Here is a 136,325-nt window from a genome sequence, read left to right on the forward strand (position 1 = left end):
CTTGACAAGTCCCGACCTGGGAGCCAAACCCTCCGGTTCCAACCTTGCCGCCGCCACCCAGGGGCTGAGGCACCCAAAGCGAGCCGGACGATCAGACTCCTCATCTGCAAAACGGAGATGACGCTGTCATATATCAAATTCAAGACATCATCAGTTGGAAGGGACACCTTTACTTTATTCTGTGTTGCTAGAAACAGGGTGGGTGGGTAACCCGCCAGTTAAACACTGGCGTCCTTCAAAAGGCCACCCTGATTGGAGAAATGCTCGGGGGGGGGGGGGGGGGGGGCGGGGTCGAGGCGGGGAACGCCCCCATGTGTTAGAATTGATGAACAGAGTAACATCCCCCGGTGGCTCAGTCGGTAAAGAATCCGCCTGCGATGAGGGGGACAAGAGTTCGATCTCTGGGTCGAGAAGATTCCCTGGAGGAGGGCATGGCAACCCACTCCAGGATTCTTGCCTGGACAATCAGATGGACAGCGGAGCCTGGTGGGCTACAGTCCACGGGGTCACAAAGTGTCAGACACGACTGAAGTGACTGAGTGAGCATGCACGCACCCCAGAGGGGAGTAGTGAGGGTTTCATGAGTTCATTTTTGTGAAATACTTAAAACAGGGTAAGCTTACACTCAGGAAGCACCATACAAGCATTAGCTAAGCAAATTAATTTTCAAAATAATAGTACTAATCAGTAAAAATAGAGATGGGGAGGGAGGAATTCAGACCCAAAGACAGAAAATAGAAACCAAGTGAGAAGGAAGGTGGAGAGAGACTGAGAAAGAGTGAGGAAGACACAAGGCCAGCAACTGGAGAAGAAGCCAGATCCAGAGGGAAGGGGAGACAGAGTAATTCTTACAGAGAGACAGGAATGTCAGCTGAACCCCTGGGTCTGAGGGGGAAGGGGCTGGGGGTCTGGACCCCTGGGTCTGAGGGAGGAGGGCCTGGGGGTCTGGACCCCTGGGTCTGAGGGAGGAGGGTCTTGGGGTCTGGACTCCTGGTCTCAGGGAGGAGGGACCAGGCCTAGATCCTGGGTCCTGGGAACCCACAGCGCCTCTCACTGACCTTCCCTCCGGCCTGCAGTCCCTGCCCGCATCGTGAATATCTCTTCGCCTGTGACAGTGAATGAGGGGAGCAACGTGAACCTGCTTTGCCTGGCTGTGGGACGGCCAGAGCCCACGGTCGCCTGGAGGCAGCTCCGAGGTGAGGACCCCACCCCTGGCTCAAAGTTCCTTCCCCCACTCCACAGGCTGGCCCAAAGCTCCCCATGTTCCTAGCTAGATACCCAGAACCTCCCACTCCCGCCTGCTTTGATCCCCGCCCCCCACCAAAGCCTTGTCATGACCGGATTTCCCCCTCCTACCTGGTCCTGTTATTTCACCAATGGACCCCAGAGCCTTAGAGCCTACCCATGTGCCCTCCCAGGCTGGGGCTGTTTCCTCCACCCACCTGCTAGATCCCAGCTTGCCCCACCTCCCCAACTCCAGCAGCCCCAGGCTCTTCCCACCAGCTCACAGGATTCTCCTGGACTCAGACCCCCACCCACTAGATGGCCGGAGCCAGGTTAGAGGCTCGGCCTCTGCCCACGTTCCGTCTCCTGTTCACATTACTGCATCTCTGCCGGATGCCTCAGGCCAGCGGTTCTCTTAGTTTGGTCCCCAGACTCACAGCAGTAGCATCACCTGGAGACTTGCCAGAAACGCATGAGTCAGAACCACCCCTCCCCCCATCACCACCACAATCTGTCCTATGTCCTAACAAGCCCTTCAAGTGATCCCGAGGTAGAGCTGAGAACCACGGAGGCCCCCAAACAGAGGGACCTGACTGGGAAATCCCATATCCTAGACATGGCGCAACGCCCCCTTTACCTGGATCTCCACCACCATTTCCCAGACCCCTAGATCCTCACTCAATGGCTCTTGGGAGACCAAATGTGCCAGTCCCTAGATCTCTTGGGACCCCAGAACGCCATAACTAGGTCTCGGATCCCTGGATCCACCCCTACGGCTTCATCTGAGCCCCACAGTCCTGGTCTTGAGTTCCTGGATGCCCGAATGCTGTGAGTCCCAAAGGGTCTTCTGAGCGGGCGTGCTGTTCTAAGACCCCCGATACCTGGATTGCTGATGCCAGTCACCAGATCCTGATTCCCTGGGCCCCAAGGGCTAGATCCCAGAATCCTGGATCCTCCCTCGCTGGGTCTGTGTTTTCTGGATCCTTCTGAGCCTCAGGCGCTCCTGGCACCCTCCCCACTGGGTTCTAGTTGCTAAGTCCTGGCTAGCTCCCCACTCCCGGGCCCAGCCCAGCACCCCCGCCCCACTGACCCCGGCGCCCCAGGCCCCGCGCCTGTCCGCCCCGCTGATGTCTGTCCGTGTTGTGCCCGTGTTGTCCCGTGTTAAGTGTTTGCGTCCGGCCCCGCCCCCTCCCCTCCCCTCCCCCCACAGACGGCTTCACCTCCGAAGGCGAGATCCTGGAGATTTCCGACATCCAGCGGGGCCAGGCCGGGGAATACGAGTGCGTGACGCACAACGGGGTTAACTCCGCGCCGGACAGCCGCCGAGTGCTGGTCACAGTCAACTGTGAGCCCCCCCGCCCCGCCCGGGCGCGCGCACGAAAGCGGGGCGGGCCCTGGAGGAAGGGGGTGGGTCTGCGGGAGGAAGGGCTCTAAGAGGAGGGCGCCAGAGGACCTGGACTCTAGGAGGAAGGAGGGGCTGGGGGTGACACCCCTTCGTCCGCACTGGGCAAGGAAAATTCGCTGACCCTGTCCCTCGCCAGATCCTCCGACCATCACCGACGTGACCAGCGCCCGCACGGCTGTGGGCCGGGCTGCCCTCCTGCGCTGCGAAGCCATGGCGGTGCCCCCCGCGGATTTCCAGTGGTACAAGGATGACAGACTGTGAGGATGGCACTGGGGCGGGCCGTGGTGGGGAGGGGGGGGTGGTCCTCGGTCCTTTGGGACTCGGGGAGGGGGCAGAGGGAGCAGAGTTCCGGGTCCTGGAAACTGGGGGGCGGGGGGGAGTCCGGGTTCTAGGTGTTGGGGTCCACTGGGCCCCAGGGGAGCTGTGGTGGCTTACTGGAAACTTGGGTCCTCAGATAATGAATGCTGGAGCCTGGCCTCCTCCGACTATTCAGGAAGAAGGTCTGGGGTGGGGGGCAATGCTGAGATTTGTCAGAGAAGCTTTAGGGTTAGGGGACCACTGGATCTGAGGTTTAGCAGGGCCTGGGAATCCCTAGAGGTTGGAGGTGAGGGTCTGGGTTGCCTGGAGAGGGGCGTCGGTGGGAGTGGCCCGGGATCCATGGGGAGTTAGAACCAGAGGCTACGGGTCGGTGGGATGGGGGACAGAAGGTAGGGTCTCCACAGGGAGTCTAACAGTCGGGGGGCTGGGTTTTTTTCCGGAGGGGGTCACGGGCCAGGGTCCTGCGCTCTGGTCCCTGACCCGGATCCCCGGCAGGCTGAGCAGTGGCACGGCCGAGGGCCTGAAGGTGCAGACGGAGCGCACCCGCTCGATGCTTCTCTTCGCCAACGTGAGCGCCCGGCATTACGGCAACTACACGTGCCGCGCAGCCAACCGGCTGGGAACGTCCAGCGCCTCCATGCGGCTCCTGCGTGCGTCCCCCGAGCAGCGGAAGGGGCGGGGCCGGGCCGGGGCGGGGCCGACCTGAATGGGCGTGGCCAGGGAGGTGGCGATGCAGAACCGTTCTGCAGATCGATAAGGACTATCAGGAAAATAAACAATAGACTTGGGGATGGTAGCAGTAGACAAGCGCATTAGAGAAGGCTTCCTAGAGGAAGCAACGTTTGAAATGGGACCTGAATGGTCAAAAGAATCCAGCCCTGCCAAGATCTACCAAAGAGCTTTGAAGCGGACCGGGGCGGGGACAGAGATGAGCCAGATGCTTAGGTTAAAACAGAGTAGGGGAGAGCGGGGTCCCTGAGGGAAAACCCGGAAAGGTCCTTAGCAGGCGGCCTCAGACAAGACCCTCAGAAACAAGACACCAGGGAGAGACACGCATGGGGTCTCCCCACTCCGGGCCTCCTCCCTTGACCCTCTCTCTTTCCCCAGGCCCAGGATCCCTGGAAAACTCAGCCCCGAGGCCCCCAGGGCCCCTGACCCTCCTCTCCGCCCTGGGCTGGCTGTGGTGGAGGATGTAGGAAGAACCCAGTGCCGCTGGAGTCCCCCTGCGAGGGGGGCCTGAGGCCGAGAGCGAGAGAAGCAGGGGGAGCAAGCGCCGTGGGTCTCGAGGGGCGGAGGAGCTCTCGGCCGCTGAGGAAGAAGAGGAAAAGGAAGAGGAGGAGGGAAGATCTATAGAGAACCCATCACTGTGAGGGATAACGCAAAATTATGCATCTTTCTACAGCCATTCTCGCCACCGTTCACCTTTCCGATTGTGACCCACCCCTGGCCACCCCCACACCCCTCTCTTAGCTCAGGCTGTCAACTGGATCGTGCGCGTGTGGTGGGTGTGAGCGTGAGCGCGTGCGTGTGTGTGCATGTGTGTGTGTGTGTGTGTGTGTGTATGGATGGGTGGGTGGGTGGGTGGGGAAGGGGGCTCAGCACTCTTCCCTCCTGGACACCCCCCCAACATCCACTGCCCCCATCCCCGCTGTCTCTCACCTCTGGCTGGAGGTAGGTATGGGGGTCTTCTTGCTGGAAGTTGTGAGGGGAGGTTTTCCAGGCTCCCGCTTTCCCAGTATATGCACGCACCCCGCCCCCTCCCCTCCCTGCTGAAAGGCTGTCTCCCGGGCAGGTTGGAAGTGGGAGGGGCATCAGACTTGCCTGGCAAGCTGTCACTCAACCTCTGCGAGCAGGTGCGGGATCTCCACCTTGGCTCTGGGCCTCCCTGCTGTCAACCAACCACCTGCCTGGAGCCAGAGGCCCCATCACCGGCTCAGCCGCCTGAGACCCTCCCGCTTTCCCTGTCCCTCCCCGCCCTGGACTTTCTGGCCCTCTCCCGGGCCGATCGGTGCTTCCATCCAACTGTCAGGCCAGTGCCTGCTGTCACCTGTCTGCCTCAGTGCTTTGCCCTAGCCCGCCCCCACTCCCTTCGGCCACCCGCAGCGCCCGCCAGCTGCCCTCAGCGCCCCTACGGCCGGCCCACAGGTGTGAGCTTGCTGGTCCACCACTCCCTGGCCTCTCCACCAACTGACCCTCCCACAGTCCAACTGACCACCCTCACACACACTCAGACACACACACACACACACACACACACACCAGCGACTGTGACCAGCAATAGCCCCCTGGCTTCAGCTGTCCTGTAGCCGGTGACCAGCTGTGGTTCCCCTGAGGATGAGCAACTATGTCAGAAAGGCGCTCCGAGGCTGTAACTTCAGCTCGGATTGTAGGCATACCCCACGCTGGCACACCACATCCCACAAAGTGGGGGGAGAGAGGGGCATCATGCAGACGTCCTCAGCCCAGACCAAGATGTTACCAACTCCTGCTCCCGGGAGACCTTCTATAAACACCCACCCCAAACTGTACCACCCAGAGCTTGCGAGGGGGAGAGAGGGCAGAGCAGGGGCAGGGGGGCAAGGGGCAGTGACTGTACCTCAGATGGGGGCCCCATCCCACATTGTCTTCCATTCCCAGGGTCCAGGGGACAGGGAGGGGAGGGGGAGGGGTGCCAGGGAGGGGGGCGGGGGGGCCCTGGGGGCCGTGTGTTCCGATTCATGGGGAGTGTTGAGACCGCCACACCAATAAACGCCTTTTTCCAAAGTCTCCGCCTGCCAGTGTCAACGTCAGTAAGCATATGGCTGAGTGGAGCGCAGACTCCTGGTCATTGGTGGTGCCTCCCCAGCGTCACTTCTGCCCTCCCCTTTCTCTTTGGTAGATTTGGAATTGACCTATTTACAGATGTGGCCCCTGATTGGCTGAAGCTACTCGGCATAGCCCGTTTCCCACTGTGACTGGTTCAGAGGTGGGCACAAGGCCCAGGGAGACTAATGAGAGAATGAACACCAGAGCAGTGTGGATTTCCCAGGAAGAGCTGCTCTTCTGGTAGGATAATGTGGCTCAATGGTATGCAGTCAAGATCTGCAGGATGTCTATTCTCCATCGCATGGAGAGATCTTGGGTCTATGGGGAGAGCACTGGTGGGGAAGACAATACATGGAGCCTGAGTGATAGAAACACCATGGAATGCAGAGTGGAAAGTCTAGAGAAACTAAGTCCATGATGACATCATTTGAGCAACTGGATCAAAACTTACCTGATGCCTACCTTCACTTACATAAGCAATAAAGTTCCATGTATGTTTAAACCAACTCATGTTAGGTTTTCAATTTCTAGTGATTACAAAAGAAATGAAAATTCTCACTGACAGATGAGATGTAGAGGTTCCAGAGACTCCAGCCATCACCTTTCTAAAAAGATCCAAGGTCTCTGTTTTCCAAAGGCCTCTTTCACACCCAAATTTAGCCAGAACGGCTCACATCCTTTCCTCCCGAGATAGACAGTTGCCTATGCTTTAATTATTTGTTTACACTTTCATTTCTGCCCACCTTCCATGACACAGACTGAGATATTTTGTTTCCCAGCCTCCATCACAGTGATATAGCCAGCTTTTGGTCAATGAGACTTAAGGGAAGTTTGCTATCAGGCTTCCAGGAAAATTTTCCCTCATTCATGTGAGGAAAGGAACCCTGCTCCCTTTTGTCATTAGGTACAGTTGTGTGAAGATGTGATGCCTGGAGCTGCAGCAGCCATCTTGTAACTTGAGACAATATGCCAACCAACTGAAGGTGGCAAAGCAGAAGGACACAAAGAATCCAGATACTTGATGGTATCACTAAGTTGTTGAAACTACTTACTACTGAAGTAGTACTGAAGTAGTACTGAAGAAACTACTTATCACTGAAACTACCTACCTCCATATTTTTGCCATCATTTATTACTTATAGCCAAAATAATCTTCACTGAAGCATTCCTTACATTTCCAGTGAGAAACTCAATTGGAAAAAGAAGTCATCCTGCTGGGGAGAGTAGCAGCAAGCCCTGAACTTCATTGGCCCCAGACATTTGATCAGATGACAAATACTTATGGATGTTTTTGTGCCAAACTCTGTGTTAAGTGCTGCTGATAACGACACAGTCTCTACCTTTGTGGAACTCTCAGTTTAGAAAGGAAGTCGGAGGTTAAACAAGTAATTACATATTTACATACAAGAAGCAGGAGGTTCAGAGCCTCTAGGACCCAATTCATAGCCAAGGCAAGTTAGGGTCATGGGTTAGAGAAGGGTCCTCTAAGATGGTAATAGTTCCCTTTACAATCGAAATATTAATGATGCAGAGCAAAGAATCCTGCTCTAGGTGCAGTAAACTCTAGAAGCAAAGCCTGGAGGCAAACTAAAGTATGATGAAGAAAAGCAGGGGTGAAATTTCTGTAAGGAGAGGATAGAGAGGCCAACAGAGGCCAAACCACAAGGCTTCAAAGGTCACAATGAGGAGCTTGAACAATATCTGAAGGGCAATGGGCAGCTCTAGAAGGGCTTAAAGAGAAGAGGTATGTGATCTGATTTAAGATGAAGATTCTGGGAGCTGGATGGGGCGTAGCCTGGAGGAGGCAAACATCGATATAGGAAGACCTTTCCAGAGAATGAGGCAGGGCACCCTCTCCAGCTCCCAGCCGCAGCACGCCCTGCCCACCGCCACAGACCCTTGCCCACTTGAAGGCTGTACAAACCACACTGTTCGGTTAGCAGGAGTCTCTCCCAGCCCTGGAGTCCCATCTCCTTAGTTGAATAAATACAGGGAGAGTCTTCTTGGGCGCTGAGAGAGGGAGACGGGAAGTTCCACTTTCCAGGTCCAACCGTCAATCACAGCGGGACAGGAAGTCCGAAGGCGAAATAGGAGGCGAAATAGGAAGTCCCGCCCCCGAAGTCCTGCACAGAGCAAGTCACATCTCTGCTCACACCTGTGTGGCCGCCCGAATGGTTTTGGGGCCCCCACCTGGAGGCATGCTGGTGGCCTAGAAGAGAGAAGAGGGACAGGGGATGAACACAAGAGTTACCCTGGATGTGACCATAACTCACCCTTTCCTAGCGCTAGCTGGCACCATTCCAAAATTAACTGAGTTCCCTCCATTTGCAAGGGGGAAAAAAGGTCTAGTCACCCTTGGGAGAGATAAGGCATACAACAATTCAAATTTTATGGGGAAGAGATGTTCTGTCCCACTTCAGAGAGAAAATGGAAGTTTTCCCAATTTTTATGGAAATGAATGACGGCGTTTTGGAGAAATTGGAATTTCATGCATATATATATATATATATATATATATATATATATAGATGGATGGAAAGTCCTGTCCAGCTTCTATGTATCAAAAAAAAAAAAAAAAGAGGGGGAAAATCTATCAACTTTCTGAACCAACAAAAAAAGCTGGAGGAAGAGAATTCTGACTATCTCCTCTGCCTGACTAAAACACAAAAATTTCCACCCCCATTCCAGGACCCTGGAGCACCCATACTCACTGGGTGAGCCCTGATTGGGCTAGGGTTCTCCAGCGGTACTTTGAGGGGCAGAGGCTGTGGGGTCTGCACTGGGGTCACGCTCTGCACCTTCTTTTCCGGTTGGGGGGCTACAGGGGTCCACGTGCAGGGTTGCTTCTTTTTCTTACAGGCCTCTCCTGGGAAAGGAATGAGGAAGAGAAATAGGAACACTTGATTGACTGTACCCACATGCCCATTCAGTCAATGGCAAAGGAAGCTGGGTGGAACGTGGACTGGATGAGGTAACTGCTGATTGGTTCAGAGGCTGAACCAGTGGGACTCTTTCCAGGGGTGGGTTCCCCACTTACTTCGAAAGCGGCACAGACAGCAGATGCACAAGAGGAGAAGAGCTGCCAGGACTGCCAGGCCTAGTAGGGACCCCAGAACGATGCCAGTGATGGCCCCGGGGCCCAGGGTGGAACCTGGAAGAAACCAAGAGAAAGGGAATAAGGAGAACAGGAACCAAAGCTGGACCTGTTTCCTGAGCCTTCTACCTCAACCCTCTGCTCATCAGAACCCAGGAATCTGAGACCCCCACACCCTCAGTTCATTAAATGTTTCCTGAATGACTGTGATGTGGCTGGCATTCTGTCAGGTGGTGAAGATCCATTGGTGAGCAAACCAAGATACCTGCTGTCCTATGGGTTAATATTAATATTAGGAAGGAAATCAGAAATGAATGTGCAAATAGATAACATAATTACAGATTGTGTTCAGAAGAAAAAATAAATGTGCTATGATGGAAATTTGCTTTTGATGTCTCTGCTTTCAGGAGCAAAAGCAGACACATCACTTTGCTGGCAAAGGTCCCTATAGTCAAAGCTATGGTTTTTCTAGTAGTCATGTACAGATGTGAGAGTTGGACCAGAAAGAAGGCTGAGTGCCAAAGGATTGATGCTTCTAAATTGTGCTAGAGAAGACTCTTGAGAGTCCCTTGCACTTCAAGGAGATCAAACCAGTCAATCCTAAAGGAAACCAACCCTGAATATTCATTGGAAGGACTGCTGCTGAAGCTGCAGTGCTAATACTGTGGCCACCTGATGCAAAGAGCCTACTCTTCAGGAAAGACCCTGATGCTGGAAAAGATTTAAGGCAAAAGAATGGGGTGGCAGAGGATGAGATGGATGGATGGCATCAACCAATACAGTGGACATGAACTTGAGCAAACTCCTGGGGATAGTGAAGGACGGGAGTCTGGCATGCTGCAGTCCATGCTGTTGCGTCAGACACGACTTAGCCACTGAACAACAACAAATGATAGAAATAATGGAAGGGAAGGTGACATTTAGAAAAGTTGGTGAGGGAAGGGCCTTGAGGAAGTAACATTTGAACAGAGACCTGGGGAATGGGGAGCCAGGCATGCTAAACAGGGGGACAAGGGTGTTCCCAGCAGAGGGAACAGAACATGCAAAGACTCAGAAGCAGGAAAGAGTTTTCTGTGTTCAATGAAGGCCAGGGTGGGTGGAGGATATGGAATGAAGGTGGAAGAGGTAAGGGTTGAGGTTAGAGGGATTAAGAAGGGCCAGAGCCTGGGCATGAAAGGCTTTTAAGCAAGGCAGCAGCAACGTGGTCTGCTTTGCATAACTTTGGCTTCTACGTGGAGGATGGACTGTAGAAGGGCAAGAGGGGGCATAAAGAGACCAGGAAAATGGCTACTGCAGTCAAAGCAAGAGAGGACTGTGGTGTCTGACCAGAGCGTAGAAGTGAAGATGGAAAGAAGTAGATGATTAAGAAAGCATTTTGGAACAGAACTTGTACCCTGCTCTTGTGTGAAAATTCTGTAAATTTTAATTATGTTGGATTGGCTCATAGTGCTCTTCAGATCTGCTATATTCTTCTACTTTTCTGTCTACACATTCTATTAATTTTTGAGTGTGATATTGAAACTCTAGCTAAATATCTTATCTACTTAAAAAATAACTGCAATATATAGTTGAACTATGTGTAACTTTGTTCTGTATTTTCCAAGTCTCCTGTAAATGTATTATCATACTTTCATAGTTTGAAAAATTAAAAATTTATTTATTTATTTAAAATAATATTTGTTTTTATTTATTTCTTTGACTGTGTTGGGTCTTAGTTGCAGCATGTGGGATCTACTTCCCTGACCAGGGATCGAACCCCAGGCCCCCTGCATTGGGAGCATGGAGCCTTAGCCACTGGACCACCAGGGAAGACCCTCAAAAACTTAAAACTAAAAAAAAAAAAAAAAAAGCATTTCGGAAGGAAATGATGGGACTCTTGAGATATTTGGGATGTTAGAGGTGATGTCAGCATGTGGGTGGTGCCATTTTCCAGGATAGGAAGACTGGAGAGTTGACAGGAGGGTAGTGGGCAGGGTATAGTTTGGGGAAACATCAAGAGGTCTGTTTTGGACATGTAAAGTCTGAAATGTCAGATGGACATTCAAAGTGAAGATGTCAAGTTGGGAGGTGGCTTTTCAAGTCTGGAGTTCAGCGGTCTGGGCTGGAGATCAGACATTTGAGAGTCATCCGAGTATTGATGATATTTAGTCAGTGAGAATGGAAAGGCCACACTGGTGAGAAATATAGGTGGAGAAGAGAGCTAAGGATGGACGCATCCAATACTTTAGAAGCTGGGAGTATTCGCAACTACTGAAACCTGCGCGCTTCACAGCTAGAGAGTCTGTGCACTGCTATGAAAGATCCTGCCTAACACGATGAAGATCCTGTGTGTCGAAACTAAGACCAATGCAGCTAACTAAATACATAAAAAATTTTAAAAGGAAGTTGGAGAGTGTTACTAATTGTCTCCTCCTGCAAAAGATACAGTATACGTGTGAATGTGACTTTACTTGGAAATACAGTCTTTGCAAATGTAATCAAGATGATACGCAAAGACTTCATTTCCAAATAAGGTCACATTCACACATATTGATGGTCAGGATGTCAGAATACAGTAGGTCCCCCTGCCACTTTATCTGCAGGGGATACATTCCAAGGCCCCCAGTGGATGCCTGAAGTCATGGATAGCATCAAAACCTACGGATCTACATTTTCCCAGCATCACTACTCTGGCCCTTTGGGGTCATTAATAAGTGAAATAAGCGTTTCTTGAACACAAGCCCTGACATACTATGACAGTTGATCTGACAACCGAGACAGTTTCAAAGTAACTAACAGACAGGATATGCTGAACAGAGAGATGACTCACTTCCCAGGCGAGATGGAGTGGACAGCATGAGATCTCACCATGCTACTCAGGCATGCAATTTAAAACTTATGAATCGTTTATTTCTGAGATTTTCCATTGAATATTTTCAGACCACAGCTGACCCCTGGTAACTGAAACCTCAGAAATCAAAACCGAGGAAAAAGGGGCTACTGTATCTTTTGCATGGGGAGGCACAATTCAACCAATCAAGTCCAGATGAGATCATGAGTGTGGGTGCGCATTGGATATGACTTGTGTCCTTACAGGAAGACAGAGACACATATAGGGAGGAGGGGGAGACTGTGGGAGGCTGGAAGCAAAGGCTGGAGTAATGCCAAGGACTGACGGTCACTATCAGAAGATAGAGGGCTGCCCTGGTGGCTCAGCTGGTAAAGAATCCGCCTGCAATACAGGAGACCTGGGTTTGATCCCTGGGTTGGGAAGATCCCCTGGAGAAGGGAACAGCTACCCACTGCAGTATTCTGGCCTGGAGAAATCCATGGACTATATAGTCCATGGGGTCGCAAAGAGTCAGACATGACTGAGCGACTTTCACTTTTGCTTTATCAGAAACTAGAAGGAGGCAAGCGAGGATTCTTCCCAGAATCTCAGAGGCAGGGACTTCCCTGGGGTCCTGAGGTTAAGAATTCACCTTCCAATGCAGGGGATGTGGGTTCGCTCCCTCACTGGGGAACTAAGATACAATGTGCTTTGGGACAACTAAGCCTGTGGGCTGCCATGAAGCCCCAGTGCAGTAAAAATTTAAAAATTAATTTAAAAAAAGAATCTGCCTTATTCAGACGGGACACACGGTTCAGTCCCTGGTCAGGGGACATGCCACAGGCAGCTAAGCCCCGTGGGTCACAACTAAAGAAAAGCACACATGCTCTAGAGCCCAGGTTCCACAAGAGAAGCCCATGCACCACAAGGAACACACAGTACAGGAAAAAAAAAAAAAAAAAAAACTCAACAATCTCAGAGGCAGCGTGACCCTGCACAGACTCCTGGCTTCCAGAGTTGGCAGAGAATACATTTCTGCTGTTTCCAGCCACACAGTTCAAGGCATCTAATTACGGCAACCCCAGGAAACTAACGCAGAGAAAGAAGGAAGATCCAACTAAAGAGACTTGAGAGGAGGAAGTCCAGGAGAAAGGCTCCAACTCACCAGCCTGGTAGACCTGGCTTTGGGAGGGCGTCCCTGGCTGGCCTCCCAGGGTGGGCAGGATACGAAAGACCCAGGTCCTAGGGTTCTGAAGAGGGAGGGGCACCACAGCTGACCGCTCCCGAGGCCCCAGGATGAGCAAGGAGACCCAGTCCTTGGAGGCAATGGCTCTGCCGGGCTCAGGGCCCTCCACCTGTGCCTGGATCCGGAAACGGCTGATCAGGGCCCCGCGTTCCACATCCCAAGTCAGCACCACTGCATCCCGGGTTCTCTGCAGCCTCCACGAGGAGATGGATGGTCCTGGGGGGTGGGGGAGGTGGAACGGGGGGTCAAGGTGGAAACTGGATTCACTGGTTCAAGAGGGAAAGGAACAGGGTCACGGACCTGGACTCCTAAGTCCTAGAAGCAGAGGGTCTGGAGACCCCAACTCCTGGATCTAAGAAAGGAAGAGACTGGGGGCCTGGACTCTTGGGTCTGAGGGAGCAAGGGTCTGAGCGTTCCCTGGAAGAACTGACTGGGGTCCAGGATTCCGTGAGAGATCAGGGATCTGGGGGGTGGGAGTCCTAGGGTCTGGGGTTGGAGGAGGCCCAGGACCAAGATCTCTGTGTCTAAGGGAGGAGGGGCTGGAGGTCTGGAGCCCTAGGTGTGAGGGAGGAACTGGCTGGAATCCCAGTCTCCTGGGTTTGGGAGAAGAGAGGTTCTGGGAGAAAATGGGACTCACCAGTGAGGGTGACCTTGTCGCCCCCAGCACCCAGCGCCCCACTGCACAGCACGGAGTAATTTCCCAGGTCCCTGTCCAGGCTGAAGTTGCCGATGAGAAGTCTCCGCCCATCCTCGGTGAGCCGCAGGCGTCCCCCGCCTCCTGGGGCTAGGGGCCGCCCTTCCCGGGCCCAGGATGCTCGGGAAGGTGGGGGACAGCCAGACACCAGCAGCGCTACCTCTGCCTCCCCAGACTGTGTCTCCTCCACGATCGGATGAAGCAGGACCTCTCGGGGGGCCTCTGCAGGCGGAAGAAACCCGAGCAAGAAAGTCAAAGAAGGCCTCCTGTGCCCTTTGGTGAATCTAATAGGGCACCTTAGCCACAAGAGGAAGATTCTGGGAACGTGTCAGTTCTCTTGGTAGGTCCAGGAAAGAAATTTTGGACCGGCCCCTGCCTGAGTTATAGAGAAAACCTCCAAACATCTGTAGGGTTAAAAACAGGAAATCCCCCTTCCTCGGGTCCTAAAGGAGCAAAGCAGTAGCCCCTCCTCCTCGGGGGAAACAGTAAGGAAATCCCACGGGCTCTCACCCGGGGTGACAGTGCACGTGCGCGTGGTCATCAGGTGGCGAGCAAGGCAGGTGACGGGCACGCCGCTGAGCCGGGGGTGGGCGGGGACCACTGCCTGGAGCACAGAGGACGCCAGTCCCTCCCGGACGCCTTCGGGGAGACCCTGGAACTTCAGGGAGGCGGCAGGGACCCCGCCTGGCCACGAGCAGCGGAAGCGGAGGCTGCGATCCCCAGGACCCCCTTCGACGGAGCACTGAGGGGACCCGGGGGGCAGATCTGTGGAGGAAAGAGAGAGATCAAGGGGTCAGTCGGCTCTGTTCCCGTTCCCCCCTCTCCCCAGCCCCTTCACTCCTCTTCTTCACCTGACCCCGCCCTGTAGGCACTGACCCCGCCCATTCTCGTGCAAACCCCTCTCGCTTTCTGGCAACTCCGGGGCTAAATGGACAGCCACTGGCCATCCTTGCTCCTCGCCTTCTCCTGGGCATCCCTGTTCCTCTACAGAGATCTCCGCCCCTCCCCGCTGGCCCCGCCCCCTCCAGGAGTCCCAGCCGCTCGCTGGTACCGCCCCTTCTCCCGGGCATCCCCGCCCCTCCTAGATGGCCCCGCCCCTGTATCCTGCCATGCAGCGCTCACCAGCCACCGTGAGGTTAAGCAGAGAGCGCCGGCGGCTGCTGGTGCGCGGGTTCGTGGCAATACAGGCGTAGGCGCCGGCGTGGCCGGGCCGGACCGCGGGCAGCAGGAGGTGCGGGCCAGCGGGCACGGCGGCCTCGGCGGGGTCGGCCAGACTCCAGGTGATGTCGGCCGGTGGCCGCGAGGCGGCGGTGCAGCTCAGGGTCACGTTGCTGCCCGCGGTGACATACAGGGCGGGACTGGCATCGCGGTTCGAGGAGACAGTGATGACCGGCAGATCCGGGCCATCTAGGCAGAGGAAGGGGGTTGAAACCGCGAAGGTCGGGGTCATCTGGGGCCGCCCCAGGATTTCCAAAGGCTGGACATCCTCCCTAGCGACTCCAGGAGCCTGAGCCCTCAGATCCGTGTCCCCAACCCGAGGCGTCCCCCCACTCACAGAAAACACTGACGTTGGCCGAGGCCTCCGAGTGGCCGAAGGGGCTGTGGACGCGGCAGGTGTACCGGGCGTGGTCGCTGCGCATTGGACGCGCGATGAGAAGCTGGTCGCCCTCTGCGCGGATCCGCGGTGGCTCGGCTCCCGCAGACTCCACTATATCCAGGGCGCGTCCGTCCCGCGTCCAGCTCAGCTCCCCGTGACCCGGCCCCCACCCCATGCAGCGCAGCCGGAGCTCCGCTGCTCCCTCCTGGGTCTCCAGAGCCTCGGGCTGCATGGACAGCTCGGGCACGGGCTCTGGGGGAGGGGGCACGGGCTCAGGACTAGGCTCTCAGTCCCTGCGGCCCTTAGGTCTGAGACCCAGTCCCTGCCACCTCACACCCAGGACCTGGCCCAGCTGAGTCTCGGTCTTAGCCCTCCTCTTAGCCCCAAGAATCCTTTCTCACAGACTGAGTCCCCAACTCTCTCCTCTCTGGGACTCAGGAGCCAGTGCCCCCAGGAATTTTGGTCCCCAGGTCCAACTTCCCTCAAGCATCAGCCTTGACCCCCAGCTCCTCTTCTGCCTCTTCCCGACCCAGGAGTCCTCTCCCTTGTCTGTGAGCTCTTGGGCAGGACACATCTGCAGAACAGCAGCAACCTGCCCCCAGCAGGCCCTGCGGTCAGTTCTCCGAACCTCAGAGCCCACTTACCATACACACCCACCGTGAACTCCCGGATCTGCCGGGGGACCCCGGCCCGGATGACCTCTGCTGTGTAGACCCCAGCATCTTTCAGCTGAGCAGAGGTGAGCTCCAGGCGCCCTTGAGTCTGGTCAAATTGTAGGCGGTCTTGGTAAGCGGGGTCCAGGCTAGTCAGAGGGGCCCCTGGCCCCAGGCCCCCCGCTGCTAACACCTTGGAACCTCGGCGCCAAACTACCAGAGTGGGTGGGGGGCCAGGGCTGGGGACTGGAACCAGCCGGAGTTGGATGGTGGTCCCCACCATGACTGCAAGAGGCTCTCCCGCCTGCAGGGGGAAGCTTGTCCCCGCATGGGCCTCTGAGGACACTTTGGAACCCAGGCTCTGGGCAGAGAACTCAAGATCCCCATCCTTAGGGGAGTATTTTGAAGCTGAGGCCTCCACAGAGACTTTAGTATCGGGGACGTGAGCAGAAATGCTGGAAGCTGGGGTCCTAACAGACAAGGAAGGCTCCCAGCTTGGGGCTGCAACTTGTGAACCCAAGGTGTCAGGAGACACACTGGAACTGGGCATTCCAGAGAAGGGTTCCAGATTCAGATTTTTGCTCTCAGCAGAAATATTGGACCCGAAGGAACTGTTCAAATTTAGCCCCTTGGGAGACCATTTGGAAAGCGGGGTGGAGACTTTTGAGCCTGCCGTCTGATCTGGGAATTTCCAGCTGGGGGGATGGGTGGAGGGAACTTTCGCACCCGGGCCCTGGGAAGAGCTTTCTGGGTCCGAAGAGAGACTGGTTCTCTGAATTTCAGAAGAGGCTTGGAAGGCGAGGACCTCTACTCCGGAGGCTGCAAAGGAGAGGAGGGGAGGGTGTTGCTGGGCTGCAGAAAAGGGAGCAGGTGGGGAACCGGCTGAGTCGGGGGCTTACCCAGGAGCAGGAGGAGTGGCAGAGCCCGTGAGGTGTCCATGATGCTGGCCGCACCTGCGAGGATACTGGAGCAAGACCTAGGGCCTGCACTGATCCCTCCAGGGCTGGACAAGTCTGACAGGACTGGTAGCTTCCTGGGCGGGGAAGAAAGAAAGATGTAGTGGGAGGTGCCAGCATCCCCCACCCGGATCTGGTGGCTGAGCCACCAACCCCACCCTATTTGTCCTCATCAGCTGGTCCGATCTTGGGGCGGGTGCCTAACCTGACCCCTGCACTCCCCACTTGCCTGGGGAGGGGGGGCAGGGAAGATGGTGAGAGTGGAGTCCCAGCTGGAAACTTAGTCCCAGCTGGAACCAAGCTTGTGGAGAGGGGCAGGGGAGGCGAAGCCAGGAAGACTGCCTGGAGGAGGGTGAGACACCCTTTCAGAGATGCCCCACCCCCACCCCCGCTTAATGGCTGTGGTCTTCTTCCTCTGCAGCCTCCTGGCCTCTGGTCCACTCTGTCCTGCCAGGCCTCAAATACTCGTCTGATCCTGCTCCTCCTCTGCTCTCCATCGTCCCTTTTTGCCCTCAGGGGCGTTTTGAGTGGCTGTCTTCCACCCAATCAAATCTCCTGAGACCCAGAACTGTGTCTCCTTGACCCCTAGACCTTCACACACCCTCTGTCCCACTAAACTTAGGATCTTTCCTCTAACCCCACCCTCCAGGATTCTCCATCTCCAATCAGCTCCACCTTCTAGAGGGATGCTGGAAGCCTTCCTCCGGCCTTCTTGCCCTCACTTCTGTCAATCTCCAGATCCCATACCACCCCCTTGGTCCCCTGAATCTCTCTGCTCCATCCCTTCTTCTCTTTCTATTGGCATGACCCCAGCACAGTCAGGAAGGCCCTGACTTCCTCTGCCCCCTTGCCTAGCCTCCCTCCAGCCTGTGGATCCCCAGATGGTCCTCAAGTCTTTCTAACCCCAGAGCTGCTCCCACCCCAGCCAACCCTCACAGCCCTCCCATGGCTCCCCAGCACCTGCCCTGGGAAGACAACCAAGTTCCTCATCTGAACATCCAGGTCCTGCATCACTCAGAGCCACCCACTCCTTTTCCCCTCCAGCACTTACTCTTTGAACACCTCACCATTCTTCAGCCCATCTCTCCCTCCCAGCCTTGGCCCGGACAGTTTCCTCTGCCTGGAATGTTCTGGCTCACTCCCCCACCCCCTCCCACCTAGCTAAACCACAACTTGTCCTTCAAGTCTCACCTTATTAGGAACCAAAATAATAATTACCCACTTATCATGGGTCGGGTACCATGCAAAATGCTTCTCAGGCATTATCGGCCAGAGCCCCTTCTAAACGCTCTATGAACTGAATGTTTACGAACCAGGATACTGTGGCTCGGAGATGTCAAGGGACCTGCTGGAGGATGCCCAGGCAGGGGGAAGAGCTTAGTCTGTGACGGTCAGGCTGCTCACTCCTCCTGAGAGCTTCCCCCACCACCCTATGCTAATGATAATAATGGTCATAATACAGAGTGAGCATTTTCTGCACGTCAGGTATGGTTCTGAAGGTGCTATTGTAATTAACCCTTCAAAATCCCATGGGGTAGGTTTTGTAGCTTTAAAATGGCAACAAATGCCACACTTCTTCTATTAGGAAATAGGGCCTATGCCCCGTTTCCTTGGATCTGGGTGGGCTCTGGGACTGTTGGACAAGAGGGTACAGCGCAAGCGGCCCTGCGTGTTTCTGTATCTAGGCCTTGAGAGACTGGCACTGCCCACTGTCTGTACTGTGGGGCACTCCCTCTTTGGAGCCAGCTGCCATGCTGAGAAGAAGCTCAATCACCCCCATGGAGAGGTATCATGGCCCCTGGCCAACAGCCAGCTCAAGTCAACAGCCCCAGCCAGCTTGCCAGGCATGTGACTGGGGCATCTTGGACTTCCCATTAGAGCCATCCAAAGAGATGCTGTGTGGAGAAGAGGCAAGCTGTCCCTGCCAAACCCTGCCCAAACTTCAGATTTACGAGCAAAGTAATTGTAGGTAAAACTAATTATGCCATCAAGTTTTAGAGAGGTTTGTTACGCTGTGATGGGTTTCCCTGGTGTCTCAGTGGCAAAGAATCTGCCTGCAATGCAGGAGACCTGGGTTCAATCCCTGGGTCGAGATCCCCTGGAGGAGGGCATGGTAACCCACTCTAGTATTCTTGCCTGGGAAATCCCATGGACAGAGGAGCCTGGCAGGCTACAGTCCATGGGGTTGCAAAGAGTCAGACAATACTGAAGTGACTTAGCATGCATCTTATGCCGTGACAAACAAGCAGAAAACAGGTATCATTACTGACTCCACTTGATGGAGCAAGAAGCTCAGGCTCAGAGAATAGGAGCCTGCCAAAGGTTCTCCCAGGGCCAGGGACTGGCCAGGCTGGGAGCTGAACCTGGGTTAACCAGGCCCTTAACCACCATACCAAGCTCTTCGTGTTTCGATCGTCCACATGAGGAAACTGAACATCAGAGACAGGAAGGAACTCACTCAAAATCTCACAACTGTTAAGTATGAGAGTGAGGCTCTAAAATCACTGTCTCTGACTCCAGGATGCAGCGCTTCATCCCCACCCTAGGTTTGGATTATCTGCTGCTTATCTGTCTGCCCACTCAGGACCAGAGCTTCCAGCCTCATTCCCTCTTGTGTCCCAAGTCTCAGCAAAGGCCAGGCACCCATGTCTGTCCCTCCTTCAACACGAAAGTTTCTCACAGGCAAGGACCTGATATGACTCACCTGGGTCCCCAGTGTCGCCCAGCACAGGACCTGGCACATGGGAGACTTGAGTAAATGTTCACTGAATGAATGAATGGATTCCTGGGGAATGAGTTAATAGAGACAGACGTAGGAAGAGTCATGGTTTTATTGCTGGGTTTCAGGGAAGGGGCTCAGATGTGCCCAATCTCCTTCAGTTTGGCCACCAGGTCCTCTGTGGTCTCCACCTTGACGCCGGCCGTGCGCTGGGGTGGGTCTTCCACGCTAATCACGGAGATCTTGGAGGTCAGGTCCACGCCCAGGTCCCCTGCCTTGATCACCTCGATCTTCTTCTTCTTGGCTTTCTGCACTCGGGAGGCCACGGTTTCACAGGGCTGCCCCAGCCCCTGCCCACCCTCTTGCGGCCCCTTTCCATGGGTGCCACACCTGCAGAACCACTCTCACTGGCCGAACCCTTCTGGATCTGCCCACTGGCCAGGGCACAGGGCCACACTTGGTGTGGACAATTCCTGCTGGCTGGGATGCCCTGGGGAGCACTCCTATTGTGGAAGTCCCCCTTTAGTCAACCACCGTAGGAAGGCTGGAAAGGGCTGGAAAAGTCATCCTCTGGCAATAATAACTCAATGGACCTTTGGCCAAGATGACCAATTGCACTCTCCTTGCTGGCTGAGATGACTCAGTGAACCCTCCCTGTTAGATGAAATGACCCACTAAAAACTCCCTATTGGCTGGGATGACACATTAAAATCCTATTGGCTGAGATGATTCACTGAACCCTCCCTATTGGCTGGGATGACACATTAATAATACCTTCCTATTGGCTGAGATAACTCACTGAATTCACCTATTGGCTATGATGACTCAATGAACCTTCCTTGTTGGATAGATGACAAACTGAATGCTCCCTATTACTTGAAATGACATGCTAAATTCTCCAGTTTGGCTGAGAAAACACAATGAACTCTCCCTATTGGCTGAGATGCTGCATTGACCGCACCCTATTGGCTGACATGGCCCACGATGTTCTTCCTATTGGCTGAGATAACACACTAAACCCTCCCTATTGGCTGAGATGATACACAGAACTCTTCCTATTGGCTGAGATGACAGAATGAACCCATTCTAGAATCTAGATGAACAGTGAACTCATCATGTTTGCCAAGAGATCCCATGAACTCTTCCTAGTTAGTCACGATGGCCTAAATGATTCTTTCCTGTTGGTAATGATTACCAGCGGAACCCTCCCTGATGAACCAAGATGATCTAATTGGCTAAGATTACACAATGAACTTTTCCCATATGTTGGAATGATGGGTAACCCTTCCTATTGTCCAGTGAATCCTTTGTGTTGGCTGAGGTGACCAGAAAACCTGCCCTGTTCACCAAAACAGCACCCTCTCCCGGAACTCTCACTATTGGCAGAAATGATTCAGTGAACCCTCTGTCAGCCAGACTCACCAGGTGGCCCCTTCCTTTGGAGATGTCCCTTGGGTCTTCTCTCCTCCCACCTGACCACCAGGAAGGCATGGGGCCTGAAGCACCCACCCCTTCCCAGCCCCCCAGTGGCCCCTCTGCCAAGTACTCACCATGATATTGGGCAACGTCGCATAGCGGGGCTCATTGAGCCGCAGGTCAGCGGTCACCACAGCAGGCAACTTCAGGCGCAGAGTCTCCAGGCCTCCATCAATCTCCCGCTCCACTTTGATCTTGTCCCCTTCCAGTGTCACCTGGGAGGCGAATGTGCCCTGGGGAGAGACAGCGCGGGGGAACACAGGGGAGGTTAACTAAGGAAGTCACAGAGAGGGATCTCAAAAATCCAGGGCAGGGTGTCTTTCTTGGGACCCAGGGTACAATTCCTAATATCCTAAACCTACCCACTGGATCTCCCTTTCTTAATGACAACGAACATGTGTTGAGTATGGGACACTGTTCCAAGTGATTGAAATGTATTAAGTCATCAGATCGTCTTAGGGACTCTACGAGGTAAGTGCTATTATCCCACTTTACAGATGAGGAAAACTGAGGCAGAGAGAGGCTCAAAAATATGTCCAGGCTGGTTCAAGGCTCGTGTCATGGTCTCATTTACCCATCTTTCTGTCCCCAAGAGCTCCTTTGAGACCTCTTGACAACAGTACCTCATGTGTACCTTGATCCTCAAAACATCCTCTGGGGCCCCACCTTCTTCACATAGCACCCACCCCCTGGCCCAAGGCTCTTGGGTCCTTTGGTCCTGAATCACCATTTCCAGATGTGACCCACACCCTCTGTCTAACCAATCTGTTCTCTCTATTGTGTCACTTATTCACTGGACAAATCTTTCAGGTCTCACCCGGAATGTCCCATGAGCCTGCTCTTGGAGATACACCATGAACACAACTGATAAGGTTCTGACTTTGGGGGCATTTACCCTGCAGTGAAGACCACCAGTAACCAAGTAAACACACAGTGGCCACTAGTCACATGTGGCTTCTGAGCACGTGAAATGTGGTTAGTTCCACTGAGGTGTGGATGGAATTTTTCATTTTATTTCATTAATTTAAATTTTAAAACCAATAAGCAAGATCCATTACCATAACTGTGGTGATGGTTTCACGGGTGTAGAATATACATATAACACATATCAAAGTTCACTTAACTGAACACTTTATATATGTGCAGTTTATTATACAGGTCAGTTTTATCTCAATAATGCCGCTTAAAATAAGGATATTTAATGGTTATTTAAGCCTGTTTGGAACAACTTGGGCATGTGAATCTACTTTTTCAATAATAAGTTTTAAGAATCTAAATATTTCTGATAGAAACTGAGCATCTGAATTGAAATAATCTGTAAATATAAAATACACACTGTATTTTCAAAAACCTCATACCAAAAACCAAGAGTACCCAATATTTTTTCTCTGTGACATGTTGAAATAATATTTTCGATATATTATGTGAAATAAAATAAGATTGAAATAAATTTGGCCTCTTTTACTTTTTGAATGTGGCTGTGAAAAATTTTAAATGACTTCTGTTATTTGCATTTCTATTAGGCGGGAATGGGACTCATGGGGTTGGAGAGGGAGCATATTTCATAGATGGTGGGCAAGGTAGGCCTCTCTGAAGAGGTGAAACCTGAGGAGAAACCTGGAGGTGAGTGAAAAGCCCTGAGGCGATCTGAGAGAACCCTGTTCCAGGCTGAGGGAACACCAAGTGCAAAGGCCCTGGGGCAGGGCTGAGTTGGATGTGGCTGAGGAGCAGCAGGATGGGGAAGGGGCACGTGAAGGCCCAGAGGAGGCCTGGAGTCTTGCCTGTCGACCCCACTTCTGCCCACTGGAGCAGGCGTCTAACTTCACACCTGCCTCCCTCCAGGAGGGCAGAGATGGGGTGGCTGTGTTCTGAACCCCCAGGCCTTCAGCAGATGGTCCCCACTCTGGCCTCACCTGTGGCCAGTCCAGAAATCCGGCTGTCATCTGCCCTGTCTGGTTACAGTCATCATCGATGGCCTGAGTGGAGAAGAGAGAAGATTGTACAACAATGGGGTTTCTCAGGAACCATTTGGGCTTTTGTTTTGGAAAGGAGGCTGGCAGACGTTTCTATAACAGGCCAGGTAGAAAATATAAACTCTCTCACGATCACTCAGCTTTGCTCCTATAGAGCACAAACAGCCATAGACAATAGGTGTCTACATAAACAAATGTGGTAGCATTTCAATAAAACTTTATAAAATCAGTGGTGGCCATGGACCAATTTGCTGACTCCTGGTCCAAAATGATCCTGTCCCCTCACTTAGGCCCCGAGAGAGGCAGTCACTTGTTGAGGAGCACACAAGGGGCCCTGGTATTCCTGATGCAAAGTCTTTGCCCCTTCTCTAAATATTCCAGCGGTGTCGCTCTAGGCACACCGGTTCTGATTGCACAGAGGAACCACATGAATGGCATCTGGGTCAGTGGGAACACCTTATCTCCGACGCCAGTGATTAGTTCAAGGATGGACACATGACTCCAGCTGGACCAATGAAGAGTCAGCTCTGAAAGTTCTGCTGGAGTCCTTGGGATAGAGGTTCCTGTCTTTCTGCTGGGGTTCTCAGGCTGCTGGGATGTGAGCCTGCAGCTACAGAGAGTAAAGCCAAGACAGAGTTACAGAGTGTACAGCATATGGGACCTGGATCAAGCTGTGCCTGAAGCTTCCTTACATGAACTAGTAAGTTTGCTTTTTCGCCTCAGTCAGTTTGAATCATGATTCTGCCACCTACCTGCTTTCCCAGCAGCACCAGGTCCACCTTCTCCTTCTCTGCCAGCTTGGCCAGGACCCGAGCCACCTGCAGGGGCCCCAGGTGATTCGCTTCTGCAGCTGGCACCTCCACGTGGATGCCCCGGTCTGCACCCATGGCCAGAGCAGTGCGGATTGTCTCCTGTCAGGCAAAGAAGAGGCTTGACTGGGCTTCTAGCCTGTGGGGGACCCAGGAGTGCAGACCCCCAGCCCCTTCCTCCCTCAGACCCAGGGGTCCAGCCCCCAGCCCCCTCCTCCCTCAGACCCAGGGGTCCAGACCCCCAGCCCCTCCTCCCTCAGACCCAGGACTTGGGGCTCCACCCGTCCCCAGGCCCCCAAGCACCTGGCACTGGACAGGCCCACAGCTGACGGCAATAATCTCCTTCACAAGCTTCTTCTCCTTGAGCCGCACGGCCTCCTCCACGGCGATCTCACAGAAGGGGTTCATGGAATGCTTCACGCCATCCGTGACCACACCCGTCTTGTCGGGCTTCACCCGGATCTGCTCAGCCAGGAGGGGAAGGGGCAGGGTCAGCGGGAAGCAGGTGAGGAGGCAGGGGCTGAGACATCAAGCCCCACCCAGGCTGGATGGGGACCACCTGCGTGCGTGCTAAGTCGCTTTGGTCCTGTCCAACTCTTTGCGACGCTATGGCCTGTAGCCCGCCAGGCTCCTTTGTCCGTGGGATTCTCCAGGCAAGAATACTGGAGTGGGTTGCTGTTTCCTTCTCCAGGGGATCCTCCCGATCTAGGGATTGAACCTGTGTCTCCTGTTTGGCAGGTGGATTCTCTACCCTGAGCCACCAGGGAAGCCCCCGAATGGAAGTAACTGTCCCACAGTCACGTGGTCAGTTGGCAGTGCCCTGGGCCCCAAGCATTCTAGTCTCCTTTGGTACCACCTGACGAATCCTGGAGGAGTCAGGGAGCTGTGAGACAGGATGAGGGGAGCCCCACCCAGTCTGATGTTGGAGGCTATCAGGGGAGGATTCCCTGAGGCAGTGGCAGTTGAGCTGAACCTGAAGGGGAACTGGCATTGAGGAGGTAAAGTGTGTGGGAAAGTGTCAGGGGTGGGGGGAGCATGTGCAAAGGCCCTGGGGTTTGAGGAGTCCCAGGGAGCTGGTACGGCAAGGGGAATGCAGTGTGCTGTTGCAGGGGCTGGCAAGGGCTGGACCGGTGTGATTCTCAAGATGTCCACATCCTAACCCTTGGAACCTGTGATTGTTGCCTGCATGTCACCTGCATGTGACTGCTGCCTACGTGGTAAAAGGGACTTATACAAAAGTGCTTACGTTCAGGATTCTGAGAGAGGGAGGTTACCTGGGATGATCCAGGTGGGCCCAAACGAGTCACAGGTTCCTTATAAGTGAAAGAGGGAGGGGAGAGAGTGTCAGGGTCCAGGAGAGAGACTGAAAATGCTATGCTGCTGACTGAAGACAGAGAAAGGGGCCGCAAGCCAAGGGATGCAGGGGGCCTCCAGGCACTCACAAAGGCAAGAGACAGATTCTCTCCTGGAGCCTCTGGAAGGCACACAGCCCTGCTGACACCTTGAACTTAATCCAGTAGACTCATGGCAGACACCTGACCTCCAGAAATGGAAGAGAAGGAATCTGGGTTGTTGGGAGTCACACAAGTTTACAGTAACTAGTTACAGCAGCAACAGGAAAGGAATATGACTGTCCAGGGCCTAGCAGGCCCCACCGGGGAGCTGGGCCTTGATCCAAAGAACAGCATAAAGACGTGAGTGCATCCAACTTAAGTTTGCACAAGGTCATTCTGGATCCTTGGTGGAGAAAACTGGAAAAATGGCAAGAGCGTTAAGTGGGGACTAGGTGGCTGTTGGTCACTGAAATCAGCCATGACTCTGGTTTGGACAGTCGTGACAGTGGTGATGGGGAAGTGGATGGGCTGGAGGTCTTTGGAGGTGAAACTGACGGGGTGCCAGGGTAGGGGAGGGGGAGCGGTGAGAGGGAAGGGTCCAGCAGGACTCTTGGGTTTCCAGTGGGTGCAGAGTGGGGGACACTGAGCTGGGCTGCAGCCTGAGACAGAGATGCCCAGAGGAGCTTGGCTTGGGAGCCTACATAAACCTGGCTCAGGACCTCCCTCTCTCTTTTCCTTGAACAGAGCAGATCCCGCGTGACAGCATGGCCCCAGGCGGGACACTGGGACTCTCTCTCTTACTATGTCCCTGCACCGGCTTCTCTGGGCCTGGGGGTGGGGGAGGTGTGGCTGTTCCTCCCATCCACAGGACGGAACTGAGATGGGAGTGTGGGATTTGGGGAGGGGGTCTCCCCATCTGCCTGTGCCTCAGGGACTGGTAACATTAAAAGGCAGAGGGGGAGAAAGAGAAAAAGAACAACCCTATCCCAGTTTTGGAAAAGTCATCTTGACACCAACAATAGGGCACAGCCTCTAGCACTTAATCAATTCACTTTACAGAAAAAGCCATGGAGCAAACACCATGCACCAAGTCCATGTTTTGTTTTGTTTTTTTCCTACTAGAACCTCCACTGGGTGGATCACACAGGATTTCCCCAGATAGGCCCTTGGCTCCATCCCTCACCTCCTTCTGCCTTCCCTGGCCATCTTCCTCAAACTGCAACCCTCTCAACTCTCCCTGTCTCATCTTTCTCTGTCTCTTTCCGTCACAATGCCCAACCCCCTGCCACAGGACATATGTCAGATGTGTCTTCTCCCCAGCAAAAATCAACTCCACGAAGACAGGAATTTATGTGCATTTTGGTCATGACTATATCCCCTGGGCCTAGCATAGTGCCTGGCACATGGTTGGTGCATTAAAAGTATTTGACGGATGACTAAATGAGAGCCTGCTCACAAGGGCACTTGTCCGCTCATCAGTCACTTACTAAACAGCATGGAAACTAAAACACCAAAGCCCTTTCTTTCATTAAAAAAAAAAAAAAAAAAACAACAAAATTCAAGATAGGCGCTTCCCCTTTAAAACAGGAAAGTGGCCCCCCTAATCAGTACAAGGCCTCACTGGGGGTAGTCAGCAGGGGCCAAGGGAGCACCCCAGCCTGTTCCAGCCCTGGCAGGATGCCCAGCCCTGCACTCCTGACTCCCAGGGAGAAAGAGATGTGAGCTCTCTGGTAGTGGGGACCCGTGCCAGCTCATCTCCAGGGAAGACCTTTGAAGCTTGAGTTGTTTCCAGGCTTCAGAAACACTGCTTACTTAAATTGCTTAAGTCAGGAAACAATGGTTGGCCTGCAAACTCAGTATGGTCTTTTCTTCTTTTTTTGAATAAAGATGTTTTTATAAACTGAGGGAGATGATTCAGTGAAGCTTCCAGGCTTTCTCTTTAAGGTGCAACAAATTAACCCTCAACAGAAACAGGCAGGCAAGCCTCCAAGGGCTTTATAAGCCTTAACTCGTTTAACCATCCAAAGAGCCCAGGAGGCTGGTTACTGCCACTGCCATCCCCACTTGCTAGAGGGGGCAACCGAGGCACAGAGGCCAAGCAGGTGACTACGGAAGGCCTCAGAGACTAGGTGATGCTGAGTTGAGTTTGGACGGAAGTGAGGAAGCGATGCTGGAAATACAGAGTTGGGTCAGGCCTTGCACATCCACCCCCCCCCCCCGCCCCCCCCAAAAAAGAGCTGTCATTCTGGGGGCGGAGGGGGGGGTGGACATCTGGGCAAACAGAGGATCTTAACTAATCCAGTGTGGGAAGGGCTGAGATCAAGCCCAAGGGGCTGCGGGAGGGCCCAAGGACACAGAATAGCCTAAAGGGATGAGGCGGTGAGGGAGGGGGGCTTCCGGGAGGTGGTGACGTCATAGAATCCTTTAGCCCTATTGCGATCGATGAGATGCGAACTAGGCAGGACAAGGGAGGGATAAGAAGCAGAGGTGGGAGGGTGGAGCTGGAAAGGCAGCCAGGCAGAAGGCACAGCAGGGGCAAAGGCCCAAGGCAAGCAGCAGTCTGGTCTGTCAGGAAAGTCTAAGCAGCTTGGAGCTGCATAGGAACCAAAGAGGGGTGATGGAAGGCCAGGGGGTGAGGGCTGGACCACACAGAGGCCTGAGCATCAGGCTGAGGGACTGGGACTTTGTCCTCCGGGAGCTGGGGAAAAATGGGATGATGGTGGGGGCACAGGGTCAGCCCTGGGGGTAGGAAGCCCCCTCCAACTCCGAGGCTGGGAAGGGATGAACTGGAGAGGAGAGACTGGGGAACTGGGGAGGAGACGACACTGAGCATTCTGGTAGAAGAGGAAGCCTGAACCGCTGGAGAAGAGGGAGCAGGGCAGAGAGATGGAGAGGGCAGAAGGCACCCGGCTGAGAAATGACAGGCTGTGGAGGTGAAGGAAGGAGGCTGGGGTGGTGCCCCAGGTTTGGCCGGGTGCTTAGGGAGTTGGCACTGTTTGAATCACTTTTTTTCTGAATAAGGGACATTAACAAACACATCCAGTGAGACACCCTGGGGCACTGTGGGAGGGGCGGGCAGCGCCAACACTTCGGAAAAAGGACAGGAATTCACATAAGAAGGAATCCACACTTCTGCATTCAGCACAAACACCAGAGACACCCATGTGTCAGGTCCTGTGCTGGGCAATGCTGGGACCTAAGAAAACATTAGTCACTCAGTCTTGTCCGATTCTTTGCAACGCCATGGACTGTAGCCTGCCAGGCTCCTCTGTCCATGGAATTCTCCAGGCAAGAATACTGGAGTGGGTAGCCATTCCCTTCTCCAGGGGATCCTCCCAACTCAGGGATCAAACCTAGGTCTCTAGCACTGCAGGCAGATTCTTCACCATCTGAGCCACCAGGAAAGCCCAAGCTGAGACCTAGAGCTGGGTCAAATGTGAGCCTATCTGATGGGTGAGACAGGCATCTCAGGCCAGGGACTAGGACTAGCGCTGAGGGAGGCTATGGGAGCCCAAAGGGACAGTCAGGGTGGGGAGGACTCCAGGAGAATTGGGTCGCAGGATCCTAAAACAAGCTTGCCCCCCAAATGGTGGAGGCAACTCCCTTGTCACATGGTGCCAAGCTCTCATTAGGCCAAATGGGTGTCAAGTGGAAATGAGAGGAAGCCCTGGCTGCCTTTTGATCCTGACTGCTGCTGCCCCGCCGGGTGATCCGACCACCAACAGAACCTCCATGGGCCTGTGTCCTCACCTGTCCAATGGGATTCGTAATATCTAGATGGTAATGAAAGGACTGAATCAGTCATCTCCGTCAAGAACTAAGAACGCTCCCTAGTGCATAGCAAGGACCCACTTAACGTGAGCTGTCAACAATCACTGAAGTTTTCATGCGGGGACAGGCTTCCAGGCCCCGTGTTGGGCAATGCTGGGGACACCGAGGTGTACTCCGGAGTACTGACCGGGGTAGGGAGGTGGGGACAAATGTGGATGGACAGTCACTGCCTTCAGTCTGGTTCAGGCCAACTATTGAGACAAAGTGGCTTTTGTCTGAAGGCGTCTGTCTGATTTACCTCTGTCCAGACCAGCTTCTCTGGGGACAAGCCCGGTCCTCAGAGACTCTGCCCTCCACCCCGTCTGGTGGAGGCTGTAAGCATTTCCATCAGCTTGTCAGATTGGTTTTCATTTTAGCAAACCTTTCCCCTTCCGAGCTAGAGCCTCCTCGCTCGCCCTGGGGCTGGATAGCTTCTGGGTTCCCAGAGGACTTCCATTATAGCACATTGCCTGTGCCCAACAGTCCTCTGAGTGTACAACGCAGCTGAGTGAGTGAAATCCTGGCTCGTGTTCAAAGGCACTAACTGGGGTAAGGAGTCAGCGGGACCTGGCTGGGAATCCCGGCTCAACCCCTTCTCAGCCGAGTGGGCTCTCTGTGACTGTTTCTTCGTGCGTTAGAGGCCACGGCTCTTGCAGCAGGTAAGAAACAGAGACGGTAACTCGGCCCGCACACAGTTCTCAAGACACTGAGTATAGAAGTGGCGGAAGGGGGACGGGGTCATGACCCCAGAAGGGCTGGGTTTAAATGAACCAGGACGGGTTCTGACAGGAACCTCAGAACCTCTCCGTTCGGTGATCTCCGCTCTCAGATGTGACTTTGACGTTTGGGAGAGCGGCAGACACGGGAGGTACCAGAAGACCCTCATACGGTGGGCGCTCGTGACCCCGGAAGTACACGACCGCAGGGTTCAGGGAGGTGGGAGGGGGGGGGCCCGGTCACCTTCACCGCGAAGTCGATGACCCTCTTGACAGCCACGAGCGCGCGCAGCTCCGCCATCTTCCCGCCGCGGCAACCCGCCGGGTCCGAACTCACCTTCCGCCTCCCTGACCGCTCGCCCCACCCCCCTGCCCTCCTCTGCGCCTGCGCCCCGTGCCGCCAGCCAGCCAACCGCGGCGGCGCCCGCCTCCCCGCCCCGACAGAGGACCAATCGGGAGGCCGAGAGGCAGAATCGCCAGCAGACGCGGACCAATGGGAAGCGGCCCCTGGGGAGGGAGGCGGAACCCCAAGGGGAAGGGAAAGGAGCTTCTGGAAGGGGGCGTGGCCGGGAACGGGGGGAAAGGTCTTGCCGGGGTTGGGAGGCGTCCCAAACATTTTTCCCCAAAGCCCTCGGGGGTCGGCCCCCTCCCCGAGGTCCCCACCTCTTACTCTCCCTCTCTAGAGTGGTGAGAGCGGACGTGCTCATGTCCCCGAGCCTCTAAGTCCGCAGGTGTCCGCGCCCCTCTGTTCTCTCTGTTCCTCATCCCCTCCACGATCGCACCTCTGCGTTCACTCCTGTCCGTCCTCCCCCGCCCCCGCTTCCATTTTCCCCGCAAGTCTGCGTCCCTACCTCTTCTCCACGCGCTCCCTTGTCCCCTCCTGATTCCACAACCCCCGTGTACCTGTTCCCATCAAAACCCATGTCCTTGGTCCTACCCACGTCGGAATCTCTCTGCGTCCCCCACGTCTCCACTTTCCCTGTAGGTTCTCGTCCTTACTTCCTCCCTGAGCCTCCAGGTACCCCCATGCGCGCATCCTCGGGTCCCCCAGAAAGTCACGTGGAGCCAGCTGGCAGTGGGATCCGTTCCTTTATTCTGCCCCCAGGCAGCTGCGGTCATAAGCACACGGGGAATCCACTGATGGCATCCGTGCTCTGCATGATCATGTCCGCCAGCAGAAAGCAGAAGCCTGGCGGGAAGGGGAACGGAGGGCGGGTGGAGCAAGGTGGGTCCTGGGGCAGATGACCAGGAGGGCTCCGGGGACTGGGGTTTGGGGCTCCAAGGGCCCAGAGTGGAGGGTGTTAGGAAGTCCCTGGGAGGGCAGCTGGGAAGTCTCTGCAAGGAGGGGGATGGGGCCCTCGGGGAAGTCTCCTCTCCACCCTCTTCTGCTGCCCAGATTACCCGCGAGAATAGAGAAGGGTAAAGCCAGCCACCCCAAAAAATAGGACCAGGAATAGAAGACGTCGTCTTTCCATGCATTCTTCACTGTGTACACTGTCAGGGCGATCAGCAGAAGCAGGCCTGGGCCCCACCCCGCCGCTAGGTGAGCGTGGCCAGGGGGCTGCAGCCAGGCCCCACCCTGACCGCGCCCACCGCCCCAAGCCACGCCCTTCTCGCTCACCCTCCGGCCCCCTTCTTTCCGACCCCGCCCCTGGCCCCTCCCCCTCGAATCCTGTCCTCCGGAGCCCCGCCCCGCTCCTGGGCTCTCTCTCCCAGGCCCACCCTGTGCCATCTCACCCGAGATAAAGAAGACGGAACACGTGGTCTGACCCCGAGAGTAGCCCTCATTGCACAGAATCCGTAGCCCCATCACGAAGCCCACGAAGCCGCAGCCCGCCGCCAGCACCATGCACCCCCCGGTCACCGTCAGCCTGCCTGGGGAGAGCGGACCGCGTCAACAAGCTCCGCTGACGTAGCTCCTGCCCATCACCCCCACCCGCCGGTTCGGGGCTGGGAGCAGAGTCAGGAGTTTGGATGGGGACTCGGAAGTTACATCATGAGGGGAGGTTAATGTTGCAACAGGGAAGCAGGTCCCAGAGTGGGGGTTCGTGGTGGCCTCGGTGACGGAGGGGCTGAAGTGGAAAGAGCAGGGGGGTGGGGGCGCTGCAGGATGTGGTGTCAGGTGAGGGGGCAGCTGTGGTCAGTGCTGGGGGCTGTTCACGGGGGGCACGGGTCTGACAGCTGGGCCGCCGGGCCTCACTATCGCAGGGGATGTTGGAGCAGATGCCCTGGTTACACTCCTGCCAAAGGCCGCTGTGGCCCCCGGAGTAGCGGATCCAGTAGTTGGAGGCACTGGACAGAACGATGAAGACGTTGGCCAAGAAGCCCAGCGTGGTGCCCCCGCTCTGAAGGCTCCGCTTCACCCCCATGCTGGGGAGACTGCTGCCAAGGACCACGCCTGCAAAGACTGACCCATGCCCCAGTCACCCTCAGGTCCCCGGGAACCCCTCCTGCATGTCCCTCCGTATCCCAGATAGCTACTCCTTCACCCCTGCCTGGGGCTTCTACTTCTGGGGACCCCTCTCAGCGCCTCCCCCCCCCCCAGACCTAAGACGGACCACCTTCCCCTCAGGCACCACAGCTTAGGAACCTCCCTTCTGTCTGGAGACCTCTGTCCGCTAATGGGTGTGCCTTCCTAACACCCCACCTCTGTGCACACCCACCTAAATGACTCACCCCCAGCTCCCTCAGGCTTCTTGGACAGGTCCCAGAGGTGTGAGAGAAGGGATACTGTGTCTCTATGAGGCAGAATTCCAGAACTTCCCCCTCGCCTAGCAGCCGTTTAAAGAGATAACCACTCACCCAGCCATACACACACACACAGGGGCAGCTCTTCTGGCAAAGTGACAGAGGCAGTGTCAGGTGGCAAGTCCGGGGGAGTTTGAGGGCCTTGACACGGTAGCCCATGTCCTTCTAGAAATTTCCCTTCCCTTGACCCCCATAAGCTCTCCTGGTCCCCAGATCTTTGTGCCCTCCCAAGCCCCCAGGCAGCCTCCTGCCCCTCCTCCTCCCTCTGCTTCTCACAGCCTGTTCTCCTGGAGAACTCCAATTGCATCTTCTTACCAGGTGAGCTCCAGGGATGTCTGATGCTCTGAGAGCATCCCAAACCCTATCTCCAGTCCGGGTCCTCATCTGCTTCCGACCATCTCTCAGACCCTGACCCTCAACCACATCCCCACTGAGCTAGGCGTGCGAGCATGCTGTGGCTCATTCATATCTGACTCTCTGTGACCGCGTGGACTGTAGCCCACCAGGCTCCTCTGTCCATGGGACTTTCCAGGCAAGAATACTGGAGTGGGTTGCATTTCCTCCTCCAGGGGATCTTCCTCACCCAGGGATAGAACCAGAGTTTCCTGCACATCCTGCACTGGCAGGCAGATTTTTTTTTTTTTTTTTTTTTTTAACCACTGAGCAACCTGGGAAGCCCCATTGAGCTCAGCATCTTCCACCAAATCAGGGAGGCCCCTGACATCCCACCCAGTTAGTTGGACCATACCCTTGGGCACTATCCTTGTCGCCTTCCTGTTCCTTGCCCTACAAAGCCCTTGGATCCCTGAGTCCAGTTCCTCCTGCCTCCCAAATTTTTTTTTTTAAATTATTTATTTATTTACTTCTCTGTTGCACTGGGTCTTTGGTGCTGTGCTCAGGCTTTCTCCAGTTGCCGCGAGCAGGAGCTACACTTTGATGTGGTGTCCTGGCTTCTCATTGCAGTGACTTCTCTTGTAGCAGAGCACAGATTCTAAGCACACGGGCTTCAGTAGTTACAGCGTGCAGGCTTGGTAGTTGTGGCTTGTGGGCCCAGTTGCTCCAAGGCATGTGGAATCTTCCTGGACCGGGGATCGAACCTATGTCCCCTGTATTGGCAGGCAGGTTCCTATCCACTTCTCCGCCAGGGAAGTCCTTCCCCCCCGCCCCGAATCTTTCTGGCTCCTCCTTTCCCTCTTGTGCCCTGGCCCCAGTGCAGCCTTGTCCTGTCTCATGTCCCTCCTGTTGGATTGCCAGTCTTTTTTCTGGCCCCTTCTGGCCCCCAGAGTAGGGGGAAGGGCGCAGAGTGGGGGGCTTTCTGGCACTCGGACCAGATGCTGTCCCTCCCCTCCTCCACCCTTAGCTCCCATCACCCTCAAGAGAGAGTCAACTGTGGGCTTAGAGGCTCTACTTCTCACCTATCTTCACTTCCTGTCACCCCCTCACATTCGACAGTGGACCACAAAGTGCTGCTCCCCATCTTCTGAGAACTCCCAGCCTCTCCCTGCCTCCACTCAGGGGTCCCTCTGCCTGCATTACCTTCCTGCGGCCCTGGAGAAGTTCCTAAACACAGTCTCCCCAGAAAGCTCACCCCCACACCCAACCTCTCCCCCAGACATAGCCAGTCCTCCTGCCACACAGGCCCTGGGCTCTGCCTGCCCCCACGGGACTTGGAGCCCCTGGCAGGCAGGGCCTGGTCTGAGTCACCTCGGCATCCACGGTGGAAGGCCCAGCAGAAAGGAAGCACTCAGGAAAAGCCAGCCAAAGGAGTGGATTTATTAATAAAATGAACAAGGACTGAGGATGAACGCCAGGGTGACTGAATCAGAGAGGGAGCCAAAAGATAAGAACTAAAAAGAGGAAGATACAGGGAAGACCTCCCTGTTGGCCTGGGGATTAAGACTCTGTGCTTCCACTCCAGGGGGAGCAGGTTCAATCCCTGGTCCAGGAAGTTTGCATGCCATGCAGCAAAAAAAAAAAAAAAAAGACACAGGGAAGAAAAGAGATGGAAGGACAAAGAAAAGAGACAAGGGCCCTGGGGCCATGCCTGAGCCTAGACTGGTCCCCACACTGGGTAGGAGCTCCTGGAAGACAGGGCAGGTGGCAGGACTGACTCCCCTCTGCGTGCCCAGCATCACCCACCATGGAGCTGGCATATCATCGGTTTATGTCGCAGCTTCATGACCCTTGGAAAAACCAGATCCCGGCAAATTTTTGTTGAATGAATGAAGCCACAAAGGAAGAAGCCTGTGGAGGCTGGGAGTCAGGGCTGGCTGACTAGAAGGAGAGCCAGCTGTTGTTTTCAGGGTTCCTGATGATGCTTTCAGAGAACGGAGCTCTAAGGCCATCCTGTGGTTCACATGGACTCGTAGCCGGGCCGGTGGGCCGTGCAGTGAGCGCCCAGACTCAGGCCACCTGGGGTAGCAGAGAAAAGTTAGATACTTGCTCCTCTCCTGCTCCATCAGAGCCCCCAGCCAGCCCCCCAACCCCAGCCCCAGCCAGCCCCTCTAGCCAGCCCCCCTAGCCAGGCCCCCCAGCCAGCACCTCCCAAGTCAACCCCAGAACTCCCCAGGCAGCAATCACAATCACCTGTACAGAGAAAGAGGAGGGTTGAAACCCAGCCCAGGTAGAAGGACCATGAGAAGAAGCTCTGGACCTGGGGGTTTCCAGGCTGGTTCCACCGCTCAATGGTGTAGACCGTCATGGCCACTATCAGGGACAGCGCTGGCGACGGAGACATGAGGGTCGGCTCAGCCCCCCTGCAGCAGCTCACCAGGTCCCAGCACACACCCCCTTCCCCACCCCCCAAGCCCAGCATGGAGTCCTCACCTCCAGCAAAGGCCATGAAGGTGGAGACAATGGGGCCACGTCCGGGGGCAGACAGCGAAGGGATGCAAGACATGACCAGAAAGGCCGTGGAGATCAGGCCCCACAGGACGGCCAGGATGCAGAAGCTCTGCGTCACGTGGATGTAGCCTGCTCAGAGACGGGACCTCTGACTGCCCGTCCCCATGGGCCTTTCCCCCCACCAAGGCCACCCCCCCTCCCCACCTTACCTGCTACTGAGACTTGATCGCTGCTGGGCCAGAGGCCCGAGTGAGATGAAGACTTGGGCCCCTGGGCCACAAACCAGAAATTCGTGCTCAGAGCCACTAAGAGGGACACCAGGCCCAGGGAGCTGGTGAGGAGGGCCAGGGACCGGCAGGGCTCCATGGGGGTGAAGGTTGGGTTCCTGGGTCCCGGGTGACACAGCAAGTGCTAGAGGTGGCTGGGGGGTGGTCTTTGCTTCTCAACGTCAGACCCGTTTGGTCTCAGCCTGTTCCAGGCAGCTGCTGTGTCACACACCCTGCCTTCCTGGGTTGCATCAACACCCGTCCCCCCAACCCCGCCCCTCTCTGAGGTTTCCCTCACCCTGGACGGTGGTGGCGGGGGTTGGCGTTGCATTGTCTCTGGTTTGAAACTTGTCTGTCTCCACGGAAGCCTCTCTACCTGCTGCCCTTGGGGGCCTCTGCACCAGAGGGGCTTCCTGGAAAAGGTGAGAGAGAGAGATGGGGGTTGAGGGGGTGGGGGGTGGGTAGAGGGGTGAGCAGAAGGGGCACGCGGTGAGTGAGGCTGGGGTGTGAGATAGATGGGAGGGGGAGGTGTGACTGGAGGGAGATAGCTGGGGGAATGCATCATGCTTTCCTGTGATTCTGCAATTTTCCGTTCTGGGAGGTGGGGGCCCCCAATTCTGGGGTCTCCGCAAAAAGAGGGGGCAGTTGGCGAGGGTGCTGGGAGCTGCAGGAGGAAGGTGCCAGAAGCCTAGACTCCAGGTGCTGAGCGTGCGGGCACTCAGACTCCCGGCTCCTTGCTTGGAGCTTGTGCTGGGGGCGGGGAAGATAAACAGTGACCACAGTTCTGAAAGTTTGCAGAGGGGAAGACGTGCCCACATCCTGATACAAATGAGTTCACAAACAGCTCGGCCGAGAGTAAGGCGTTCAGCCTGGTGGGCTTCATCACTGGGATGAGGGTTTCTGTGGTCAGGGGTGGGGGGGGAGGGGGGATGGGTAAAGGATGTCAGGGCAAGACCTTCCGGCCCTCCCCGCCTCAACCAGCGTCAGGCCCTGGGCCCCACCTTAGGCGTAAGGGGACCGTGTCACAGCCCAGGGGGGAAGCGCAGACCCTAACCCTAACGCTGTGAAGCAGGAGTGACCTGGAACAGGACTGCTGTCCCTAGAGGAACTGAGCCGACAGTCCCAGGACAGCCGGCAAAGGGGAGAACAAGACTGACTGCAGGAGGCTGGTCCTCTTCCTTAGCTGGAGACTCCAGTTTGCAGAGTTTGGCCCCCATCTAGATCCTTTCCACCTGGGCAACCGGTCACTCCTGAGAACAAGCTCGGGAGGACAGGCTCCCGGAAGGAGATCCGGGTCATGGGCAGCTGGGGCACCATCGAAAAAGCAGTGGTGGACCCGGCTCCTGTGAGGAGCAGCTGGACAGGCTTCAGGAAGTCTGGGCTGAGGGCATGTGATGATCACATGCTCAGAACCCATCTGGGATCTTCTGTTTTTCCTCTTTTTCTCCCCACCACCTCTCTCCCATTTTCTCTTTTGGCCTTACTAAATGGTTTGTGGGATCTTAGTTCCCCAATCAGGGACTGAACCTGGGCCCCTGGCAGTGAGAGCACAGAGTCCTAACCACTGGACCACCAGGGAAATGTTCTCTGTGATCTCGACCCTATCCCAAGCCCAACCTCATCCTGACTGCAGCTCCAATCCCATTTTTAGTCCCTTTCCTATCCTCCAACCCCATTCTCATTCCCAAACCTAACCCCAAACTCAAGTCCATCTTTTCTTTTTGGCTGCACCCGAGACTTGCAGGATCTTAGAACCCTGACCAGGGGTTGAACCCAGGTCCCAGCAGTGAAAGTGCCGAATCCTAACCACTGGACCACCAGGGAATTCCCTCAATCCACCCTTAACCCCAATTTCAATCCCAAACTTCAGCTCCAACCCCAAACTCAACCCATCTCAAACCCCAAACATAACCCCATTCTCATTCCCAAACCCAACTCTATACTCAGCCTGATGACCGAACACAACCCATATTAAACCCCTGAGTTTAACCCCTACCCTCTCCTCCCACCTAACCCCTTTCTTAATCCCAAACCCAACCCCATCCCCAAACCCAAATGCATCCTCACATTTAACCCTCTTCTCATTTCTATAGCTACACCAGTTCCACCCCTACTTCCTTCTTCATGCCTCTCCCCAACCCCAGTAATTCCTACCTCAATCCACACTCTCCTCCATTTTTACCTTCATCCTACCTCCAGGTCCAAGCCACTGGAAGACTTAGAGCAGAAGGGGGACATGATATGAATCATGTTTTAATAAAAATTCCTTTAAAAGTCTAAAAACAAAGCTGCAGAAGGTGCAGAGAAAAAGCCCTCTTACACTGTTGGTGGGAGTGTAAATTGGTACAACCACTATGGAGAACAGTATGGGGTTCCTCAAAATACTAAAAATAGGACTTCCCTGGTGGCACAGTGAATGAGAACCCACCTGCCAGTGTGGGGGATGCGAGTTTGATCCCTGGTCTGGGAAGATCCCACATGCCACGGAGCAACTAAGCCCATGTGTCGCAACTACTGAGCCTGCACTCGTTTGGGGAGATGTTGGTAGGAGTAGATGTGGGGTGTGAGAGAGATCAGGAGCTCAGCTTTAGACCAACATGTGAAAATTGAGTTGCTTCTTCAAGTGGGAATGTTGAGCAAGTGGTAGTTGGAGCTGTAAGTCTGAAGTTATAACATTATTGTTATTACTAGAGTCGTTGTTGTTCAGTTGCTAACTCATGTCCAGCTCTTTGTGACCATGAACTGCTGCACACCAGGCCTCCCTGTTTATCGCCAACTCCCGAAGTTTACTCAAACTCATGTCCATTAAGTCAGTGATGCCATCTAACCATCTCATCCACTGTTGCCCCCCTTCTCCTTTTGCCCTCAGTCTTTCCCAGCATCAGGATCTTTTCCAATAAGTCAGCTCTTCGAATTAGGTGGCCAGAGTATTGGAGCTTTAGCTTCATCATCAGTCCTTCGAATGAATATTCAGGGTTGATTTCCTTTAGGATTGACTGGTTTGATCTTGCAGTCCAAGGGACTCTCAAGAGCCTTCTCCAGCACCACAGTTGGAAAGCATCAATTCTTCAGTGCTTAGTCTTCTTTCTGGTCCAGCTCTCACATCTGTACATGACTACTGGAAAAACCATAGCTTTCAGCCCCTATAAATTCTTGGAGTAAGTCTCAGTAAATATTTCTACTTAAATAGGCTTCAATAAATTATAATTAAAGAAGACTTTGTGCTTGCTTTGGCAGCATATATACTAAAGAGGAAAAGAGGAAGACTTCAATTGCTATAATTACTAGAGGAAGCCTCTATAAATACAATATTATTGTTATTTGAGGAGGGCCTAATAAATATGTCTAGAGAGTAAGCCTCTATTAATATAACAGTTCCTAACATAGGCTGCAATAAATATTCTTATTCTTGGAACTAGCTTTCTAAACAGTCTTATTGTTTTATGATAAGCATTAGTAAATCTCATGGCAGTAGGCATGAGTTTGTTGAATGAACTAATGAATGAGTGAATGAAGAGAAGGTCAAGGTCAAGGTCATGAATGATGGATGAAGAGGCAGCTGCAGGAGGAGGTGCAGGTCAGAGTTCTAGTGTTTCTTCTTAGAGGGGCTCATCCAGGGAGGGACAGGAAGTTGGGAGAACCAACTAGAGATGGCATGAGTAGGCAAGGAAATTGTTTTTTTCACAGATTTTTTTTTTTCTTTTGGCTATGCTATGCAGCATATGGGATCTTAGTTCCCCCACCAGAGATCGAACTCAGGCCCCCTGCATTGGAAGCTCAGAGTCTTAACCACTGGACCACCAGGAAAGTCCCACAGATGTTTTCATTTATCCTATTATCCTCTTGTGATATTGTGATTTATAATAAATATATACTGGGTCTTTGTCCCCACTTCTGGCATTCAGAAAAAAGAGGTAAGTTCTGGTGGCTCAGATGGTAAAGAATCTGCCTGCAATGCAGGAGACCCGGGTTCAACCTCTGGGTTGGGAAGATCCCCTGGAGAAGGGAATGGCTCCCACTCCAGTATTCTTGCCTGGGAAATGGACAGAAGAGTCTGGTGAGCTACATTCCATGGGGTCACAAAGAGTCGAACACCACTGAGCGACTAACACTTTCACTTTCACCTTTCTGGCATCCAGATCCTTAAAGTCTAAAATTTCCTAAATTGTGAGGGCAGTCAAGGTGTCTCTTGTCATATTAATGTCCTGACTTTGGGACCAGCCCTCCTTAACCAGAGGGAGGGGGCTGGTTGCCAGGGAAACCAAGCACTCCGTTAGCGGGTCAGAACAGGCAGTCCCAACACCTGACCTCCTGGGAGGAAAGAGGAGTTGGAGACTGACTCCGTCACCAGTGGCCAGTGATGTTCTCCATCATAGTTGTGTAATGAAGCCTCTGTAACAACCCAAAAGGAGAGGGTTCAGAGGGCTTCTGATGTTGGTGAACTTGTGCTTTTGGTGGGAAGAGTGACCTACTTGGAGAGAGCATGGAAGTTTTGGGCCCCTTCCCGCTTACCTTGCCCTGGGCATCCCTTCCATCTGGATGTTCTGAGTTAGATTCTTTTATAACACACTGGTGACCTAGTAAGTAGAATGTTTCTCTGAGTTCTGTGAGCTGCAGCAAATGAATCGAACCCCCTCAGGGGGTCATGGGGACCTCTCCTCTATTGCTAGTCCTCCAGAAGCACAGGTGACAACCTGGACGTGTGGTTGGCACTGCAGTGGGGGGTGGTCTTACAGGGCTGTCTTTAACCTGTGTGATCTGTCAGTTTCTTCAGGTAGGTTGTATCTGAATTGAGTTAATTACTTGGTGATGTGGGGAAAACACACATCAGAACAGGCAGGTTCCTCCCTAGTGGTCCAGTGGCAAAAACTCCATGGTCCCAGTGCAGGGGGCCCAGGTTCCATCCCTGGTCAGGGAACTAGATCCAGCAGGCCGCAGCTAAGACCTGGTGCAGCCAAATAAATCTTAAAAAAAGAATTGGACTTACACACATCAGCTTCCTAGCAGCTGTGAGCCTAGGAAATTCCCTGGCAGGCATCCTGTGGTTGGAACTCTATGCTTCCACTGCAGGGGCTCTGGGTTCCATGCCTGGTTGGGGAACTAAGATCCCACAAACTGCACGCGTGCATGTGTGCTAAGTCACTTCAGTCGTGTCCCACCCTTTTCGACCCCATGGACTGTGGCCCACCAACCTCCTCTGTCCGTGGGATTTCCCAGGCAAGAATACTGGAGTGGGTTGCCATGCCCTCCTCCAGGGGATCTTCCCGACCCAGGGGTCAAACCTGCATCTACTAGGTCTCCTGCATTGGCAGGTGGGTTCTTTCCCACTAATGCCACCTACGAAGCTCCTACAAGCTGCATGGTGTGGCCAAAAAAATAAAGAAGTGGAACCCAGTAGCAGGGGCCTGTGTGGTTTATTCTGGTGCCCACCCCTACAGGAACTGGACAGCCTGGACTACTCTAATGCAACCACTTCTGCCCCATTCACCACAATCACCCCTCTCTCTCTGCCCCAAGCCCTCAGGGACCACACTTCAGTAGTTTCAACCAGTTTTATTAGACTCCAAAAAGCCGCTCTAATGGATATCCCATTTCTCTAACAACCCCCCGGGCGGGTGGGGTTGTAGGTCTTCTCAACTGCTTCCCCCAGGCCCCAGTCTTGCTCCCTTCCCCTTGGGACACAGGAGTCAGGGGTCCCCACCCAGCGTCCGGGACCAAGCCCCCTCACGCCCCCTAGGAACCAGGATTTCAGGCCTCTAGGCCCTTCCCCTCCTCTTCAGTGACCGGACTTCTACTTCCAGGTGCAGTCGGGGCACACATTTGGGTTCAGCGGGGCGTGGACAGGCGCCGACATTCATGCATCCGGTAGGCACACATGTAGAAAATTCCTGCACAATAAGAGACCCCAATGGACCCTGACCCCAAGCCCTCCTGCCCCTCCATCCCCCCCAGCCAGCCCAAGACCCCAACACAGTATTCCCTTTCTCCCTGATTGTCTGCAGGGCTTGGAGTCTGCCTTCTGGCTCAATGCTGGGTGCTCTGTCTGGGACTCCCCATCATTTAGGCCTCCTGGGTTCTGCCAGCTGGGACACAGACACTGACCTTCCCATCCCCAAACCCAGTACCTGCAAAGAAGGTCATGAGCAGGGCTACCCAGCCCAGGATGTAGGACCAGGAAAAGCGCCAGTCCCCGAAGCGGCGACCCAGAAAGCTGACGGTGACTCCAGTGTAGATGGCCAAGGCCAGCAGGACGAAAAAGGCTGGAGAGAGAGGGCGGGGGATGGGGGTGTGTGGGGGAACAGGGCTGGGCTTAGAGATGGGGCTTCCCTGGTGACTCAGATGGTAAAGAATGTGCCTGCCATGCAGGAGACCCAGGTTCGATTCCTGGGTCAGGAAGATCCCCCGGAAGGGGTATGGCAACCCACTCCAGTATTCTGGCCTGGAGAACCCCATGGACAGACGAGCCTGGCAGGCTACAGTTCCACGGGGTTGCAAAGAGTCAGACACAACTTTTTGCTTTTAGAGATGGGAGTTGGAATGAGGTTGAGAAGGGGGTATGGATGCAGAGAGGGATAAGGGTGAAGATGGGGGTTGAGTTGAAAGTAGGAGTAAAAATGAATGGGGAGTAGGGTTAAGGGCAGGGATGAGGTGGGGTCGTCTTGTGTCATAGTCTGACTGGTCTTTGGTTCCTGGGAGGGAGACTCTAAATCCTTGGAACTTTCTGAGTAATAGGAGTGTCTTTGTTTCTCTTGAGCCTCTCTAATCACACCTGAATTTATGTTGACGAGCAGAGATGACTCAGGGTGAGAGCTGGTCACCAAAAAGTCCAACTGTAGGATGCAGGGTTGGGACTTGGAGCCACCTGGAATCACTCCAACCTCTGGGGAGGAGAGGGAAGCTGGAGACTGAGCTCAATCAGGTGGCCCATGATGCAATCATTCACGTCCTTGTAATGAAACCAAAAGAAACCCAGGCCGCTGCTGCCCGCTGGGGCTTCCTGGGTGGTGAACGTATGGGGGTGCTGGGGTTGGAGGGTAGGGTGATGAGCCCCAGCTCTGCCGGGAGAGGGCGTGGGAGCTGTGTGTTCAGGACTCTCTCCAGCTTCACCCTATGCATTTCTTTAGTTGGCTGGTCTTGAGCTGTATTCTTGGTAATAAAACTGAAATTTTTAAGTATTATGCTTTCCTGGGTTCTGTGAGTTGTTCCAGCCAATTTTTGAACCCCAGTGGATCCGGGGAACCCCTGAATCTGTAACTGAGAGGTCAAAAGTGCAAGTGGGCTGGGGGCCCCAACTTGCAGCTGAAGTAGGGGCAGTCTCGCTGGGAACTGTGCCTTTAAGCCTGTGGGGTCTGATGCCAGCTCCAGGTGACAAGTGCCAGAATGGAATGGCCGTACACCTGGGTGGTATAGGAATCAATGAGGATTAGAAATAGTCGTGAAGTTGTTGTTGGGAGTGGAGGTGGGATTCCGGTGCAGGTGGAGTTGAGAGCGAGGAGCAGTGGGGAAAGAAAGCGGTGTTGGGGGTGGGCATGGGTGGGGGTTGGAGCTGGGCAGGGAGTTGGGGAGAGGGGTAGGTGTAGGGTGTGGTTCACTCACTGGAGGCGAAAAACATGATGCCTGCAGAGAAGGGCCGGGAGAGGCGGGTGAAGGTGGGCTGCTGAGCGAAGGCCACGATGCCCATGATGATGCCGGAGGTGGCACAGAGTGAGGACAGGATCATGAAGGCCCGGGTGGCATTCCAGTATGCTGTAAGGGTACCCCATGGTCACTGCTGTCCTGCCCCTGCCCTCAGAGTGAAGGCTGCCACCTCTGAGGGCAGGAATGCGTCCCCCCTCTCCATATCCCTCACCCCGCTCTTCCTTCACTGCTCTCCAAACACCCCCCGCTTCACCTGGCAAACTCCTATTCATCCTCCAAAGCCCACCTCCCAGATCCCCTCCTCTAGGAAGTACTCCCTCACCCCTCAGGTACCATCTACACTCCCTCCTCTGGTTTGAGACTCTCTTTGTCTCCCTCTCCAGCCTGATTGCTCCCTGAGAACAAGTACCTGGTTGATTGTATATCACAAACATGCCCAGCAGAGGCTTGTTTGAACAGCAGCCTGGAGAAACGTTTGTTGGATGAATGAATGAGTAAATGAATGAATACCAGTTTCCCATATCCCCCTGCTACTCACTGTCTAGCCTCTCTCTCATGCTCCCTTTCCTTTCCTTCATACCAGTTGCCCATATCTAAAAACATCCCACTTGTTTATTTCTACCTTGTTTATGATGTCTAACTCTTTGCACTGAATTTTCAGCTCTGTAAGGACAAGGGTCTGGCTTTCTCATTCACTGCTGTATCCCCAGCATCTAGTGCCTGGCATGCAGTAGGTGTTCAATAAACATGTTGAATGAATGAAGATCCCTGAGAACAGTCTTCATGATCTCAACTTCCACTTGGCAACTATCAAGTATGGGCCAGGCTCTCTTTTCCTGTATGAGCCTATTCCTTCCAAGAGTCCTATGTTTTAAGTGTTTTCCTGTCCATTTTTTTCAAGTGAAGGAAAGAATAGAGGCTCAGAGAGGTAAAGTGTTTTGCCCAAGGTCCCACCATTAGCAGAGGGACTAGAGTTGAAAGCCAAGCTCAAAACTCTCAGTCTTAACTACTTGGTTAAGACTACCTACCTGCTGCTCATACCCAGCTGACCATGAACCCAGAGAAGACTTGCAAAACTGGATTTTTCAACAAGAGCTGCAAGTCCAGATTTTAATGTAAAATCTCCAGATTTTTTTTAACACTTGCGTATTATAAAACAAAGACATTTCTTTGCCGACAAAGGTCTGTGTAGTCAAAGCTATGGTTTTTCCAGTAGTCATGTATGGGTGTGAGAACTGGACCATAAAGAAGGTTGAGCGCCAAAGAATTGATGCCTTTGAATTGTGGTGTTGACTCTTTGAATTGTGGTGTGGGACTCTTGAGATTAAATCAGTCGTCCTAAAGGAAATCAACCCTGAATATTCATTGGAAGGACTGAGGCCGAAGCTGAAGCTCCTATACTTTGGCCACCTGATTCGAAGAGCCTACTCACTAGAAAAGACCCTGAGGCTGGGAAAGACTGAAGGCAAAAGGAGAAGAGGGTGGCAGAGGATGAGATGGATGAGAGAGGATGAGTGTCACTGACTTAGTGGACATAAATCTGAGCAAACTCCATGAGACAGTGAAAGACAAAGAAGCCTGGTGTGCTGCAGTCCATGGGGTCACAAAGTGTCGGACACGACTTAACGACTGAACAACGACAACGACTTTGGAAACTTTAAAAATGTTATGCATACACGTCTAAGGTTGGGTTTGGCCCTGGGGAAGCATGCTCAGGACTCCTGCTCTAATTTTGGTGATTGGATTACATCAGTCATACAATGGATGAACGATAAACCAGTTGTTTGGACAAATAGTCAAAAATCTACTGGGGTGAGGTTGTCCCTGAGGCCCTCAGTCTTGGGGTCGTGAAGATGTGGAATGAACTTGAAGACCTCCATCCAGCCTCCCTCTCTCCCATCCCCAGCAGAGATAAAACACAGAAGAAACTCAGAGCGCCCCAGGGCTGGGGGTGGGGCAGGGTGGTTCCCAGTCTGAATCAGGAGGAAAGATAGAAGTGTGACAGTGGATTCGGCCAGAAATGAAAAAGATACATGAGCCTGATTGGCAGATGGGGCTCTGAAACAGGTAGCCCAGGACAAGCTTTTCCACTTCCCTGCCTCAGTTTACCGCTCTAGTGAATGGGCAGGTTTGGTGAGATGGGGTAGATGAAATCTCCTGCCACAAGCCTGTCACATCACAGGGCTCAGGGAAGGTGGGCTCCTCCTCCCAACCCCCTCCCCTTGCAAAAGAATTGGTTTTTCAAGGTCATGTATCAGGTCTTATTCATAGACACAAAGGAACTGCTTTCTCAGTGTTGTTGGGATGACTATGGGAGTTAATCCAGGCAAAGTACTTAGTACAACATGTAAGACACAGTAACAGTACATGCCAGTTATTATTATTACCGCTATCACTGGATACATATAATATAGAACATGTGACACATTATATATCACTGATATATTACATAACATATATTATATAATATATATAAGGTAGTATAATATATATCTCTATGTATCTCTCTCTCCAGGTATGAGATTCCCAGGTGGCGCAGTGGTAGAGAGCCAGCCTGCCAGTGCAGGAGATGCAAGAGATGCAGGTTCAATCCCTGGGTTGGGAAGATCCCCTGGAGAAGGAAATGGCAACCCACTCCAGTATTCTTGCCTGGAAGATTCCATGAACAGAGGCGCCTGGTGGGCTGCAGTCCATGGAGTCCTAAACAGTGGAACACAACTGAGCATGCATAACTTCCATGTATATGTGTGTGTATACATTTGACCTTTGAACAGCACAGGTTTGAATTGTGCTGGTCCACTTACATGCAGATTTTTTCCGATAAATACATGCAGTACTACACTATCTGGGGTTGAATTCGCGGGTGCAGAATTGTGGATACGGACCCCTGGCTGTGGAATAGCAGATACAGAGTTAATTATGAGACTTGAGCATCCAGGGGTTTTGGTATCCACTACGGGTCCTGGAACCATTCTCTGAGCATGCTAAGAGATTGAGGGATGACTGTACATATACACAAATATATACAGATAGGGAAAGCGGTACATAAAACATATGTAAATAATACATTACAATAATTTATATTATATAACATAGATTGCAAGTGGCTCAGATAGTAAAGAATCTGCCTGCAGTGCTCGAGACGGGGTTCAATCCCTAAGCCAGGAAGATCCCCTGGAGAAGGGAATCGCTACCCACCCCAGTATTCTTGCCTGGGAAATCCCATGGACAGAGGAGCCTGGCGGGCTATGGTCCATGGAGTCGAAAAGAGTTGGACCCGACTGAGTGATGAGCACATATGCACTTTTGTCCATATACTGTGAGAACAATTTTATCCCCACTTTTACAATATATAGTGTGATACACACACTATATGGGCTTCCCAGGTGCCTCTAGTAAAGAACCTGCTGCCAATGCAGGAGACATAAGAAATGCAGGTTCTATCTCTGGGTGGGGAAGATCCCCTCGAGGAGGGCGTGGCAACCCACGCCGTATTCTTGCCTGGGAAATCCCACGGACAGAGGAGGCTGGTGGGCTATAGACCAAAGGGTCACAAAGAGTCAGACACGACTGAAATGACTTAGCAGCCACATATCCACTATATAGCTATATACACACATATATACACACACGTATATGTATACATAATATGTATTACGTGACTTGGCTCACAACAAGTATTAAAAAATACCTTATCTAGTATAGCAGATTTAGGGTCTGTATTGCTTCTGTATCCTCCTAGTACCAAACAGAGTTCTTGACACGTAATAGATATTTAGAAAATGCTCTTTTGTCAGCCCCGGCCCCAGGTAACTACTGTTACCTGACCTCTATTTCATGCCAGAAAATGTCACCTCTCTCCTTAACTTCTAAATCAGTACATCCTGTAATTGTACCAGAAAAAAAAATACTGAAATCCCAACTCTGTTCCTTCCCTGCTTGGGACCTTGGGCTGGACCCTTTCCCTCTCTGAACCACAAGGTTCTCCACCTGCAAAACAGGGGGCCCTTCTGCTGGAAGGTTCTGCCCCTCGGGACGCTCTGGTCCCAGGCAGAGCCCGGAGCCTGCCCCGGAGCCTCACCGATGCTTTCTGTCTGCAGGTAGCACTTGGTGCCCAGGCAGTAACGCCACAGGCCCTGGTGGGCGAAGGCCCCCGACAGTCGGTACTGCATCCAGTGGTCTGTCGCCGTGGCCACCACCAGCAGGATGGTCCCCACCCAGGCACAGAAGAGGCCGCCTCCCATGAAGCTGTACATGGTGATCTGTGGGTGAGGGGAGAAATGGGGTCACGAGCTGGACTGCCGGGTCCTGGGAGAGGTGAGGGCTGGGGGATCTGAGCCTTGGTTTGAGGGAGGAAGACCTGGGGACCTAGACTTCCAAATCCTAGGGTGGGGAGAGGGGGTGGGGGCTGGGACATCAGGTCCCAATGGGAGCAAAGAACTGGGCACCTGGACCCCTGGGTCTGGGCGAGGAGAGTTTGAGGACCTAGACCTTTGGGTCCTGGGAGAGACTGAGGCTGGGGGCCTAGACATCCAGAACCTAAACTGGGACGGGGCTGGACACTCCCTGCGCCTTGGGGCACCAAGTCTCTGGGGGGGAAGGAGAGGACTGGGGGCTTGGACTCCCAGATCCAAGGTAGCAGGGGACTAGGGCTAGGACCCCACCAAGTCCCTGGGGGAGAAAGAAGCCCTGGCCTCCTACATTTGCGGGGAGGAGAGGGCCACGCCTGGTCCCTACCTGAGCCGCAGATTCTGCCCTGAGCCCTCCGTCTGCCTCGGCCCCTCTGAGCAGACTGAGCCCGGCCTGAGCCCGGCCAGGTCGCTGGCCTCTCGGCTCCCCGGGTCCCCCAAATCCCTTAAGCCTCCCCACACAATGGCCCCGCAGCCCAGCAGCTTCCAGCAGGCAGAGGCCCCCAGATGGAATTCGCTGAGGCAGGAATCCAGTCCCTGCCTCTCCGCAGCCCCTGGCCCCAGCGGCCTCTCTCCATGACCCTCCCAGCCACCCTGGAAGCCTTTCACCAGCCACGCTCCCGGCACCCACGGGGTTAGCCCGAGCTGCGTAAGCACACACAGACACAAGACATAGGGACACTCAGCCATTTATTGTGCAAGCCGGTCCCCCTGCCCCAAGGGCAGGAAATGGGGTGGGGGCCGCAGGTGCCTGGCTATGTTGGGAAAACAGGGTTTTCTGCAAGTGGGGTCATAGGGCATGTCACCTGGGGGGTTAGGACAGGAAGGGGGTTGAGGATGAGGCCAGGCTGGCTGGGCTCGAGGACACAGCTGCACTGGGGGCTGGAGCTTCACTGAAATGAAGGATGAGGGTCGGGCTGGCCTTTAGGAAGAAGGGGATGAGGGAGCTGGGAATGAGGCTACGAGGGTGGGTCAGGGCAGAGATGGGAGCAGGAAGGGGGATGAATGGCTGGGGCCCGTGGGGTGGGGCTGGCGGGAATGGCTTTGGGCTTAGGAAGGGGGCTAGAGATTCCCAGGAAGGGGCTTGGGTTTGGGCCTGAGATTCAGGTTTGCTTCCCTGACTTGGGATCCGAAGTCAGGTCCCAGTGTCACCAGCTGACTCGCAGGAGCCCCTTCTGAGGCTGTGGTTTTCAGGGAAGAGGGATGGGAGTGCGATGTTCCCTGGGTATCTCTGGCAGGGCTGGGGTCACCCTGGGCTCCAAGAAAACTCTCCTGGTGACCTCCAAGGCGCCCTCCGGAATCCGGGGTGCGGGATCCTCAGGGTCCTAGTACTCAGCCTCCCAGTCCTCAGCAGGCGGCGGCTCCACGGGTGGCTCTGGACCCTGGGTGTCTTTCTTCCCCTCCTGCGCAGGCGGTGCTGGTGATGGCGGCGTCACCGGCGGGGTCTGGGGGCCAGCCCCACGGCCCCTGGCCCAGCCCCTCTCTGCCTGTTCAGCCCTCCCAAGTCCCCATCTCCGGTAGCCCCGGCCTGGCCTGCGCGGGACGTCCCAGCCCCCGCGTCCCTTGGGTGGCCTCTTGGCAGTGCCTGGCTGGGTGCCGCATGCCCGGGGGACACAGGGGCAGGAGGGCAAGGACTGCTGCAGCGAGTAGGCCCCCATCAGGGCGCTGTGGAGGAGGTAGGAGAGGGCATCCAGGCGGACGGGGACGGTCACAGAGGCCAGGCTCTCGGGGAGCCCCAGATGGGCTGGATCTGGGGTGCCCAGGAAAGAAGAGGGCAGAGCTGGGAAAGCTGGAGGCGGCCACGACCCAGCCCCGGGGGAGGGCAGATTGTTCCTAGAACGACAAAAGGACAGGTCAGGCAGGGGATGTCCCCAGTCTGCACATGCCTTTCCTTTCCGCAGCCTGGCTGCTTTCTGCCTTCTCCCAGGCTTTCATTTCTCCTCATCCTCAGGACCGTCTGCCTCTGACTTCTGGTCCCTTCCTTTCTCTCTTTCTCTGTTCCTTCCTGTCTCTCTTTACAGACAGGCAGACAGCTCAGTTGGAGCTTCAGTGTCCCACCGAGCATGGTTCCCATTCCAGGCTGCCCTCCTCACCCGTGTGTCTGGGCCAATCATTTTCCCCTTCCGAACCTTAAGTTTTCATACCAAGAGAGAGCTTCTGGTGGTATCAAAGGTGCCTCTGAAAGGGCTGGGTCTGGGAAGTGTTCAAAACCTGGTATCAATTATTATTATTATTTCTCCAGACAATTATTATTAGTATCTTCAATTCTCCCGATTCCCGCTAGAAACTTCTCTTTCTTCCATTAATACCTGCTTCCAGCTCTTTCCCTATTTCTAAGTATCTCGCTCAGCTCTGTCATTAAGATCCTCAAAGATTCTGTTTCTGTGTGATAATACCAGAGGCTTTTTTTTTTTTTCCCCCCGGTACCCTCTCGGGTCTGCTCAACTCTCTCTCAGATTTTCTCTGTCCCTCCTCACTCTGGGTCACTGTCCTTCCCGAGGGAAGTCTCGTGTCTCTCACCCCTGAGGCCCAGTCTCTTCCTTTTGCTGTTCCATCTTTACCGGGGTGTTTCAAGTCTTTTCTAGCACCTTCGCCTCGATTTCTCCAGCGCGCAGAGAGAGGGGAAGGGTCTGGGAGGAGGTGGGCGGGACTTTGTTGGGAAGGGGCGTGGCTTGCGGGCGTGCGGGGGCGTGCGGGGCGTGCGGGCCGGAGCGTGGCTTGCTGGGCGTGGTTTGTGGGCGTGGCTTGCGGGGCCAGGTCGCGCGGGTAGTGCTGAGTCGCGTGAAAGCGTTCGGGGGTTGAGTTCTGGCCGTTATAGTTGCTTCAACCGCACTTGTTGCAGCATCCACCTCCTCGAGACCAAAGAGCCCGGCCCCGAGCCCCCTCCTCCCTCAGACCTAGGAGTGCAGGCCCCCAGCCCTTCCTTCCTCAGGTCTAGAAGACCCTGGCCTCCTCTTTCTTCATCTGTGTTCCTGGACCGCGTCCTGGACGGAGTTGGGGTGGGGCCGATGGTATACTCTAGGACTAAAGGAGCATTTAGGGGAATCTGGACATTGGATGCTCCCGGGGGCAGAGGGGTTAGTAATTGGGTTGGGAATCTTAGAGGCTGGATTTCATTCTAACCTCTGTCTTTGACTTCCCTTTGACAGGGCTAATATTACCTTATAGGATCTCGTGAGCTTTAAAGGATATGTTGCGTGTGTAAAGTAGTCAACACACGATCTGGACTAAAATTCGTCTCAACCAATGAGTGTTTTTTATCTTGGTAGTTTTTATTGAGAAGCAATGGGATTCTTCTATGTATTTATTTAAGAAATATGATTCAGTGCCTGCAGTCAGCGCCAGGTTGGGCGCCGGACAAAATAGATGCACGCTTATGAAACTTACATGCTGGGTGAGCATCACACAAGGCACAAATATACATTTCCTACACGAAGGAGGGCCGTGGAGGTGTAAAGACAGGACAAGGGATACAAAGGCTCAGGGGGTTATTTTAGTTAAGATGGTTAGAGAAGGCTACTTGTGGGATGGAGCCAGCCGACCTGGGAACTGAGTGTTCTGGTAGAGAGACCAGCAGGTGCAAAGGTCCTTCAGGGTGAAACAAACATAGTGTTTGAGGGACTGGGAAGCAATAAGCTAGGAGATGAACAGGTCTATTTTTAAAAATTTTTTTAAATTTTGGAATACCTTCACATTTACAGAAAAATTACAAAGATAACTTTGTAACTCACCCTGCTTCCAGCCTTCTTATTTCCTTACCTGGTCGTGGAACATTTGTTACAGCTAAGAAATTAGCTTAGCTCTTTTAAAAAGTATTTATTTTAGTTATTTATTTGATTGCGCTGGGTCTTAGGGATCTAGTTCCCTGATCAGGGATCGAACCAGGGTCCCCAACATTGGGAGTTCAGAGTCTTAGCCACTAGACCACAAGGGAAGTCCCCCTACATGACCCTTAACTAAAACTCAGATGTGATTTGGATTTTTCCAGTTTTTACACGAACATCCTCTTTTTTTCTGTTCCAGAATCCAGTGCAGGGTCTCACTGAATCATCACATCTCAGTCACCTCTGATCTGCAGCCATTTCAGTCTTTCCTTGTTTTTCACAACTTTGACAGCTTGGAGGACTACTAGTAAGTTTTTTTCCTTTTAATAAAACAGAGGTCTTTTTAAATTAATAATTCCAATTTATTAGTCCTCATTTCACAAAGGTTCAAACTGGGCCTCAGAGAGGCTAAGTAAGTTACTCAAGGTCACAGAGCAGGTAAATAGCACAACTGGGATTTGAACCCCACCTCCAGTCTGCTTTTAATGGAGACACAAGTAGAAGCTAGATTGTATAATACCTTATAGGCTGCAGTGAAGACTATGGAATTTTTAAAATTTAATTCTGGAACATTGATATGACTTTGAACGTTTGGAGGCAGAGGTGTGACATAATTTATGTTTTAAGAAGAGCACTGTGCCTGCCATTTGGGGAGTGGATTGTGGTGGGGCATAAGCCTGGAAGCAGGAAGCCTAGAGAGAATGCTGTCATCCTCTAGGCAAGTGGTGACAACCTCAAGGATGGTGTGGTTAATGGGGATGGGAAGATGTGAGTGCATTTACAATGTATTTTGGAAGGAGACCATCAGGATTTGCTGTAGGGCTGCTGGAGGTGAGTAATGGGGAATCAAGGATGATGCAAAGTTTTCAACCTGAGCGACGCCTTTGAATATGAATTTTCTTATAAAAGCTCACAACATCCCACTGTAAGGATGAGAAATCGGAGAGTAGCTTTCATTTTCCGAGTTCTCTTGAGCTAACTCTACATGATGCTGGGGACTCCAGGTAGATGCTGAACCAGTAGCTGCTCTTCAAGGGCTCTCAAGGTTTGAGGGGGTGAAATCCACGGTAGCATTCTGGGGTGATGGAAGCTGGGACACTGGGAGGGACAGGACAGTGAGAGCTGGAAGTGGGTTAAACATAGCCTGGAGGCCAGGAGGTGGAGGGTCAAGTCGGGGGCCAGGAAAACAGTTGCTCGCTTGCTACAGGCTGGAGAAGAAGATAGGGGAGGGTTTTTTTGTTTGCTTGTTTTTAAAGGAGGGGCCTTTAGACTAGGTCTAGAGTGAATGGACGTAGAAGAAATGGTGCGCGCAAAGGCCAGGTGGCTGGAATAGAAAAGATTTTATCAAGAAAGCTGACTTTCTTTTCTGGCAGCTATGATTAGCATTCAGGTCTCATTATTCCGGGTACAGTCTATCCCAAAGAAGAAGTTTTTGTTGAACAGGGCTCCAAAATGATGGTTCGAATCCTCGCTTTGCTTTTTACCAGCTCTTGCCATAGAACAAACTTAAGTCTGTTTTTTTGCAACATAAAACTCAGTCCCAGCATAACGGCACTTCTTCTGGTTTTGTTTCGTAACGGTTCCTCCTATTTCTGCGATCAGGGTCCGACCTCGTCACTTACAAGTCAGTCAGTCAGTTCATTTGTTGTGTCTGACTCTTCATGACCCCAAGGACCACAGCCTGCCGGGCCTCTCTGTCCATCACCAACTCCCAGAGTTTACTCAAATGCATGTCCATTGAGTCAGTGATGCCATCCAACCATCCCATCCTCCGTCGTCCCCTTCTCCCGCCTTCAATTTTTTCCAGCGTCAGGGTCTTTTCCAATGAGTCAGCTCTTTGAATCAGGTGGCCAAAGTATTAGAGTTTCAGCTTCACCATCAGTCCTTCCAATGAATATTCAGGACTGATTTCCTTTACGAAGGACTGGTTGGAAATCCTTGCAGTCCAAGGGATTCTCAAGAGTTTTCTCCAACACCATAGTTCAAAAGCATCAATTCTTCAGCACTCAGCTTTTTTTATAGTCCAAGTCTCACATCCATACATGACTGCTGCAAAAACCATAATCTTGACTAGACGGACCTTTGTTGGCAAAGTAACATCTCTGCTTTTTAATATGCTGTCTAGGTTGGTCATAACTTTTCTCCCAAGGAGTAAGCGTCTTTTAATTTCATGGCTGCAGTCACCATCTGCAGTGATTTTGGAAACCAAAAAAATTAAGTTTGCCAGTTTCCACTGTTTCTCCATCTATTTGCCATGAAGTGATGGGACCGGATGCCATGGTCTTAGTTTTCTGAGTGTTGCGCTTTAAGTCAACTTTTTCACTCTCTCACTTTCATCAAGAGGCTCTTTAATTCTTCTTCAGTTTCTGCCATAAGGATGGTGTCATCTGCATATCTGAGGTTATCGATATTTCTCCTGGCAACCTTACCAGGTACCTGGCCCTTTAAGGCCCTCCTCCCGGAGCTAGGAGAGCGGAGGCGGGCTTATGTGTCTCTAAGGAAATACGCTTCGCCTAGCTTCCAAAATTGACAGGCAAATTCTGAAAAGTGGCCAATCAACACCTGCATCTGGAGGGAAGCACGTTTCCGATTTGTTGGGAGAAGGGGCAGTCATCGGCTTGAGCTCCGCCCACTCCTTGTTTTGTAGGACAGCGCGAGGCGTCATCCTCAGCTCTGATTGGCGGGTGAACTCGCATTGCTTCCCAGCCCTCTTCCTCCGGCTGTCAGATCCAGGTGGGGTTCGGAAGCAGAGCGAGGCTAGCACCCCAGGAGGCTAGCACCCTCATTCTTTGATTGGCTACATTTCTGAGCACAAGTCTCTCTCTCTCGCCCTCTGATTGGCTGTTTCCTTTCAGCGCCAGGGCTGTAACGGAGGGTTTTGCCCGGGTCTTTAGCGGTGTCCCGTCTGCTTCCCGGCGCTGTGGCAGCGTAGACCAGGATGCTGAGCGAAGCTAGAAAGGGAGAGGGGTCTCCAGGCTGAGGGGAGGCCCATGCAGGGGTCTTCTTGGTCCTCTAGGGAAGCTCATTGGACTTTCCTGATGGCTCAGTGGGTTAAGAATCCACTTGCCAACACAGGAGCCATGGATTCAATCCCTGGCTCCAGAAGATCCCCTGGAGGAGGAAATGGCAACCCACTCCAGTATTCTTGCCTGAAAAATCCCGTGGACAGTGGAGCCTGGCGGGCGAGTGCTTGGGGTCGCAAAGAGTCGGACAGGACTGAGCAACTAAGCACGCAGCCAGTTTTAACGACGAAGCTCTTCCTTCCACTGCCCCCTACAGGCCTCCGACTGCCAAAGTCCCAAGATTCGATCTTCAGGGCCTTCCTAGCCCACGGGGCTCAAGGATTCCCTTAAGTTCCTTCCGTCCCTCTCCCTGCAGGAGACCTTTGGGCGCCTTCTTCTCTCCCTCCCTTGAGCCTTACCAACTCGTTCAACACCTCCAACTTAGCAGCCCTTCCGGTCTTGGGGTTTTCCTCTATCCTCAGAAATGGCCGGGATGCTTGGCAAGAGGTTACTGGAGTGAGACTGAGTTTAGGGGTCAGATTTGTGGTCTGAAGTCTGTGCTGAGTGAGTGCCCCTGGGTTTATGTGGCTCTCATGATTGCTTTTTTTTTTCCCCTAAGATTTTTAAATGTTATTTTTAAAAAATTATTTGGCTGTGCTGGGTCTTAGTTGTGGCATTTGGGATCTTTGGTACAGCATGTGGGTTCTAGTTCCCTGACCAGAGATGGAACCTAGGCCCCTTGCATTGGGAGATGGAGGCTTAGCCACTGGACCACCAGAGAAATCTCCATGATTGCTTTTTGTATTGCTTGGTAGTCAGGATTTGCTAGAAAAGTCTGCTGAAGTGGCAGTGGGAGTCTGGAGGTGAAGGGCCCCAGAAAGGGAGATCACTGAGATATTTGCATTAAATCATTTAAATTCTCACAATCTTTTAAAAAGTGCTCAAAACATTTTGCATTTGTATTATTTACCTTCTTTCAAGTACAGTAAAATGCACTCTTTTTGGTATGCAGTTCCGAGTTTTGACAGATGCATAGAGCTGTGTAACTGTCACTGGTAACAAGATCATGTTTTTTTTTTTTTCATTCCTCCAAATTCTCTTGTGCCACCTCTTTGTCATAATAACCTTTTTTAAAAAGTTTTCATCAGTTATTTATTGAAAATTCACTAAAAACTTAATCCCAGAATCATACTATATGTTGGAGGAATTTATTTTATATAGGTTATAATCATGCTTACTTGAAGGGCTAGATGAACTTGACCTTATACATTTCACATAAAAGTTTAGTTACTCCAAGTCCTCTTATTGTCTTTAGAAAGTTTTTTTTTTTTTATTTTAGTCAAGTATGGTTCATTTACAATGTTGTGTTTAATTTCTCCTGTACAATAAAGTGACTCATACGTATATGTATTCTTTTTCATATTCTTTCCCATATATATATAACTGAATCACTGTGATCTAACGCAACATTGTAAACCAACTATACTGTAATTAAAAAAAATTTTTGTTTAAAGGTGCCTACCATTCCAAAAGAAGAAGCAGAAGAAAAAGGAAAACAACTAAACAACAACAACAGACTTTTCCTAACTAAAGGCTAGCTTTCTTAGGCTTAGAAAGGTAACGACTCCATTCTGCCTGAAATCAGTCATAGGCAATACAGAAAAAAAATGGGCGTGACTGCGCTCCAATAAAGCTTTATTTAGGGACACTGAAATTTGAATCTCAAGTCATTTCCATGCATCATAAAACATCCTTCTTTTGATTTTTTTTTTCCCTTGAACCATTTAAAATGTAAAAAACACTCTCGGCTCACAGGTGCCATCAAAGCCCGCAGCGGCCCAGACTTGAGCCATGAGGTTGTCTGGGCAACCTCACAAACAGGAGTGCCTCATCCTCTCTAAAGGCCCTCCCAGCCCTTGAGAAACTGAGACTGTGAGTAATCAGCTGGGGCGGGGCCTGGGTTTCTCCCCGGAAAAGCTTTTGCTTGCTCAGAAGAGTGTATTTGGAGAAGTAAGGGCAGGAGGAGAAGGGGGCAACAGAGGATGAGATGATTGGATGGCATCACCGACTCAATGGACATGAGTCCGAGAAAACTCCAGAAGATGGTGAAGGACAAGAAAGCCTGGAGGGCTACAGTCCATGGCGTCGCAAAGAGTCGGACACAACTGAGCGATTGAACAACAACTCTGGAGACATTCATCAAGCTGCTCCAAAATGCTAGGGTCTGGGATAGGATGACCCATCCTCCAAGGATTAGAGAGAGAGAGAGAGACCACCCTCTGTTCTCTTCCCAATTGCCCTGCCTCTCTCCCTGGCCTGGATCCACGTCCTCTGGCCCAGTAGACCCTCAGTGGAACTGGATTTCAGCGTACTCTGGGTGCGTGCCCTTGGGTCTCTGGGTCTCCCATGGTCTGAGGCCTGGGAAGTTGAGGACAGCGTAATGGAGCTCCTCTTGGCTGTTCTCTGCTTCTGAGGCTTGTGGGGATGACTTGGGTCCTGGACAGTTGTGGGAGACGAGATGGAGCTCCTTCTGGTTCTTTCTGGCTTCCAGGGAGTGACCATCTGGAGGAGGCTGGGAAGGACTGCTTGGTTTGGCTTTCTGTTTCTAAGCATAAGGGGGCGGGGGGTGGAAATGATCATCCTGCCTTCCTTCCTTCATTCAACAAATACTTGAGTGCCTGCCCAGTGCCAGGTACTAATTAAGAAACTGGGATCACATCAGGCAGTGAAACAAAGACTCTGCCCTCCCTAAGCTCACCTCTTGTCTTGGGACAGGAACAAACTATAAACAGAAGTCTGTTGTTTAAGCCTCCAGCCTGTGGCTCTTTGCTATGGCCGCCCTAGTGAACTGACTAATGCAGGTAGATTGGTGTGAGGACCACCACAAAACAGAAGTGCTTCTTCAACACATACATCTCCCTCCCACATCCAAAACCTCCCTTCTCATCATCCTCCCATCCCGGATCCCTCACAACTACTAACCTGTCCTCTATCTCTACAATCGTAACATTGGAGAGTGTTTCACACGTGGTCACCGTGTAGGTGACCATTTGAAATTGGCTTTTTTCACTTTTTTGTTTCTCTTTGTCCCTAAGCTCTATCCAACCGAGGTGGGGAGAAGTGGTTTGGATAGATTTGAGAAGAGATGTGCTGATGGATCAATTGTGGGAGGATAAAAAAGAGAGGAGTAAGAAGTGACTTTAAGGCTGGAGGCTTGTACTTCCGAGTAACTCAGTTGGTAAAGAGTCTGCCTGCAATGCAGGAGACCAGGGTTCAATCCCTAGGTCAGGTAGTACCCTGGAGAAGGAAATGGCAATCTACTCCAGTACTCTTGCCTGGAGAATTCCAAGGACAGAGGAGCCTGGTGGGCTACAGTCCATGAGATCACAAAGAGTTGGACATGACTGTGGGACTGACTTTAAGGCTGGAGGCTTGAGCGGTTGGGCCAATGTGGGCTCTTTGCTGAGATGCAGAGGGTGGAGGAGAAGGGAATTAAGTGGTACTTAGTCACGAGTTTGATTTTGGACAGGAAAAGTTTGAAATGACTGTTAAACATCCGAATAGACGCTGCCTAGAGAGTTGGCTGTGAGTCTAGAGTTGAGGAATGAGTGGGAAATGTAACTTTTAGAGTCGTCAGCATCTACATGTTCTCTCCTGAAAATATCCAGCATTTACCCAACACTTATTAGGTACTTGGTACTCAATGTTTTATGGGTAGAAAATGAGCGTATCAAGCACCCAGAATAAGCCTACATGGTCTGTACTACTATTATCCCCTTTTTACAGTTAAATTGAGGCACGGAGAAGTTAAGTGACTCATCCCAGAATACGCAGCGTACGAAGCAGGAAGGAACCCCGGCAGGCTGACTTCAGAGCCCTGCCCTTAATCATCACTAGGACATACCACCCCTCAGTGATATGAATCATTGTGACATTCATTGTACTCAGTCATGTCGTAGTGGTGATAGGGAAATAGCTGCCACCTACTAAGCAATAGCATGTGTTGTAATCCTCAAACTGGCTCTCAAGGAGGAAGCAACAGAGGCTCAGCAGGAGGGAGGGATATGGTCAAGGTCTCCTAGAAGTTATGTGCCAGAATCAGGGTTTGAGTCCAACACCCGGGCCTGTTCCACTGTGAGGAAAGTCGGGGACAGGGCTGGGGAGCAGCGCATACAGAAGTCAGAGCAGGGGACCAGGAGGCAGCGACTTGGGAGCACTCACCAGGGGGCTGGCCTTAGGGATCACGTTGATGTAATCCAGGATCGTGCTCCTGCGTGAGAACCTGGACCGAGGAGCCTTTCCGGGGGCCGGAGCCGGGGCCGGGGCAGGGACCGGGACCTCTGCCTGGGTCCATTTCTTCCTCAGAGCCCTCACGCTGAGGAAACATCCCGCCTCCGCCTTGGTGTGCGCCCGGGTCCCGCCCCTTTCCCCGGGGTGCCCCAGATTCCACGCCCCATCGCTTCCCCCCCCTCCCCTCGCTCCTAACTCACAGGATCAGGATGAAGCAGAGGAAGAGGAGGGTGGTGACGCCAGTCCCTAGAGAGACTCCGCTGGAGAACGCTCTGGAGGCGAGTCCCTTCTCATCTGCACGGAAACGCTCAGCCGTTTCTGAGCCCGTCCCATCCACGTGGGTCCTCATGTCCCGCCCACCACTAGGCGCTCAGTCTTGTGGCTCCCATGCCAGAGGTTTCCCCTGCAGCCCCTTCCCATCGACTTCTTGGAAATTCCACTACACCCCATGCCCAGATGTCAGGCTTTCCGATTTAAATTTCCCCTCTGCATCCCAAGGGGCCTCCCTGGTGGCTCAGACGGTAAAGAATCCGCCTGCAATGCGGGAGACCTGGGTTCGATCCCTGGGTGGGGAAGATCCCCTGGGGAAGGAAATGGCAACCCACTCCAGTATTCGTGCCTGGAGAATCCCACGGACAGAGGAGCCTGGTGGGCTATATATTCCATGGGGTTGCCGAGTCGGACAGGACTGAGGGACTAAGCGGCCGGCATGTCCACGCCCTCCCCCAGCTCCTGATTCAACCACAAGAGCCAGCCCCGGTCCCTCTCAGCCCCCGCCTCCCCACCCCTGACCTGGCAGCAGCAGGACAGACCCGCTCTGGGCCCCGTGGGCGTTCAGGGCCTCGCAGCTGAGTCTGAGGCCGGAGCTGAGCCCCTCGCGGAGGCTCAGGGAACTGTTGGCCCAGGGCCCGGCGGAGCCGGAGCTGACCTCGAAGGAGGCGTTGCTGAGCTCCCCCTCCAGCAGCCCCTCCCCGAGCCACCAGCGCAGGGAGGGGGCCGGCCGGGCTCGGGAGGAGCAGCTGCAGCGCAGACCCTCGTCCTCCTGGGAGCAGGAGGGGCCCAGCAGCTGCGGGGGAGCTGTGGGGAGAGATGGGAGGGATCAGGGGCGCCTCTCCCCTCCCTGGAACCCCAGCATCCTGTCCCCAGGGCCCCCCATACTCACAGACCACGGAGAGGCTCAGGGAGGTATTTTGGGAGCCCAGCGGGTTATGAGCCCGGCAGGTGAACTCCCCTTCCTGCTCTGTTTGTATCTGAGGCAGCTCCAGGACCCCAGGATCTGAGGGCTGGGAGGGGCTCAGAGTCTGTCCCTGTCGGGTCCAGCTCAGCTGGACGGGGGGGTTGCCATGAGCAACACAGAGGAGACGCAGGCTTTGGCCCTCCAGGACCCGAAGAGATGCACCGCTCTCCAAATTTTCCAGGGCTAGGGAGAGAAGAGGCAGGATGGATGAAGAGAGGAGGGCACAGGAACCCTCCTGCCTGCTGCTATGCCAGACGTCGGTGCCCCAGTGTGGCACCCAGAAGCCCCGGCTCCTCTGATGCCCTTCCGTACCTGTGTGGTTTGCTCGCGAGACCACCACTTTCAGGTTCTCCGGGGCATCTGAAACAGAGATGGGGCGCTTGGCTCTAAGCGCAGGGGTTTCCTTCTGGGCCAAGTGACCGTCCCCCCCAGGATGAAGGGCTGGGAGGGGAGGAGGGTTGAATCACCCTCTGAGTGATTCTCCAAAGAGGAACCCAAGGGACCTGACTGGTAAGAAGGGCAGGTCCCTGAGATACAGTGCCATGTAACATAAGTAGGTCTTTGGTCTTCGTCCCTACTCCACGCACAGAGCTACTAAAACTCCTGGATTTCCTGAATGGTGAGCATGATAAAGGTGCCTTGTTATTTATAACAAACCCCTTTCCACCATTCCTGAGTATTCCGTTTTTGAAGTGACTTTTGGAAGTGCCCAAGGCTGAGGGCTTGTTGCTGGGGGAACCGACCACGTGATTTGAGGGTTGAAACTTCCAGTCCCACCCCCCTGACCTCTGAGGAGGGGAAAGAAAGGGGACTGGAGATTGAGTTTAATCACCAATGGCTGATGATTTAATCAAAGTGTCTATGTAATGGGGGCTTCCCAGGTGACTCAGTGGTGAAGAATCTGTCTGCTAATGCAGAAGACCCAGGTTCGATCCCTGGGTCGGGAATATCCCCTGGAGGAGGAAGTGGCAACTCACCCTAGTTGCCTAGTTGCCTGGGAAATCCCATATGTAAGGAAGCCTCCATAACCACCTCCCCAAATGGGGTGAACAGATGGAGATTTGGGGAACATGACGCCCAGGAAGAGGGTATGGAAGTTAGGTGCCCCTTCCCCATACCTTGCCCTAAGCATCACTTCCATCTGGCTGTTTCTGAGTTAGAGGCTGTTACAATAAACCGGTAATCTAGTGAGCAAACTATTTCTCTGAGCAGCTCAAGCAAATTCATGGAACCCAAGGAGGAGATCATGGGAACCCCCAATCAATTACAGGTCGGTCGGAAGCACAGGTGACACCCTGGACTTGTGACTGGCAGCTGGGGTGGGGGCGGGGCCAGCCTGGTGGGCCCCATCCCTTAACCCGCGGGGGTCTGACTGATGCTCTCTCCAGGTAGACAGGATCAGGACCGAGTTGAGCTGTAGGACAGCCCGCTGATGTGGGAGAGTTGCTCGGTGGTGTGGGGAAAATCCCGGCGCACCCCCCCTCCTCCACCTCGGCACCACACTCCCCGCTCCTCCCGTCAGAGCTGGAAGCAGCATCTTTAATTCCACAGGCCTGGGGTTCCAGGTCCCTGCGGAGCCCTGGGACTCTGCCCCCAGCCCCCTTGCCTCCTCGCCGGCGCCCCAGTCCATTCCCTGCCGGTCACACTCACACCGCACTGAGAGGTCCAGGCTGCGGCTCAAGAAGCCAAGCATGTTCTCAGCCCGGCAGGTGTAGCGACCCGCGTCCTCGGCCTTCACCCCGGGTAGTGCCAGCTCCAGAGTTGTGGATCCCAAGGGGTGGGACCAGGAGAGGACTCTGTCCTGTAGGGTCCAGCTCAACGTGGCCAGCGGCAAACTGTCCGCGGCACAGAGCAGCCGCAGGGACTGGCCTTTCTTGACTTCCAGGTGTGGGCTCTCTCCCCTGGGCTCCAGAGCTGCAGGGAGAGAAAAAGAAACAACAAGAGAAAGACTGTGGGGGGGAAACGCCACCCCTCCCCCCGCCCTCCTGACACCCCCAAGTGGCCCTCGGTACCTGGCTCATCAGTGTCGGAGATGCTGATAACCAGGTCTTTGGGGGCATCTGTTAAGAGGATTGGGAGTTGGCTTTGGGGAAAGTGAAAGTCGCTCAGTCGTGTCCGACTCTTTGCGATCCCATGGACTATACAGTCCATGGAATTCTCCAGGCCACAATACTGGATTGGGTGGCTTTTTCCTTCTCCGGAGAATCTTCCCAACCCAGGGATCAAACCCAGGTCTCCCGCATCGCAGGCGGATTTTTTTCCCAGCTGAGCCACAAGGGAAGCCCAAGAATATTGGCGTGGGTAGCCTATCTATCCCTTCTCCAGCGGATCTTACCGATCCAGGAATCCAACCGCGGTCTCCTGCATTGCAGGTGGATTCTTTACCAGCTGAGCTGTCAGGGAAACCCGGCTTTGGGGAGGAACGATACATTTCCCACCGCCAGAGAGCATCCCCTCAGGGAAAAGAAAGTGTGACAGTCCCCGGGGAAGACAAGCGACTCATGAGTGCCCAAGATGCGCTTGCGGACAGAGGACCGCATGGCAGCCCCCTTTCCCTCCTAAGGCCCAGCCCAGCATCGCGAGACTCCGCGCCTTCCTCCCCGCGGGCTGCCAAGAGCTGTCGGTCGTCGCCCGGCCGCCTCTCTCCACCTCCCCATCCCCCGAGCCTGGAGCGCACCCTGACGTCCTTCCCGCCCCCGAAACTCACAGGCCACGCTAAGCCGGACGGTGTTCTGCGTGCTCACACCCTCTCCGGAGAAGTCCACTCTGCAGGTGAGCTCAGTGTTGTGGTCCTGGGGTCTGGGTGTGAAGGTGAGCTCTGAGAAGTACGAAGTTCTCGGGCTGGCCCCGTTGGCGGAGACGGTGTTCCCGATCCAGGAGAGAGTAGGGACGGGACATTCGTCAAAGATCCAGTTAAATGCACAGAAGAGCGTCACCTGGTGCCCGGGCTGCAAGATCTCGGGGACATAGATCGCCGGCTTCTGTGTAAGGGCTGGGATGGACCAAGAGAGGGTGGGATGTCAGCCCCGGATTGGGGGGTACTCCGGGGGGGTCACCCATGGTCTGTTCTCTACAGCCCCTCCCCAGTGTGGGAAGGTGGGGGAGGGGTTCCCCCCACCCGCCCCATTCCAGCTCCAGCCAGTTCCATACCTGTCACCTGCAAATAGAACTTGTATTCCATGAAATTATATTTCACATAATCGCCTCTCTCGAACCGGAAGAAGTACAGTGAGCTGTCCTCCAGGCGCGCCTCTCTGATGAGCAAGGAGCAGCTCTCGCTGGGATCGCCAAGGAGCTGGAATCGGCCCCAGGTGTCTGTGTCCACGTCCTGACCTGGCTTGTTGGTGGCCACTGGCAGACTGGGCCTGGGGGTCTGGTCTCTGAACCAGAAGCCGTAAGCTGGGGTGGTGGGAATCCATCCTCTGGAGGGGTAGAAGATGGAGCAGGGCACGACCACACACAGGCCTTCTTGCACCATCACAGACTCCTGCACCTGCAGCTTGAATAAGTCCAGAGCCTGCGACCCTATGGGAGAGACAGAGGTTCAAGCTGCAAGCCCAGCCCCGACCCTCAACCCGGGCCCCTCCTGGCCACCCCCATCCACTCACCACCCCACAGCATGGCCAAGAACAGTGGCAGCAACATCTCAGGCACTTGGACGTTCCTAGGACACACTCATTCCCCAGACGCTTTGACGGGCAGTGGGCAAGGGCAGAAGGCGGAAGCTGAGCCCCGGGGAACTGATGCATGAAATGAGCTTCTGGTGCACAGACCCACACGACTCTTTTTCCTTTTCTGGACTCTCCCCACCACCACCTGGCACCCACTTGAACTCACTCTTTCCTGGGGGGCTCACCTGGCGTCTGGGCTCCCTGAGCTGGTCACCTTTTCCAGTCATCTCTGGGGGAGGGGGTGGAGGGCATGTGTCTAACCTTGGGGCCTGGCTTTGGGTGGGTGGAGGCTGGGGGCTCTCCTACTGGACCCTGAGTCATTAAGGAAGCAGAAGTGAAAGTCCCCAGTAAATCCTTCCAGGGGCCCCTGGTGTCTGCAGTGGATTTCTGGGGCGGAGGGTGGTGGTGGTGGAGCAGTGCTGGTCTTGCCAGATAAAAGGCAGAATGCCCAGTTAAAATTGGCTTTCAGATAAATAATAGTTTTTTTTTAGTATAAGCATGTCTCAGAAGTATAAGCATGAGATATTCATGCGGCGTGGTCCGTCGCTTCAGTCATGTCTGACTCTTGGCAACCTTATGGACTGTGGCCCACCAGGCTCCTCCATCCGTGGGATTTCCCAGGCAAGAACACTGGAGTGGGTTGCCGTGCCCTCCTCCAGAGGATCTTCCCGACCCAGGGATCAAACCCTGAGTCTCTTATGTCTTGTGCATTGCAGGCAGATTCTTTACTGCTGAGCCACTGGGGAAGCCCATGCGTGAGATATGCTTCTACTAAAATTATTCATTGTTTAGATCTGAAATTCAGCTTTAACTGAACACTTTGCATTTTTTTTTTTTTTTTTTTTGGCTACATCTGGCAGTCCCAGGCTGGTCTCTGTCCCTACCCCTTCACCCTCCCTGATGGGCTCACTGGAGCCTGGTCCCCCAAGATCTCTGTCTGCTTCCCAATCTCCCCTTCTATCCCACAGTTGGATGACATACATTTGTAACACCTGTTGTGATAAAAACTCAGGATCCCTGGTGGCTCAGTGGTAAAAAATCTGCCTGCAAGGCAAGAGACTTGGGTTCAATCCCTGGGTTGGAAAGATCCCCTGGAGAAGGAAATGGCAACCCACTCCAGTATTCTTGCCTGGAGAATCCCATGGACAGAGGAGCCTGGCGGGCTACAGCCCATAAGGCTACAAGGGTCAAACACGACTTAGAGACTACACCACCACCACCAGCCAGGGTGATGCCCACGGTGGCATCTTTGGCAGTGTAAGAGGCGTGGGAGCTGTGCAGAGTCAGCGTGACTCCCCCAGGTCTTGACTGTTGCTCCCCTCGCCTTGAAATGATTCTGTTTTGGTCGCATAGATGCCATATTTGCCCTCTTGACCTCCACGCCCTGGGACCTTGTGTGTGACAGGTGTCCTGCTGTGAATGGGGGAGGGGGAATACACGTAGGTAAATCAGACAGCGTCTGACTTCGGGGGATCCTAGCTTGGTAAACCAAGAGCCTTAGAAACAGAAACGCACTGAAGTGTTCATGAATGCCCCGCCCTACATGCTGAGACAGATGTCCCCACCTGGCCCTGGGGAAAGGGTGTTCACTTCCTCCTGGTGAAGTCAGGAGGGGCTTCCTGGAGGAAATGACATGTAGCTATCCCTGTCTTCGGATCCACTGTGTTAATCTGCCGTCATAAAACCACACAGGATGAGTGGCTTAAACAACAGAGATGCATTTCCTCACAGTTCTGGAGGCTGCAAGTTCAAGGTCAAGGTGTCAGTAGTGTTGATTTCTTCCAAGGTCTCTTTCCTTGACTTGGAGATGGCCGTCTTCTCTCCGAGTCTTTAGCTGGTCTGGCTGTGTGCGTGTGTCCTTCACAAGAACAGCAGTCATATTGGACTGGGACTCTGCCCTGTGACCTCATTTCAACTGAATTAGCTCTTTAAAGATTCTATCTCCAAATATATATTCTGAGACACTGGGGGTTAAGGCATAACATAGGAACTTGGAGGCCGAGGGAGCACAGTTCAGCTCATAACATCCACTGTCCTCTTTATCTGCTTGCAGGTCCCCACTGCCCCTCCTGGGCTTTCTCTCGGGGACACCCTTGTGTCCAGGGACAGAGGGGGAAGGGCCTCCCAGAGGGAGGAGTGAGAAGGAGAGAAGAAGCCTGGGTCCTGCTGGGGGCTTGCCCTGAAGGAGCCAAGAACTGCAGTTCCCCACTCTCAAAGCTTAGATCTAGTCTTGCCCCCACCTTGGAGCATCTTCGTGCCTCTCTGAGGCTAACGGGAGCAGGAACCAGGAGGCTGGCAACATCTCAGGCCTTCTGTGGCTTTCTCGGCACTATTCCGTGCTGTGCCATGAGCCCAAAAAGGGAGAGAGAGGGCCCAAAAGACGCCAATCTGTGGCTCTCCTGTTCCTCCGAACCAACCCAGAGGTCTCCTATTCCCCCATCAATGAACATGGGCCACCCACGGGCTTAGATACGCCTTCGAACCTCAGCGCTGATACCTGAGATGTGGAGGTGAGGAGGCCTCCCGTACCAGGCGAGGTCATCTGGGCAGCTTACGTCCGTAGTCAGGTGGCCAGGGGCAAGTGGAAACTGAGTGGGACCAGGGGACCCTTCAGTGACCCTGCTTACGGACCAACCCATCCTCTTCCGCAGGCGGCTGCCAAGAGGTTCCTGGAGGTGGTCCTGAGACCATCAGCTCCCCTCCTCCGCTTTCCTGGAAACCCTGAGGGTCCACTCTTCTCATCACAGGAAAAGTATTTCTGGTCACAGGACCTGTCCTTTCTTTTCTGCCCATCCTGCTTTTCCTGGTCCCATCTTGCCTCCATCCTCACATCACTCAAACTGTTCCTGTTAGGATCCCTGAAGACCTCAAATGCGTAAAAGCCCTAGGTAAGTTATGTTCTCATCTCACTTGGATGCTGCCCACCCAGCAGCGTGCGATGTGCTTGGTCGCCCCCTGCCCACCTGCTTCCTGGAGCACTGCTTCAGTCCGGCCTCTGTGTCCCCTGGAGCTGTCATTCCGAAGCGCCTGCTGGAGATGGGCTGCACGTGGCACGCAGAAGACACCACTGATGTATTAGTCGCTCAGTCATGATGACTCTTTGCAACCCCGTGGACCGTATGCCCCTCTGTCCATGGAATTCTCCTGGCCAGAGTACTGGAGTGGGGTGCCATTCCCTTCTCCAGGGGGATCTTCCCGACCCTGGGATCGAGCCCCGGTCCATGCTTCCCTGGTTTTCCTTCAACCTTTCTAGACACTCTTCCTCATCTTTAATAGTTCTGCCTCTTCCCCTGACTCCTAAATCTTAGAACGCATCAGGATTGCACTCCCAAGATGTCCTATTTCCTCCATGACCTTAAAAAGCTTTGCTACGTGTGATACTGTGACTTCCAGTAAATACATATTTTGGTCTTTGTTCATGGTTCCTGGCCCACAGCTCCCCAAACCCTTGAAATTTCCTGAGTGATGAGAGCAATACTAGCATCTTTTGTTAAAAAAAAAAAAAAATTTGGTCTCTTGTCCTCAATTCGTGAAAACACTTCAGAGCTAGAAATGGGTGTCTCGTTATTCTTAACAAACCCCTTTCTACCATACCAGAGTTTGTTAATGGGGCGACTTTTGGAAAGCACAAAAGGATGAGGGCTGTTTCTCAGGGAGAATGAAACCCTGTGATTAGAAGGTTAGAATTTTCCATTCAAATCCTGACCTCCCAGGAGTGGAGAGGAGCTGGAAATTGAATCAATCCCCTTGGCCAGTTATCTAATCAACTGTGCCTATGGAATGAAGCCTCCATTAAAAAACAAACAAACAAACAAACAAAACCCAGAAGTATGGAGTTCAGAATGCTTCTAGGTCAGGGAATATGTGAAGATTTGGGGAGAATGGTACACGTCCCCAAAGAGAAGGCATGGAAGCCCTGAGCCCTCTCCCCATACTTTGCCCTGTGCCCCATACTTCGCCCTGTTCCATCTGACTGTTCTGAGTTACATATATCCTTTTATAATAAGCCAGTAATCTCAGAAATAGCCTGCTTCTCTGAGCTCTTCTGCTTTTCAGGGATCCAAAGGTCATGGTTTCTGGTACCAATATCTGCCTATATCCTAGCATCATTCTGATGTCTTTGGCTCAGTCCCATGTACGGTCTATCTGCATGACCCATCAGTTCAACTTTTTTCAAAACACAATTTTATTTATTTTTGGTTGCGCTGGGTCTTCGTTGCTGCATGGGCTTTTCTCTAGCTGCAGTGAGTGGGGGCTGCTCTCTAGTTGCAGCGTGCGGGCTTCTCATTGCAGCGGCTTCTCTAGATGCAGAGCACAGGCTCTAGGGCACCCAGGCTTCAGTAGTTGCAGCTCTCGGCTCTAGAGCACAGGCTCAACAGTTTGGCACTCATTCTTCAAGGCATGTGGGATCTTTCTGGACCGGGGATCGAACCTGTGTCTCCTGTGTTGCCAAGCGAATTCTTTACCACTGAGCCACTGGGGAAGCCCTCAACTTTTTAAATATATAAAAAAAATCTACTCACTTATCTCCATCCCCACTTCCATTCATTACCCTAGTCTAAGATTTCACAATCTCAAGATAATTGACATTTCGAATCAGACAGTCCTGGTGAGTAGAAGTTGTCCTGCATGTTGTATAGAATATTGAGGAGCATTCCTGGCCTCTCTACTCACTACTCTCTACTCCCTGCCCCCGCACCCCAGGTGTGACAATAAAAACATCTCCAGGCATTGTCACCTGTTGACAAATTCACCCTTGATTGAGAATGACTTTCCAGGCCCTAGTCACCATTCAATTCGGTTCAGTCACTCAGTTGTGTCCAACTGTTTGCGACCCCATGGACCGCAGCATGCCAGGCCTCCCTGTCCATCACCAACTCCTGGAGTCCGCCCAAACCCATGTCCATCGAGTTGGTGATGCCATCCAACCATCTCATCTTCTGTCGTCCCCTTCTCCTCCTGCCCTCAATCCCTCCCAGCATCAGGGTCTTTTCCAATGAGTCAGCTCTCCGCATCAGGTGGCCAAAGTATTGGAGTTTCAGCTTCAGCATCAGTCCCTCCAATGAACACCCAGGACTGGTCTCCTTTAGGATGGACTGGTTGGACCTCCTTGCAGTCCAAGGGACTCTCAAGCGTCTTCTCCAACACCACAGTTAAAAAAGCATCAATTCTTCGGCACTCAGCTTTCATTATAGTCCAACTCTCACATCCATACATGACCACTGGAAAAACCATAGCCTTGACTAGACAGACCTTTGTTGACAAATGATGTCTCTGCTTTTTATTATGCTGTCCAGGTTGGTCATAACTTTCCTTCCAAGGAGTAAGCGTCTTTTAATTTCATGGCTGCAATCACCATCTGCAGTGATTTTAGAGCCCAGAAAAATGAGGTCAGCCACTGTTTCCCCATCTGTTTGCCATGGAGTGATGGGACCAGATGCCATGATCTTAGTTTTCTGAATGTTGAGCTTTAAGACAACTTATTCACTCTCCTCTTTCACTTTCATCAAGAGGCTCTTTAGTTCTTTACTTTCTGCCATAAGGGTGGTGTTATCTGCATATCTGAAGTTATTGCATTACCACTCATCTGTATGACAAAAATCTCAATGATTCTCCTTGCTTCCCTTTTTTTTTTTTAAATTATTGACGTGGGAGGGAGGATCGGGATGGGGAATACATGTAACTCCATGGCTGATTCATGTCAATGTATGACAAAACCCACTACAATATTTTAAAGTAATTAGCCTCCAACTAATAAAAATAAATGAAAAAAAATGCAAAAAAAATTATTGACGTATAGTTGATTTACAATGTGTTAGTTTCTGCTGTATGGCAAAGTGAGTCTGTTGTGCACATATGCACATTCTTTTTCAGATTCTTTTCCATTATGGTTTATCACTGGATACTGACTATGGTTCTCTGCTTCCATTTTTGCTCCCTCCCTAATGCCGTTTCAACACAGCAACCAGAGTTACTGTTAAAATACAGATCAGGTCAAGTCACCCTCTTACTCAAACATTTCAATGGCATTTCATTCTATTAAGGAGAAAAATCTAAACTAATCACCTCAACCCACTGAACTTGACCAGGTGTAACCCCCAATGATCCCTGCAAACTCATTTTGAATCCACTTCACTTTACTTCCTGCATTCTCTCCAATGATACTTACCTCCTCTGTTTCTCACCTCTACCAAATTTGTTTCCGCTTCAAGAACATGACGCAAGCTGTCCCCTCTTCCAGGAATGCTCTTCCTGTGACTGGCGCCCTTTTTCACCGTTTTCAGCTCAGAGGCTGTCTCTTCCAAAATGTTTTTCCTGAACTTACAATGAAGTTGCCCCAACATTTCCCCACCTGTATACTTTTTTCCCCCCATGCGCAAATTTCTGGTGATTCATTGGACCTCCTCTGAGCTTTCCACCTCTCCTCCGTGTGACCAGAGCACCTCCCCACTCTACTTTGCAACTGCCTTCTCATCCAAGCCACCCTTCCCCAACCCTCGGCCAGACAGCAGATGAGGGGTTACTGGAATCTGCAAGAACCTTTTTTCAGTCATCCTTGTATCTGTCTTCTCTGCCTAAGAATGTTCAGATTGTCTCTGAGCCTATTCCTTAAAAAAACAAACAAGCAAACAAACAAAAACACTCTGCAAGCTTCTGCAACACTTCTTGAATTCAACAGATGTTGAGCACCTGCTGACTGCCCCTGAGCTTAAAACGGCAAAGATAGATACTGAGGGGAAGTGAGAGGGGGGTGGGTGGGTAGGTATGGGGTTGGGGAAGTTGAGGAGGAAGAAGAGAGGTCGGTAGGTATGTGTGTGTACGTGTAGGTAGGTGGGTAGGCAGCTCAAGATTCTGCCCTAGGAAGGATGCTGGGTGTGGGTCTGAGGACTGGACTCAGGACGGATGAATGAAAAGGATGTAGGGAAGCATCCCAGGGGTGAACGCAGAGTCCGAGTCTGGCTGTGTTTGAGCCCCTGGGGGTGCTGAGGAGCCTTTGTTGGGGGTAGGGGGCTATCTTAGACACGCCCTGTGTGCTCAGCCGCCTCAGGCTCTTTGCGGCTCTGTGGACTGTAGTCCACCAGGCTCCTTGCCCACGGAATTTCCAGACAAGGATACTGAAGCGGGTTGCCATTTGCTCCTCCAGGGGATCGTGCCGACCCAGGGATGGCACCAGCGTCTCTGGCATCTCCTGCATTGACAAGCAGATTGTTTACCTACGGAGCCATCTGGGAAGCTGTTGTTGTGCTTAGTCACGCAGTCGTGTCCGACTCTTTGCGACCCCGTGGACTGTAGCCCACCAGGCTGCTCTGTCCATGGGGATTCTCCAGGCAAGAATACTGGACTGGGTTGCCATGCCCTCCTCCAGGGGATCTTCCCAACCCAGGGATCAAACCGAGGTCTCCCGCACTGCAGGCAGATTCTTTACCGTCTGAGCCACCAGGAAAGCCCACCTGGGACCACCCCCTAGCTGGCATCTTGGTGTCATTCGGATACAATTCGGTGTCATGTCTGTCTCTGTTCCCACCCATAGCGCTTGTGCTGCAGTTCATAACGCTGTCCCCAGGGGGCGCTCCACCTCCCCTGGCGCAGACTGACCCCTGTGCCCCAGTCACCAGGATCTGTGCTGTCCAGAGTCCTGAAGACGTGCAGCTCCCTCGGGAATGTTTCCCAGGATCTGGACACATTTGCAAATGCTGCTTGTCCAAAAAGGCTGCATTCATACTCACTGAACCTAGGAACAAGGAGTCTGCTCTTCTCACTGTACCTCAGTACAGCCGAGTCTCTGCTGCAGGGAGCATATCAAAGCAAGCACTTAGTTACCACAGCCACCCCACTGCCCTCACCCTTCCTGAAATTTAAAACACCTCAATATCTTCCCCCCACACACACATTCACAGTGTCATTCTCAAACGACTTCCACCAAGACACATCAAACCTGTGATGTCTACACAAGAAAATGTTCCTGTGGTGTTTCAGTCTGTTCCTGCTGCTGTCTCAGACATACCAAAAGCAAGATCTGAAATCATGAAACTCTTAGAAGAAAATATAGGCAGTACTCTCTTTGACATTGGTCTTAAAGACATCTTTTTGTCTCCTCAGGCAAGGGAAACAAAAGCAAAAATAAATCAACGGAACTCTAAGAAACTAAAATGCTTTTCCACAGTGAAGGACAAAACAAAAACACAGCCTACTACATGGGAGAAGATATTTGCAAACAGTACATCCGATAAGGGGTTAATATTCAAAATATACAAAAGCCTCATGCGACTCAACATCAAAAAGAAAACACAGCACTCTGACTAAACATAGGCAGTGGACATGAGTAGACATTTTTCCAAAGAAGACAAACACACGGCCAAGAGACACAAGAAAAGATGCTCAGTATCACTCATCTTCAAGGAATGCATATCAAAAGCAGAATGAGCTCCCACCTGTCAGAATAGCTGTTATAAAAAAAGACAACAAATAACAAAGATGTGGATAGAAGGGAGCCTTTGTGCACTGTTATTGGAATTGTAAATTGGGGTGGCCGTTATGGGAAACAATACAGAGGTTCCTCAAAAAATTAAAAACAGAACTGCCATACGATCCAGAAATTTCACTTTGGGGTATTTACTCAAAGAAAACAAAAACAATAAGTTGATAATATATATGCACACCAATGTTCATTTCAGCATTATTTGCAATAGTCAAGATATGAAAGCAGCCTAATGGTCCATTGATAGATGAGTGAATATATAATATACACATAATATTACTCAGAAATAAAAAATGAAATCTTGCCATTTTTGACAACTTGGCTGAATCTACAGCATATTAAGGGGGGCTTCCCTGGTGGCTCAGAGGGTAAAGAGTCTGCCTGCAATGCAGGAGACTAAAGTTTGATTCCTGAGTCAGGAAGATCCCCTGGAGAAGGGCATGGCAATTCAGTCTAGTATTCTTGCCTGGAGAATCCCATGGACAGAGGAGCCTGGTGGGTGATGATCCATAGGACTGCAAAGAGTCGGACATGACTAAAGTGACTTAGCACACATGCATTCAGGGCATATTATGCTAAGTGGAATAAGTCAGGTACAGAAATACAACTACCACATGATCCTGTACATGGAATCTAAAAAAGAAAGCATACAAACAAAACAAAATGAAAACGAACTCACAGAAAACAAGTGGGTGGTTGCTGGCGGGGAGGAAGTGGTGGTGATGAGGCCAAACAGGCAAAGGAGATCAAGAAGTGCAAACCACCACTTAGAAACACAGTAAGCCATAAGGATGCAGCAGACAACATAAGGAATATGGTCAGCAAACCACCACTTAGAAACACAGTAAAAAGCAATAAATGCTGGAGAGGGTGTGGAGAAAAGGGAACCCTCTTACACTGTTGGTGGGAATGCAAACTAGTACAGCCGCTATGGAAAACAGTGTGGAGATTTCTTAAAAAACTGGAAATAGAACTGCCATATGACCCAGCAATCCCACTTCTGGGCATACACACTGAGGAAACCAGATCTGAAAGAGACACGTGCACCCCAATGTTCATCGCAGCACTGTTTATAATAGCCAGGACATGGAAGCAACCTAGATGTCCATCAGCAGACGAATGGATAAGGAAGCTGTGGTACATATATACCATGGAATATTACTCAGCCGTTAAAAAGAATTCAGTTGAACCAGTTCTAATGAGATGGATGAAACTGGAGCCCATTATACAGAGTGAAGTAAGCCAGAAAGATAAAGAACAGTACAGCATACTAACACATATATATGGAATTTAGAAAGATGGTAATGATAACCCTATATGCAAAACAGAAAAAGAGACACAGAGTACAGAACAGACTTTTGAACTCTGTGGGAGAAGGTGAGGGTGGGATGTTTCGAAAGAACAGCATGTATACTATCTATGGTGAAACAGATCACCAGCCCAGGTGGGATGCATGAGACAAGTGCTCGGACCTGGTGCACTGGGAAGACCCAGAGGAATCGGGTGGAGAGGGAGGTGGGAGCGGGGATCGGGATGGGGAATACGTGTAAATCTATGGCTGATTCATATCAATGTATGACAAAACCCACTGAAAAAATAAATAAATAAATAAAGGAAAAAAAAAAAAAAAGAAACACAGTAAGCCATAAGGATGCAGTAGACAACATAAGGAATATGGTCAGCAAACCACCACTTAGAAACACAGTAAGCCATAAGGATGCAACAGACAACATAAGGAATGTGGTCAATGAGATCGTAATAACTTTGTGTTGGGACAAGTGGTTACTAGACTTACCGTGGTGATCAATTCATAATGTATGCAAATGTCAAATCACTATGTAGTACACCTGAAACTAATACAATATTGTACATCAATATTATTTCAATAAAAATTAAAGAGCCCTTAAAATATTGACCCAACATGCAAATAACTGCCATCAAGAAAAAGACTAGTATTACTTGAAGAAATACAAGACCATGTCATCAACCACATAAAATTGACAATGTCCAGCAATCAGTGAAAAATTACTAGACATAAAGAAGTAGGAACATATGACACTTAATGAAAGAAAAATTACTCAATGATTCAGGGTTAGACATGACAGAGGAAACAGATCTAGCAGACAGATACATTAAAGCATTTATTACAAATATGATCCATATACTCAAGGACATAAAGGAAAACATTAACACAATAAAAGAGAAATATGAGATTAAAAACTAAGGAAATGAACCTCTGGCGATGAAAATAAATGATCTGAGGTGAGAATTTCACTGAACGAGACTACGAGCTGATTCAACATTGTGGAAGAATAATCAGTAAACTTGAAGATATAGAACAGATCCTATTCAAACTGAAGAGTATAGAGAAAAAAGACTAGAAATGGTGAACAGATGCTCAGGGCCGATAGTGAGATAGCATTGGGCAATACCACATATGTAAACTTGGAGATGCGGAGGAGAATAGGAGAATAGAGACAGGAAGACTAGAAATATATACATATACATATATATATATATAAGACTAGAAATATATATATAATAAAAATATATATGTAAACATTGACTTCAATTTCACAAATTTGATCACAAGTATAAAATTTCAGATTCAAGATACTTAACACACTCCAAGTAGGATAATCTCTGTCTCCTTCTCACTCACACACACATACATACACATTTACACATCAAGGCACATATTAATTTTTTAATTTATTTTTAACCATGACTCATGGCTTGTGGTATCTTAGTTCCCCAACTAGGGATTGAACCCATGCTCTTGGCAATGGAAGTGGGGAGTCCTAACCACTGGACAGCCAGCTGATTCCCTTAATCAAATTTTTTAAACCCAGTGAAAAAGAGAAAATGTTAAAACCAGCCAGAGAAAGATATAAACTACAAAGAAAGATGAAAGTAACAGAATTCTCATAAGAAACTAAGCAAGCCAAAATAATTTGAACAACAGAATAGAGGAAAATTTAACCTAGAATTCCTAATACAATAAAAGTACCTTTCCAAAACTGATGTAAATGAAAACTTTTCCAGGCAAACAATGGCTGAAAAAATTCATTACCAACACACCTACACTAAAAAAATATAGGAAAAGACTTTCAGGTAAAAGGAAAATGATACTATAGAGAAAATACTTGGTTTTTGTTTAGTTGCTAAATCGTGTCTGATTCTTTTGTGATCCCATGAACTGTAGCCCGCCAGGCTCCTCTGTCCATGGGGATTCTTCAGGCAAGAATACTGGAGTGGGTTGCCATTTCCTTCTCCAGAGCCTCTTCCTGACCCAGGAATTGAACCCACATCTCCTGCATCGGCAGGCGGATTCTTTTCCACTGAGCCAGTTGGGAAGCCCAGAGGAACTATGTTCTTGTCTTAAATTCCAAATAAATCTGAGAAACGAGGCAGGGTTATCTTAAAGCAAAAGGGCAGCTTTGTCGTTCACAAGGTTCGCAACCCAGGGATAAGAAGCCTTTGGCTGTAACCAAAAGTACGTTCCTTGGAGGTGAAGTGGTGAGGGACTTCAAAAAGCACAAACCACAGAAGCAACAGGAGGGGACTTGCCAAAAGAGACTGGATGGCCCTGGCAGAAGGACCACAAGTTCTTGCTGGCTGACCTGTAGTTTCCGATGATGGCTGTCATCAGAGCATGTCCTGAGCGGTTTCTCAAGTGGGAATCTTAGCACAAGCAGAAATTCTTACAGTTTTTGTTTGTGGTTTTTCTAAGAACAGAGTGTACGTGACTGAACCCTATGTCTGTCATGACTGCCTGGCTCCAGTTTATTTGGGGTCCCTGGAAGCCACAGTGGGTCCATTTTCCATGTTCCCTCCACAGGGAAAGCCTCTAATGTTTACTCCTCCTTGTGTCAAAGTCTTAGTGGCTCAATCCTGTCCAACTGTTTGCGACCCCATGGACTGTAGCCCGCCAGGCTCCTCTGTCCATGGCACTCTCCAGGCAAAATTACTGCAGTGGGTTGCTATTCCCTTCTCCAGGGGACCTGCCTGGCCCAGGAATTGAACCCACGTCTCCTGCGTCTCCTGCATTGGCAGGTGGATTCCTTACCACTGAGCCACCTGGGAAGCCCCCTTAGGGGATGTTGTTTTTCCAATAAAAGAATGAAGAGCAACTGAAATGATTCACATATATGCCTAAACATAAAATAGTTAATTTTTCTAATTAAAAAAAAAATCTCCTTTGGGACTTCCTTCATGGGCCAGTGGTTAAGAGTTCACCTTCCAATGCAGGGGGTGTGGGTTGGATCCCTGGTCAGTAAGCTGAGATCTCACTTGCCTCACGGCCAAAAATCAGAAAACAGGAACAAGGGGGCTTCCCTGGTGGCTACTTGGTAAAGAACCTGTCTGCCAATGCAGGAGACCCCGGTTCAATCCTTGGATTGGGAAGATCCCCTGGAGGAGGGAATGGCTACCCACTCCAGTATTCTTGCCTGGGAAATCCCATGGACAGAGGAGCCTGGTGGGCTACGGCCCATGTGATTGCAAAGAGTTGGACATGACTGAGCAACTACACTTTCGCACATTATATTTTTACAGGTTGCATTATGGGCATATCAAAACCACTCCAAGGTAAGCACACAGAAGAAAAACCATTACATGTGGCACAGTTCAATTTTGTAATAAGAACATGTTTCCTCCTTGCCCTCCCAACCGTTCCTGTAGAATGATCAGGAAGACACCTGGAGACCAGATGTGATGAGATGTTATTCCCGGGTAGGGCTTGGGCCAGGTCTTCTAGCGCCTCCTTGTCCACAGACCTCTGGAGCACCCCCAGGAAGGACCAGGCTTAGTCACACCTCCTAGCCCTACTCCCCTGTGACCTTCTGAACCCGTAAGGGAAACACAGATCAGACATAAGAGGTCAGTTTGTTGGTTTCTTCACCAGATGTGTTGGAGTCAGTTTCACGGAGGGTTTGCTCTGGAAAGGACAAGACAGAAGGCCACAGGAGGGGTCCCTCCCCCTCTCCCCCAAATCCAGGGACACCTTGAAAGTGCTTCTCACCTGGTGTAGTAGATCCAGAAGAGGCCACGGTAAGGAGGGAACCAGCCCCCACCAGGGCGCCCCTCAGCAGGGTGAGGACCAGGGGCCAGGAGCCCTGACTCTCCCCAAAGTCGTGGGGGCAGAAAGAGGAGACACCTGCAGGAGGAAGGCAGAGGCGAGGTTTGAGTTCACACCTTAGCCCCGCTTATGGCCCCAGCTCCAAAAGACAGCATCCGGACGTCCCTGGTGGTTCGGTGGTTAGGAATCCGCCTGCCAATGCAGGGGACACCCATTCCATTCCTGGTCTGGGAAGATCCCACTTGCTGCAAAGCAACTATGCCCATGTGCCACAACTACTGCGCCCAATCGCCTAGAGCCTGTGCTCCGCAACTACAGAACCCACCGCAATAAGAAGCCCGAACAAAGCAACCAGAGAAAGATCTTACGCAGCAGTGAAAACCCAGCGCAGCCAGAAAGCAAAGAACTGGGGGATCGTTGCTTATACTCACCCAGTACCACTAGGTGTAAGGACATGCGGTCGGAGCCGCTCGGGTGCTGAGCTTTGCAGGTGACCGCTCCTCCATCCCCTAAGACCACCTGGGGCAGCTGTAGGACCACAGGATCCAAAGGCTGGGAGGGGCTCAGGGTCAGGCTCCCCCGGGCCCAGCTTACATTGGCGGGGGGGTTGCTGTCGACAACACAGACCAGGCGCAGGGACTGACCCTCCCGGACTCGCAGGGAGGTGGCATTGCCCAGGATCTTGGGGACTGGGGACTCAGAGAGAGCAGGAAGGGCAGGGCTGAGAGGCCCTCCCCCTCACCCCCGCCCTTCCTCCCAGATATAGGACAGTGGCTCTGAGATTTCATCACCGGCAAGGGCAAGTAGGGGTGAGGTCGGGGCGGGGGGAGGAGAGGCAATTCAGTGAACCCAGGACACAAGGATGGATGTTAGAAGAAGAGTTGGCTGTATCTCAACCTGGGAGATAATATCCCAGGAGGTGGCCTCTGATGTGTGAGCACGTGCCGGGCATGGACACTTGTGGGTCTGGCCACATGCAGGCCTGCACACAGGTGATGAAGGAGAAGGGGGACACAGAGGGAAGGAGGAGGGTCAGCTCTGGGCCTGCAGACACCCCTCTGTGGCCCCAATTATGGCAGGCTGGACAAGGCTCATCTGCAGGCTGACAGGCCAGAGGGGAGGCTGCTCCAAGTCCAGGTGAGAGAGAGAATGCAGGCCTGAGCTGAGGCTGTGGTCGTGGAGGTGGAGGAAGGGAGGACATGAGGCATTTTCAGGAAGTCAAGCTTGCAAACTAAGTCTTGGGGGAGGGTTGAGTGAGACATAGTCCAAAGGAATTTCTGAGATGCAGACTCTGATTACTCAGATCGGAGGGTCCCGACCAAGAGGAAGTGGAGGACACTCAGGACAGAGATTTGTGAGGGCCTTCAGTGCGGAGGCTAGAAAACTCCAGGGTGAATGAACTTGACCTTGCCCTCCTGAAGAAATGGGCAGGAAGCTGGTATTAGCGTGTGTTAGTCACCCAGTCATGTCTGACTCTTTGAAACTCCATGGACTGTAGCCCGCCAGGCTCCTCTGCCCATGCAAGTCTCTAGGTGAGAATACTGGAGTGGGTAGCCATTCTCTTCTCCAGAGGATCTTCCTGACCCAGGGATCGAACCTTGGTCTCCTGTACTGCAGGTGGATTCTTTACCATCTGAGCCACCACGGAAGACCAGGAGCCTGGTACCCAGCTTGGGAACTCAGTCTGCTCCAGGGAGGTGGAGATGGCACAGTCAGGAAGAGACAGAGAATCAGGGAAAGGATGGCATGGCAAAGTGAGGGGTGAGGAGAGGTGGGAAGAGAGGGAACAAGGGGAGATGACAGTGAATAGTCACCTAGGAGTCCACAGTGGCCCCAGAGTCCTGCCAAGGGACAGAGTGGGGGGCAGGGGAGGGGAGACATAGGAGCCAAGAGGGGTGAGTGGTCAGGGGCCTGATTCTGTTCAGTCTTCACAGCATCCCCCCATCTGACCTCCATGCTGCCCAGGGACCTCACACCTGTGCTGTTTTCCCAGAAGACCCGAATATCCAGGTTCTGCGGGGCGTCTGGAAGAAAAAGGAATAAAAATCCTGCTGCATTGTGATGTGGGGTCAGGAGTAAGGGGTGAGGCAGAAGTCTCCGTGTCTTCACCCCAGCTTTTCTCCAAGAAGAGTCCCCGAGTTTCCCACCAAGAACCCTGCCTCTCCCTCCCCTGGGGGAGGACCACATCCGGGACCCAGGCTCTTGGGCCCCCACTCACAGGACACATTGAGCCTGATAGTCACCTCTGTGCTCACACCAGTTCCGGGGAAGGTTACGCGACACGTGAGGTTGGTGCCGTGGTCCTGAGGCCTCGGGGTGAGGATGAGCACTGAGGAGTGGGGACTCTCGGGGTGCAGGGAGGTGAGGGCGACCCCGGTCCAGGAGAAGGTGGGGGGCATCCCCCCGTCACAGGCCCATGGCACCGCACAGGTGAAGTTGGTGGGGTGGCCGGATGCGTAGGGTCCCCTGGACGTGGATGTCAGGTGTGTCTGTCAGAGCTGGATAGTGCAGACCCAGGACTGGAGCAGGGACCCCTGTGTGCCCCTCAGAGCATCTGTTCCCCAGCATCCTGTATCCCTGGGTCCCCCCCCAGGATGAGAAGACAGGATTCCCCTCCCACCCCGCCCTGGGGACCCTCAGGACTCCTGTATGTGTGTCCTCCCCTTGACCCCATCCTTACCCGTCACACGAACGGAGAGCAGATTCAATGCATAACTATATCTCACAGTAGGCCCTCTCTCCAACCTAAAGATGTATGTCCCCGTGTCCCTCCTCTGAGCGTCTCTGATGTCCAGGGAGCAGTTGTAGGCCCGGGGGTCTCCAACGAGGAGGAATCGGCCCTGGGCCTCACTGACCACCGCACGTTCTGGGTTGTTTGTGGCCACTGCCGGATCTCCATGGGAATCTACCCTTTTCTGGAACCAGTAGCCATGAGCTGGGCCAGAGTCATTCCAGCCTTCCCGGGGATAGGAGACGGAGCAGGGCACGCGGACACACAGGCCCTCCTGCACCGACACGGACGGCTGCACATCCAGCCGGTATCTCGGATCCTGAGCCAGGGACCCTGCGGGGAGTCGAGGGTCAGCCGAGCCCCCGCCCCGCCCGCCCCCGCCCCGCCGTCCACTCACCCGCCCACAGCAGCGGCAGCAGCAGCAGCGGCAGCATGTCTGAGCCGGAGGGTGTCTGGGCGTCCTGTGTGTGAAAAGAGAAGGGGAAGGCGAGAGGGAGGTAGGGCTGCGGGGAGACCCGTGGAGGCTGGGGAGGAGCAAGAGCTCTGTTCACAGAAGAGGAACTTCTCCTCCTCCTCCACACACAGCAGACAGGACAACCCCTGGGCCCAGAGACCCCGGAGACCTGCCCAGAGAGGAGCAGACACGCAGGGGACCCCTGTCCTCACCCCCATCTCGGGCTCGTCCCTCCAGCACCAGAGCTTGGACCTGTGAGGACGCCGAGGGCCGGGACTCAGGCGGCCTCCTAAGGTTCTCCCATCCGAGCTCTGCTGTCTACACCAGGGCCCTGCTCAACTCTTCTCTTGACCCAAAGAGTCACAGCCTCACGGAGACCCTCGGGTGGTCATTCCTGCGAGATGTCAGGCTATTTATGGTCTGTGGGAGCGTCTGGAGCAGAAGACAAGAAGGGGCTCCTGGGGGAGTGAAGGCAGCAGCCCACCACCCATTCACGCATCCCCCCAGCGGTGAGCATCTCTGGGTGGTGACCTGAAGGCCAGAAGGGATCTGACTCACCTGGTCCCTGCCCGAGAGATGCCCCCCACCTGGGGCCCTCACTTCCTCCCCCGACACACAGCACTGCCGGCTCTAGAGCTTTGTCGCTAGTGAGACTGCCATGAGTCCTGGCAGCATGCTGGGGTTTTTTTAAGTGAGTATGATTTCTCTCACTCCAATAAAAAACTAACTCTTTTCCAACAGAGAAGCTTGAAACTGTCAACAACAAATCCTTATTCCTCTTTGTCCCATCTCCTGGCCTCCCCAGTTCTAGTTTTCTGTCTTTAGGAAATTGACACCTTTGGTACCTCGTAGATGTGGAATAATATACCATTTGGCTTTCTGTGACTGGGTTATTGAAGGTACCGTAATGTCCCTAGAGTTCATCCACCTGGTGGCATGTGTCAGAGATTCCCTCCTGGATTTCCCTGGTGGCTCAGTGGTTTAGAATCCGCCTGACAATGCAGGGGACATGGGTTCGATCCTCGGCCAGGAAGCATCCTACATGCTGGAAAGCACCTAAGCCCGTGCCACACAATTACCTGCCTGCCTGCCCTGGAAACTGGGCCACACAAGGACAAAAGCTACAACAATGAGAAATCCATACACCACAACCAGACTGAAACCCTAGCCGGCTGCAACCAGACAAAGCCCACATGCAGCAACAAAGACCCAGCAGAGGCAGAAATGAATAGACAGTCCTTCCTTTTCCAGGCCGAATAATTGTCCACGATTTTGTTGATCCGTTCATCGGCTGAGGGGCACTTGGATTGCTTCCGTTGTCTGGCTATTGTGAACACACTACCAGAAACACGAGTGTGCTAATGTCTCCAAGAGTCCATCCTCTCAATTCTCCTTGGAGATAATCAGAGGTGGAATGGCTGGATCATGCTAATAATATATTTAATTTCCGAGGAAGTACCATTATCTTACCATCTCACTGACCTGCTGCCCCCCTGACTTAACCGTGGCTGTGATCAACTTACACTCTAACTATATGTTTGAAGGTGTTTATCTTGGACCCCTCTCCTGATCTCTAGACATTCTTGTCCAGCTCTCTCCCTGGCATCACAGTTGCATATCTAAGGGCTTCGCAGGAAAAACACGGCATTTCAAAGTCCTACTCTCTGAAGCCCTCCACGTAACACAACTCCATCTACCCAATTGTTCAGGAGAAACATTTCAACATCATCTTAGCTCCTCTTTTTCCCTCACTTACCACCTCCACTAAAAAATTTCAGGTACTTCCCTGGTGGTCCAGTGGCTAAACTCCCTGATCCCTAGACTGGGGGTCTGGATTCGATACCCCAGTCAGGGAGCTAGATCCCACGGGCTACAACTAAGAGTCACACGCCGTCCCTGAAGATCCCACATGCAACTAAGACCTGGCCGGGCAAATACATAAGTAAAGATTTTTAAAGAGAAAAGAAATTGGATCACAATTGATCTAAATATACACTCCCTGTCTACATGATCTCCCTGGGCCATCAAAGCATTACTTCCTGCCTGGGGTGCCCAGCACTCTTGCCACAGCTGTTTCTTGCTGCCCTGGATCTTTCTGGGGTCTCCTGGTGGTTCAGAAAGTAAAGAATCCACTTGCAATGCCAGAGACCTGGGTTCGCTCCCTGGGTGGGGGAGATCCCCTGGAGAAGGGAGCGGCACCCCGCTCCAGTATTCTTGCCTGGAGATTCCTTATGGACAGAGGGGCATGGCAGGCTACAGTCCATGGGGTCAAAAAGAGCTGGACACGACTGAGAGGCTAACACTTTAGGGCTGATTCTGTTGTAACAGCCATTGGGATTCTGCTCCTTTCCTTGTGTGATTTTCCTCCAAACATGTCAGCAGCTGATGTGGACTAATTTTATTTTTCATATATTTTTAAAAGTTCTGGTCCACATAATGACAGCCCGTGATGACAGAAGTGCTCCTCATTCCCTTTATTTCAGTAAAATATTCATAGAATAAAAATTATTTTTAAGACTGCATAGGGGACACTTTGGGGAATCCCAGGTAGCTCAGTGGTAAAGAATCTGCCTGCCAAGCAGGAGACTTGGGTTCGATCTCTGGGTCAGGAAGATCCCCTGGAGGAGGGCATGGCAACCCACTGCAGTATTCTTTTTTTTTTTTTTTTTTTTTTAGCAGCATTTTATTTATTTATTTTTTCCATTTATTTTTATTAGTTGGAGGCTAATTACTTTACAATATTGTAGTGGTCTTTACCATACATTGACATGAATCAGCCATGGACCCACATGTATTCCCCATCCCGATTCCCCCTCCCACCTCCCTCTCCACCCAATCCCCCTGGGTCCTCCCAGTGCACCAGCCCCGAGCACCCGTCTCATGCATCCAACCTGGGCTGGTGATCCGTTTCACCCTTGATAATATACATGTTTCAGTGCTGTTCTCTCTAAACATCCCACCTTCGCCTCCTCCCACAGAGTCCAAAAGTCTGTTCTGTACTCTGTGTCTCTTTTTCTGTTTTGCATATAGGGTTATCGTTACCATCTTTCTAAAATCCATATATATATGCGTTAGTATACTGTATTGGTCTTTATGTTTCTGGCTTACTTCACTCTGTATGATGGGCTCCAGTTTTATCCATCTCATTAGAACTGATTCAAATGAATTCTTTTTAACGGCTGAGTAATATTCCATGGTGTATATGTACCACAGCTTCCTTATCCATTTGTCTGCTGATGGGCATCTAGGTTGCTTCCATGTCCTGGATATTATAAACAGTGCTGCGATGAACATTGGGGTGCACGTGTCTCTTTCAGATCTGGTTTCCTCAGTGTGTATGCCCAGAAGTGGGATTGCTGGGTCATATGGCAGTTCTATTTCCAGTTTTTTAAGAAATCTCCACACTGTTTTCCATAGCGGCTGTACTAGTTTGCATTCCCACCAACAGTGTAAGAGGGTTCCCTTTTCTCCACACCTTCTCCAGCATTTATTGCTTGTAGACATTTGGATAGCAGCCATCCTGAATGGCTGTAATGGTACCTCATTGTGGTTTTGATTTGCATTTCTCTGATAATGAGTGATGTTGAGCATCTTTTCATGTGTTTGTTAGCCATCTGTATGTCTTCTTTGGAGAAATGTCTGTTTAGTTCTTTGGCCCATTTTTTGATTGGGTCATTTATTTTTCTGGAATTGAGCTGCAGGAGTTGCTTGTATATTTTTGAGATTAATCCTTTGTCTGTTGCTTCCTTTGCTATTATTTTCTCCCAATCTGAGGGCTGTCTTTTCACCTTGCTTATAGTTTCCTTTGTAGTGCAAGAGCTTTTAAGTTTCATTAGGTCCCATTTGTTTAGTTTTGCTTTTATTTCCAATATCCTGGGAGGTGGGTCATAGAGGATCCTGCTGTGATTTATGTCAGAGAGTGTTTTGCCTATGTTCTCCTCTAGGAGTTTTAGTTTCTGGTCTTACATTTAGATCTTTAATCCATTTTGAGTTTATTTTTGTGTATGGTGTTAGAAAGTGTTTTAGTTTCATTCTTTTACAAGTGGTTGACCAGTTTTCCCAGCACCACTTGTTAAAGAGGTTGTCTTTTTTCCATTGTATATTCTTGCCTCCTTTGTTGAAGATAAGGTGTCCATAGGTTCGTGGATTTATCTCTGGGCTTTCTGTTCTGTTCCACTGATCTATATTTCTGTCTTTGTGCCAGTACCATACTGTCTTGATGACTGTGGCTTTGTAGTATAGTCTGAAGTCAGGCAGGTTGATTCCTCCAGTTCCATTCTTCTTTCTCAAGATTACTTTGGCTATTCAAGGTTTTTTGTATTTCCATGCAAATTGTGAAATTATTTGTTCTAGTTCTGTGAAAAATACCGTTGGTAGCTTGATAGGGATTGCATTGAATCTATAGATTGCTTTGGGTATTATGGTCATTTTGACAATATTGATTCTTCCAATCCATGAACACGGTATGTTTCTCCATCTGTTTGTGTCCTCTTTGATTTATTTATCAGTGTTTTATAGTTTTCTATGTATAGGTCTTTTGCTTCTTTAGGTAGATATACTCCTAAGTATTTTATTTTTGTTGCAATGGTGAATGGTATTGTTTCCTTAACTTCTCTTTCTGTTTTCTCATTGTTAGTGTATGGGAATGCAAGGGATTTCTGTGTGTTAATTTTATATCCTGAAACTTTACTATATTCGTTGATTAGCTCTAGTAATTTTCTGGTAGAGTCTTTAGGGTTTTCTATGTAGAGGATCATGTCATCTGCAAACAGAGAGAGTTTCACTTCTTCTTTTCCTATATGGATTCCTTTTACTTCTTTTTCTGCTCTGATTGCTGTGGCCAAAACTTCCAAAACTATGTTGAATAGTAGTGGTGAGAGTGGGCACCCTTGTCTTGTTCCTGATTTCAGGGGAAATGCTTTCAATTTTTCACCATTGAGGGTAATGCTTGCTGTGGATTTGTCATATATAGCTTTTATTATGTTGAGGTATGTTCCTTCTGTTCCTGCTTTTTGGAGAGTTTTAATCATAAATGGATGTTGAATTTTGTCAAAGGCTTTTTCTGCATCTATTGAGATAATCATATGGTTTTTATCTTTCAATTTGTTAATGTGGTGTATTACATTGATTGATTTGCAGATATTAAAAAATCCTTGCATTCCTGGGATAAAGCCCACTTGGTCATGATGTATGATTTTTTTAATATGTTGTTGGATTCTGTTTGCTAGAATTTTGTTAAGGATTTTTGCATCTATGTTCATCAGTGATATTGGCCTGTAGTTTTCTTTTTTTGTGGCATCTTTGTCTGGTTTTGGAATTAGGGTGATGGTGGCCTCATAGAATGAGTTTGGAAGTTTACCTTCTGCAATTTTCTGGAAGAGTTTCAGTAAGATAGGTGTTAGCTCTTCTCTAAATTTTTGGTAGAATTCAGCTATGAATCCATCTGGTCCTGGGCTTTTGTTTGCTGGAAGATTTCTGATTACAGTTTCGATTTCTTTGCTTGTGATGGTTCTGTTAAGGTCCCCACTTCAGTATTCTTGCCTGGAGAATCCCATTGTCAGAGGAGCCTGGCAGCTACAGTCCATGGCGTTGAAGAAAATGGACATGACTCAGCAACTAAACAATAACATGTTCACCTAAGTGGCAGTAAGAACATCCCCATGTTAGTGCAACCATCATCACTGTCGATTTCCAGAATGCTTTCATCATCCGAAACAGAAACTCTGGGTGGAGCGTCAGCAGGGAAGAGCCGGCCAGGACTTCGAATCCAGCCTGCGGTGTGGGCCCCTCCGTCCCCTGCGTGGGGAGGAAACACAGCTGCTCCGACTGTGCGGGAAGTGGACGGAACCATCTCTGGTGAGTCCTCTGACCCGAGGGCCGTGTTTCCCAGCGAGAGGAAGCAGGAGGTGGGTGGGTTCAGTGACTCAGGGAAGAGATGAGGCTGCTGGAAAGACCAGGGTCAGGACCGGAGGAGACGGGCTTCAAGATGAGCTGTGCTTAGGAGGAAGGTCAGGGAGCGTTTAGTGATTTGTTGGATCCGTAGAAGGGGTGAAGGTTAAATAAAGGACATTGTGCTCCTCCAAACAAGCCCCAACCCCCTCACCCAGCCCCACCTTCTAACAGTTCTCACACCCCTGCAGCTTCTGGCCTAAGTGATGAGGGCTGCCTTGTCATCAGTGTGACAGGGAACCCAGTAGAGAAACGAGTTTGTGGAGGGAAATGGCAGCTGAGTTTTGGCCGCCCCGAGTGTAGCAATCCCAGGAGCCATCCTGGCGGAGGTGTGCACTGGGATGTTGGGTGGTGAGGTGCCCCATCACTCACCTGAGGGGTTAAAGGTGGATTTCTTTTGCCTCTGACACGCCCCCTGCCGGTCTGGCTGACGTCCTTGTGCAGCACCTCACTCTGCAGGACAGACCAGGCTCTTGCAGTCTTTTCAGATTGGGATTCAACGGGGATGCGGACTCACCCAGCCCCCAGCCATGGTTCAAGGACAGGAGGGGTGGCCGTGGGGCAGGGCGGTTGGCCCCACAGACCTCCTGGAGCATGGCAGGGACCTTCATCCCTGACAGTGGGCAGGGGTGAGGCCAGTCCCCAAGCGGAATCCTCAGGTGCCCCTGCCCACCCTCCTTCCCCTCAGCCTCCTGCCCTCCCCTCAGCCTCCTCCCCCGGGGCAGTGCTCACAGGAGGCCCAGGAGACAGAGGAGGAGGAGGAGCAGGGTCTTGACAGCCGCTTCCCAGATGGCCACCAGGACCGCGTCTGCCGGGCGTGTGGACCGCCCTGCGGGAGAGTGGACGAGGCTAGTGTCACCCACTGGTCCTCGGCCTCATCCTCCCGCTCCCTGGTGGACTGCGGACCCTGGCCTTCCAGGCTACCCCAGATGGAGGACCCCCCGTGCCCGCCTCCCCCACCCTGCCACCTGCCGGTCCAGCAGTTGTCGTCGGGGGCACTCAGGGCCTGCGGGCGGGGGTGGGCCCCCGCGGGCAGCCCCCCGGACACTCACTCTGCAGCGAGACCCTCAGAGAGACGTGCTGGGAGCCCAGGGCGTGCTGAGCTCGGCAGGTGAACTCCCCTTCGTCTCCCATGAGCACCCGCGGCAGCTCCAGCACTTCCGGGTGGCTGGGCGGCGAGGTGCTCAGGGTCAGGCTCCCTCGGGCCCAGCTGATCCTGGCGGGGGGGTTGCTGTCGACGACGCAGACCAGGCGCAGGGACTGGCCCTCCCGGACTGAAAGAGAGGATCCGTTCTCCTGGGCTTTGGATGCTAGAGAAAAGGAGACCGAGGGTCAGAGAGACCCACAGACTGGGAGGAAGAGGAAGATATACCTGGAGGAGGGCTGAGAGGGCGCGGCCCACAGACACTGGGAGAACCAAAGACTCTGTGAGAGGGATCCAGAGAGAGCGCGTGAGCGTGGTCACTGCTGTGTGCTCAGTCCGGGGGCCGACGGGCTCTGCCTCGTGGATCCAGCCCCCACGAAGCAAACAGGGAGGTTCTTGGCCTACACAGGACACCCGTAAGTGCTGTCAGCCCTGCCGTTAATTCCATGTGCCCTTCGCTTAGAACCCACATTGACCCTGAAACCTCTTGTCCCTTATTCATGGTTTCACTTGACGCCAATTTACTGATTTAACAAGCTGCCTCCAAGGAGGCCCAGGCTTCCCTGGTGGCTCAGTGGTAAAGAACCCACCAGGTAAAGAACCAGTACAGGAGATTTGGGTTTGATCCCTGGCTCAGAAGATCCCCTGGAGGAGGAAACGGCAACCCACTCAAGTATTCTTTCCTGGAGAATCCCATGAACAGTGGAGCCTGGTGGGCTAAAGTCCATGCAGTCACAAAAGAGTTAAGACATGACTTAGTGATAGCAGCTGCACAACAAGGAGGCTCACTCTTAGAAACAGTCTGGTGAGGAGCTCGGGCCCAGGGACAGGGGCTCACAGCACCACCTACTACTTGTAGTGGTAGTGACGCTGGGTGGCAGGAGCCCCTGAGTAAGGCAATGTGAATGCTACTGTCAGGTCCAGGAGGGCTTCCTGGAGAAGGCAGCATGTGCAGTCAAGTGTGAAAGGAAAGCAGGGATGCCAAGATGATGATGAAGGGTTGGAAGGGCATTAAAGGAAGGAGGAACAAAGCTTGCAAAGATGACCAAGGCCTGTGCATATCGGGGAAAAGCACATAGACTTGCAAGGTTGGAGGGAAGGGGTTAGGGTGGGTGTGTGGGGGGGCCTTCAGAAATGAGGCCACAGGACGAATAGTGGCATTTGTTTTTTTAAACTCAAAGTAGGAGAAGCAAATGTGATTGATAAATGTAGCTGTGGGTATGCATACATGCTAAGCTGCTTCAGTTGTGTCCAACTCTTTGAGGCTCTATGGACTAGCCAACCAGGTTCTTCTGTTTGTGGGATTCTCCAGGCAAGAATACTGGAGTGGGTTGCCATACTCTTCTCCAGGGGTCTTCCCAATCCAGGGCTTGAACCCAGGTCTCCCACATTGCAGGCAGATTCCTTACCATCTAGCCACCAGGGAAGCCCAAGAATACTGCAGTGGGTAGCCTATCCATCTAAGCACTGTAAAAATCACTGCGTGTGTATGCTCAGTCGCTCAGTCATGTTTGACTCTTTGCGATCCCAGGGACTATAGCCTGCCAGGTTCCTCTGTCCATGGAGATTCTCAAGGCAAGAATACTGGAGTGGGTTGGCATGCCCTCCTCCAGGGCTTCTTCCCAACCCAGGGATCGAACCCAGGTCTTCCACATTGCAGGTGGATTCTGAGCCACCAGGGAAGCCCACTATATTCAATATCCCATGATAAAGCACAATGGAAAGAACATAAAAGAATATTACAATAGTTACAAGATTACTAGTGCAGTGTTTCAGTTGGTAGAATAAAACAAACACCACAATTTCCCACTGATAGATGCACAAGAACTCAGAATCCATCTATGAGCTGGAGTACTCTACAGTCCTGAAGAAGAATAGGGATGTCTGAACTACTGCTATCAAAGGATGCCTGAGATGCTTTGGGCAAGCAAACCAAGGCTCAGAGCAGCTCATGGACACAGGTGACTTTCCACAAGGGCATCTGAGGACAGACTCTGCTGAACATTTTGAATTTCTGATCATGTGAAATACATATGACAAACCTAGACAGCATATTAAAAAGCGGAGACATCACTTTGCCGACAAAGGTCCACGTAGTCAAAGCTATGGTTTCTCCACTAGTCATGTACAGATGTGAGTTGGACCATAAAGAAGGCTGAGCACTGAAGAATTGATGCTTTCGAACTGTGGTGCTAGAGAAGACTCTTGAGAATCCTTTGGACTGCAAGGAGATCAAATCAGTCAATCCTAAAGGAAACCAACCCTGAATATTCATTGGAAGGACTGATGCTGAAGCTGAAGCTCCAATACTTTGGCCACCTGATGCAAAGAGCCAATTCAATGGAAAAGACCTGGGAATGACTGAAGGCAGGAGGAGAAGGGGGTGACAGAGGATGAGATGGTTAGATGGCATCACCGACTCAATAGACATGAGTTTGCGAAAACTCCAGGAGATAGTGAAGGACAGGGAAGCCTGACATGCTACAGTTCATGGGGTCGCAAAGAGTTGGACACAACTGAGCGACTGAACAACAATACATAACCTGTCAAAATAGATGTAAATTACAAACTATTGGGAGAGGACTTCCCTGGTGGTCCAGCAGTGAAGAATCCACCTGCCAATGCAGGAAACGTGAGTTTGATACCTGGTCCGGGAGGATCCCACATGCTGCAGGGCAACTAAGCCCGTGTGCTACAACTACTGAGCCTGTGCTCTAGAGCCTGGGAGCCGCAACTACTGAGCTCACGTACCGCAACTACTGCAGCCTACGCACCTAGAATCAGTGCTCTGCAACAAGAGGAGCCACCACAGTGAGAAGCCCTACACCAAAAGCAGAGAGTAGCCCCTGCTCGCCACAAGTAGAGAAAAGCCTGTGCAGCAACGAAGACCCAGTGCAGCCAAAAATAAAATTTAAAATGTAAAACTATTTAAATAAAAAAATTTTTTTAATGTAAAACTATTGGGAGAAAATAAACAGCAGAGCTGGAGGAGTCAGGTCGTGGATGGTGAGGTGCTTTGAGGGGTGGACTTTGCCCTGGGGATGTTGCCCTGCTCTTGGGGAGCAGAAGAGGAGGTGGACAAGTCCCAGGGGAGTGAGGGGCCGGTGGGGACAGCTGGCAGAGTGGCCATGGGGGCAGAGGAGGGACAGGGACCACTGGGTTCACCTACTGGGGGGCTCTGGTCACTGGGGTGGGTCCAGAGTGAGGCAGGGACCAGCAGAGCCCAGCCCAGCCCTGAGCTGGTAGCAGCCTCGCCCCCAACAGCCCAGGGCGGGGGGCCCTCCTTCATACCTGTGCTGTTTCCTTGGAAGACAGTCACAGTCAGGTTCTGTGGTGGGTCTGGGACAGAGAGACATGGCGGATCCACATCAATGGTGAGGCCTTGGTGGACATGGGCCCAGTGTCCCCAGGAGCTGAAGAAATGGGGAAAGGGTGGGGGGGCGGGCGTCCTCCTGACCCCCACCCAGCCTGGATTCCAGAATCTGATGTCTGAAGCCCTGGTGCCCCCTTCCCCTCTGCCCTCCAGACCCCGTCAGGGACCCAGGCATCCTGGCCCAGCTCTCACAGGACACGTTGAGGCGGACGACCCTCATTGTGGTCACTTCAGCTCCAGGCAAAGTCACCTGACAGGTGAGCGTGGTTCCGTGGTCCTGGGGCCGTGGAGTGAGAGTGAGCACCGAGGAGAGGGCTTTTGTGAGAACGTGGGAAGAGACGGTGGCCCCCTTCCAGGAGAAGATGGGGGGCGTGCCCCGCTTACAGGCCCAGGGCACAGAGCAGGTCAGATTCCCGGGGTGGCCGGACACCAGGGTCCCCGAAATGAGGATGTCAGGTGTGTGGTTGAGGGCTGGTGAGAAGAGGGGGGAGACAGGGGATCGGGAGGAGGGTTTGAGGTGCAGCCCCCAGAGAAGCCTCAGGCTTCGGTCCAGCCTCTCCCCCTGGGCCACCACTTTATCCCAGACCCCCTCCCAGGAGGGGCTCCCGTCCCAGCCCTGCCCTGGGACCTTCCCTGCGACCTCTCCTGGACTTCCCCCCACAGCCCGCCTTACCTGTCACATGCAAGGAGAGCTGGTTAGACCTGTAATTGTTTTCCACATTTCCTCGTTCCATCCGAAAAAAGTAGGAACCGCTGTCCCTCCTCCTGGCGTCTCTGATCTCCAAGGAGCAGTTGTAGGCCCGGGTGTCCCCGAGGAGATGGAATCGCCCCTGGGTCTCCTCCTGCACTTCTCGGTCTGGGTTGTTTGTAGCCACGGGAGCATCCTTGGATGTCGCAGCCCCTTCCCGAAACCAGTAGCCCAGAGTTGAGGTAAAGATGCCCCAGACATTCCAGGGGTAGGAGAAGGAGCAGGGCACGTGGACGCACAGGCCCTCCTCCACCGTCACCAGCTCCGGCAGCTGCAGCTTGTAATTCTCCCCAGGCCCCATCTGGCCCCTGGCTGCCTCCCTCCGCCAGAGCAGGGCCACCAGCAGCGGCAGTAGCAGCATGTCTGTGGTTGGCAGTGGCAGATTGCCTCAGGGCAAGCCTCTTTCTCAAGGTTCCTTTCGCAGGAAATGGAAGTGAAAGTTGCGAGATCTAGAGGAGGCAACAACAGGAAGACGAGGATGAGGTCAGAAGGAACCTCTGTCAGAAGAGGAACTTCACGCCAGAGAACGTTGGCAGAGGAAGAGACCTGAGGGATCCACCACCCACCCACCACCTCATGTCCATTCCTGGGGACGCTGGGCCAAGGAAGGTGAGAGACTTGCACAGATTCACATCCCATGCTGGGCCAGAGCCCCACCTCCCGCCTCTCTGTCAATGCCCTTCCCCTCGGGGGTCATTTTCTGCAAAGCGACAGAGTCCCTTCTGGCCAGATCCCCTGAGTCACAGCTAGTAGGTGTTTGTGAAGATCGGTCCAGCCAGGGTGGGACCTGAGGACATGGGAGGTGGGGGGCGAGGAGGTCCACTATCCACCCTCCCTCAGTGCCCACGTAGTGAGGTCACACACCCCTGAGGCACCGTCCAGTGGAGACACAGTAAGTGTCCCAGCATTCGGACCTCCCTGTGAAGAGGAACTGTAATTCTGTGAATGTTTGTTTTATGTATTTTGAGGCTCCATTTGTAGATGCATACGTGTTTAGAATTTTATATTTGAGGGGGACAGTGAATTAAACCTTTGCTCTTTATGAAGTGCTCCTTCTTAATGCCATTGGCATCAAAAACTCACCCAGGGAATTCCCTGGTGGTCCAGTGGTTAGGATTATCACTGCCCAGGGCTAGGGTTCAAATCCCTGGGTGGGAAATTAAGATCGCTGCAAGCTGCACCGCATGGCTAAAACAAAACAAACGAACAACGACAATAGCGAAAAACCTTCTCCAGCTCACGTTAGGATAACGACATCAGCGTTTCATGCTTAATACTTGCACCATGTATCTTCTGACATCTCATTTCAAACTTTCTGAATCTTTAAGTTCTAGTCATGTTTCTTGCCAATATGGGGAGACAGATTTCCTTCATTTGTCCTGTCCTTCGTCCCTCTGAAAGCACAGGGATGTATGGTGGAGAGAGCAAGGTGAGCATGATACACCAAGACTTTCTCCTCACCCTCCGTCAGGGAGCTGGCCGGGGCATCGGGAAACTAGAAAACTAGGGTTGGCAGGAGGGGTGTGACCAGGAGCCTCAGGGTGGGCGGTCACCAGAAGTAAGTAGGAGAGTGTGCTTAACCCAGAATGTCTAGAATATGGTGAGCACTCGGAGGCAGCTGTTATTTTTCTGTGGGTTGGGGTTGTAGGGTTACCACAGTTGCCCTCATGGCCTCCGTGACTGGTTGCCACACAGCCCTTCCCCGTTTTCCCAGAGTTAGTTCCTCTCACTGTTCCAGTACATGACAGGCTCTGCCCTGCGTCTCCGGCTTTGCTCATGCAAAACCCCTCTGCTGGGGGGTTTTGGTGCTCAGGACACAAAGAATTAGGATGACCAGACTGGGAACCATCCACCACTGGGAACCATCAGGATTTGCTGGGCGAATATTCCTGAATATGGGGAAGAATGTTTCTCTTGTGAATCTTGTGGGTGGGAAGTGATGGGAAAGTAGGACAGGCATTGGAGAGGAGGCTCATTAAATGGGCTTATTGTCGGTTTTCACAATGTCTTAGGACATTCCCATTGTTTGCTTTCTTTATTTTTCTGAGACATGTTGCTTTGTCTTCTCTTGAGTTTATAATGCACAATCATTTCCTTAGATACCGAGTCTTTTTATCCCCTCTGCCATTTTCCAAGATGCTTCTCTATTCCCTTCTCCCCAAGCCACCTGTACTCCTTTCCATGAACTGCTCTTCTTAACTACAATGCAAAGAGTGAAAATAGAATGAAAGACATCTCATTCAATCCTCACAAAAGTATGCTGGGTCTGAAGAACACACTAAAGCATTCCTCTTCAATACTGAAAGTATCTGTGGTCCCCTTTCTAGGGCCTGGGACTTTGTAATACCAAGGGCACCTACAAATGAGAGGATTGTGTAAAATCGTGTTAAGCTCCATCCCAGCTCTTGTGACCTATGATGCAATATATTCCATGTACAATTTAGAATCCAACGCATCAAGTTCTACCAAAGCTCTCACTCAGAATTTGAGATTGCACTGAATTTATCCATCTGATCTCCTAGCAATATTGAGTCTTCCAACATAGCTCCATTTATTTAGGTCTTCTTTCATTTCTTTAAGCAATATTTTAATGTGCTCAATATACAGGACTTACATACATTTCAATTCATTTTACATTTCATGTAACTGTAAACTGCATCTTTAAAAAATATTCAATTTCTAATTGCCTTTGGCCAATACGTAGAATTACAAAGGAACTTTGCAATTTGAATAAGTACCTTAACATCTGGCTGAACTCTGTCTGGGCTTCCCAGGTAGTTCAGTGGCAAAGAATCTGGCTGCCAATGCAGGAGACGCAGGTTTGATCCCTGGGTTGATAAGATCCCCTGAAGAAGGAAATGGCAACCCACTTCTTGCCTGGGAGATCCCATGGACGGAGGAGCCTGGCGGGCTACAGTCGATCAGGACACAAACCAGTCGGACACAACTTAGCAACTAAACAAAAACAAACTCTATGCTTGGTCTTAGCAGTTTCTTTGTGGATAACTTTAGAATTTCTGGGCCCACAATTATTACATCATCTGTGAATAAGGACTGTTTTACTTCTTTTATGAATCAGATAGCTCTTATTTCTGCTTCTTGCATTTATTGCACTGGAGAGAATCTATAATATATTGCTTAATAGAAGTTGTAAGAGCAGCCATCATTGCCTGATATCCAGTTCCGTGACTTCTGGGACTGGCCCCCTCCAAGCCTTAGGAGAAGTTGTCAGCAAAAAGTTTATGTGTTCAGAGTCCACAAAAAGCTCTGTGTCACGATCCTCATTACCTGTTTTTTGTGTATACTTTCATTGCTCTCTCACAACAGTCTAGCTAGACAGGAATGGTTTTCCTGCTCACAGAACAGTAAAGTGAGGCATAGAGGGATAAAGTGACTCATTCGATGAGTGACATAAATGAATCTGAACTCAGTTCTTTTGGTCACAGCCCTCCACTCCTGGGCAGCAGATTGGACAGAGGTCCGTCTAGTCAAAGCTGTGGTTTTCCCAGCAGTCATGTACAGATGTGACAATTGGACATAATGAAGGCAGAGCACCAAAGAATTAATGCTTTTGAACTGTGGTGCTGGAGAAGACTCTTGAGAGTCCCTTGGACAGCAAGGAGATCAATTCAGTCAATCCTAAAGGAAATCAACCCTGAATATTCATTGGAAGGACTGATGCTGAAGCTGAAGCTCCAGTACTTTGGCCACCTGATGCAAAGAGCTGACACAGTGGAAAAGACCCTGATGCTAAGAAAGATTGAGGGCAGGAGGAGAAGGGGATGACAGAGGATGAGACTGTTGGACGGCATCAACGACTCAGTGGACATGAGTTTGAGCAAGCTCAAGAAGATAGTTAGGGAAGATAGCCAGGTAGGCCTGGTGTGCTGCAGCTCATGAGACTGCAAAGAGTTGGACATGATTTTAGCAGCTGAACAACAACTACTTTTGGTCACAAGTCCTATGGTCTTCCACCCATACCAGGGAATTCTGACCACTGCCAAGAAGGCCATTTGTTTTTAAATGATTGGAGGCTGAGGGTTACAGGCTGAAAACTCCTGTTCTTATAAGAAGAATGAATTAGGACACAGAAACACACAGCGGGGAGACCGTGTGAGGACACGGGGAGAAGACAACTGTCTCCAAGCCAAGGAGAGAGGGTTCAGAGGGAACCAAGCCTGCCGACACCTTGATCTCAGACTTCCAGGCTCCAGACCATGAGAAAAGAATTCCTCACTTGTGTATCTTGATCTCTGAGTACTCAGTGTGAGTGCCTTCCTGTTTCTGAGGCTTCGGCTTGTGAAATCGGAGGAAAGCATAGTGAGGTTCTTGTTCATTTCTTGAGATGGGGCCAGCCCCAGCGGGGGCGGGGTGGTCTGCAGGGGGTTCTGTAGAGAACTGGGGCTGGCGTTCCTGAGAGGAAGGAGGAGAAAGGATTCAGATCCAGGCAACAGGGTCTGGGAGAACTGTGGAGTCAAAGACAATGGAATGGAATTGGAACTGATAGAACTTTCATCATTTGCCCATTCATTTGTTCAAACATAGTTAATTCAGATTGACCAGCCCTTCGTGAGTGGTTACATGGATCACATTATATTCTTTAAAAGTGCTAGGAGAGAATACTATTGTCATATGTGTCTTAGAATAGTAAAACTAGGGCTAAGAGAGATTATACACATTGTTTTCCTGAAGACACACATCTATAGATGCACCCCTGAGCCAGGACTCGAAACCAGTTCTTTCCAAATAGGGTGCTATCCTTCGTTCAGGCTGTGTGTGTAGGAGGTGCTGTGTGTGGAGTGATGGAAAAAGCAGACATAGTCCCTCATATTATGCAGTGTGTGGTTTTATGTGGTTTTTTTTTTTTTCTTTTGAGGGGGTGGTTTTGTTTGTTTTAGCCAAACCACACAGCTTGCAAAATCTTAGTTCCCTGATCAAAGGATCAAACAGATGCCTCCTGCCATGGAAGCTTGGAGTCTTAAGCATTGGACCGCAGGGAAATCAGGGAAATCCTGCTTATGGTTTTCTAGGAGAGGCAGTTAACAGACAAATACATCTCAAGATCTAAATTTGATAGGAGATATTCTGAAATATAAAGCAAGGGCAGGGATGGGCAGGTTCTAGAAGACAGAGTAGAGATCAGATCCTGCAATAAAAATGGTAACCAGATCCCCTCACTCATATCTGCCGCCTGCCTGCAACACCCTCAGGCTATCAGTTCAGTTCAGTTCAGTCGCTCAGTCGTGTCCAACTCTTTGTGGCAAGCGGGAAATAGAAACCCTCGAACAGTACTGAAGAGAGGCAGACAGATCATCCTTGGATTAGGAGAAAACGGTTGCTGTTGTTGTTTAGTCACTAAGTCTTGACTCTTTTGTGACCCTATGAACTGTAGCCCACCAGGCTCCTCTGTCCATGAGATTTTCCAGGCAAGAATAGTGGAGTGGATTGCCCTTTCCTCCTCCAGGGGATCTTCCTGACCCAGGCATTGAACCTGCATCTCCTGCACTGGCAGGCAGATTCTCTACCACTGAGCCACCTGGGAAAGTGAAAGTCGCTCAGTTGTGTCCAACTCTTTGCGACCCCATGGACTATAATCCATGGAATTCTCCAGGCCAGAATACCAGAGTGGGTAGCCGTTCCCTTCTCCAGGGGATCTTCCCAACCCGGGGATCGAACCTGAGTGTCCCACATTGCAGGTGGATTCTTTACCAGCTGAGCCACCTGGGAAGTCTGAGAAAATGGTTATTTTACTTTATTTTTTTGGCCACGCCACACAGCTTGCAGGATTTTAGTTTCTGACCAGGAATCAAACCCAGGCCCCCCTGCAGTGAAAGTGCCAAATCCTAACCACTGGACCACCAGGGAATTCCCCTGAAAATGGCTATTTTAGAAGATAGAGAGAAGGCTGCCCATATTAAGGAAAAGCAAGGTGAAAATAAGTAAGTTAATAGTTTAAATCTACTATCGCCAAAACACAGAAAGGAAAAAAATGTGTCTGTTAATAACTATGACTGAAGTATTTGTATATGGATGAACCTCATCAATCAAAAGACAGAGACAGAGAATTTTATTAGCAAATGAGATTCAGCAACATGGTGAATCAGTGATATATTCCAGAAATATTGTGCATCTACTGTGAGTTACGAGGTAGGCATTCCTCTAGGCGTTGGGAAGACAACAGGGAATAAAGTGATAACAACAGCAACAAACTGCCTTTGGGACTTACTCGAGGAGGGAAAGGTTCTGACTGGTTATCAGGGGGGCTTGCTTCATCCATGCCAGAGACTCTTCTCATCATGCCTCATAACTACTCTGAGCTTCCCTGATGGCTCAGATGGTATACAATCTGCATGCAGTGAGGGAAACCTGGGTTTGATTCCTGGGTCAGGAAGATCCCCTGGAGAAGCAAATGGCTACCCACTCCAGTACTCTTGCCTTGTTACAATAAGTCTTAACCACTGGACCACTAAGGAAGTCCCAATATTAATAATATTCCTATGTCACAGAAAATAAATAGAGGCCAGAGAAAGCACATCATTTGTCCAAGGTCACACACCTTGTAAATAAGATAGGACTTGAATGCAAGCAGTCCAGCTCCAGAGTACATGTTTTGAACCATGATGCTATAGTGACTTAAAGAGACACTCATTAAAAAAAGATAAAAAGAAGGTTACTGAAAATTTGAAAGTAACATAACAGAAAAGATGTCTCATGATTTCTGACAAGATGGGGATTGAACACACACTAAGGATTCCATTACCCAAGATCAATCAAGAAGAAACTGCAGGGGGAAATACATAAATTAAATTTAAAACCTGATTTTCTGTCTTCTTGTTCTGCCAGTTCCTGAGAGAGGAGTTTTGAGATAATCAACCCTAACTGTGGATGTGCCTATTTCTCCTTGCAACTCTGTCTGTGTTCGTTGATTTATTTTGAGAGACAATGCTCCATTATTGGGGGCATCTACACTTAGGATTTTACATCTTTTAATAAAACACTAGAGGCCATATATAGAGATTGAGCATCACATGAGTCCATTTATATGACATTCAAGAATGGACAAAATGAATCAATAATGGTAGAAATCAGTGATTGCTGAAAGGGGTGGGGGTGAATGAGAAGGGGAATAAAAGAATTTGGGTCCCTGATGGAAGTGTTCCCTATCTTGACTGGGGACATGGTTACAGGAGGTATGCATTTGTCAAAGTTTGTTTAACTTCATATTTAAACTGTGTAAATACCTCAATATGGGCTTCCCTGGTGACTCAGTGGTAAAGAATCTGCCTGCCATTGCAGGGGACATGGGTTCGATCCCTGGGTGGGGAAGATCTGCTGGAGAGGGAAATGGCAACCCACCTCAGTATTCTTGCCTGGAGAATCCCATGGACAGAGGAGCCTGGTGAACTACGGTCCATGGGGTTGCAAAAGAGTTGGACATGACTTTGCAACTACACAACAACAACATCTCATTAAAGTTGATAGTAAATAACAGGGCGGTAGATTTGAAAAATACACATCAGAAGTGATAAACTGTGACGCTAGGATGCCTCAAGCTCTCTGTCCTACTTCCTTGTCCTCAGTGAGTCTGACACAGACTAGATTTGGACCAATTCTCTTCCCCATAATCAATGTGAGAAGAAAAGGCTAAAGCCCTAGGAGAATATGATAATCTGATATACCAAGCAAAATGCCCCCAACCAACCAACTAAACTATCTACATATTTCATCAGGAGCAGCCATGCTAGAGCAGTTGCATCAGTAGTTTTAAACAACCCCATGTGGAATTCCAGGGAGTGCTGGATGTTAGTAGGGAAATGCCAAGGGCTCGGACCAGGGGTCCCGCCCACAAGGGGTAAGCTGAATGGGACCGACCGCCCCATTACTCACCCTGGAGCCGGAGCCCATGGCGTGGTTCGTATCATCCATGCTTTGCACCGGCTGGGTCTTTCTGTGGGTCTTCACTCTAAGGGAACAGCCCTGGGCATTTCAGCCTGCTAATTTGGGGCACGGGGTAAGCAGACCATCCCCTCTATGAAGAGCATGGGATGAAGAGGTGGTGGCCGTGGACCCAGCGTCCAGGTGCTCCCACCTGGGGAATCCAGCAGCTGGACTGGGGCTGGGGAAGAAACCCCCAGGCTTGGTCCAGTTGCTTACGGGCTGATTCACGCCGTCACTCAGCCTTCCTTCTCTGCCTGGGGGCTTTCCAACCAGTCCCCGGTCCTCCGGCTCAGGTCTTCTGAGATTCCAGGACCCTGAGCCCTTCCCACCCTGGGCTTCTCCCCCCACCCTGGAGCCCCGCCTCACCTGAAGAGGAGATACAGGCAGAGAGAAAGCAGGACCGTGACGCTAGCTCCCCCGACTGCTCCCAAGACCTTGCCGGCCCTGGGCTGTGGTTTACCTGTAGACAATTTGAATCTTGTTTCAACTCCAACCCCAATACATGGCATCTTCCCAACAGGCCACCCCTCTCTGTGTTCTGTTAGTGTACCCGCCTGCCCCTTGACTTCCCATCCAAGACTCGGTCACTGGACGTTCCCATCGCCCTGTAGACCCTGGGGCCAGCCCCTTCCCCTGGAGTCAGGACTGAGAATCTTCCACCACCAGCCATGCCAGCTGGGGCCCCGGGGTGCCCCTTCTCCAAGCTCCATCCCTCTGGGGCTGTTCGAGTTGACTTGTGTTTCCCTCCCCCAAGTTCATATGTTGAAGTCCCCTCACCCCTAGTCACTCAGAATGTCACCTTATTTGGAGAGGAGATCTTTACTGAGGTAATGAAGTTAAAATGAAGGCCCAGCAGGGCCTCCCGGTGGCTCAGTGGGAAGGAGTCTGCCAGCCAATGCGGGAGACACGGGTTCGATCCCTGGTCCGGGAAGATCTCACAGGCCTCAGAGCAGCTAAGCCCCTGTGCCACAACTATTGAGTCTGTCCTCTAGAGCCCGAGAGCTTTAACGACTGAAGAAGCCCTTGCTCCCTAGCGCCCATGCTCTGCAACAAGAGAAGCCACCACAATGAGCACCGCAACTCAAGAGCAGCCCCCGCTCTCCACAATTAGACAAAGCCCCCATAGCAACGAAGACCCAGCACAGCCAGAGATAATTTGTTTAATTAAAAAACATGAGATCAGCAGGAATTAATCCAATATGACTGATGTCCTAAGAAGGGGAAATTTGGACACAGACACACGCAGGCTTTTATGTTCTATGTAAACATAAAAGCGAGGGTGGGGAGGCTTCCCAGGTGGTGTTAATGAAAAAGAACCTGCCCCCCAATGCAGGAGACCCTCATCCTCCTGGGAGCAGGAGGGGGGTCCAGCAGCTGCAGGCGGGGGGAGGGGCTGTGGGTTCGATCCCTGGGTTAGGAAGATTCCGCTGGAGGAGGGTATGGCAACACACCCCAGTATTCTCGCCTGGAGAGTCCCGTGGACAGGGGAGCCTGGAGGGCTGCAGTCCATGGGGTCACAAAGAATCGGACACAACTGAAGTGACTGAGCACTCACAGCCACAAACATGAAAGCAGATGCTCCTACGAGCCAAGGAACACCAAAGGTTGCCAGCAAAACTGCCAGAAGCCACGGGGAGAGTCCTGGAACAATTCTCACAGCCTGGGATGGAGTCAACCCTGCTGACACCTTGATCCCAGGCTTCCAGCCACCAGCACCGGGAGGTGTATCTGCTTAAGCCCCCAGTTGGAGGTGGTTTGCTCTGGCTGCCCTAGCAGACTCATATAAGGATCCAGGCTCCTCTTCTCTCGGGCATCAGCTCTCGGCAGACCCCTGACCTGGCAGCAGCAGGACAAACCCCCTCCGGGCCCTGTGGACGTTCAGGGCCTCGTAGTTGAGGCTGAGGCCGGAGCTGAGCCCCTCGCGGAGGCTCAGGGAGCCGTTGGCCCAGGGCCCGGTGGAGCTGGAGTTGACCTTGAAGGAGGCGTTGCTGAAATTCCCCTCCAGCAGCCCCTCCCCCAGCCGCCAGCACAGGGAGGCAGCTGGCCGAGCTCGGGAGGAGCAGCTGCAGCACAGACCCTCGTCCTTCTGGGAGCAGGAGGGGCCCAGCAGCTGTGGGGGGGGGGGCTGTGGGGAGACATGGGAGGGATCAGGGGCACCTCTCCCCTCCCTGGAACCCCGGGATCTTGTCCCCAGGGGACCCCACACTCACAGACCACGGAGAGGCTCAAGGAGATATTTTGGGAGCCCAGTGGGTTCTGAGCCTGGCAGGTGAACACTTCTTCTTCTGCTGCCCCTACACGAGGCAGCTCCAGGACCCCAGTGCTGGAGATGGTGGTGACCTCCAGGGCGGGAGACCCCCGGAACCAGCTCAGCTGTGCAGGGGGGTTGCTGTCAGCAGCACACAGCAGCCGCAGCACCTGGCCCTCCTGGACGGGAAGGGACGAGGTGTTCTGCAGAATCTTGAGGGCTTCGGGGGAAGAGAAGGGCAGAGAGACAGACAGATGGGCTGGGCAAAGCTGGCACCTCTCTCCTCCTGCGATGTCCACACTCGCTCTGGGGAGGGGACTGGCAGAGTCTGAACCACAGGCATTCAGAAGAAGCCCCAGCAGTTTCCCTGGAGCTGCCCAGACTGTCCATCAGATGGGGCACAGAGGGCGCAGGGCAAGCATGTATGTGTTTGAGACACTCAGTCGTGCTCGACCCTTTGTGACCCCATGGACTTTAGCCCTCCAGGCAGGAATACTGGAGTGGGTTGCCATGCCCTCCTCTAGGGACTCTTCCTGACCCAGGGATCGGACCCGGGTCTCCCGTATTGTGGGCAGGTTCTTTACCACTGAGCCACCAGGGAAGACCTGGTGGACAAGGATACAGTGAGCAAGCGTAGTTATGGGCCAAAGAAGAGAAAACAGCAGGCGGTAAAACATCAGAGAGGGATTTCCTTGGCGGTCCAGTGGTTAGGACTCCACACTTCCACTGCAGGGGACACAGGTTCGATCCCTGGTCAGGGAACAAAGATCCTGCATGCTACATTGTGTGGCCAACTGCTGACACCGCCCCCCCCCCCCCAAAAAAAAAAAAAAAAAAACATCAGAGAGAAAGCAAAAGGAATGTGACAGCTTCCTTTGAATTTAGCCAAAGAAAGCTGTGGGTGAGCTGAAGGTTAACTTCTGGGAGCTGAGCTTTCAGGATTCCACTCCCCTGTCTCCCCGCCCCCCCACTCTCCCTGTGTCTGACCTCAATAGCTGGGCCCTCAAATATGTTCCAGTTAGTCCTCTGAGGGGGCTTCCCAGGTGGCACTAGTGGTAAAGAATCCACCTGCCAATGCAGAATACGCAGGAGTCATGGGTTCGATCCCTGGGTGGGGAAGATCCCCTGGAGGAGGAATTGGCAACCTACTCCAAGCATTCTTGCCTGCGAAATCTCATGGACAGAGGAGCCTGGCGGGCTACAGTCTATGGGGTCGCAAAGAGTCTTAACAGGACTGAGCAAAAAGTCCTGTGAGGTCCAACGAAGCTCTGTCCTGGCAGAGACCTGGGTTCCGTCCCCACTCTGGAGGGGAGAGGTTTCTTCCTACCTGTCCTGTTTCCTTGGAACATGCTGATGGCCACGTGCTGTGGAGCATCTGTGACAGAAGGTTAAGCAGGATCAACATTTGTGGCGAGGGAGTGGGCGGGCACTGGTGCCATGGAAACAAGTGCTCAGCTGCAAGACTCGGATATCGGGCCCCACCCCAGCTCCCCCTGCCCGTACACCCTCAGGCCCCCGGGCATCCTCACCCCTCACTCACAGGTGACATTGAGCAGGATGGTCCGCTCCACCATCGCCCCGCTTCTGGGGAACTTCACCTGGCAGGTGAGCCTGGTGCCGTGGTCCTGGGGCCGTGGGCTGAGGGTGAGCACCGACGAGAAGGGGGTCCTGGGGCCCAGGGAGCTGGGGGCAGCGGACGTCCAGGAGAAGACGGGGGGCGTGGCCTGCTCGCAGGCCCAGGGCACAGAGCAGGTCAGGTTCCCGGGGCGGCCGGCCTCCAGGGCCCCGGGGCTGAGGACGTGGGGCTGGTGGGTGAGCGCTGGTGAGGGCAGCGAGAAGGATGGGGCCCCCTTGGCATGTTGTTAGCCTGCCCCAGGGTCTTGTGGCGTCCCCACCCCAGCCCTGGTTTCCGGTGCCCCTTTCTTTCCCTGAGCCCCCCTGCCATACCTGTCACGTTCAGAAAGAACATCTTGTTTGGATATGGGAATTTTCTGAAGTGTTTCTCGGCTCGAAAGAAGTATGTCCCGCTGTCCCCTGCGTTGACATCCGTGATGCTCAGGCTGCAGTTTCTGGCCTGGGGCTCCTCGGGGAGGGAGAATCGCCCCTGGGTCCCCTCAAGCAGCTTCTGTTCCGGCTTGTTCGTGGCCACCAGGGGATCGTGTTTTGTATCTGCCCCTTCCCGGAACCAAAACATGTAGATCTTTCCAAAGGAAACCCAGGGATGGGGAAGGGTGCAGGGTAGGAGGACGCACAGGCCCTCCTGCACGGTCACATTCTGCTGCAGTTCCAGGCGCTGAGCTAGGGGTGCTGGGCAGAGGGAGAAAGTCAGCCTGGAGCTCCAGTGCCTCGCCCCAGTGTGTGCGTGGGCGGGGGTGGGGGGTGGGGGGTGGGTTCCCGGTGCCCCTCGGCCCACTCACCTCCCCACAGCAGCAGCAGCAGCAGCAACAGCCGCATCCCTGCCTGATTTCTCCCGGGGCAGGATCCACCTTCCGGATCCGTCTGAAAGAGAAGGCCAAGCTGCAGATAAAGGGAGGGCGGAGGAAGCTCAGACAGGAAGCTGCGGTGAGATAACCAGGCCACAAGCCCCTAAGAGGAAACTTCAGGCTTAGAGAGTCAGCAGTGGTTGGCCCCGCCAAGATCATTCTGCCATTTCTGCATATTGGAAGGTGACCCCTGAGGATCTGAGGGGGCAAGGGGCTTGCCTGAGTGAGGCAGCAAGGAAGGACGGGAGCCCCGGAGTCCTGCCTCCGGGGCTCCTGCCCTGTTTTCTGCCCTGGATAAGGGGGCTCCCCTATGCAGCTCCCCGAGAGTCATGGCCTGGGGAATCCTCATGGAGGCGGCCTGTTCGGGATGGAACTGGAGATATCTTATATGGGCACCAGGGGCAGGAGAAGGTGTGGGTGAGGCAAGAGAAGCAACACATGCCTTTACTTGATTCATTCATTCATTCGTTCACGAACTAACATAAAACAGGACAGATCTGGCGACTTCCCTGGTGGTCCGGTGGTTAAGAATCCACCTTGCGCCACAGGGGATGCGGCTTCGATCCCTGTTTGGGGAACTAAGATCCCACAGGCCTGGGGCAGCCAAGCCCATGTGCCGCAACTACTGAAGCCTGTGCGCTCTGGAGCCTGCGTGCCCCAACTAGAGAGAAGGCCGTGCGCCACATGAAAGAGCCTCTGTGCCACTGCTAAGACCCAACACGGCCAAAATGGTTTTTTCCTAAACAAAAAAGACAGGCTTGAATCAGTCCTCACCCTCAACTAGCTCAAACAGTGGGGGAAGACAAACAAACCTGAGCTTTATTTAAGGGCAACTGGGAGCCACGGAAGGTTCTTGAGCAGAAGCGGGACAGAGTCATATAGGTATAACATGATCTTGCTGAAGCCAGTGTAGGAAACAGCTGGAAGAGAGAAGCTGGAGGCCAAGAGGAAGCTTCTGTGATTGGGAAGAAGAGAACCACGCCTGCGGGGAGATAGCAGCCTGGGTGATGGAAGAGAGACGCCACTGAAGACACTTTGGGGAAGTGAGATTTGAGGGGAGGCGTTGGGGGCCAGGGGGAGAAAGAGACGTCTAGAGTGACTCTCTGAGTGCTGACTCCAGCTACTGGGGGGCGGGGGATGGAAGTGCCACCGCCAAGAGCAGGAAAAATGTGCAGGTCTAGGCTGGGCAGACGGGGGCTGAGAAGGTAGCAGAGCTGCCCCTGGAGGTGGACACATAGATACACTCACGGAGCGGGAGCAGAGGGCCCTGGGCGGGGCAGTGGGAACCTGCACACCCGCATGCCCGCATGCCCCCGATTAAGCTTAACTGTGGGATGTAGGGAGAGCTGGTGGTGGTGACCGAGATGGCCTGTTCGGGAAGAGAACAGGTGGTTACTGGTGACACAGATGAGAGTTTTGCCAGGGAGGGGAGAGAGGGGGTGGCAGCCAGACAGCAGGGAGCAGAGAGGTGAGGCGAATGCGGGCTGGGGTGGGGCGGGCGAGGTGGAATCCCACTGACCGTCTTTGCTGCTGCTGCTGCTAAGTTGCTTCAGTCATGTCTGACTCTGTGCGACCCCATAGACGGCAGCCCACCAGGCTCCGTCGTCCCTGGGATTCTCCAGGCAAGAACACCGGAGTGGGTTGCCATTTCCTTCTCCAGTGCATGCAAGTGAAAAGTGAAAGTGAAGTCGCTCAGTTGTGTCCGACTCTTCGCGACCCCACAGACTGCAGCCCACCAGGCTCCTCCATCCATGGGATTTTCCAGGCAAGAGTACTGGAGTGGGTTGCATGGCCTTCTCCGACTGACTGCCTTTAGCCCTCTCCCCTTTAAGCTTGAAGACCCCACTTCTGCCCTGAGCAGTAGGAAGCCCCCTCCATCACTGCCCCAGAGGAGCACTTCCTTCCTACCTGTACCATTTCCGTGGGTGGGGCCAATAGCCCAGGTTCTTGGAGCATTTGGAATGGAGATAAGAAGGTATTTTCTCCTTCAATCATGGGGAGAGATGGTGACTTTAACTCTGGCTGGATCTGCAGAAGGGTGTCGAGGCAAGAATACCGGAGTGGGTTGCCATGCCCTCTTCCAGGGGATCTTCCTGACCCAGGGATTGAACCTGCATCTCTTAAGTCTCCTGTGTGGTGGTGGGGGGCTGTTGTGGTTTCTTATCCCTTCTTGGGCCAGGCTTCTGGCCAAGCATCACGTCCTACAGGCACTGTGACTGGGCCCCTCCTCAGGGACCCAGGTGTCCTGACAAACACCGAGAAGGCATGCTGAACCTGACTGGGGCCAGGAGCTCAGCCAAGTGGGGAGAGACAGCCTGAGCTGCTAGCGTCAGAGGGAGCTGCTTAGAGCAGTTGAGTCAAAATGAAAGTAACAATTAAGCCTTTAATCGCCTACTGTGATGATATAAGAAACAGTCTAAATGGAAAAAGCAGTGCCTCCCCCATGTTCTGGAATGGTTGCAGAGGTGTTAAAGAAAAATATGTGATTCTAATTGTTAAGGGAAAAAAAATTATTCTTGGCACTTCTTATTTTCATTTTTATTTTATTTTCTTTATTGGAGTATAGTTGTTTTACACTTCTGTGTCTGTTTCTGCTGCCCAGCAAAGTGGATGAACCATACGTACACATATGTCCCCTCTTTTTGAATTTCCTTCCCATTTAGGTCACCACAGAGCAGAAAGTAGAGTTCCCTGTGCTGTACAATAAATTCTCCTTAGTTATTTGTTTTATGCAATGCTGTTGTTTAGGTGCTCAATCCCATCCGATTCTCTGCGACCCCATGGACCCCACCAGGCTCCTCTCTCCATGGGATTCTCCAGGCAACAATACCAGAGTGGGTGGCCATGCCCTCCTCCAGGGGATCTTCCTAACCCAAGTATCAGACCTGCATCTCTTACATCTCCTGTGTTGGCAGGTGGGTTCTTTACCACTAGCGCCACCAGGGAACCTGACACATTGTAGTATATATAGGCGAATCCCAATCTCCCAATTCACCCCACCACCCACCCTTCACCCCTTGGCCACCACATATTTGTTCCTTCCATTTGTGTCTCTGTTTCTGCTCATGACACTTAAGGAACCATGAAGCAGACTTCATTCAGGACTGTTGTCATAGGTTCAGGGACCCTTGCAATGGGGGTTTGCTGCAGGGGAAAAGAGACCAGGCTCAGCTCTGACAATGATGAGGAAGACTGGGGATTTATTGCCAAAGAGGAGGGTGAGGGGTCAGCAGATGGAAAATTACTGAAAGGAAACACTGGGGGGAAGGGGGCTTCTGGCTAAACCGACCCACCAGGCTTCTTGCTGAAGGCAGGACAGGGTGACCAGACAGCAGCTGGGGGCTGCTGGAGGATGAGAAAGCCCATTAGATATGGAGGGTAAGGGATGTGGGTTACACTGACTTCCCTGGTGGCGCAGTGGGTAAGAATCTGCCTGCCAGTGCAGGGGACACATGTTTGATCCCTGGTCCGGGAAGATTACATGTGCTGCAGGGCAGTGAAAGTCCGTGCACCCCAGCTACCGAGCCTGGACTCTGGAGCCAGTGAGCCGCAACTGCTGAGGCCTCGTGCTGCAGCTCCTGAAGCCAGCGCGCCTGGCGCCTGTGCTCACAACAAGAGAAGCCACAGTGAAAGCCGGTGCACCACAACAAAGAGAAACCCCTGCTCTCTGCAAACAGAGGAAGCCTTCACGTGGCAACGAAGACCTAGCGCAACCAAAAATAAATCAATTTTTTAAATGTTTTTGATTACATTTATTTTTTTTATTAATTGGAGGCTAATTCTTTAAAAAAAGAACTTGAAGAGCCTGGCTAGAGTTGAGCCAAGGGGAGAATCTTTGTCAAGGGGTCTGATGGGCCAGCACAGACATGGGGGTCACTTCACATACCAGGGACCCAGAACAAGAAGCTGTGGTGGATCTATGGATCCTGGGTTGGAGCCTGGGGCCGGGGGGGGGGGGGGGGAGTGGAAAAGTACTGAGTCCTGAATCAGAGTGGGGCAAAGTGTCTTCAAGTTTTCCTCCTCCTCCCCGCACATTAGGAGGCCTCAGAAGAGGTGCCTGAAGACCTCTGCCCAAGGCTTCAGATAAACAGACCAAGAATGAAGTCCTCTGAGCTAGGAATGCAAAAATGTGGAGAGTATGACAGGCCAAAGCAGTCTGCAGTCCTTCACTGCAACTCCCTTCAGAGAATGCAGTGCACAGACATCCCCATGAAGCCAGCCGAGGAAAGCTTTCGAGTTTGCCTATGATCACGTCTGAAAAACCACCTGTAGGTTTGTAGCCATGAGCCGAACTCCTCAGATGGCTCTATGCATAGACCTTTCACCTCCTGTCCTTCCCAGGTGGCTCAGTCATAAGGAATCCGCCTGCAGTGCAGGAGCCACAAGAGATGTGGGTCCGATCCCTGGGCCAGGAAGATCCCCTGGAGAAGGAAACGGCAACACACTCCAGTATTCCTGCCTGGGAAAATCCCATGGGTAGAGGAGCTATCCCTGTGGGCTACATACAGGTCTGCTGCTGCTGCTGCTGCTGCTAAGTCACTTCAGTCGTGTCCGACTCTGTGTGACCCCATAGACGGCAACCCACCAGCCTCCGCCGTCCCTGGGATTCTCCAGGCAAGAACACTGGAGTGGGTTGCCATTTCCTTCTCCAATGCATGAAACTGAAAAGTGAAAGTGAAGTCGCTCAGTCGTGTCCGACTCTTTGCAACCCCATGGACTGCCGCCTACCAGGCTCCTCCATCCATGGGATTTTCCAGGCAAGAGCACTGGAGTGGGGTGCCATTGCCTTCTCCAAAATACAGTCCATGGGGTTGCAAAAGAGTCGAACACAACTTAGCAACTAAACAGCAACATCTATCACCTCCTAGGAAGGTCACCTGAAAATGCAGGGCTGGTGTCATGGTCTCTTCTTTAAAATTTATTTATTTTTGATATTTTAATTGGAGTATAGTTCATTCATGATGTTGTGTTAAGTTTCAGGCGTACAGCAAAGTGAATCAGTTGTATATATGTATGTTATATATATGTATGTGTATATCCTGGGTGAATAATAAGGAATGGGGAGCCTTGGGTCCCATGGAGGAGGGAAGTATCTTCCTACCGGACTTTGAGCTATTTAGACTCTAAGACAGTTGGGCTTCAGGTTAAAGGGATGTAGATTTTGGGATATTCTGGTATAAGCTGGAGAGAAGATTCAGACCTCAAAAAGGAGATCCTGAGAGCCCACCTCAGCTTCCCCTGTGATCGTGAACACTTCTCCCCACCTTTCAGATAAGAAGCACCTGTGTTCCTGTCTCTAGGGTCCTCTCCTGGGGATCCTTGGCTACTTGTCACATTCAGATATACAAGGAGTCATGCATGCATGCTCAGTCACTCAGTTGTCTCTGACTCTTTGAGACCTTTGTAGCCCTTTAAAGTACACTGTCCATGGGATTTCGCAGGCAAGAATACTGGAGCGGGTTGCCATTTCCTACTCCAGGGGAATCTTCCCTACCCAGAGATCAATCCCATGTCTCCTGCATTGGCAGGTGGATTCTTTATCACTGGGCCACCTGGGAAGCCCCATATTGGGAGTCATTTTTCACATGATATTTCTCTAACCGAAAGCATTCTCACTTCCCTGCATCTTGGCGAATCTAATGCTTAGAGAGCAACTGTGGGCCCCTGGACCCCACAGAAGGTTGGACTGGCCTCAGAGAGTTTCTTCCAGATTTCGATGGGGGTCTGCGGGTGGAAGGGAATTACAGTGTCTGCTGGACACCTCTGGGATCTGAAGGTGGATGCTGAGTGGGCTCAAGTCAGTCCAGAAAAGCCAAGGGTTGAAGTGAACAGGATGGGAAGCATGGGCCCTGCTTCACCACCGTCAGTGAAGGTTACAGAGCACACCTGCACCACCCTCCGGGGACCACTGCAGGAAACAGCCTCTGACTGCAGCCCCACCCGGAACCTCCTCCTCACGTCTGCTGCCCTCCCAGCTGCAGCCACGGTGGCAGCAACATCTCTGGGCCCCGGAGGCTAATCCGGATTCACCTGACACCATCTGATTAGTCTCTCCTAGCTTAGAGGTGGGGGCAACCATGGGGTGGCAAGAGAGCTGGGGACACTTCTTGGGTTGAAGTGTGTGACTTGTGTATCAGTCTCTCTTCAGCAGAAATACCCCTCTCTCCCTTGAGCCACCGGGGTGGGGAAGTGAAAGCCGAGCTCTTCTCTCTTGGGGCCACAGCTGTCTCGTACCCTGAAACCCTGACTTTCACCCCCTGAAGACCAACTCCCACTTCCCTTAAGTGAGATGTGGAGTTTCGTGGTCTGTTTTCCCCACATAGGTTTCTCGAAGCCTGGTTAGAACCTAGACAGGGAGGCCTTTATCCTGTTCATTACCAGTCCCCAAGCCCGTCCCACTTCTTCCCATCAGAAGGTACCCACAGCGGGATAGCTCTTTCCAGCCAAGACAGCATGCGGTCCCCAGAAGCGGGTGTGGCGCTGTCCGTGGTGCTGAAGCGGGGTCGGGTCTTGAGTTTGGGAATCACTGGATTATGCAGAAGGGTCTGACTAGACACGAATCAGATCTGGACCTCAGGCCGGGAAAGCAGCTGAGTCAGAAGGGTTGGGCCTGCCGAGGAAGGAGAAGATCAGGGAGGGGCCGAGCCTCTGGTCTGGGGGCTTGCCTTCCCCTGAGCCTCTCCTTCTTCCTTCTTTACACTCTAAAATCCTGTGGGTTCTGCCAGCCCACTGGATTAAAGTGAGCTGCAGCTCCCACCCCCTCACCTCCCACTGACTTCTTGTTTTGGGAGAAAAATAAAGCCCTATTTGTTAAGGTTCCTGAAAGTCAGCTTGTTTTTTTTTTTTAACTTAGAGTGAAATGCATTTCTAATTGATACAGTCTGTGGAGATGACTCCTCCAATTCCATTTAAAGCCAACATGACATTTTCCAAAAGTGCCCTACTCACAGGAGAGTGTGTGGTATGCCTGACTTTTTTTTCACTTCTGCTAATCCAAGAGTAGAGAAACAGTATGATGTCTTTTCTCTGCATTGATGTGATTATACATAACCTTTCTCATCTTTTTAAATTAACTGTAACGCTTATCTGTGAATTATCTATTCAAAGGGGGACTTCCCTGGTGGCGCAGCGGATAAGAATCCACCTGCCAATGCAGAGGACGTGGGTCCGATCCCTGGTCCAGGAAGATTACACATGCCTCAGAGCAGCTGAGCCCTTGCGTCACAGCGACTGAGCACGCGTGCTGCAACGACTAAAGCCTGCCCACCTAGAGCTTGTGCTCCGCAACAAGAGAAGGCACTGCGCGGGACGCCCGCGCTCCGCAACAGAGAGCAGCCCCCGCTCACGGCACCTAGACAAAGCCTGAGCAAAGCAACGAAGATTCAGTGCAGCCAGAAATTTAAAACATAATAAAAAATTTTAAAAAATCTACCCAAAGGGTTTACACAGAAGGACCGTGGAGTTTTCCCGATGAGCCTCTCTAGAGACTCTGATCTCATCCCTATTACTCATCTTGTGCTAAGTTGCTTCAGTTGTATCCGACTGTACGCAACGCTCTGGACTGTACCCACGAGGCTCCTGTGTCCATGGAATTCTTCAGGCAAGAACACTAGGGTGGGTTGCCATGCCCTCCCCCAGGGGATCCTCCCAGGAATCAAACCCGCCTCTCTTGTGTCTCCTGCATTGGCAGGTGGGCTCTTTACCTCTAGCCCCACCTGGAAAGCCCATTATTAACCTTAGAGGATAATATGTTTATCAATGCAATACACACCCCTAAATTTCAAAGTTATGGTTTTATAAATACTGTTTTTAATGTTTCTGTGACTGGCATCCTACAGGACACATATCCTTTCCTGGCTACTTCCACTTGATATCCGCTGAAAATTTTTTTATGGTAAAGTGTATAATGTTCACAAGATGAATGGGTAGGTGTGCACTGCACGGATTTACCAAACAGCAAATGCAGTCAGTTCACAAAATATCTCCAGTTCAAAATACCAACTGTGGCCAGTTCCCCAAATAGCTCAACAGTCCACACTCCCACCATAGAGCATGAGGTTCCTATTTGCTCACATCTCTGCAACACTTGCTGTCTCTGCCTTTTGGGCTTTCCAGTCTGACATGTGTAGAGCAGTATCTGGTTTCCGTGCGGTGTTTTTCCATTACCAGTGTGTTTGAGCATCTCAATGTGGACTTGTTTTCCATTCATATTTCCACATTTCTGAAATAAATATTCATGTCCTTTGCTATTTTTATATTGGCTTGTTTTTCTTGTTGCTGATTTGTGGAAGTTTTGGTGCATTCTAAATAATTAAAAAGCTCTTGTGAGCTTAAATGAAGGAAATAATTACTCCCATTCTGCCATTTCTGGATTAAATTTATCTCTGTTGTCCTTCATTTTGATGTGATCAAATCTATGTGTCGCTAGTCACAGCACCGTGGGATGCAACATTGTGTATTGCTTCTAAAAGTATCCATGATCTTGGCTTTTACATTAACCATTTGCATGTTTTCTTTATAGTTTTATCACCAATGTAGCCCTAGAAAGTACAGTTCACATAAACCTATTTTTGAACTTTTTATAAGTACAATCATATTATATGTCATTGCCTGTGTCTTGCTTCATTTTTTTATTGGGGTATAATTTACATATAATGAATATATATTTAGGCACATTTGTAAATAATGGAGTTATACCCAACAAATAATTTTTTATTTATTTATTTTTTTCCATGTATTTTTATTAGTTGGAGGCTAATTACTTTTACAGTATTGTAGTGGTTTTTGCCATACATTGACATGAATCAGCCATGGATTTACATGTGTTCCCCATCCTGATCCCCCCTCCCGCCTCCCTCTCCATCCCATCCCTCTGGGTCTTCCCAGTGCACCAGCCCTGAGCACTTGTCTCATGCACCCAACCTGGGCTGGTGATCTGTTTCACCCTTGATAATATACTTGTTTCAATGCTATTCTCTCAGAACATCCCACCCTTGCCTTCTCCCACAGAGTCTAAAAGTCTGTTCTGTACATCTGCGTTTCTTTTTCTGTTTTGCATATAGGGTTATCGTTACCATCTTCTTAAATTCCATATATATGTGTTAGTATACTGTATTGGTCTTTATCTTTCTCGCTTACTTCACTCTGTATGATGGGCTCCAGTTTCATCTATCTCATTAGAACTGATTCAAATGAATTCTTTTCAATGGCTGAGTAATATTCCATAGTGTATATGTTGTATATGTATCCATTCATCTGCTGATGGGCATCTAGGTTGCTTCCATGTCCTGGCTATTATAAACAGTGCTGTGATGAACATTTGGGTACATGTGTCTCTTTCAGATCTGGTTTCCTCAGTGTGTATGCCCAGGAGTGGGATTGCTGGTATACCCAACAAATAATTTTTTAAATAAGCAATAGACTTTATTTTTTTGGACAGTTTCAGGTTTACAGAAAAATTGAGCAGATACTACAGAGACTCCTGTATGCACCTCAGCCCCCTTACATTCTTCCATCTTGCATTAGTCTAGAGTATTTGTTACAGTTAATGAACCAATATTGACACATTACCATTAACTGAAGTCAATAGTTTTCACTTAAGTTCTCTCTTTGTGTTATCCAGTTCTATGGGTTTTGACAAAAGCATAATGTCATATCCACCATTACAGTATCATAGATGGTATGCACTTATATATACATATATATACACATATACATATATACACACATATACACATACACATATGTACACATATATATGCGTATACACATATATACACATATACATATATATATACACATGTATGATATACACTTATATATAACATACAGATCTATATATATAATAAATAATTTTTATGTTATGTATTTATGTGTAGTGAACATGTTTTAATGAGTTTTGATAAGTGGATACATCCACCCCAACCAAGATGTGGAATATTTCCATCACTGCTCAAATTTTCCTTATACTACCCCTCGCCTGTGCCAGCCTTCCTATCATCATAGCTTAGTTTTGGCCATATGAGAACTTCAAAGAAATAGAATCGTACCTGCATACTCTTTCATGGCTGGCTTCTTGGGATTCTTACATGAGGTTGGTCCCTGCGTTGGCAGTTCACTTCATTTCATTGCTGAGTAGACTCTCCAGAACAGGAGGTCCAGAATCATCTGCTTCCTGTGCCTGCCCTCAAGTTCTGGAGAACAGTCCCTGGGTGGGGGCCACTCCTGCTTATCTCACACGCTCCATCGAAGACCTGGGGCCTCTGGGGCAAACTCACATCAGCAGGCAAGTCCCCTCTGGGCTTCTGCTCTGACAACTCCAGAAGCCCAAAGATGGTGGGCATCAGAGCTGCAGGAGAGAGTGGGGCTGGGCTGGGAAGGAGGATCCTGTAGCCTCGACAACGTGGCCTGACCCAGGGGCTCTGCAGAGGCACCAAGAAGCCCTTGAAAGGCAGTGACCATATGGCTACTCATCCACCAGTCTCTCTACATCAATTTCTGGGGACCCATGGAGAAGGGCACGGGGCTAGGCACTGATGGTAGACAAAGATCAGGAAAACTGAACAGCAATAAAACATAAAACCCACGAGAGATTTGGATTACACTTAATGAAACTTAATCACAGCTCTGCCACCTTATAACTGTGAGAATATGAAGCTATGACTTTAGCTTTACTTTCCAAAATGTGGAGGAAGGTATTAATCACAGGTGTGAAAGTGACATTTGATGAGGCTTGTGAAGCCCTGAGCACCTGCTTCGCACTTGACAAACACTGGACCCTAAATAATCCCCAATTGGGGGTTTCAAGTAACTCATTCCAACAAGAAGCCATCATCATTCTGCTCAACAGCCCATCACTGGCCCTTACCATGTCCTCAGGGACCCAAGGAGATGCCAACACTGACCCACTCATCCATTCACAAAGGACCTCAACACTCACTGCCCAAGGTCTCTAGTCGAGTGGCTCCCATATGCTTCCCTTAGTCCCCCATTTTACTGATTTCATAGGTCCTCAATCACTGGCCCCCTGAATGTATTACAATGTGAACCTCAAAGCCCTCTGATTCCTGAAGCTCCCACTCCCATCATTCACTGCCTCCTACGGTCCCCTAAGCAGTGGATCACCTCCCCAACTGTCCCCCAGCCCCAGGGACAGTTCTCAAGAACCAGGGGACAGACATAGGAGGGGAAGATCTGGATTCCCTGTCCCTGAGACAAGCTGGATCCTCCTGCAGAGAGCAAACCACAAGGGGCCTTCTTTCCTTGTCCACAGGCCTTCCGTATTACCAAGGAAACCATGGTCTGGCTGAGGAAGTGTGTGTCTGTTAGAATAGATGTGCTGGGGAGACTGTTGGGGAATCTGTGGGATGAGTTATTGGGGGTGGGTCCAGGGTGAGTGATGGAGGAGATTTACAGTGGGTGATAGGGGGCGGGGTCTTTGAGGAGAGTGATCTCTTCCAGGCCACTGGGGAGGGGGGTGAATGATGGGGACTGTGTAAGGTGAATGATGAGAGGGTCTTTGGGCTGAGTGACAGGGAGTCTGTGGGGTAAATGATGAGTTTCTGAGTGTTGGGGGCAAGTTGGATGTATGGTTCATGAAGTTTCACCCTCTCCTTTTGTTTCTCTGTATGTATGTGCATCAGTACTTTTGTAACCATTAAACTCCAAGTGTAGTTTTACTGTTGGGTTTTATATCATTGGTTCATGAGACCTGCTTATTTGAGGACAGTGAACATGCATCTGAGGAGGGACTTAAGTTTTGAAATTTACAGGAGATGAAGCTGGTTGAGCCCTTAGCACCAGCCTGGCACATAGTAAACAGTGAATAAAATAAAAGTCAGGTATCAGGTACCATGGTTAATTTCCACATAATCCTGTCAGCTAAATATTATGTTCATTATTATACCCATTCTGTGGATGAGGAAATGAAGGCTGAGTGCTGTTACCTAACTTGCCTTAAGCCCGAAAAGGAAGTAAAAGGATGTACAGGGAATCAGTCCAACATCTGCCTCATTCTAAACTGCACACAATCACCACTATCCCATGGGGTTCCCACATGATCACCATTTCCATTTCCTGTTGCCTTCAGACAGCTTAAGTTTTGGAGTGGCCATGTCTGTTGTGCCTACTCTGAGCTACTGGACGTTTCACTGCCTATCCATGACACCCTACATAGCCCAGCCTTTCCAACAAAGAGAAAAGTTAAACTCACCATACCCAACCTCTCACCATGACCTGGAAAACCCACAGATCTGTATCATTAGGACACTGAATCACTGATTATCTCCTGTCTGGAGATAAGGGTGCCAGAGGATCCTGAAATGCCCCTGAGTCACAGACATGGCCCAAGCTCTGAAAATCATTATCTATCTCAGTTCAGTTCAGTTCAGTCGCTCAGTCATGTCCGACTCTTTGCGACCCCATGAGCTGCCAGTGACACCAGGCCTCCCTGTCCGACACCAACTCCTGGAGCCTACCCAAACTCATGTCCATTAAGTCGGTGATGCCATCCAACCATCTCATCCTGTCATCCCCTTCTCCTCCTTCCTTCAGTCTTTCCCAGCATCAGGGTCTTTTCAAATGAGTCAGCTCTTCGCATCAGGTGGCCAAAGTATTGGAGTTTCAGCTTCATCATCGGTCCTTCCAATGAACACCCAGGACTGATCTCCTTTAGGATGGACTGGTTGGATCTTCTTGCTGTCCAAGGAACTCTCAAGAGTCTTCTCCAACACATTTCAAAAGCATAAATTCTGTGCTCAGCCCTCTTTATAGTCCAACTCTCACATCCATACATGACTACTGGAAAAACCATAGCCTTGACTAGACGGACCTCTGTTGCCAAAGTAATGTCTCTGCTTTTTAATATGCTGTCTATGTTAGTCATACCTTTCCTTCCAAGGACGCTACTAATTTCGCAAATCTCCAAATAATCCCCAACACAAGGCTCGAAATATGGCACTCCAATGGAAACCCATCAAGCATCTGTTCAACTGCCAGTCACTGACTTTTCCTACATTCACCGGGACCCAAAGAAGAGCCAACAATGACTGTTTCCCCAAAGACTGTCAACACTCACCATCCAGAAGCAATGCAGTCACAAACTCCCATCACTGTCTCCTACACCTCCAGTCAACTGGCCTCAACATGCTCACAATTTCAGCTATCCTCAGCACCCCATGCTACCAACTCCTGTTACCACTCACTGCCCCCCCCCCAAGTGTGCTACAACATGACCCTCAAGTTCTGCAGTCCCTGAAGCTCCCAGACTCTCAGTCAATTCCCAAACCCTACAGTCTCCCAAGCCATGAATCACTTACCCACATGTCCTCTAATACCATCCACTAAGGTGGAAGGAGAAGGGTACGACAGAGGATGAGATGGTTGGATGGCATCACTGACTCAATGGACATGAGTTTGAGCAAGCTCCAGGAGTTGGTGATGGACAGGGAAGCCTGACATGCTGCAGTACATGGGGTCACAAAAAGTCAGACATGACTGACCAACTGAACTGAGCTAAACTGAAGGTCCTCTTAAGATACATGCTCACTGTCCTCAAATGAGCAAGCCCCTAGGAAAAGACAAAATAAAAACTGAAATTAAGGTACATTTGGAATTTTAAGATTACAAAAACACCGTGTATGACAACTACTAAAAGTACATAAATGAAATATACAAGGTTGAAAAGTAATGAACTTATCATCCAATTTAAATTACAAAAAACACCCCCTTCACACACCTCACAGATCCTCCATCATTCATCCTGCAAATGACCTCAGCTGACCTCCTATCACTACCTCACAGAATTCCCATCACTCACTCTAGAGACGCACCCATTATTCAACTCTCAGATCTCTTTCCCCATTATTCTCCCTACAGAATTGTCACCATTTGCTGCAAACAGACATCCCATCAATGAGCCCACAAAAGCCCGCAGAAAACCACACTATATCACCTCAGCTTCCCTCAAGCGCCGCGTGGGTGACAAATCTGTGGCAACATCAGTGAAACCGTCTCTCTAGGCCACTTCCAGTTTGTGTCAGAGTCCCAGCTTGACCTCTCTGACCACCGTCTATCAAAACACATGTTCGCTAGCATTTCTGAAGGTACTCGCTGCCAGTAGTTATCATGGTGCACGACAGGGTTTCTCTATTTCCTTTGTTCACGTTTATTCAATAGTTTCATCAGGCAAACAACTTGATCCCACCCATTTGAACTAGTTATTGGAGGCTGCCATCTTCAAAATGTTATTTCCTACAGCCAGGGGAGGAGTTTGGAGTCTCACAGAGGATGCAGTCTTGGGGATTCTTTATTTAACTTCTATGTAGAGTATATCAAGAGAAATGCTGGGCTGGATGCATCATAAGCTGGAATCAAGATCACAGGAAGAAATATCAACAACCTCAGATATGCAGATGATACCACTCTAATGGCAGAAAGCCAAGAGGAACTAAAGAGCCTCCTGCTGAGGGTGAAAGAGGAGAGTGAAAAAGTTGGCTTAAAACTCAACATTCAAAAAATGTAGATCATGGCACCCATTCCCATCACTTCATGGCAAATAGATGGGGAAAAAATGGAAACAAAGAGAAACTTTATTTTCTTGGGCTCCAGAATCACTGTAGATGGGGACTGCAGCCATGAAATTAAAAGACACTTGCTCTTTGGAAGAAAAGCTATGACAAACCTAGACAGTGTATTAAAAAGCAAAGACATCACTTTGCCAACAAAGGTCCGTATAGTCAAAGCTGGTCGTTCCAGTAATCATGTATGGATGTGACAGTTGGACCATAAAGAACATCTAAGAATTGATGCTTTTGAACTGTGGTGTTGGAGAAGACTCTTGAGAGTCCTTTGGACTGCAAGGAGATCTAACCAGTCAACCCTAAAGGAAATCAGTCCTGAATATTCATTAGAAGGACTGATGCTGAAGCTGAAGCTCCAATACTTTGGCCACCTGATGTGAAGAGCCGACTCACTGGAAAAGACCCTGATGCTGGGAAAAGCTGAGGGTGGGAGGAGAAGGGGGCAACAGAGGATGAGATGGTTGGATGGAATCATCAACTCAATGAGTTTGCAAAAACTCCAGGAGACAGTGAAGGACAGGGAAGCCTGGCATGCTGCAGTCCACGGGGTTGCAAAGTTGTACATGAATTAGCAACTGAACAATAACAACAGTGAGGAAAATACAGTTACTTGGGAAAATGCCAGCAAGTCCAGTTGGGCAGAATTTTCAGGTGATTTTTCCATCATCAGAAGCGTAACCTAGAAAAGTGGACAATAGTGGCCATAAAGTCACAATGAGGCAGATTTCAGGAAATGGAGAGTGGGTCAGAGTGAGGATCTGAAGCAAAGAATCTGAAATGACCCTCCTCATTTATGATAACGTGAAGCATTTCAGGGTCATGGGAAGGATAGGAGTTAAAAAGGAACTGCAAGGAGCAGGAATAACACAAAAATAACATCGAAATAACTCAGATCTACAAATTGATGATTGCACAAGGGAACACACTTCAGACTAAGGGAGAATGTGGATGCTTGGGAAGAGAAACAAGAATGAAAGATCTGGGATGAACCCCAAGATTGGTAAGGAGGCAGGAGATAAACAGACCCCAAGATGAGCAGCTGGAGTTTGTCTCCTGTGAATAGATACTCCAAAACCGTGGCACGCCTTCTGTCTTGGGAGAAGCTCAGAGGTGGGGTGCAGTCACTGCCAGAGAGGTTGCACAATGCAAAGAGAGGGGAAGAAATAAATACCCGGGATTTTACATTTTCTTCCTTGATGTATTTTTTAAAGAGAAAACAGGATGGTTTAACTTGTAGAGCCTAGTTATTTGTTCTTGATTACAGCATTCAACATGTAAACTCAAGTCACCTCTTGGTACAGAAACGGCCCTTTTCTACTTTCTTGGGACAGTTAATCCAAAATATATGGAACGTTTCATGAATTTGTGTGTGATTCTTGCACGGGGCCATGCTAATGTTCTCTGTATCATTCCAATTTTAATATCCATGCTGCTGAATCATGAGCACTTCTTCCTTGATTTTAATCTCCAGCATTTGATTAACTGAACCTAGTGGGAGGCTAGCTAATAAAGATATCTGGAAAATGTAGCCTGTAGGGGTAAATCCCATTAGGTCAGAGCAGTGTAGGGGAGGGACCAGGACACTAGCCAAGGACTGATCTGTACATCCACCCATCCTCTCCCATGGGTTCAGTTCAGGAGACCAGACATGAAACTGGACAGAGGTTGTTTCTGGCTGAGAAAAGTCAGCAAGTATGACCTGATGCGCAGAAGTGAGCTGTGGTGAGAGAAGTGCCTAGGAGACAGAGACTCTGTCCCTCTGAGCTTCTGTGTTCTGCCTCTCACCATGGCCAGAAGAGAGAGTGTTTCAGTCCACAAACCCAACCATGCAACTCTTGCTGTTCAGTGGCTTAGTCATGTCCAACTCTTTGCGACCCCATGGCCAGTGGCACGCCAGGCTTCCCTGTCCTTCAATATTTCCTGGAATTTTTGCAAACTCATGTTTATTGAGTTGGTGATGCCATCCAACCATCTCATCCTCTGTCGTCCCCTTCTCCTCCTGCCTTCAGTTGTTCCCAATGAGTCAGCTCTTCACATCAGGTGGCCAAAGTATTGGAGCTTCAGCTTCAGCATCAGTCCTTCCAATGAATATTTAGGGTTGATTTCCTTTAGGATTGACTGGTTGGATCTTCTTGCAGGAACTCTCAAGAGTCTTCTCCAACACCACAGTTCTAAAGTCTCAATTCTTCGGTGCTCAGCCTTGTTTACAGTCCAAAGCTCACATCTGTACATGACTACTGGAAAAACCATAGCTTTGACTACAGCTCCTCCAGGACCCTCCAATTCTGTGGAGAATTGTAAAATGAGGTTATGGGCTAGGACTACGGAGAATTCACCCTGGGGAAGACAGACAAGGCCAGCCTCCCTTGTGATTTGGGGGCTTAGGTGTAGATCATCTGAGGAAGAGCTTGCTCACCTAGATTCAGATGATCCACAGGTGAATATAAAGGCCCCAAGAGGATCCCTTTAAGCAGAGTCAAACCCAGGGGCTATAAAACGCCTTGCTCTATAGATATAATAGTCATCTGAGCAAGAAGAGAGAATGAAATTTAAGAAACAACTGTGTCGAGAAGTGGCCTTGGAATTTCAAGGCATAGACAATAATCCTAAAAGGCAAAAGGAAAGGGGTGGGTATGGAAGTGTGGAGGGCAGAGGTGAACAGAGGAAACCTTGGCAAGATTACATGTAAATATAAATTCAATTAAATATAAACATAAATATAATTGTGTTTGTGTGCATATGTGTATACATTATAATACATACATCATCAATCTAAATAAACCTAGGAAGCAATGATCGAGCAGAAAGCACTTATTTGGGATCAAAGACTTGCAATTTGGGGCACACAAATTCAGGGAGCAACCAAACCGTGTCCCACATGGGAGTTAAAGTCAGGGGGTTTTAAAAGCAAAGAAGGGAGATTTGAATTACAAAGAATTTTCACTAGAGTTGGAGGCAGGATCTAGTGTTGGCTGAACATGCTTGAATGCTAAGGCTATAACCAGAGGGTGGAAAAAGTTCGTTGCTATGACAAGTCGCAGGTGTTCTTGCAGAGTTCTTGAAATATCTGTGGTTTGGCCTAGTTGATAAGTTCAAGCTTCCACCTGGTGGGGATGTGTGTAAGATCCACCCCCTTAATGGCCTCCTAGCTCCATTAAGGAAAAAAATACCCTTGACATAAGTGACTCCATTTTATTTCACATTTCACAACATCATATATATTCTCAGAGTTGGAAATGCCAGAGTGATAAGCAAATAGTTAAAAGCTTTAAAGCTTTAAAGACATAAGTTCAACTTTATTTATATAAGTAAACAAATTTATTTATACATTTAAATTTATTTTTTTATATTTATATGAACTATATTTATACAGCTCAACTATATAAAACAAAAAAAAATTTACCTTGGATAGCAAATCCAAGGTAAATGAAATCAGAAGACAAGGACAAGCCAGGAGAATATATTCATAATCCCACTATAGACTAATGATTGTAGTCTCTATATAAAAGAATTTATGCAAATTTTTAAGAAAAGAAATATACACTAATAATGATGAGACACTGAATGGCAGAATGGCAGAAAAGATTGTTGTTGCTCAGTCATGTCCGACTCTTTGTGATCCCATGAACTACAGTATGCCAGGCTTTTCTGTTCTTCACTATCTCCCAAAGTTTAGTCATACTCATGTCCATTGAGTCAGTGATGCCACCCAACTATCTCACCCTCTGTCATCGCCTTCTCCTCCTCCCCTCAATCTTTCCCAGCATCAGGGTCTTTTCCAATGAATAGGCTCTTCATATCAGGTGGCCAAAGTATTGGAACTTCAGCTTCAGCATCAGTCCTTCCAATGAATGTTCAGGGTTGGCAGAACAGATTCGAATGGAAAGTAGTAATCATTATGAAACCTACTTAGAAATACTTCACTTTCATGTCTATAATGAGAAATTCTAGTTAAAACTATAATGGGTACATTTTTCACTGGTAAGATAGAAAGATCCAAATCAGTGCTAATGTACACTGCTGTTGAGGTTGGAGAGAAGCAGAGATGAATCACATTATAGGGGATGGTGATACAAATTGGCACAACCTCCTGGAGAGTCATTTGGCCATACTGTATCTATCAACACTGGTAATGTATGTGCCCTCTGACTAAGGAATTCAAATTCACACAGACATTTTAGCAGACAGGCATACCTTGGGGATAGTTCAGATTCACAATAGAGCAAATACCTCAATAAAGTGAAGCAAACAATATTTTTTTTAATTTTCCGATGCATAAAAGTTATGTTTACAGTATATTTTTACATTACGCGGTCCAGTGACCGTGCAATAGCAATATGTCTCTTAAAAAAAACTGTACAGGGCATCGCTGGTGGCATGGTGGTAAAGAATCTTCCTGCCAATGCAGGAAATGTGGGTTCTATCCCTAGTCCAGAGAAGACCCCACATGTCACAGAGCAACTAAGCCTGAGCACTGTAACTACTATATCTGTGCTCTAGAGCCTGGCAGCTGCAATTACTAAGCCCATGTGCCACAACTACTTAAGTCCACACACCAAGAGGCCATGCTCTGCAACAAGAGAAGCCATTGCAACGAGAGAAGCCCAAACACCATGATGAGAGAGTAGCCCTTGCTCATCTCAACACCTCAAGGGCTGTTGCTGCACTCCTGGCAGCAACAAAGACCCAGTAGTGTCAAAAATAAATGAAAATAAATATTTTTTAATGTACAAAGCTTAATTCAAAAATACTTTTTTGCTAAAATATGCTAACCATCGTCTGAGCCTTCGGAGAGTTGTAATCTTTTTAGTAGTAACATCAAAGATCACTATCACAGATCACCATGAAAATATAATAATAAAAAATTTGAAATACTGCAAGAAATACCAAAATGTGACACAGAGACATGAAGTGAGCAAATGCTGTTGGGGAAATGGTGCTAACAGACTTGCTCTACACTGGGCTGTCCCAAATCTTCAGTTCAGTTCAGTTCAGTCGCTCAGTTGTGTCCGACTCGTTGTGACCCCATGAACTGCAGCACGCCAGGCCTCCCTGTCCATCACCAACTCCTGGAGTCCACCCAAACCCATGTCCATCAAGTCGGTGATGCCATCCAACCATCTCATCCTCTGTCGTCCCTTTCCCCTCCTGCCCTCAATCTTTCCCAGCATCAGGGTCTTTTCCAATGAGTCAGCTCTTCGCATCAAGTGGCCAAAGTATTGGAGTTTCAGCTTCAACATCACTCCTTCCAATGAACATTCAGGACTGATTTCCTTTAGGGTGGACTGGTTGGATCTCCTTGCAGTCCAAGGGACTCTCAAGAGTCTTCTCCAACACCACAGTTCAAAAGAATCAATTCTTCTGTGCTCAGCTTTCTTTTCTTTTATTTAGTTCTTAAATTTAAAAAAATTTTAGAAAAAAAATTTAGTGTCATAAGGAAGGAATAGGTGACATAAGATAGGCTTTTCATGATCACATATCCTCCAGACAGCAGGCATACAGGAAAGGTGACCTGGTCCTCTTATCCACAGAGCAGAGCCTCCGAATACTTAACCAAGGTCTGTGTTGTCATTCACCTTGCATCCTTGATTCTATGCACTGTGCAGTTTTCTACAAATAAATCAAATTTCTGCTTAAATTGGTTGCTCATGACTTCTGTTGTTTACCACCAAGATACTGCATGCAGCCGATACAGTCTGATGGGCCTTAAGACGGTGTCCGTCGACAATCAGGGTGATGCAGCGAACCGGTGCTGCTCTGGCTGTTTGCCGGGCCGGTCCTGGGTCATTCCAGGATGTTCAGGAAACTCCTGAAGGCCCACCATCTTCTCTTTGGCCCCTACAGCCATCAGCTTGCCTCACACTGACCGGGCGCGAACCCCGGAGAGCAAGAGCCTCCCGCCCACCTGCCGCACTGGGGGAAGGAGACAGCAAGAGGGGCTTTGGGGCCACAGAGCGCAAGGCCGGGGGCGGGGAGGACTAAGCCGGCTGCATGGTGCTGGGTCTCAACTTTCTTTATAGTCCAACTCTCATATCCATACATGACCCCTGGATAAACCATAGCCTTGACTAGATGGACCTTTGTTGGCAAAGTAATGTCTCTGCTTTTTAATATGCTGTCTAGGTTGGTCATAACTTTCCTTCCAAGGAGTAAGCATCTTTTAATTTCATGGCTGCAATCACCATCTGCAGTGATTTTGGAGCCCAGAAAAATAAAGTCAGCCACTGTTTCCCCCTCTATTTGCCATGAAGTGATGGGACTGGATGCCATAATCTTAGTTTTCTGAATGTTGAGCTTTAAGCTAACTTTTTCACTCTCCTTCCAGTTTCATCAAGAGGCTCTTTAGTTCTTCACTTTCTGCCATAAGGGTGGTATCATCTGCATATCTGAGGTTATTGATATTTCTCCTGGCAATCTTGATTCCAGCTTGTGCTTCCTCCAGCCCAGAGGTTCTCATGATGTACTCTGCATATAAGTTAAATAAGTAGGGTGACAATATACAGCCTTGACGTATTCCTTTTCCTATTTGGAACCAGTCTGTTGTTCCATGTCCAGTTCTAACTGTTGCTTCCTGACATGCATACAGATTTATTAGGAGGCAGGTCAGGTGGTCTGGTATTTCCATCTCTTTGAAAAAAGCAGGGTGGAGGGTGCAATATCTGTGAGGCACAAATGAAGTCAAGAACAGTAAAATGAGAAATGCCTTAGTCCTCTCAAAAATCATCTAACTTCACGAAAGATTCTTTAACGGCTCTCATTACTAACGAAATCACGAAGCTTTTCGCAGTTCTCTGCCAAGTTCTGCACCTTTGGGCTCCCAATAGATCTCTGCCTCTCTGGACAGTCTTGACAGGGAAGAAGAGGCCAGATAGTGAGAATGGGGCTTTAAATCAGTGTGAAAAGTACAGAGAAAGGATATTTTTCAGAATATGCAATTCTATTTTTCTCCTAGGACTATATCTACACACGTATTTAATTGGTCCCTCACCAATGGGAAACAACACCAAGACTTCTATGAAGATTGCCCAGTGCGTTCCCTGGCTGTACGGAGTGGAGTCTTTGAAAATGGCGCCCTCCTTAATATAATCCTTCTGGGCGCGGCCATGTTGTTCTCCCGATACAGTCCCTGAAGGAAAATGAACCGCGGAATAGACCGACGGACTTGATGCGCCATGATAACTATTGGCAGACAGTGGCTTCCAAGGTGGTAGTGAGCATGAGCAACGTTCAAACACAGCCTCCCAAATCCTGACAGGAATTCGAGTCGGAAGTGGCCCAGAGCGGCCATTTCGCTTCTGTTGTCAACTCCTCTAACCTGTGAATCGCCTGTGGGATGCTGAGGTGATTTGGAACATTAGCAGTGGGGAATCTGCGGGGTCGATGAGGGGGAATCCGCTTGGTGTGAGTGATGTTGGGAATTGGGGTCCGAGTTTTGGGGGTCTGTGGAATGAGTGATTTCGGGTCTGCGGAGTGAGTGGTGGGGTTCTTAGTGATGGGAGCTATAGGGTAAGTGGGGTTTTCTAATTTAATGCTTGGCTCGTTGATTTTCGCTCTTTCTTGCGTTATTTCTGTATGTATAGAAGTATTTTTGTAACTTGAATTCCAAGTGTACATTAATATCAAATTTTATATTGTCTGCCCATGAAATTTGTTTATATAATAGTGAACATGGGTCTTAAGAGGGCTTTGGTATGGTACTGGGAACCATTTGGGGATGTGATCCACTGCTTGGGGGACTGTAGGAGGCAATGACTGACTGGGAGCAGGAGCTTTGAGGGTCACATTGTAACACACTCAAGGGAGACAGTGATTGAGGGAGGATCTGTGAAATCAGTAAAGTGTTTGGGATGCCAAGGGCAGCATTTGGGAACCAGCTGATGGGAGACCTAGTGGGCCAGTGATGGAGGTTTGTGAAGCTGACTGATTTGCTTTCTGGGCAGTGAGTGTTGTCCTTTGGAAATGAATGAGTGGGTCAGTGTTGGTCTCAACTTGGCTTTCTGTGGACATGGTTAAGGATAAGTGCTTGAGTGTTGAGCAAATCAATGATAGTTTCCTCCTGGGATGCATTATTTGCAACCGTATGTTGGAGGTTATCTAATGGTGATTGGGAGTCCTAGTACATGTCTGCAGGTTTTCCAAGTGAAGGTGGGGTTCCATACATTGAATTTGAGTTTTGTCAGAAAAGGTTGAGCTGTCTGTATTATGGATGGGCACTGAAATGTCCAGAACCTCAGTTCCAGACATGGGCTACTTGAAGCCTAAACTCTCTGAAGGCAACAGGAAGTGTAAATGGTGTTTCTGGAAACTGACTACGTAGAAGACCACCCGGAACAGTGGCAACTGTGTGCAGTTTAAAGTGAGGCAGGCCTGGGCCGCCTCAGAATCCCTCAGCTTCCCTTTGGAGACTAAGTGACCTTAAGGCAATCTAGGTAACAGCAGTCAGCTTCAGTTTTCCTAATCCATGAAATGGGTATGAAAGTGAAAGTTGCTCAGTCTGACTCTTTGAGACCCCATGAACTATATAGTCCATGGAATTCTCTAGGCCAGAATACTGGAGTGGGTAGCCTTTCCCTTCTCCAGGGGATCTTTCAACCCAGGAATCAAACCAGGGTCTCCTGCATTGCAGGCAGATTCTTTACCAACTGAGCTATCAGGGAAGTCCTCAAATGAGTATAATAATGATATTTAGCTGACAGGGTGGTGTGAGAATTACTCAAGGTATCTGATACCTGACTCAGCAACTTGCTGATTTTTATTCAGCAAGTAATAAATAAAATAATTTTATTTTTTATTGTTTATCATTTGCCAGGTTCTGAGGACTTGACAAACCTCATCTCATGGAAGTTTCTCAATGCCTATGATAAATACCTTCCTTTTCATTTTGGAAACTGCCACTAAAATAATATCTTTCTCTTTTCGTAGTTAAAAAGGTGTGTCAGAGCTGCAATTAAATCTTCATGAACTTTAGTCCAAATCTCTTCATCTTTTCTTATTTTTTACCCCAATAGATAGATTCCTGAGTTTTGTTTACCCTCATGTTGTGAACACAGTGACTTTCACCTAGTGGCCCTCAGAAATTCCTGTGGAGTGGATATTAAATGAGTAACGATGTGGTTACTGCCTTTCCAGGATTTCCAGTGTCCCTCCAGAGCCCCTGGGTCAGGCCACATCACGGAGACTGCAGGATCTCCCTATACAGCTCAGGGTGACTCTTCCCAGCAGCTCTGACTGGAGCCTTCTGATGCCCACCCAGCTGCAGGCTCCTGGGAAGAGTGGAGTTGTCAGCAAAAGAGACCAAGAATTGAAGCCCAGAAGGGACATGCTTGCTGAAGCAAATCTGCCCCAAAGGCCCCAGTTCTTGGGTTCAGAGGAGCAGGATGGATCGTGTGAGGTAAGCAGGAGCCTTCCCCACCCCAGTGGCAGTTCTCTGGAACTTGAGGGCAGACACAGGAAGCAGCAGACTCCGGGCTCCCTGCATCCAATCTGGATTCTCCTGCAGAGAGCAGAGCACTGATAGCTAACGTTTCCTCATCCACAGGCACTGTCTTGTAGAGGAAGCTGAACTGACCGATGCAGGAGGATGTGTAGGAGAAGAGGGTTGGCCCTGGGGAAAAAGAAGAAGAAAAGGTAGCTGGCAGCCACAGGCCAGGAAATGCTGACTCCTTCCTGCTCAGCACAGGCATCCTTCACGCATATGTTCATCCTCCATCCACTGCTGGGTCTTTGCATTGTTTCAGCTGATCCCCACCTGACTCCTCACTGGAGATTGGCTGGTTTCTCCTCTGTCCTCAGAATTTACAGTCACAGGATACCAGAGCAAGAACTGGCTTTTAAGGACTGTGAGGTTTTTCCTCTTTTAAAAGATAAAATAAAAGCACCCAGGAATAATGCAGATATTAATATTTGATATTTTGAAATGAGGAAGCAGTGTTCGTGGTTATACTCTTCTTGAAATTCTAAGTTGTTCTGTGTATTTCATGACCTTTTGTGTGTTTTTAAAATAAAATTGACCCACTCTAAGGACCTCATTTTAACTTTGTTACCACTTTAAATACTGTGTATCTCCAAATACAGGCACATTTTGAGGTTCTGGGGGTTAGGATTTCAGCATATGAATGAGTGTGGAGGCGGGGGGGGGGGGGCGGTGTCACAATTCAGCCCATAATAGTGACAAACACTGCCTTGTTGAAAAATGTATTTCATTTTGTGTTGGAGTTGGCTGAATTTTAAGAGCACTTCATGTACAGTTAAGGTGTTAAGATGCATGATATTGGGTTGGCCAAAAAGTTTGTTCAGGAACATATAGAAACCATAGACTTTTTGGCCAACCTAATCCTTATTAGCTTTTCTCTTATTTTAATATTAAATAAGATATTAATATCTTATATTATTAAGATATTAAATAAGATAGATAAGACAATAAAAATATTGTTTTCTTGCCCTGATTCTGATTTCATACAATATGAAACAGGTAGTTAGTGGGAAGCCATATATATCATGGTGAAGTAATTAAAAACACACCCTTGTATATAAGTTCACCAATGATGACTAATTCTTAATGAGCTGGGGTATGTTGTTATAGGGGTTAGTGTCTTTTGAGGATGTGACCATGGACTTCAGCAGGGAGGAGTGGCAGCAACTGGACCCTGCGCAGAGACACCTGTATCAGGATGTGATGCTGGAGATCTACAGCCACTTTTTCTCCGTGGGTGAGCATACCTGACCTAGGACTCTTGGACGGGCCTCCATGAGATGTCCTTCCTTCTTGTGGCATGTAGTGTGACATCTGAAGAATGTAATCAGTTTGTCCTGGGCTTGTCCCAAATTGTTCATTCCTCTTGGGCATCTTTGAATGTTACTTTGTTCCTAATGAAAGATGTGTCAATGCAAGAAAGCTTCACTGAATGGCCTCTGAAGCCCAATGTACATCTGCGCGCTAAGTCACTTCAGTTGTGTCCGACACTTTTCAACCCCATGGACTGTAGCCCATCAGGCTCCTTTGTCCTTGGGATTCTCCAGGCAGAATACTGGAGTGGGTTGCCATGCCCTTCTCTGAAGCCCAATACCACATCCTAATGCAATATCCTTTCTTATTCACAGGGTATCACATTCCCAACCCAGAGATCATTTTTAGGATTGAAGAAGGAAAGGAGCCATGGGTGAGAGAAACTGAACTCCCATGTCAGAGGTATCATGGTGAGTGACTGTCAAGTCATGTAGATCCATGAGGGGCCATTATTCAACCTACCACACTTATCCATTCCCCCCAATGGTGGACACATGTTAGCTCCTACTCCTTAAAACAAATGCTGCCATACATTATTTTGTAAATGTTCTGTGAAGTGAAGTCGCTCAGTCATGTCCGACTCTGTGACCCCGTGGACTATAGCCCACTGTGCTCTTCCGTCCATGGGATTCTCCAGGCAAGAATACTGGAGTGGGTTGCCATTTCCTTCTCCAGGGGATCTTCCTGACCCAGGGATCGAACCTGGGTCTCCCGTATTGCAGGCAGACGCTTTGACCTCTGAGCCACCAGGGAAGCCCCAAATGAGAAAATGAAAGTCAGTCAGTCCTGTCCAATTCTTTGCCACCCCATGGTCTATACAGTCCATGGGATTCTCCAGGTCAGAATACTGGAGTGGGCAGCCTTTCCCTTCTCCATGGGATCTTCCCAACCCAGGGATCAAACCCAGGTCTCTCACATTGTAGGCAGATTCTTTACCAGCGGAATGTTCCGTAGAGGCCAACATAAGAATTTCTCAGAGATGAATAGTCAAGAGGGATTGCCTGATCACTGGTTATGACTACACTTAATCTGGCTAAGTAAATCATTTTTACATCTTGCTTGCCAACATATATAATATTTATCAAATTTCTTATTTATGGCCCATATTATGATAAAGCTGTTTTCATTTTTCTAGGAATACAGCATTTCATCATATCTGTTATCTGATTGGATTTTCCATCTGTATGTTGCTTTTGTCATCTCATTTTATCCCTTTGTGGAATTTCCTGAAGGCCTTTTTATTTGTCCTCTGAACTCATTTTTTTTCTGCACTAAATCCTTCTTCTTTATCCCTAATTGTGGTGCCTCCAACTTGGGCCCCTGTACTTCCCTCTGGTCATCCCTTCATAGAGGAGTTACTTTGAAGGACCCTTCTATTCTCAACACCTAAGCCTAAAATTTTTTTTTCCTGATGATCCCTTATCAGTGCCTCCAGTCCCCATGCCTAAACCATGTTCTCTTATTTAGCTTCATGGTGGACAGTTCCTGTGGGATGTCTCATTTCCTTTGAGGAAATCAGAAATTGGAATCATTATGCACAGCAGACTGGAGAAGCCCATGGACAGAGGAGTCTGGCGGGCCACAGTCCATGCGGTCAGAAAGAGTCGGGCATGACTGAGCGATTAACACTACTACTATGCGTATCAAAGGTGGTGGAGGAATAGGACCAGGAGACCACTTTCTCCCCTACAAATTCATCGAAAGAACATTAGAACACTGAGCAAACTCCACAAAACAACTTCTGATCGCTAGCAGAGGACATCAGGCGCCCAGAAAAGCAGCCCATTGTCTTCGAAAGGAGGTAGAAAAAATATAAAAGATAAAAAGAGAGGCAAAAGAGCTAGGGACGGAGACCCATCCCGGGAAGGGAATCGTAATAGAGGAAGTTTCCAAACACCAGGAAACTACTACTATGCATATCAGAAATTCTTCTCGCCTTACACATTTTGTCCAGAAGATTCTTCTGTTTCTTGGCTCTCCCATCTTGGTCTTCTAACTTGTTATTTTAGAAATTCTACTATATTTTCTTTTTAAAAGCAGTTTAGTTGACTCTTTTTCTTAATTCCAGGGGTATCACCATAAACCAGCTATTTTCTCATGCTTGGGTTATTTTGTTCCTAATGGGATTTGTGGATTCCCAGTCATCATGAGTTCAGTCAAGATGACATTGATAAATTACCCCAAAGATTGATTTCTTTTTCTCAGATTTTTTTTTTTTAATTCATCTGTATTTGTTACAACTTTTTAAAGCACAATGTGATTTGAGCACTACATTTCCATTCACAAAACTTGCTCCAAGTTACTTTTCCAGCGGCTTTACAACATGCCTAAGCAGGCTTATAAGTTTGCTACTCTAAACAATATTTTTCTTTGGAAAACAAGCCCTATGTATGGACAGCGAATCCAATCAAGTTGGCTCAGCTTAACACACTAACTTCTAGAGGCCTGGCACATGCAGTCATAACTACAGGGGATGGAAGTTTTAAAAAGTATATCCCAGAAGATGAAAACTTGCTTTAACAAGTGTTTCTTTTAAACATCACGGTATATACTTCAGAACACTTCAGTGACAGAAAATTTTGGTCTACTAAAGAATCTGCTTGATAGCTAAACACTTCAGACCACAAAGTTAACACAGGTTACATACACCTGTGTTAACTTTGTGTTCCTAATGGGATTTGTGGATTCCCAGTCATCATGAGTTCAGTCAAGATGACATTGATAAATTACCCCAAAGATTGATTTCTTTTTCTCAGATTTTAATGCTATATATATAAATATTAAAAATAGTACGATAATAAGTAAAATTATTACTAAATTATTACTAAAAATAGTAAAAATAAAGAGCATTCTCATTTTTTTAAAAAAGTGATAGATGACTGAGGTTTGGGAACAGGACAAGGGTCTGGGATAGTTTATCCAAGTGACTGAAAGAGAAAAGAAAACAAGACGTGATGGTCTTAACCATACTCAGTGTTTAAATCTCTGATAGAATAAAGGAATAGTAAAATTCAGCCACCTTTTTTTAAAGACTGTTGTGTCTTATGTTCTTAGTAGTAAACTAGATGATCAGTAACTCCTGTTCTTAACCAAAAAATGGTATGTTGAGTAGCATTAAGCTGAAAGTTATAACAAAGAGACCAAGATCCAGTATAATAATTTCCAGAATAATTTCCCCCTATAAACCACTTATAAAAGTCAGGTCAGCAGGAAGCCTTACGTTTTGTATTCATTCAGGTGTTAAAGTTTTTCTCTTGTCATTGTAGTATCATCTGTTATGATGCTGTCAATCTTCGGGATTGAGTGCATTGCAACCAAAGCCAGGTTCTCCTAGGCAGAAAAGGGGTGGAGGGTACTGAGAAGCTGTGATGTATTACTCTGGCTAGAAGCAGTGCATAATGTTGTATGCCCATTCCATCAGCAAAAACAGCCTCACCGTCACATATCACTGCAAAGGAAATTGTGAGTCATTATGTGGCTTGGCTGCCATGTGCCTGGCCACAGTTAACCTCTGTGGAAGAGGGTGAAACAGATTCTAGGGGACAGCATGCTTGTCCAGTCTTCCAGTTTATCCTTCTTGGGATATGTACACTGCTAAGTTCAGGGAAATTGTGAGTTTGAGTATAGGTATTCTTTCACTGCTTGGCCATGTCAGGATTGATGCTTTAATAGTCTATCAGAGGATATCTAGGGCTGAATGATTTTGGTATTGTTTCCAATGAGTAGGAGGAAGGTGGGAGATTAATCACAATGTAGATCTTTAACAAAAACTTATACAGATGGTCCCTGACTTGTGATGGTTCAATTTACGATTTTTCAACTTTACAGTGTTGTGAAAGTCATACACATTTAGTACAAACTATACTTTGAATTGTAAATTTTGATCTTTTCCCAGGCTAGTGATATACGGTACTATACTCTCGTGATGCCAGGCTCCCAGTCCGCCATATGATCATAAAGGGAAACAACCAATACACTTACTACCCTTCTGTACCCAGATAACCACTCTATTTTTCACCTTCAGTACAGTATTGGATAAATTTCGTGAAATATTCAACACTTTATTATAAAATAGGTCTTTTGTTAGATGCTTTTGCTGAACCTTAGGGTAACATAAGTCTTCTAAGCACATTTAAAGTAGGCTGGGTTAAGCTTTGTTCAGTAGGTTAGGTGTATTCAGTTCACTTCTGATTTATGATATTTTAAACTTACGATGGACTTACCAGGACATAACCCCATTGTAAGTCGAGAGAGCTCTGCACTCTGAACCCCTCCTTCAAGCTGTGGCTATGCACAGATGCTGCCCTATGACACTCTTGTCTCTTTTATCCTGTAGTCATTCTACTAGGTCTGGGTATCTAGATCACCTGCATGAGTGGAGTCGGGTTGCTTTTGTTAAAATCTTAACTTTCTCCGTGGCTGAGCAAAGTGATTTTGGCTAATTATTTAACCATTCTATTTCCTTTGCTTCATGTAGAAAGCCAGGATAATAAGTAGTTACCTCCTGGGATTGTTGTGAGGATTGCATGAGCTTATGTGTGCATCACATAGAACATTGCCTAGCAAATGCTAAGTGCTATACAGACATGTGCTTGATGTATAGTAAGGGCTGTGTGACTGTTTTCTCTCATGATCACCTTCAGCACTACCACTGGTATATGACTCGGCAGTTTACCCATGCACAATCTCAGTCAGCTCCATGTGACTTCTCTTCTATCCTTTGCTAATTGTTCACTGTATCCATTTCATCTTGTTCTCCTTCTAGAAGGGGAGTTTGGGCTTGAAACCCCACAACGGGAGATTTCTGAAGCTTCATTTCACAATAAGATGATGGGTGGAGTCACAAGAGATGGTTCATGGTGTTCCATTTTAGAAGAACTGTGGGAACAAGCTGACCCAACAGAGGGAGATCTGAAAAATCAAAATAAACCTTCACATCAGGGAGTTTTCTTCAATAAGAAAACACTGAACACAGAGAGGGACTGTGACTACAAGGACCCTGGAAAAGTCATCCAGGCAAGGCCCCACCTTGCTTCTTCACAAAAGGAATCTCATAAACATTGCTCATTTGCAAAAAGGTTGAAGCCTAACCTAGAAGCAACTCATCAAAATCAAAGCAGTACCACAACACACCTTGATGATATGGTTGGATCTGGTCAGTCAGTCCCCCATAGCTCTTCCAGTGCCAGCTGCAAGAATACTCACACAGGAGAGAACTTCCGTGAAGGTGATACATGTACAAAAGCCTTCAGCCAGAAACAGTTACTCACACAACATCAAGTTCATACTCAGGAAAAACCAGATACGTGTACTGAATGTGGGAGGGACTTCACCCACAAGTCACACCTCCTTGAGCAACAGAGATTCCATAGTGTAGAAAATCTCCAGGAATGTAGTAAATGCGGGAAAGCCTTCACCTCACAACCAAAATTTGGGGTCTGTGTGATAGATCATATAGGTAACATACCATATATATGTAAGGAATGTGGAAAAGTCTTCATTCAGAGGCCAGAATTGGTTACACACCAGAAAACTCATACTAGAAAGAAGCCCCATAAATGCCATGAATGTGGAAAAACTTTCTTCCAGATGTTATCTCTCTTCAGACATCAGAGAACCCATACGAGAGAAAAACTCTATGAATGCAGTGAATGTGGGAAAGGCTTCTCCCAGAATTCAACTCTCAGTATACATCAGAAAATCCACACTGGTGAGCGACAGTATGTATGCAGTGAATGTGGGAAGGCCTTCACCCAGAAGTCAACACTCAGCTTGCACCAGAGAATCCATTCAGGGGAGAAGTCCTATGTGTGTATTGAATGTGGCCAGGCCTTTATCCAGAAGGCACACCTGATTGTACATCAGAGAAGTCACACTGGAGAGAAGCCTTATCAGTGTCACAGCTGCGGGAAATCCTTCATTTCCAAGTCACAACTTGATATACATCATCGAATCCACACTGGGGAGAAACCTTATGAATGCAGTGACTGTGGGAAGACCTTCACCCAAAAGTCACACCTCAACATACACCAGAAAATTCACACTGGAGAAAGACACCACGTGTGCAGTGAATGCGGGAAGGCCTTCAACCAGAAATCAATCCTCAGCATGCATCAGCGAATTCACACCGGAGAGAAGCCTTACAAATGCAGTGACTGTGGGAAGGCCTTTACTTCCAAGTCACAGTTCAGAGAGCATCAGCGGATCCACACGGGAGAGAAACCCTACGTATGCACTGCATGTGGGAAGGCTTTCAATGGTAGGTCAAATTTCCATAAACATCAGATGACTCACAATAGAGAGAGAACCTTTGCCTGTTACAAGTGTGGGAACACCTTCGTTGAGAAATCAGAGTTAATCACACATCAGAGAACGCATATTGGAGAGAAACCTTATGAATGCTGTGACTGCGGGAAATCCTTCAGTAGGAAACCACAACTCAAAGTGCATCAACGAATTCACACAGGAGAGAGACCTTATGTGTGTTCCAAGTGTGGGAAGAGCTTCAACAACAGATCAAATTTTAATAAACACCAGACAACTCACACCAGAGATAAATCTTACAAAAGCAGTTAACCTGTGCAAGGCTTTACCCAGAAGTCAATTCCTAGTATGCATAAACATCATAAACATCAGTGAAACTAACTGAATTTCTTGAAGAAGGAAAAACATGAGGCAGATATAATCATATATTATAGAATTCTTGTTTCAGAAAAGCTCTAGGGATGCACTGCATGTCTCCAAGTTACACATATTTTACATGAAG

General features: G+C 50.5%; 11 protein-coding genes, 2 long non-coding RNA genes, 1 other non-coding gene and 1 pseudogene across 34 annotated transcripts in view; 4 read left to right on the forward strand and 11 right to left on the reverse strand.

Annotated features, from left to right (window-relative positions):
- The window catches only part of IGLON5 (IgLON family member 5), a 14,178-nt gene extending 9,683 nt beyond the window's left edge, over positions 1–4,495 (forward strand). The window contains exons 4-8 of the mRNA XM_061136353.1: positions 1,077–1,196; positions 2,435–2,569; positions 2,766–2,886; positions 3,443–3,597; positions 4,055–4,495. Coding sequence (XP_060992336.1) covers positions 1,077–1,196; positions 2,435–2,569; positions 2,766–2,886; positions 3,443–3,597; positions 4,055–4,143 — 620 coding nt within the window. The 3' untranslated portion in view covers positions 4,144–4,495. The remainder of the gene's footprint in view (positions 1–1,076; positions 1,197–2,434; positions 2,570–2,765; positions 2,887–3,442; positions 3,598–4,054) is intronic.
- A 1,749-nt stretch (positions 4,496–6,244) lies between these two features.
- VSIG10L (V-set and immunoglobulin domain containing 10 like) lies at positions 6,245–19,638 on the reverse strand. Its single transcript, XM_061139990.1, has 11 exons — positions 19,506–19,638; positions 16,745–16,878; positions 15,837–16,664; positions 15,151–15,444; positions 14,718–15,002; positions 14,106–14,360; positions 13,539–13,817; positions 12,821–13,117; positions 8,790–8,903; positions 8,464–8,618; positions 6,245–7,961 (listed from the first exon to the last, which is right to left on the reverse strand). Exons 1-11 carry the CDS (start codon positions 19,625–19,627, stop codon positions 7,902–7,904), a joined length of 2,823 nt encoding a protein of 940 aa, XP_060995973.1. The 5' UTR covers positions 19,628–19,638; the 3' UTR covers positions 6,245–7,901.
- ETFB (electron transfer flavoprotein subunit beta) lies at positions 19,615–30,007 on the reverse strand. The gene is made up of 6 exons (XM_061139992.1): positions 29,883–30,007; positions 24,082–24,240; positions 23,722–23,880; positions 22,910–22,972; positions 21,071–21,229; positions 19,615–19,828 (listed from the first exon to the last, which is right to left on the reverse strand). The coding sequence occupies exons 1-6, from the start codon at positions 29,937–29,939 to the stop codon at positions 19,658–19,660; spliced, it is 768 nt and encodes a 255-aa protein (XP_060995975.1). The 5' UTR covers positions 29,940–30,007; the 3' UTR covers positions 19,615–19,657.
- A 630-nt stretch (positions 30,008–30,637) lies between these two features.
- Positions 30,638–33,562, reverse strand: CLDND2 (claudin domain containing 2). Of its 3 annotated transcripts, XM_061136370.1 has the most exons (5): positions 33,250–33,562; positions 31,839–32,045; positions 31,376–31,513; positions 31,040–31,159; positions 30,638–30,827 (listed from the first exon to the last, which is right to left on the reverse strand). In XM_061136370.1, exons 2-5 carry the CDS (start codon positions 32,005–32,007, stop codon positions 30,754–30,756), a joined length of 501 nt encoding a protein of 166 aa, XP_060992353.1. In that variant the 5' UTR covers positions 32,008–32,045; positions 33,250–33,562; the 3' UTR covers positions 30,638–30,753. The 3 variants fall into 3 exon arrangements, with proteins under 3 accessions (XP_060992353.1, XP_060992345.1, XP_060992361.1); XM_061136362.1 differs by having other exon boundaries at positions 30,718–31,159; XM_061136378.1 differs by lacking the exons at positions 31,839–32,045; positions 33,250–33,562 and adding an exon at positions 31,632–31,771 and having other exon boundaries at positions 30,718–31,159.
- A 577-nt stretch (positions 33,563–34,139) lies between these two features.
- On the reverse strand, positions 34,140–35,742 carry NKG7 (natural killer cell granule protein 7). The gene is made up of 4 exons (XM_061139996.1): positions 35,440–35,742; positions 35,213–35,359; positions 34,973–35,107; positions 34,140–34,798 (listed from the first exon to the last, which is right to left on the reverse strand). Exons 1-4 carry the CDS (start codon positions 35,594–35,596, stop codon positions 34,740–34,742), a joined length of 498 nt encoding a protein of 165 aa, XP_060995979.1. The 5' UTR covers positions 35,597–35,742; the 3' UTR covers positions 34,140–34,739.
- Positions 35,743–35,754: 12 nt separating this feature from the next.
- Positions 35,755–62,314, forward strand: LOC133054738 (uncharacterized). Its single transcript, XR_009692504.1, has 5 exons — positions 35,755–35,918; positions 45,650–45,718; positions 47,235–47,451; positions 51,567–51,674; positions 62,269–62,314. It is a non-coding gene; the product is annotated as an uncharacterized LOC133054738 (long non-coding RNA).
- Positions 41,268–47,390, reverse strand: LIM2 (lens intrinsic membrane protein 2). Its single transcript, XM_061139997.1, has 4 exons — positions 47,081–47,390; positions 43,093–43,242; positions 41,622–41,756; positions 41,268–41,384 (listed from the first exon to the last, which is right to left on the reverse strand). Exons 1-4 carry the CDS (start codon positions 47,388–47,390, stop codon positions 41,323–41,325), a joined length of 657 nt encoding a protein of 218 aa, XP_060995980.1. The 3' UTR covers positions 41,268–41,322.
- On the reverse strand, positions 47,853–50,153 carry C4H19orf84 (chromosome 4 C19orf84 homolog). The gene is made up of 2 exons (XM_061139995.1): positions 50,064–50,153; positions 47,853–49,376 (listed from the first exon to the last, which is right to left on the reverse strand). The coding sequence occupies exons 1-2, from the start codon at positions 50,096–50,098 to the stop codon at positions 48,869–48,871; spliced, it is 543 nt and encodes a 180-aa protein (XP_060995978.1). The 5' UTR covers positions 50,099–50,153; the 3' UTR covers positions 47,853–48,868.
- SIGLEC10 (sialic acid binding Ig like lectin 10) lies at positions 55,556–70,217 on the reverse strand. 3 transcript variants are annotated; one of them, XM_061139993.1, is made up of 11 exons: positions 69,737–69,934; positions 63,047–63,421; positions 62,604–62,888; positions 61,909–61,956; positions 61,547–61,810; positions 60,209–60,256; positions 59,822–60,079; positions 59,452–59,736; positions 58,860–58,953; positions 58,591–58,744; positions 55,556–56,974 (listed from the first exon to the last, which is right to left on the reverse strand). In XM_061139993.1, exons 1-11 carry the CDS (start codon positions 69,909–69,911, stop codon positions 56,717–56,719), a joined length of 2,244 nt encoding a protein of 747 aa, XP_060995976.1. In that variant the 5' UTR covers positions 69,912–69,934; the 3' UTR covers positions 55,556–56,716. The 3 variants fall into 3 exon arrangements, 2 of the variants coding, with proteins under 2 accessions (XP_060995976.1, XP_060995977.1); XM_061139994.1 differs by lacking the exon at positions 69,737–69,934 and adding an exon at positions 63,505–63,676 and having other exon boundaries at positions 55,560–56,974; XR_009692503.1 differs by lacking the exon at positions 55,556–56,974 and having other exon boundaries at positions 58,726–58,744; positions 59,472–59,736; positions 69,737–70,217.
- A 6,577-nt stretch (positions 70,218–76,794) lies between these two features.
- Positions 76,795–80,397, reverse strand: LOC133051769 (myeloid cell surface antigen CD33-like; annotated as a pseudogene).
- Positions 80,398–83,156: 2,759 nt separating this feature from the next.
- LOC133054740 (sialic acid-binding Ig-like lectin 8) lies at positions 83,157–91,886 on the reverse strand. Of its 2 annotated transcripts, none has more exons than XM_061140004.1 (7): positions 91,451–91,886; positions 90,970–91,248; positions 90,696–90,743; positions 87,313–87,570; positions 86,993–87,089; positions 86,633–86,713; positions 83,157–86,302 (listed from the first exon to the last, which is right to left on the reverse strand). In XM_061140004.1, exons 1-6 carry the CDS (start codon positions 91,884–91,886, stop codon positions 86,641–86,643), a joined length of 1,191 nt encoding a protein of 396 aa, XP_060995987.1. In that variant the 3' UTR covers positions 83,157–86,302; positions 86,633–86,640. The 2 variants fall into 2 exon arrangements, with proteins under 2 accessions (XP_060995987.1, XP_060995988.1); XM_061140005.1 differs by having other exon boundaries at positions 83,157–86,307.
- SIGLEC6 (sialic acid binding Ig like lectin 6) lies at positions 91,838–106,496 on the reverse strand. Of its 6 annotated transcripts, XM_061140001.1 has the most exons (10): positions 106,103–106,496; positions 104,129–104,210; positions 103,659–104,018; positions 103,252–103,530; positions 103,039–103,086; positions 101,674–101,931; positions 99,830–99,923; positions 99,413–99,488; positions 92,609–92,713; positions 91,838–91,974 (listed from the first exon to the last, which is right to left on the reverse strand). In XM_061140001.1, the coding sequence occupies exons 1-9, from the start codon at positions 106,187–106,189 to the stop codon at positions 92,645–92,647; spliced, it is 1,353 nt and encodes a 450-aa protein (XP_060995984.1). In that variant the 5' UTR covers positions 106,190–106,496; the 3' UTR covers positions 91,838–91,974; positions 92,609–92,644. The 6 variants fall into 6 exon arrangements, with proteins under 6 accessions (XP_060995984.1, XP_060995985.1, XP_060995981.1 ...); XM_061140002.1 differs by lacking the exons at positions 91,838–91,974; positions 92,609–92,713 and adding an exon at positions 92,783–93,414; XM_061139998.1 differs by lacking the exons at positions 91,838–91,974; positions 92,609–92,713 and adding an exon at positions 93,460–95,991.
- On the forward strand, positions 92,015–107,899 carry LOC133054741 (uncharacterized). 2 transcript variants are annotated; one of them, XR_009692505.1, is made up of 3 exons: positions 92,015–92,134; positions 106,943–107,109; positions 107,640–107,899. It is a non-coding gene; the product is annotated as an uncharacterized LOC133054741 (long non-coding RNA). The 2 variants fall into 2 exon arrangements; XR_009692506.1 differs by lacking the exon at positions 92,015–92,134 and adding an exon at positions 106,121–106,169.
- A 12,213-nt stretch (positions 107,900–120,112) lies between these two features.
- On the reverse strand, positions 120,113–120,220 carry LOC133055297 (U6 spliceosomal RNA). The gene has a single exon (XR_009692595.1). It is a non-coding gene; the product is annotated as a U6 spliceosomal RNA (small nuclear RNA).
- A 5,624-nt stretch (positions 120,221–125,844) lies between these two features.
- The window catches only part of ZNF175 (zinc finger protein 175), an 11,238-nt gene continuing 757 nt past the window's right edge, over positions 125,845–136,325 (forward strand). The window contains exons 1-5 of one of the 10 annotated variants that reach the window (XM_061140014.1): positions 125,845–126,114; positions 127,903–128,164; positions 129,356–129,482; positions 129,874–129,932; positions 131,027–132,486. In XM_061140014.1, the coding sequence (XP_060995997.1) occupies positions 126,107–126,114; positions 127,903–128,164; positions 129,356–129,482; positions 129,874–129,932; positions 131,027–131,173 (603 nt within the window). In that variant the 5' untranslated portion in view covers positions 125,845–126,106 and the 3' untranslated portion in view covers positions 131,174–132,486. The other 9 variants (XM_061140015.1, XM_061140016.1, XM_061140009.1 and 6 more) reach the window with 9 other exon arrangements.

The sequence above is a fragment of the Dama dama genome, chromosome 4 (assembly GCF_033118175.1).
Source record: "Dama dama isolate Ldn47 chromosome 4, ASM3311817v1, whole genome shotgun sequence".
NCBI classification, from domain to species: Eukaryota; Metazoa; Chordata; class Mammalia; order Artiodactyla; family Cervidae; genus Dama; species Dama dama.

What these genes read in the sequence shown, in the direction of transcription:
- VSIG10L (XM_061139990.1), bottom strand. Translation starts at nt 19,627, where the DNA reads ATGACTCTTCCTACGTCTGTCTCTATTAACTCATTCCCCAGGAATCCA. An exon ending in GTTCACGGTGGGTGTGTATG is followed by an intron (nt 15,445 to 15,836) that starts GTAAGTGGGCTC and finishes CCCCTCCCCCAG; the next exon opens with AGCCCGTGCCCGAGCTGTCC. An exon ending in GCTTAACCTCACGGTGGCTG is followed by an intron (nt 14,361 to 14,717) that starts GTGAGCGCTGCA and finishes TTTCCTCCACAG; the next exon opens with ATCTGCCCCCCGGGTCCCCT.
- ETFB (XM_061139992.1), bottom strand. Translation starts at nt 29,939, where the DNA reads ATGGCGGAGCTGCGCGCGCTCGTGGCTGTCAAGAGGGTCATCGACTTC. An exon ending in TCATCGACTTCGCGGTGAAG is followed by an intron (nt 24,241 to 29,882) that starts GTGACCGGGCCC and finishes CTGGCTGAGCAG; the next exon opens with ATCCGGGTGAAGCCCGACAA. An exon ending in CGACGTTGCCCAATATCATG is followed by an intron (nt 19,829 to 21,070) that starts GTGAGTACTTGG and finishes TCCCGAGTGCAG; the next exon opens with AAAGCCAAGAAGAAGAAGAT.
- CLDND2 (XM_061136362.1), bottom strand. Translation starts at nt 32,007, where the DNA reads ATGGGGGTGAAGCGGAGCCTTCAGAGCGGGGGCACCACGCTGGGCTTC. An exon ending in CTCCAACATCCCCTGCGATA is followed by an intron (nt 31,514 to 31,838) that starts GTGAGGCCCGGC and finishes CGCTCTCCCCAG; the next exon opens with GCAGGCTGACGGTGACCGGG. An exon ending in TTCCGTCTTCTTTATCTCGG is followed by an intron (nt 31,160 to 31,375) that starts GTGAGATGGCAC and finishes GGTGGGGCCCAG; the next exon opens with GCCTGCTTCTGCTGATCGCC.
- NKG7 (XM_061139996.1), bottom strand. Translation starts at nt 35,596, where the DNA reads ATGGAGCCCTGCCGGTCCCTGGCCCTCCTCACCAGCTCCCTGGGCCTG. An exon ending in CGATCAAGTCTCAGTAGCAG is followed by an intron (nt 35,360 to 35,439) that starts GTAAGGTGGGGA and finishes GTCTCTGAGCAG; the next exon opens with GCTACATCCACGTGACGCAG. An exon ending in CTTCATGGCCTTTGCTGGAG is followed by an intron (nt 35,108 to 35,212) that starts GTGAGGACTCCA and finishes CTCCGTCGCCAG; the next exon opens with CGCTGTCCCTGATAGTGGCC.
- LIM2 (XM_061139997.1), bottom strand. Translation starts at nt 47,390, where the DNA reads ATGTACAGCTTCATGGGAGGCGGCCTCTTCTGTGCCTGGGTGGGGACC. An exon ending in GGGAAAGGGTCCAGCCCAAG is followed by an intron (nt 43,243 to 47,080) that starts GTCCCAAGCAGG and finishes GTACCCTTACAG; the next exon opens with CATACTGGAATGCCACCCGG. An exon ending in GCTCATGACCTTCTTTGCAG is followed by an intron (nt 41,385 to 41,621) that starts GTACTGGGTTTG and finishes CTTATTGTGCAG; the next exon opens with GAATTTTCTACATGTGTGCC.
- C4H19orf84 (XM_061139995.1), bottom strand. Translation starts at nt 50,098, where the DNA reads ATGGAACAGCAAAAGGAAGAGACTGGGCCTCAGGG. An exon ending in GAAGAGACTGGGCCTCAGGG is followed by an intron (nt 49,377 to 50,063) that starts GTGAGAGACACG and finishes TTGTCGTTCTAG; the next exon opens with GAACAATCTGCCCTCCCCCG.
- SIGLEC10 (XM_061139993.1), bottom strand. Translation starts at nt 69,911, where the DNA reads ATGTTGGGGCAACTTCATTGTAAGTTCAGGAAAAACATTTTGGAAGAG. An exon ending in CTCCGACACTGATGAGCCAG is followed by an intron (nt 61,811 to 61,908) that starts GTACCGAGGGCC and finishes CTCTCCCTGCAG; the next exon opens with CTCTGGAGCCCAGGGGAGAG. An exon ending in CTCGCGAGCAAACCACACAG is followed by an intron (nt 60,080 to 60,208) that starts GTACGGAAGGGC and finishes TTCTCTCCCTAG; the next exon opens with CCCTGGAAAATTTGGAGAGC.
- LOC133054740 (XM_061140004.1), bottom strand. Translation starts at nt 91,886, where the DNA reads ATGCTGCTACTGCCGCTGCTGGTGGCCCTGCTCTGGCGGAGGGAGGCA. An exon ending in CGTCCGCCTCAACGTGTCCT is followed by an intron (nt 90,744 to 90,969) that starts GTGAGAGCTGGG and finishes TCTCTGTCCCAG; the next exon opens with ACCCACCACAGAACCTGACT. An exon ending in TCTGAGGGTCTCGCTGCAGA is followed by an intron (nt 87,090 to 87,312) that starts GTGAGTGTCCGG and finishes ACTCTCCCGCAG; the next exon opens with GGCGGTCCACACGCCCGGCA.
- SIGLEC6 (XM_061139998.1), bottom strand. Translation starts at nt 106,189, where the DNA reads ATGATTGAAGGAGAAAATACCTTCTTATCTCCATTCCAAATGCTCCAA. An exon ending in GTTCTTTCTGAACGTGACAG is followed by an intron (nt 103,531 to 103,658) that starts GTATGGCAGGGG and finishes TGCCCTCACCAG; the next exon opens with CGCTCACCCACCAGCCCCAC. An exon ending in GTTCCAAGGAAACAGGACAG is followed by an intron (nt 101,932 to 103,038) that starts GTAGGAAGAAAC and finishes CTTCCCCCGAAG; the next exon opens with CCCTCAAGATTCTGCAGAAC.